Source organism: Perca flavescens, chromosome 5 (genome assembly GCF_004354835.1).
Source record: "Perca flavescens isolate YP-PL-M2 chromosome 5, PFLA_1.0, whole genome shotgun sequence".
NCBI lineage: Eukaryota > Metazoa > Chordata > Actinopteri > Perciformes > Percidae > Perca > Perca flavescens.
The window spans coordinates 30054702-30198880 of NC_041335.1; the positions used below are offsets into that span (position 1 = coordinate 30054702).

At 39.3% G+C, this 144179-nt stretch overlaps 2 protein-coding genes and 1 long non-coding RNA gene across 4 annotated transcripts in view; all 3 read left to right on the forward strand.

Annotated features, from left to right (window-relative positions):
• Positions 1-5496: 5496 nt before the first annotated feature.
• smarca2 (SWI/SNF related BAF chromatin remodeling complex subunit ATPase 2) lies at positions 5497-64952 on the forward strand. Of its 2 annotated transcripts, none has more exons than XM_028577416.1 (34): positions 5497-5617; positions 7300-7563; positions 8319-8448; positions 9622-10014; positions 10969-11070; positions 14395-14644; positions 20091-20217; positions 20674-20847; positions 21368-21541; positions 22034-22204; positions 22899-22949; positions 26624-26754; positions 27242-27299; positions 27608-27705; positions 28213-28360; positions 32902-33065; positions 35680-35746; positions 35848-35958; positions 37413-37655; positions 39242-39355; positions 41026-41130; positions 41878-41964; positions 42672-42718; positions 44845-45011; positions 45859-46022; positions 46264-46491; positions 47635-47712; positions 49188-49406; positions 50529-50752; positions 55488-55593; positions 56081-56182; positions 60044-60170; positions 60699-60832; positions 64524-64952. In XM_028577416.1, the coding sequence occupies exons 2-34, from the start codon at positions 7330-7332 to the stop codon at positions 64551-64553; spliced, it is 4758 nt and encodes a 1585-aa protein (XP_028433217.1). In that variant the 5' UTR covers positions 5497-5617; positions 7300-7329; the 3' UTR covers positions 64554-64952. The 2 variants fall into 2 exon arrangements, with proteins under 2 accessions (XP_028433217.1, XP_028433219.1); XM_028577418.1 differs by having other exon boundaries at positions 27608-27675.
• A 7075-nt stretch (positions 64953-72027) lies between these two features.
• LOC114555643 (uncharacterized) lies at positions 72028-103138 on the forward strand. Its single transcript, XR_003692580.1, has 4 exons — positions 72028-72267; positions 76513-76635; positions 93134-93210; positions 103055-103138. It is a non-coding gene; the product is annotated as an uncharacterized LOC114555643 (long non-coding RNA).
• Positions 103139-111592: 8454 nt separating this feature from the next.
• The window catches only part of adamts3 (ADAM metallopeptidase with thrombospondin type 1 motif, 3), a 161684-nt gene continuing 129097 nt past the window's right edge, over positions 111593-144179 (forward strand). The window contains exons 1-3 of the mRNA XM_028578185.1: positions 111593-111968; positions 112317-112338; positions 118766-119199. Of these exons, the coding sequence (XP_028433986.1) occupies positions 111909-111968; positions 112317-112338; positions 118766-119199 (516 nt within the window). The 5' untranslated portion in view covers positions 111593-111908. The remainder of the gene's footprint in view (positions 111969-112316; positions 112339-118765; positions 119200-144179) is intronic.

A 144179-nucleotide genomic window follows, 5' to 3' on the forward strand; every position in this document is an offset into this window, starting at 1 on the left:
GCTCTAAGCGATGTCACGCGTTTTTTAGGCTACAACATTTTTTGCAGCATACATCTCCTCACTATCCGCGAGCTGCCTTTCCCCTGAACACACTGTAAAAAAACGCGGTCTCTGTAGACAGCCCAGGCTCCACAAACGGCAACAAAAACAAACTGTGCCAACCTGCACCACCAAACATAAAAAACAGTCTTCCAACATTCCAGCCAATAACCGACAAGAAGGATTTTGGGGTTGGGGTTGGGGGGGTTAGTGAGCAGAAGCACGGAAGGGACATCACCCAACATCGCTTAGAGCACCTTTAACTAAGTAGTTATTTCACTGAAGCCCTAACCAAGTCATTTTGTACCTAAACCTAATCAAACCTTAACTATAGTAGATAAGGAGGCACTAACAAATGACGTCACCCTGCCAACAGGCGTGTCAGATATATATGTGTCGTGTGGGCAGACAAACACCATATTTTGTTGTTCAATTTGGATGACCTGCTGATTCTGTGATAGCACACAGCAAAGTTGAGATTTATTTAAACAGAACTGTTGCATATTTTCTGTCAGAAGACTGAACAGTATGTGCATCTGCTGATAATCAACATCTGTGCTCATGTGTAATCTGTCAGAAGATATTATCAGGCGGGGTTATCCCTGATCATCATGAGCTGCTGCTATGGTCTGGCCCGGGCCACCAGACCAGATGTCAGGCAGGTTGTAATATTAAACAGCGTGCTTTAACAATGAATGGCAGAACACCTGCAACAAAAGCAACTACAAAGAGACTTCCTCTGACAGCATTTCCTCTCTTTTCAGCCTCCTGCATGACCCCGGCACATCTTGGAAAAAGATCCCAGCGTTCGTTGCTCTGGACCAGACGCTGGTCCCTCGAGAGAACTCAAAAGAAGCTCTCGCAAATTGAACAGCGGCAGGCAGAAATTGAGGGTGGAGTGATGAAGGAGGGCACGGTGCACCTGCCCGTAAATCTTCCAGAAGTTTTCCTTTCACGAGAAACACTTGAAGAGAGAAAAAACACAAACACTGGTCAGAGGGCCAGGGGATGAAGCTGAGAGAGAGAGAGAGAGAGAGAGAGAGAGAGAGAGAGAACAGTTGGCCAACAATGATGTTTAGGAAATCCTTTACTGATACAGCACAACAGCCGGGGCCAAACTGGACACCTCTGGGACCCAAAAGTCAACCATGCAGACACTAAATGTCTGTTTTTTTTCCAACAGTCTGTCTGAATGTATATTGCTCTTGTAATGTTAAACCCAAAGACCTACTAACAGATACACTTCAATAACTTGAATGTCAATGAACAATAGAAATAACTATTATCTTATACTAAAAAAATAAAGTACTACTGTTAATTATCACTGCTCCTATAAATAGCAATTAAACAGCATTACTTCTGTAGTTTGGTCAGAGTAGATTGTTTTGGTCACACAGAAGGTATATATATATACAGTCAATATTTCGTGAAGATACGTGTTTTTTGCTGTGCGTCTCTCTGGTGTGGCTAGACATTTGAAGGAGTAAGGGCAAAAGAAAAAGGACACAAAAGAAAGAGAGAAAAGGCTCTCTCGGCTGCTATATCAATAATCATTTTTATGCAATGTTCACTGTAATAAAAACTATGTTGAACTATGAATGTGGAACAATAGAAATCCTACACAAGTATCAACAAATCTAACTGTAACACACTAATCAAGCACATTTGCTAGTGTCTACTCATAGTAAATATGGCCTCTTTATTATTTCCACGCCGGCTGTCTTCCCTGTTTAAACATTCAATCCATCATGACCCAGAAATAAAAATTGCACCACAATGTAAGCAGTGGTTATTCAAATGAGAGTCTCAGATAACACAGAGAGAAAGCAAACACCTCGCTGCCAAATCTGGCTCATGTAGAACTAATTATAACACTCCCTTTGTTTGCACACACCTGTGGATAGACTGTGTGTGTGTGTGTGTGTGTGTGTGTGTGTGTGTGTGTGTGTGTGTGTGTGTGTGTGTGTGTTGTCTGTTGTCTGTGTGTGTCTGATGCTTGACAGTAAAACTAAATCCAAAAAACAGACATTCATCTTTGCAAAGGTCTTAAATATCATTCAATATTATAACAAATATAATTGAATAGCTTATATGAATAACAATAATAATAATAATAATAATAATAATAATAATAATAATAATAATAATAATAAAGTATTAAGTAAATAACTTCTAATACAATTTCAAATATGTCATAGTTGACAAACTCTTAAAACTCAGCACATCACTGTTAAATCTTTGTTTAATATATATATATATATATATATATATACATACAGTACAGGCCAAAAGTTTGGACACACCTTCTCATTCAATGCGTTTCCTTTTTATTTTCATGACTATTTACATTGTAGATTTTCACTGAAGGCATCAAAACTATGAATGAACACATATGGAATTATGTACTTAACAAAAAAGTGTGAAATAACTGAAAACATGTCTTATATTTTAGATTCTTCAAAGTAGCCACATTTGCTTTTTTATTAATAAGGGAACAAATTCCACTAATTAACCCTGACAAGGCACACCTGTGAAGTGAAAACCATTTCAGGTGACTACCTCATGAAGCTCATTGAGAGAACACCAAGGGTTTACAGAGTTATCAAAAAAAGCAAAGGGTGGCTAATTTGAGGAATCTAAAATATAAGACATGTTTTCAGTTATTTCACACACATATATATATATATATATATATATTAATCTATACATAAATTGATTAATCAGTGAGGCAGTTTGTCAGTCAGGCTGGTGTAAAAATAAATGTCCATTCAAAAGCTGTCCGAAGTGACATGTTCAGACTGCAAATTTTGTAGTAGTATTATTTCTTGGTCCATTATATTTTGAGGGCATCTTGTTTCAGGTCAAATTTATTTCATTTTTCCTTGCTATAGACAAACAAAAAGGGGATTTATCAATGCAGAAGAGTGAAGAAGAATAATGAATTCAGGGGACCTTCTTTGCATCTGAAAACGAATGATCCATTGTGCAGCCCATCCATTTAAAAACCTATAGACTTTGAATAAAATGTCACGCCAGTGGTTCACCGGTGCCTTTTACGGAGGGTTTCAAGGTGAATGGAAGCCACAACCACTAGCCCTTTCACTGCCAAATGACTGCGGCCGAACCCTTTCCTGGCTCGGTGAATTTGAAGGGGGCGGTGGCTTTAACCGCAAAGTTAATTAGGTTTGTTTATTTGAGTGAAATTTACATTCAGGAACCCTGTGCACATCTTTTATGGAGAGATATAAGAAAGGGCAGAATTGTTGAGGAGGGGAAGTTAAGATCAAAGTTTAAATGTGAGACTTTGTTTATTAATGTGTGAGGTATTCAAATGATGGACTGTCACGCTGCAGTGCTTTGAATGTCTGACAAGTTCATCCAAGTGCCATCACAGATGGCTAGATAGATAGATAGATAGATAGATAGATAGATAGATAGATAGATAGATAGATAGATAGATACATATATAGATAGATAGATAGATAGATAGATAAAGAAGAAAGAAAGAAAGAAAGTTTTAAAATTATATCTATTGGCTTATGAATAAATTATATATAAATAAAGATACCAATATGCTAATACTGATGGTCTTAAAATAGTCATTATCTCAATGCATGCCTCGTTTTCTTTTATGAATTATAACTGCACAAACATTATTTTCTCCAACACATGCATACGTTTTCTCTTCACTAAAGCTGAAGTCTGCGAGTACTTTGAGTGACTTTGAGTGTGTAAAATGGAGCCAACAAGACATTTAAAAGATGTATTTTCTCGTGTGATTTCAAGAAGAAGATCTAGAAAAGGGTGCAGTGAAACATTTTGAATACTGACATATTTCATTCCTAAAACAGGTGCTAGTTATAATATTTATTTTAATCTATTTGGATAACATACACTTGATGTAAATGCAGACAAACTATGAACTGTACTATGTAGAAGAAGAAAAAACAGGACTGAAAAAAAAATAAGACAGGCTTAAACAAACAAAAAGCCCAGTAAAAACAGCTTTATCTTTTCATAATGAAAACAAAACAAAGTTTCTGATATCAGAAGGATGCAAATGAAGCATGACTAAACCTGTGTATCATTTGCATGGCTTGCCTTTGAAACTCCACATTGCTATCATCAGACTTACTAAGTTAGTGTATGTAAATTAGGCCCAGCATTCAATCACTCTGGACTTGGCATATTTGTTTAGAGCTCACAATGTGTCTGTGGTAATTCATCATCTGCCAGGTGCCTATGTGTTAGAGCAGAGAGCTGCAGTAGTCAGTTTATTGACGCAACCGCTGGTCACTGCTGCCATCTGGTGTTTACTTTAAGAAATGCACAGAGGGGGCATAGACGTTTTCGAGCATCTAGCCTCGAAATAGCTCCCTGTCAGCTTTAATGTTTTTTGTTTCAACACTTCACTGTAGAATATGATGCTGACATTGGGTGGAATAGTCAGACGATGTTGTCTGTGGTTTCACCATTTATTCAAAAGGAAACAAAACAGATGCCTTTACCAGTTTTTTTCTTCTTTTTTTTTTTTACATACACACATACGAAATCTATCTCTAAAATAATTAGGCTAAGGTGCAGTGTTCCTCCCTGTGTTAAAGAGCTATTATTCAAGTTTGGCTATAGGATATGTGTCTAACAAACCATGGTGGCAGAATTCAACTACAATGTAAAAATACGAGTCCTACATTCATAATTCTACTAAAGTAAAAGTGCAGAAGTATTATTAGCAACACAAAGGCCTACTTAATGCATCAAAGTGAAATGCCTTATTATGCAGCAGAAACGCAACCCTGAGTAGGCTATTGGATTTTTATTGGTGATACTAATATGTTTGATCCATTAAAATGCATCATATGTTATAAACTTGTTAGATAACGTATGTAAAATTGCAATCTGCAAAGTAGCTTATTGTTAACTGCAGCTGTACAATAACTACTGTGGAGAAAAAGTACAATATGTCTCTCTTAAATGTCGTGGAGTGGATATACTTAAGTACTACCTCAGTGCTTTGTTGTAGTTGTATTCCACCAATGCCATAACTAACTTTAAATAGCTAGACCTTAATGTTAATTTCAATAGTTAACGCAACGAAATAAATAAGATTTAGGCTATTTATCTATTTTTAAAAGCAGGAAGAGGGTTTAGCACAACATCAGATACGAACCTCTTTCCCATTTGCACTAGTGCTTATCACAGTATTAAACACAAGTTATTACATTGTTATTTTAATTTCATCATGGTTGACATTATCTTCAAGTTTACATTAAACGTTTGCATGTGTATCGTCTTGTTTGAAGTGGTCAGTCAACCAGAAAGTGCACAGCAGTGGTTAGAGAGGCAGATACACGACCAAGAAACAAAATGAGAAGATTGTCGTGTGATCCAGCCAATCACTGTTGAGGGGGGCGGGATTTCCGGCGACATTGACAAATCAGTAATGGCGACACAGAAACACTTGAACATGCCAGCAAAACAACACTGAGAGGGAGTGAACTTTTGGACAGCAGTCATATTTTGAAGAAACATTACAATTTTTCAATCTAATTGTGTGCTGTTACAGGTCAGCCGAAAGGTAAATTGACTTACGGCGCTTCGTTTGTGATGCATATTGACATGTAACTACTCATCGTTCAGCTAACCGTCCAAACTTTCTGACAGTTCGCTTGCTGGAGATTCTGGACTAGCTAGCAGGCTAGTTGCTATGCTAGCTAACGTCAGCTAGCTAGCTACTGTAGCTGTTAGCTAAGTTCCCCAACGATCGAGCGAAGTAGACAGCCTAAAGCGACCTACTTGATTTGTTTTGTTGAATTGTTTGCTTCTAAATCTAATATGAAAGTTGATTTTTGTCTCTTTAAATACTGCCAAGGTCATGTCATGAGCTTGACTTTCATTTAAACATTGATCATGCCTGCATATCCGTGATGGCCCCCAGTTTTTGGCGAAGCCATGATCCAATCAGAGTTAACGTTAATGTTAGTTCTACGGAGTGATACCGTTAGGTTACCAAGCTAACGTCACTGTAACTGTACATGTCAGAAAACAACGATGTGACGCGAATGTTAACCTATGTATATAACCTGTATCGCGCTATTTCTTCCGTTTGTTATTGGTGATTGATTTATTTAGACATCGGTTTCACACACACACACACACACACCTACACACCTACAAATGATACTGTAAACATAATTAATATAAATCAATGTTGTGTTGATGTTCATATTACTATTTATTGTCTACTGTCCGAATATTTGGACAAATTGCATGTTGATGCTTTGGCAACATTGTATTGAAAGGTTCATGCCAATAACGCCCCATTAAATTGAATTGGGTTGTTTTAACGCTGTAATTGTAATTTTTCAAACATTTACCTCTGCTGGAAATGAGGTGACAGCATTGATAGTAGTCGTAATTAAAGTACTGACAGCCTTTCTATAGAATACCAGAGAGATGAGTCATTGTGTTAAGCAGCCATATGCCTCTGTGGTTTGACAGCAGGAAGTAATAGACTGTTTGTTTGTAGTGTGACAAACAAAAGTGGTCAGTCGGACTGATGCTATGGTAGATGGAAAGATGTGCAGTGATGGCACAGTCTGAGCAGTTGGCAGTAATAACCACAAAAGACATTTGTTTACACAAAGGTTTGCTGTCCATATACCAAATACATCTCTGTATGTCTGTAAAGTATATGTTATGGATGATTTATTTCATATGTTGTTGTTGTAGTTGTTATTGTTAGTCTACTGTTCAGGTTTTTTTTGCATTATAGTGAGACTTAAAAGTTTATTTTTTTTACTGGAGAATACATTTAAACCTGTCAGGCCTAAAGATGCAAGCTCTGCTGATGTGAAGCACTAGCTATGATTTACATATTCTTTATTGATTTTTACTTCTATTGACAGTGGACAGTAGAGAGGGAGATAAATGGGGAATGACATGCTAAATGGTGAGATTATATGGCACACGTAACACCCAAAGCAAATATTTTTACTGCATAGTGCTTAAAATAATAATGTACACATAAATGCTACAGAAATAGCAGCACCTATACAATGAAATCATGTCCAATGAAGCAGCAGCGTGATAAAGAGAAGCATTATTTAATTTATCTCATACATGCCACACAACTCAAAACCGAAATGAAAGACAATTTAAACAACAGTTAAAATATAAAAATACGTTACATTTATGGTGGTATTGGACTTGTGTTTTTTGCATGGCATTAAAATCCTGTCCCTGCTTTTTCCTCTGAAGCTGTCTGGTATGCTCCCAGCAGTTCAGTAGATGTCCACCCCTTCAGACACATCAGGTGGTATGTCCCATCCTGGCCCTTCTCCAGGGGCAGGTCTATCCCCAGGGCCCATCTTGGGCCCCAGCCCTGGACCGGACCCCTCCCCAGGCTCTGTTCACAGTATGATGGGACCCAGTCCTGGACCTGGAACACCCAACGCACCTCATGGCATGCAGGGTCAGGGACAAAGTGAATACTCTCAGGACAGCATGTATCCCATGCACAAGGTACATTGTGCCCTCTGCTGTGAGGAGTATTTTGAAGGCACTCCTGCTCAAGGACAGTGTTGTAGTAGTTATTTTATATCTCTGTGATGTCTTCAGCAGGCTTAGTTGTTACTGTTAACAACCTTGAAAAAAACCACTTATTTTTTCGCCCTTTTTGACGCCTTTTCACAGTTTGTTTTGGCTTTTTCCGACGTTTTAAATTGTAAAATTTTTGCCCGATAAGGCAGAAATACCAAAATCTATTTAATGTAATTTAGAAAGTGTTGGCCTATACTTTTCTTTTTCACTTATCATCTGTTGACAGTTCAAATACCTTAATAAATGAAAAGCAATTAAAACTGAAAAATCCATTCAGACAATGTGTGGAAATCTACAAGGGGCAGTATATCTCTGCTTGTGTGTGTGTTTTTATCTTCTTTTGAGATATATCTATGCTTTTAGCGAGAGCGTCTTGACAATTTTGGCATGTAGCACCTTAGAAATATAGCTACATAGCCAGTTGTTTATCTCCCTCCCTCTTTCGCCCACAAAAATGTGACTAATGATAAATAGCAAGAGAAATGTGGTTTTGCTCAGCGCAAGAGGTGAGATGAGTCATTTAACTTGAATGCCAACAATATTAATACAATTTTTAATATGTATGACGATTAGATTATTATCATCATTCAGTTTTGTAGATGTTGATTTTAGGGTTGCATTAGAAATCGCAGTTTGAGGTAAAAATGTGTTGTGTACAATGTTTTTTCTATTTTCAGACCATGGAGGGTATGAATGAGAAGACCATGGCAGATGCGATGCACTTTGGTCACATGAAAGGTGTTGGGATGAGATCTCTTCATAGTGGTATGGGGCCTCCACAGAGTCCGATGGACCAGCACAGCCAAGGTATCGTATCACTTTGTTTTTTAAATTAAAACATTGTTTTATTAAGTTTGTTGTAAGGTACCTTTCTTTTGCTCAGTAGCATCAGAAACTTGAGTAGTAGTACTTTAGGGCAGTGGTTCCTAACCTCTTTAGTAGAGACGCACCGATAGACCGGACGGTGACCGGAATTGGCTGGTTTTCACATGCTCCACCATGACCGGCGACCGGCAGGTCAGTCTGACATATGCTGATTTCATGCTGGTCAACGCTACAATTAACTGACAAAATAAGTTATACGAGTTACAGTTCTCAAGGACGCACGCACACACGGACGCGACAGCACAGTCTATTTTTCGTGTGTACCTGCCCGCGGTGTGAAGCGCGTGTCCGCGCTATTCTCGCACATGTAGGGAACCTCGTGAATTAACCTGCAACATGTCATCTGTTTGGAAATTCTAAAGCGTGTGTGCAGAAGATAACAAGTTTGTAATATGCAACACCTGCAAGGAAAAAGTAGGGCGTGGAGGGATGACACCAAAAACCCAAATCACATTTTTTTTGTTGGATATTGGATGTGAAAAGAAGGAAATGGTTCTAACGTTTCACTTTAGATGTGTGTGAATTTCCCACACCAGGACTAATTTATATAGTTCTATTTTATAGTGATCCATTATCTCTTCAAAAAATGTTGTATGTTCTGTGCAAAATGTTCTATTAAAGAAAAGATAGAAAATAAATATTTGTGTGTGCTATAAAGTGGTTAGAAAAAATGAAATTGGAATCGGCTAAAATCGGTATTGGCTGGCCTAACTCAATGAAAATCGGAATTGGCCTAGAAAGTTGTAATCGGTGCATCTCTACTCTTTAGCTTGTGTCCCCTTTAAACAATCCCTAGTGACAGTTTGCATATATCTACAGATTATAACCAGGCCAGTCAAATGGTAATTATTCATATTCATACAGTTTTATTGTAATACATTTGACAGGTTGCAAGTGTAAAAATAACCCAGTCATTAACAAGAAAAATGCAAAGTTAAACAAATCACCCGTTTTTTGTTTTCTTTGGCCCCCTTAGCTCAATTGTATGACCCCTAAAATGGGCTCCGATCCCCAGGTTTGGAACCATTGCTGTAAGGATACTAATGTAAATTTTTGTTATTTAAAATCATTCAAACTCCTTCCTGTCTACTGTAGGATACATATCCCCCCATCCATCCCCCATGGGCGTCCATGAGCATGCTTCTAGTCCCATGTCAGGAGGTGGAGGTGGTAGGGGACCCACACCGCCCCACATGCCTTCCTCCCAGTCAGGCCCCATGATGCCCATGGATCCCCAGTCAGCCGTGCCCAACATGTCCAACATGAGCCAGCAGGGCCGGGGACCTTCTGCTTTCAGTCCGGTCCAGCTGCAGCAGCTCAGAGCTCAAATCCTGGCCTACAAGATCCTAGGCCGTGGGCAACCCCTGCCTGAAAACCTCCAACTAGCTGTTCAGGGCAAGAGGAGTCTACCCACAATGCAACAGCAGCAACAACAGCAGCAGCCGCAGCAGCAGGCACCAATTGCTAGTCCTTACAACAGGCCTCCAGGTAAGTTGATACAGTTTTACAGTGATACAGACTGGTTAACTTGATCTTTAGTGTGACGTTGTTACCCGATGCAACAGATCTGAGCACACTTGACACTTCAATATGAGCTCTGTGTCCTCCATGAAATGTGAGTCAGGCCACCTCAATACATGGATGGTTCATATCTCAATGCGGCCAAGATTTTGACCTGAGAGCACCAACACCTGTAATGTAACCTGGCAGTTGTTGCCTGGCATGAACAGGGTGTCCGCTTGCATTCAGAAGACAGGTGTAATCGTGACCAGAGATCTTGATCAATTTGAGCTTCTCAAATCCAAATCATTTTTAGTCGTTGGAAATGTTTTTCATGGTAAGAATCACAATTTTGGTGTCAAATAAACAGTCAAGATTTTTGGGATTTCTAAGATTCATTTTTTATAAATGTCTGTTTGCTTATAATATTAGGAAACAATCTCATATCTGATGAGATTTCACTCTGGTGGTGTTTATATTGCTGCTGTTATTGCACTATTTTTTGGAGGCCTTCTGTGGTAAATTATGTAAAAGGATATTCCACCTACCCTCCATATATTGTCAGGTACAACATTTAGCCTAACATTTTTCTTGGGGGGGATCTTAAAAAAGGTCTAATGCAAAGGATAATGGTATAGATTGTTGTGTATAATTACAAAATATTTAGGCTACAACTAATGGCTATTTTCACCAAAGATTAATCTTCAGATTTTTTATTTATTTATTTACAATTAATAAAATAATCGCTCAGTCTATGCAAGAAAATTGTAATATATAATAATGATAATTTTAACAGCAAAATCACAACATTTTGAAGAAATTAAAAACCCTTTTTTTCAAACTATAGCAACAGTCCCATCAAAGGCTTACATTATCTGTTTACTTTGCAAAAATTGCAATGCAAAAAAATTATTAAAATATGAATTGTTATTGTGTTGGAAGGTATGCCAATGGCACCTTTGGGTGGTCCCCAGTCAAGTCCCTGCCCCACCCCAACCATGCAAGGACACAATCAAAGCACAGGACCCAAGCCTTGGTCTGATGGTAAGTAAGTACTGTATAAGTGTAGAGTTAACAGTAAGTGTAGACTAAAGTCACAGTGAGCTGCATCACCTTTGACTTGCAATACACATTTTTATTCTACATGTCCATAATCTAAGGTGTGAGTGAAAGATTTGAGACTGACCAAACTACACCCAGCTCTTAGATGTGTAGTCTTGCATCAGATTCTCTTTGATGAGACTGCGTGGAATAGTGTGGAAAAATGCTGCAAAACATGGTTGACTTAAATACAGTGTAACAGCACTGGCTTTGAAGACTTCTGCCCCGAAACACAATTTGAATAGGTTTGCTGGTCATCTGGACAGCCCCTCTGGACAACTATAATTTTCTATTAAAACTGGGAAAGATAGAGTACAATACTGTTGCAACACCCACAGTAATTTTATGGAAATGTGGGCAAAATATTATGATTAATACATGTTATAGTGAAAAATCCCATTAGGATGAAACATCAAAGTCTGTGAGTCTAAAAAGTAATCAGTTCTTTGTTACTGAAGCAGCTGTTTTCAGTTCTTTTTTTCTCTTGGTGGCATTAAAAATGTATTCTTTGATTTCCAAGCTTTTGAAGCTTTTTTTTAATTTTATAAATATTTAATATAAACATTAGACCTTATGCCAGGGGTCCCTGGTGGAAGGAATCATAGCTGTCATTAAAATTAAACGATTGATCAACCTCTGATGGATTTTATTCATTGAGAACCATCCCAGTTGTTTTTAGCTCTTAACGTATACTTATAATAATTTATATGATCCTCCTGAGTTTATAGGTCTCAATGAAATTACATGAAAAATAGGGTTTGAAAATATGGGAAAAAATAATACAGCAATATCCTTGTGCATTCCCTGACTAGTGGCTTAATGTGGATACTTTTTCAATCCTAACCATTCAGCATTATTTTACAGTTTTCACCATATAGGTACAGGTTAACAGTGCATTATAAAAACATGTTTTAAAACAGTTTTTTAAGCCAAGGACCCCTTAACTGAAAGAGAGATGAGCAGGGACCCCCTACTACATATATTGTATAAAATGAAGTTGCATATTAAACTGGGCCTACAATAATGTGTAGGGCGTCCTAAAGCCTTTATACATACCTTTTTTTGCATAGGATACTAAGCTATTAAAATAGCCTAATAATTGTTGGCATGATTTTATAAATCATGTTTTAATGTTAAACATGTTGGCACGGTGAATCCTTAGGATTAACTGTATCTGTGGACGGCCTTAGTGACTACCTTACCTATAGGCCAGTAAGCAGTGGGGATTTATATTTGCTAATATGTTGAATTTATGTTAAAGTGATGGTTCGGAGTAATTTCACCCTAGAGTCCTTTGCACCATGACCTCGAGCCAAACACCCCCCCAGAAGCTTTTTTCAGCTGGGTGTAGCATTGGGAGAGTTAGCGTAGCAGCGTTATCAGCTAAATAGCTTAGCGCAGGGGCTAATGGACCCACGTTTGTATCTCGTAAATGACCCCACTAATAATGCCCGAAATGATACCAAACTTCTTTATTAAATAATTAAATAAGGTAATGTCTCCAAACTTACCTCAGTAATTACTTGTCCCCTGCTAGTTATACTACAGCACTTAGTTAAAAAAAAAAGTTAAATTAAAAAATATTTTTGTTGCATCTCTTTTCGGTGTAGTAATTTGTAGACAGCCCTAAGCACTCGTCTTACTGCCGGTAGCAGCAACAGAGAGCAGAAGCCAGCAGGCAAGTGTTCATAAACTTCTAGTGTACTTACAAACTTTCCAATCCATCGTTTTATGAGTACATAACCTATATGTACTACAGTAGACGTTTGGTATAATTTTGGGCATTATTAGTGGGGTCAGATACAGATACAAACGTGGGTCCATTAGCCCCTGCGCTAAGCTATTCAGCTGATAACGCTGCTACGCTAACTCTCCCAATGCTAGACCCAGCTGAAAAAAGCTTCTGGGGGGGTGTTTGGCTCGAGGTCATGGTGCAAAGGACCCTAGGGTGAAATTACTCTGAACCATCACTTTAAAGTGCCCATATTATGAAAAAAAACACTTTTTCTGGGATTTGGGGTGTACTTTTGTGTCCCTGGTGCTTCCACACACATACAAACTTTGAAAAAAATCCATCCATGCTGTTCTGAGTGAGATACGGTTTCTGAATGTGTCCTGCCTTCAGTCTCTGGATGAGCTTTTCAAAATGGGCACAGCTTTCTACGTCACAAGCCAAAACGAGGTGGCTAACCGCAACCGTTAGCTCGTAGTGTTAGCATTAGCATGCTAACGCTAGTATGCTACCTCGTTCTCAATAGCAAAGCACTGCTACAACACACACAAGTTCACCATAATCTACAAAAGAACTACTTACATGTGCGCCCTCATTTAGTAGTTTCCCAGCTAATCCTGCCTTGTAACTGACCAAAGTTGGAGAAACAACCTTTCTTTTACTGTCTATGGAGCTAGCTAGCTGACATGATCTACATCTGAGCTACTGCGCACTTGCAAGTGCAATCAAAGATGGTACAGAAGAAGAAGAAGAAGAAGAAAAGAGGTCTCACTCTGTAGCTAAAACAGAGACCAGGTGAAAAGAGGATCTGCAGCAGTGAGAGAGAGCTGTGTGCAGTACAACAAAATATGGTGTTTTTTGAAAATTTAAACCATGTAAACCTATTCTGGTACAACCTTAAAATACAATTATGAACCTGAAAATTAGCATAATATGGGCGCTTTAAGACTTTTTCATTTTTGAAAAAACGTTCAAAGTTTTAAAGTTTAACAAATATTTAGAGAAAAAAACAAGATACAAAAAGAACTGTACAAAACGGTATAAATACTGCATTGACTTCCTAATGTTTTATAGTAGTCAAAACAGCAATAGGTCATGGAAGGTGCTCTGATGGCAAAATGGTCCCAGGTGAGGAAACAAACTTTTTTGAAAGAGGTCTACATCTAAATTAAAGAGGAACCTTGGAGTGAGGGAAAACCTATGGAAACAGGGAAGCTCTCTTGGACCAAGGCCTTGGAGGGGAAAGGCCTGTAGTGTTACGTATAGGTGTCTGGTCCGCTGCCAGTCTGTTTGTGAAAATGAAAAAAATATTGGTTCTTATTTCACTGAATTGAGGAAACCCTGGTTGATATGTACCTGCCTACCTGTGTGGGTAAATGGAGTCACTTTCTCTGCAGATCTGTCCATGTTGAGCCCCATGGTAAACTTACAAGCTGAACATTGTTCTCATGATTCTTTTGTGATTTCGATCATTTCTGTATTCACCTGCCCCACTGAGAAGTGACCCAATAACAGACAAAGTCTTTGGTCTCTAGGTCAAGTTGGTGAAAATCAAGCCAATGCTCAGAAGCACCTCACCCCTGTTCCCAGTGGACGCCCGTCACCTGCACCACCTCAGGTCTCGGCTGTGCCAGCTGGGCCCATGCCAGGCAATTCGGTGACCCCTCAGCCTCCTGGGCAGCAGGTGTCCCCCATGCTTCAGATGCAGAAACAGAACCGCATTACACCAATCCAGAAGCCCCAGGGCCTGGACCCAGTGGGGATCCTGCAAGAGCGAGAGTACAGGTATATTAATCGTTGTCACCCATTTAACACTGGTGTCATCATACAGTACTGCATGGAAACACTGAGGGCCAGATGAACGTACATTTGTGAATGTAGAGTTATCAGCCATGGCCAACCCGCAGAACGCACACGCTGTGATACTTCAGCTCACGTTGTATTTACCAATCCTGCAGTTCATCGGGTAATGAGCACATTTCTCCGCCCACTATACTGTAAATTGCGCGCATCTTTCTATCATGGATTAGCCCCTAAGTCAGTCAAAACGGCGAAAACAAAGATTTAGCAATAACGAGGTTGATCTCCTTGTTCATGAGGTAACAGCTTTATGGGGGTTATTTCGGCATTAGTGGTGGTGAAATGTATTGCCCACTATTGACTAGTGCGCTGTAGCAAAGCGTTAAAGGTGCCCTGCCACACAAAACCGTTTTTACTTGCATTTTTTGAAATATGTTAGGTCCGTATGTGTTTGTGTTATGTCATGAATATGAAAATGAACTGCTACCTCCTCTGTCAGCTCTAGCCACTGAAAAGAAATAAGTGGAGAAATCAGGCCAATTACAAAAGCTGGTCGGTCTGACGTTGTGTTGCCTGAGCTCATTACTATTCATGAGCTTGCCCAGTTGTGCTGGGTAAAGGATGCTGATAGCCAGGCTCTCATTGGCTAGCTGTTAGCCAATCAGAGTCAAGCAACTTAGCTCACTGAATATTAATGAGATCTGGAACAAATTTCTATACCACACTAGAATGGCTTGAAACAAGGTAAGTCGATGGTAGAACTTCAGACATTACCACAAAGTAATGAAATACGTGTGGCAGGGCACCTTTAAGTACTGGTGCTATGATACGGCTGAGTGCAGACTGCGATATTCCCACTGCTGATGCTATGACTGTTTGAAATGATCCTGATGCCAATTAGGGGTGGGAATCTTTTGACATCTTTCGATTCCGATTCAGAGGCCAACGATTCGATTCTAAACCAATTATTGATGCATCCCGATGCAACAATTTTTTTTTTATGTACATTTCCATGCTTGATTTAAAAAAAATATACATATAAATCTGAGTTTGCTACTCAGAGTTTGCTAATCACTTCCTAGACAAAGCAGCTAGACAAAGCTTAGATTTTGACATATACAGTATTTGTCACACACAAGTTTTAATGAAATGTTTTGTCTACTGAGGTTTTTGTTTTGTAGTCATTCCACGCTTAAGCCTTAAACATGCTTGTGAAAGCCACCTTCTCTCCCAGTAATCTTCCATGTCAGAGGCTGAGTCATGTTTAAAGGTGGATAATTGGCTTCTTAGAACATGAAACATGAGGTGGTCAGATGTAATGTGATAAAGTAGATGAACAGCCTATATGTGTTTTGCCTAATTAGTTTATGTATTATTAGATCATGTGTATATATACACATTTTTTATTTTTGTTGTTCCTTTTGGCCATTTTTGTGTGTTTTTTTTCTGCACTCTTGCCTAAACTCTAAGTTGTTGTCCATTATCCCATCCTCTTTCAGTCACTCTGTTTTCTGATTTGTACTTGTCTGGAGACAGTGACTTTTAAAAAAAAATCAACACATTTTATTAACTTATCAGAATCAAACATCGAATCGTTCTAGAAAGAATCGCAATGCATCTAAGAATCAATTGTTTTTCCCACCCCTTAATGCCAATATTTGTAATGTAGCGAGGAGTTTAACAACTGCTGGAATGGAATATGAACGCTGAGTCGGAGATTCAATGTCATCTTTGATTTCTTCCAGTAACTGTAATATTGCATGGCTGCTTAATCTGTAACGCTTAATGATTTTGTGTTCACTCAACTGAAAAAGTGTGATCCTTGTGGCAAAAATCCTTTCAGCTCGTCTCCTTGGCCTATCTTCGTCTTGCTCGGATTACTGCTGCCATTTCACCAGGAGGCATATGCAAGGAAACCCGCTTGTGGCTGGTTTAAATCTGCTTTTAGGCAGAGAATTTTCACCACAAAATAGAGGCGCGCTTTCATGGGCGGTTTTTGTACATACCGCGGAATACATAATTAGGTGCACTTTACGCTTCTCCTCCCATCTCTTTATGGCAAACTCCCACTTTCCCCTTCACCCTCCCATGAATGCATATGCATGACACGGAAAAGCGCAATTTGACATTTTCGGTCCCTGTGACAGCCAGTCTGCGCTTTTACTTCTGTGCGGCCTGTTTGTACATACCTCGCCATGCTTTTACGCACACGTTGCGAAACAAATACACCTGAAGTAGGCGCAAAAGCGTTAGTACATCTGGCCCTGACTGCACATACAATTCATGAACAGTTCTTGAACAGGTCTTGACAACCTCCCTGGGCTACCTTAAACTACATTTAATCATTAAACCAGTCCGTAAATAACATCTTCATCATGTCATTTTGATATTGTGTTTCTAAATGAACCACATCATTTACAACCCTGATGTAAAATAACACTTACCATTATCAACATTAATTGGCAGCCATGGTATTTTTAGCTTTGTAAATTTACTTTTTCTTGACTCCTAATTTCAACATCGGCTGTTATGGTCTCAAAAATCACAGATGGGTGACTTTTGTGTGTTTTTGTCTTTGATAATGTTCAGAATCGGTGTCGAAATCATTTTAAAGGATAAAATGCTCCTTTCGTTTCAATCATAAACAGTGTAAAAAAAACAAACGTAAAGATGTTCAAAATAAGTATACTGTACCAAAAAACATAAAAAATATTTCTTTACTCCAACAGTTTTTGGAGCTCTGAAACAAGTGGAAGTATAATTTTAATATAACTTTTTCATGTCCCTCTGTGTTGAAATAGTTTGAGTTGTGATCCGATGTAATACAGCAACCATAATGTTGCACATAGAGATGTGCTGGTGTATTTTTCACAGTGTATGTTTATGCGACACATTTTTGTGTGTGAGAGAATTCAGGCTTCTTTTTGCATGATGGAGTCTGATATTTTCTCCAATGTGGGAAGTGGATAGCTCGAAGTAGGTGCATGATTGCAGAAACTATCAGGAGACGTTTGGGTCACTTACACACACTCACACTCACTCGAGGTGCAGGAGCACACCGAGGCAGAGATAGGTGCTGAACCTTGTATCTGCTGTATCCTGTCCTTTTTAAATTGATGTAATTGAGACTTAAGATGCAAAGGAAGTGTTACAGAAATTAAGTCCTATTCAGTCAGTTTCATGTTGTGACTGTGAACGACTCAAGGCCAACACATTTCCAGAGGGAAGTACATGTACCTGTGAACTTAATAAAGTGAAGAGCATGTTGTGTTGGAGTACCTATGGCCTTTGGTAAAGGTGCTGTGCATACACAATCACAACGCTGATATCCACTGTGATATTAGCCTACAGGCTGAATCATTTTATAAAAAACAAGAGACACCTGATGGGAATATGAGGAAGGCGCGCATACATGGATGTTATTGTGGCTTCTTTTCCTTCATACAACTTTAAAGGCTCTTCTTCGTAAATTTCTGAGGTCCCCTGACAGTTGAGTAATCAAAACAGTAAAGTCAAAGTTAGAGCTTATAAATTATGCATTCTTTACCTTGGGCGAGTATGAGGTAAAGTAAGCTACATTCTGTGCTTTCTTGAACCACTTTTGATGACGGAAATATCAGCAGGTGTTGTTGAATCGTAATGAGTGGAACAAAGTAAACAACTTGCAGCGTGTCTGCCATAAATGCAGCATACAGAAACGTAGGAGCAGGCCAAGGCTATGTTCTTATAGTTGTACAAAGATACTAAACTGCCTCTGATGGAACCATCCAAAAACTTACTTACATAAACTGTTCATACACCTGTTCTTTAGAAAGCCAAATAGGTAACAGTAGGAACAACTGATAACCAGTACTAAAGAGTCCTCATAACGTGATTGTATATCACACCATTCAGGGAGACACTTCTTTGCCTGAAATGTATAAACTTAATACGATTTTGTATGGCTGGGTAGTTTATACAAAAGGTGACACCAATACAGTATATCGCTGATTTATTTCTAATATAGAAATCCATTATTCTGATACTGGATTTTTGAGGCCAATACTGATATTGATATTTGGCAGTTTAAATTATTTATTGTTTTAGTCTGTGTTTTGTATTGTTTTTGTCTGTATTTTTTTGTGACTTTTGCATTTTTTGCATGTATGTATCTATTTAGGTAGATAGATACATAAGTTCTCTATTGTCTTTCATGTAAGTGTTGAGTTTATTTGATTTAGAAAAAAAAAGCTCCATCTAGGGAGGTGCATTGCAAATTAGCTTATGCTATAAATGCTGTGGTGTGTGGCATAGCTCTATGCTACATACTTGTCCCTATACAAATAAACATAAATAAAATAAATAACAATCTGATAACAATATATTGGCCCATAACATAAACAATATGTCAATCAATCTATCAAACTGTGTAACACAGACACTGCAGTTTGGCATTTCTGTACTGCAATTTTGTGTTACTTATCGGCCAACATATACACCCATACCAATATATCTGCATTGAGCTAACATTGGCCGATATACAGTATATCAGCTTGGCAGATTTATCTGTCTAGCTGTAATTCAGATTATGATGTTACTGGTTACCTTCATAAGGCTTCTGATTATGTCAGGTCACTGCTCTAATATCTGCCATCAGTCAATCAACACTAATTAATCATCAACAGTGCTGATAGTCTGATAATTGTGTAAGGCATTTATCAACCACAAACTCCAAACATTTCTTGGCTCTAGTTTCTCAGATGTGAGGATTTTATAATGTATAATGTTTTATATTATTGTTAATTGAATATCTGTTGACTGGACAAAACAACACATTTTAAGATGCCACCTTAAGGTCTAGGGAATTATGATTTTATTTCAATTTTTTTTTTATTGGCTAAACAATAACTTAATCAATTTTAAAGTGAGGGTTTCCTGATAGCCCAAGGGTTTAGGTGCACACCACATAACTGCAACGTTCCCAGTTTGATTCCAGCTGGTGACCATTGTTGCATTTAATACCCCTCCCCCAATTGTTTACAGTCTTCCTCTGCACTGTCACTTAAGGCGAAAAAAAAAAAAGAAGAAGATTGATAATTGCAGCCTTGATATTTTCATTTTGGAAATTGGGCTTCACTAAACTTATACTCTTTTACTTCTAATCATTATCACTTTGTAATCAGAAAGTTTGGCTAAATTAATTCAGTATAGAACAACTTTATTCATCCCTTTCTAGGGCAATTGTGTATCCCAGCGTGCTGTGAACATATGCTTTAACATTCTTCTCTGGTCTTGGAGGGATGAGGCACTTTTGCCATGCAGACTGAGGAGGTTGAGATGGTGCCGTCTAAAAGTACACGTGTGTCTCAAGTGTCCATATATTATGTGGTCTTTCCAGGGTAGTTGTTAGAGTTGTTACAGTTTGATTTACCATCGTCCTAATGTTCCTCAGGTTGCAGGCTCGGATTGCACATCGAATCCAGGAACTGGAAAGTTTGCCAGGCTCTCTGCCCCCCGACCTGAGGACTAAAGCCACAGTTGAGCTCAAGGCACTGCGTCTACTTAACTTCCAGCGGCAGGTACACAGCAGTTGCTATGTTTCGTGTAAAATATGACTTCACAGAATATTAATTTACCCAGATTTATACAAATTGCCATCCTAGTGATATCTAGACAGTTCAAAGCAATAGATATGTGGCAGTTGTTTTCTTAAATCTCTCCAGTGTCAACTGTGTGTAATAAATATTGCAAACTAACTTGATGCACATCATGTAAAGTGTCATTAATGTAATTGCAGTAGGATCTCATTTTGCCTTTTGGCTCGCCACCTCCAGATTTGTAATATCTTCTAATGAATTTCACCGGCAACTCCACAACGCCATAATACAAAGTTTTCTCCAAGTTTTTGTTAATTGGATCTTTCAGGCAATTAAAAAAATTATGCAGTTTGGTGCATTATTTCAGCTTACTGTTTGAGTTTACTGAAAACATGTACAGTTTCGACATTGCTGTACCTAATCTGTGCATTTCTCCAGCTGAGACAGGACGTGGTGGCATGTATGAGGCGAGACACGACCCTGGAGACGGCCCTCAACTCCAAGGCTTACAGACGCAGCAAGCGGCAGACGCTGAGGGAGGCACGCATGACTGAGAAGCTGGAGAAACAGCAGAAGCTCGAGCAGGAAAAGAAGCGCAGACAGAAACATCAGGTGATCCACTACTACCACACTACAGTGTTTATAATCAAGTTCAGAGGAGAGCACTGTGTCAGGGCTGGTTTTTAGGTTTAGGAAGAAAATGGTCCAGTTTAGTCTTCAGTATTGAACCAGTGCAGCAGCAGAACAGCTTTGCAACATGTGTTTTTCTAGTTGTATTAATTTTTCATCAATGCCCTGGAAACAAGTGCTGTCATAATAACTGGGATTTAATACTGAATATAGTTGCAAATCACTATTACTTTAAATTTACTTTCTATTTCCGCTACTTTACCAAAGGTTTTCTGCAAGCTGCAACAGGAAAAGAGAAAAAATTAAAACGGACATCAGTGGTCTATTTCTTGACAGTGGACCTCCAAAATCTGAACAAAAATGTAGGCGGCAGGATTAAACCGTTGAACAAGAAAGTGGAGTTTGGCAACGCAGCACGTCATGATCTTTTCATGTGTGCCATGTTGTTCAGCATTAGCAAATTAGCATTTAGACTAAAACAAGTTTTTTAACTGTTTTTCAGGAATATCTCAACAGTATTCTTCAGCATGCTAAGGACTTTAAAGAGTATCACCGCTCAGTGTCCGGTAAAATGCAGAAACTCACTCGAGCTATCGCCACCTGGCACACCAACACAGAGCGGGAACAGAAGAAGGAGACCGAGAGAATCGAGAAGGAGAGGATGAGGAGACTCATGGTAAGAGCTGGAAAATCTAAATAAACATTATATCACACCTTTAAAAGTAAATGTTTCACAGTCCTATATGGCATACAAATTTTACCTGATAACGGTGAAACTTTTGGTTCTTTTACAGTCAAAGCTTATTATCTGAGGCACCGGTCTATAAAACATTTTAGATACTCACTCATGCTTATCAGAGAACCGGGGTTATATCCATAACTTTAAGTTTTGTATTAAGTAGAGACTATTTATTTACAGTATTTAATTAATAGGTGTCTTACAGATAACTGATCCTGATTTAATATGTTTCGTATGTGCTCCAACACTGATCGGGTATATTAGATTGATACATTAGCACACCAGAGCTACAGATCTAATACTTTAGCTATAGATAATAGCTAGCTATAGATAATACTTTTTGCCAATTGTTGTCCTCAAGTAGTTCGGTCCTCTTCCGCCATTAACTTCCTGTCACCATCTTCCCCCCCCCCCCACCCCCAAACTCAGGCAGAAGATGAGGAAGGCTACCGAAAACTAATTGACCAAAAGAAGGACAAGCGTCTGGCCTACTTGCTGCAGCAGACGGATGAATACGTGGCCAACCTCACAACCCTGGTGTACGAACACAAAGCTGCCCAAGCTGCCAAGGAGAAGAAGAAGAAGAAGAAGAAAAAGAAGGTAGGAAGATAAATGGTCAAATGGTGATCATTTACAGGATGTTGCTTCATGCTGACAGATGTCAGATTTGTATTCTGCTAGTTTCTGAAAAAATTTCTATTCCTTTTTGGTCAAAACACAGTACATTGAGGTTGGGGCTCATGTTCTTTCAGTGTTGCTGCGTGTATGTCCTTACATAAAGTCAATCCAACCCTCTCTAGGAGCACTGACCACCAATTGTGGCATGAATTATGCCTTAAAAGCACTTCAATCTCATGGTTCATTATTTTGTTTATTTCAAACCTCTTCCAGAATGACAATGTAGTAATTGTCAAGGATGACTTTACCTTCTTGTGACTTAAAGCATTAAAAGGGTCTCAAACTCAATGTCATGGTGGGCTGAGAGTACCCCGACATAATTTCACACCTTCTGTCAGAGAGGCAGAACTAATCATTAAACTCATCTGGTGTCGTCTTTGACTGGACACAAAGCACGCTACACGACCTTTGATAATCCTGTTGAAGACCTCTTCCTTGCTCTTTAAACGGAGTAATGGAGGAAACAATGTTATAGTGCCTAGTATAGCCAACCATTACTGAGAGATTATCTAATGCTGGTGTTACCTATAGTTAAAACATACCTTACGTTTTATATAGAATAACAACAATTGTAATGGTATGTCAGCTAAATGGGTTTATGTGTTTCCACGTCTAGATGGCGGATGGAGATGGCGAAGGCCCCAGTACCATTGGACCTGATGGAGAGGTGAGCTGCAGAGCTTTAAGTTGTTATATTTTCCCTTTTTTTCCCATTTTGTCATGTCATTAACATTGAGTACCTGTTGTGTACCTATAGGTTTTAAAGCTGCTATAAACAAGATTTTTACAATAACGATGTGAAAATAATACCTATGTGAAACGAGTCACACATAGTAATAAACTGACAGAAAATTATCACCTAAAACTGCAGTTCCCCTCTGTATAATAGAGCTTTATAGTGGGTTTTAGCTCATTGTTTGGCTGGTTGGGCCACAACTTTACTGTTGTGATTCACACAGCGTCGTTTCGGCCATAGAAGGCAGCTGTTTTCAGTGACAAGGCACTAACAACCCATGGTGAACATAGTGGAACATTGAGCAGCTAAAGAGCCAGATATTTCCCTCTGGAGTTCTCAGAGACCAAAACCAGAGCTATGAGAGAGTGAATATTGGACTTTCATTCATCAGATGGACAGAAACACAAGTCCAAATAAATGATAGTTGCTTCGTAACTGCTGGATGTGTAAATAAGTAACTGTTGTTGATGTAGATGATGTCAATGTTGTGTTCACATACTTGTTTCTCCTGCCCCCAGTTGGCCAAAAAAAACAGTTATTGCAGGTTTAAAGGGTATTACAAATTTCACATTCTTACCTGATTTATAGATGGATCTCAGTCTGTAATTTTGTTCTTTGAGGATATTTACCTGCTGCATGATTTGGACAAAAAGTCATATTGCGATTTACAATACTGCGATTCCGATATAATGGTATCATGAGTCTACTTGCTTGATTATCAAGGAAAATGCACAAAATACTAAAATTTGGAAATGTGTATTTCTCAGCTTGAACATACACAGTTAAACGAGCATAAAAAGAAAAACATAAAAAAGTGCAATACTTTTTTATATAACTTAATAACCACATTCAATAACAAAAAACATCTTATCAAAATAGACATGCTTGCTTTGCTTAACAGTACAAATGAAATAAATAGAACAATAAATAAAAAAATTAAAATTCTATATTCTATTCTATATATATATATATATTATAAACAATGGCATTTAAGATGGGTGTAATATAATAATAATAAACTAGTGATTAAGTATAAATATACTTCGTACAACCACTTAAAGTCTGCATGCTCTGAAACCCTCTACACTTCTCATACTCACGTGACCATATGTGACACCCGCTATTGCCTAAACAGACTGATTTGTCATATCTTTTGTGGACGTTGTTACGACGGTAGCACTTACTACATCCATGGGGTAGATTATTCAGATGGCAGACTCAACGTATAGATTCAACACAGAACCATAAGTGAGAGCGAGAAAATCGGGTGCTGAGTGAGTGACGTCAGTGTGCTATTGTTGAAGCAAGAGAGGAGAGAGACTGTGATGAGCGGTGTCAGACTTAGGCTGAATCTCATTTCTATGTCTTACCCCTTCCCCCTACCCCTTCGTCTTACCCCTAGTCCTTGTCCCTCGAAGCCAAGTGGTAAGGGGTTGGGGTGAAAACATACCCCTATGAAATGAGACACCACTCGGTTACGTCATCATACATACTGTTTGCAATAACTATTTCTATACACACTGCGTGGTGTGTTGTATATCTGTCTCAGTTAATCACTGAATGTAATTGATGTTCAGAAACACTTTCTTTGTTAACACAAATCTGTCTTTATTGCCCAATAAAGTAAACAACAACTATTCGAACCATAACTTACATGTCACACACATACATAAAAAAGGTACTCAAATGTATAAAACTAAAAAAAGACACAAACACAAAACAACCTTTAATAACCTTTCCCTCCAACCCCATTTCTTTCATTCGTGTCCTGTATCATAACCAACAACAATGTACAGGTGCATGAACAGAAATTAATTACACATGATTACAATAATACAGGACCAATACAATAATGAATGGCAACAACATGAACGCAGAATCTTCTGCTCGTTTTCAGCCTGAAAGTGGATGAGCTGCCGGGTTTCCTCATGCGTCCCTGTGTGTGATACAGGACGGTGAATGTAAAGCGCATATCGATGTCTCCAAAGCAAGCAGTGTTATGCAATGATATCAAACTAAATTTGCTGCTAATAGAGTTTAGTTAAAACTGTAGTCATGCATGGAGTCCATTCAAGGCAGAGAAATGCGGTACTGTTGTGCAAATAAGCAATGTCACGTTAGCATTAGTGTAGCAAACTAGCCAAAAATCTCTTGTGTTGCTGGCTGCGCAGTGTATTCTGGGTACCTCTTGCTTTCAAATAAGCTTGCGACTTTGCTTAAAACTAAGGGGTATCTACCCCTTCCCCTTAGCCCTACCCCTTGATCAAAACGAGAATTGGGATAGCCCTTACTCTCACGTGAATGCGCAAAACTAAGGGGAAGGGGAAAGACAGAGAAATGAGCGTAGCTGTGTGAGGGAAAAGCAAGAGGAAAGTGAGTGAACAGAGAACAATAAAAATGCCAAGCTTCTTAAGACACGATGGCTTCCTCTGTTGTTAATACTGTCTGTAAAGTGGAGACTGCAGTGCACACAGAGAATAGAGTGTCAAGCTATATACAGCACACAATTTTTGCAGTTGGTAATTGCTCAGAGTGAGATCACGATTGCAATTAGATTAATCGTGCAGCCCTATGCTCAGTCTTCCAAATGTGCATCAGATCAAACAGTACTTATCCTTTCAGAGGCACACTGCACCCTAGGTGATAGTACAGCCAAAGCAAATTGCACATCTTGTAAGTAATACAATAAAAAAATGGAAATCTGCTGTGTTTGCTCTCGCTCACAGTTTCCCTCAGCCTTTAATTGTGCTCTCCCTCCCTTTTCTACTATTAGAAATGGATATGCTATGGTCTCAATGGCCCATTTTGGAACAAACACTCATTCATTTTCCAGCAGTTGTTTATCTTTTAACAGGGCTGTGGAAGTCCCAGATGTTGGATTCTAATGAATGGGTTTGGAACTGGGATTTATCATCCCTCCTGGTTCCATTTGAAACAATGATTCATTGAAGCAAAAACAGAACTTTAGGTCATGTCAAGTCAAATCGTCTGAATTTGAATACAGGCAGAAATACAGGCCAGATCATTTCAGTTTTTTGTCATAATGATGCCATTGTCAGGTGAGGTCAGCTTTATATTTACTAGGGTTGGGCAGTCGGGTCTATTTTGCCGGTCTAGCATTGTTAAAAGTGACTCTGATTATCAAAAGATTATTACCACTGCACACAGACCTGCCACTCCACCAGAAACCTCTCCTGTAAATTCACAGCAGGGAGCAGGGATTTCTTTAATATCGGCAGGGAAAACAACAATCGGTGCTCGTTTCTTCAATCATCGATGGTCGGTGTGAGTGCCAAAATTTACATAAATTTATATCTGTAGGCCCTTTCATCATAAGCAGCTATGAAACACTGCAACAAATCAACAGCTACTGATATAAAGATTTTGTTTAGATTTGTGGAGATATTGTACTTCATCGTTCTCGTGTCTGAACGAATAATAAGATGTTTTTAACAAATGATGTAACAGCCTGAGATCCTACATGCTTGAGAGCACACGTTTTATTCTATCAAAAAAACGCGAAGAACATTAACATTTGTGTAAAGTGCTCCAACATAATCTACATCTATCTACACGTTTCTCCTTGTGGTTTGTTTGTCCTGCAGCCCATGGATGAGAGCAGCCAAATGAGTGAGCTGCCAGTCAAAGTGATTCAGACGGAGACTGGGAAAGTTCTGCAGGGAACGGACGCTCCCAAATCCAGCCAGCTGGAGGCCTGGCTCGAGATGAACCCTGGGTGAGGAGGCATATTACTGCATAGAGCTGTTGTCAACCTCTGACAAATTTAAAGTGATGTTATTTTTGTGTTTCGGAAAGAATTCTTAAGTAAATACCGTGAGTTTCTGCATGTGGCACTTTTCTAACTGGTTTCACTTGCACTATATGCGTGTAACAGCGAGCAGGCGCGTGATTTTACAGTGTACGTCGGCTTTCTTTTTTTAAATAAGCACTTGTTTTTGCAGCTATAGTGTGATCTTTAAAAAGTCTATATGAACAGAATTGTGTGGCTGTATGCTTTCAAAGGATGCAGAGTTTGTCAAGGTTGAGTGAGTATTCAACATCACAAAGGAACAAACCCCCCCTTCCCTGGCTGTTTTAGGGGGCTGCTGCTTGTTAATTCTGCTGAAGGTGGTTATTATTATTATTTTTTATATGTGGCAGACTGAAAAGAATTATAGTAACTGTACTTTTGATTTCCCTTGCTTTCCTGCTTAAAAAAACAGGTATGAAGTCGCTCCGCGGTCGGACAGCGAGGAGAGCGGCTCCGAGTTTGAGGAGGAGGTCAGTGACTTTGTTATTAATGAGCTCCAACAGTAGAGGATTTTAGATCAGCCTCCCTAACCTGCAATACTTCAAATCATGCAAATGTTATAAAACAGGATTTAAGCCACATCTCAGTTGGACCAACTCCACATATACTGTACACACAGACACTAAACTCACATGTCAAAATCCACCAGGGGGCTATAGCTGAATGCACTTCAGTAATGTTGTCATCAAAGCTACTTTTGTGATCTGTTTGTGCTGTATTATAGTATTAAGTGTGCTCTCAGTCATGTTATTGGGTGTTATCAACTTTGCGTTATAAGGAGGAAGAGGAGGGGACCAAGGCAGAGACGGAGGACAAGAAGATCATCGATCCCAATGGAGTTGAAATGTTTGTGGTGGCTACCAAGCACATTATCGAGTAATGTATTTTATGCATTATTCTTCCCACTATCTCAGATTCACTTGGCAGGGCCCTTTTTTCCATCCATGAATTGCGTCAGTTTGAAACAAAGTTTAAGGTCCAATTCTTAGCTTACTGAAAGTTTAGTGTACTTTGCTGAATATGTTTTTTTTAACAAGTGGTATTGTTAAAAAATATATTAATATAAAATTGTTTGATCTTGAAACAAATTACAGATTCTTCTTTGGCGGGGCCGGGAGTCTTATGTGGGAGTGAATCAGTCAAAACTTTGGACTCTGGGATTAAAGATAAAATAAATATTAATAAATAAAGCTCTGTTAGACCATGTATTGAATTTAGACATTTCCATAGGGGCTCTTAGCAAGGAGCTCTGGCTGAACTCCAGCTGAGTTCACAGCATCAGCCCCAGCTATGACTTCAAACTGGTCATTACAAAAATAAAAGTAATTCGGGAATGAGGGGTTTCAAATACTCTCTTTTCTTTAACATCACTCACACATTCAGATCAGCCAAGCAGGATGTGGATGATGAGTACAGTGTTCCTACTGGACAAACCAGCTCCCAGTCTTACTATGGTGTGGCCCATGCTGTCATTGAGAGGGTGGAGAAGCAGTCGTCGCTGCTGATCAACGGCTCACTCAAACATTACCAGGTACACATGTACACGTGTTTGTTTTTGTACTTTATATTATTATTGTTTTTTTTCTTATCAGCAATGCTTTTTTAAATGAGTTTCAGATTGAATGTTAATTACCTTTCTGCCAAACAACATTTTTAATACAAAAAGCAAACTAATTAACTTTTTTCACTTCACATTTCAATTTATATCGAAAAAAAAACAAACATTTTGGTGTCTTTTCTCAAATCTTCAGGGTTCATTTTTGAAATGTAAATTGTCTTCACACTACACACACACAAAGAACATATATACAAATGAAAAAAAATAAATATATATATATATACAGTTACTTATATACATATACTTATATACCTATACTAAAACTTCAGCCATTCTTCAGTATTGTGTGCATTGTGCTACATTGTGCCAAATTTTTGCGGGTTTTGGAAGGTTTCTTTCACCAGTAAGGAAGTCCAAGATATTGTTCTTGAAGTTCAATTTTGTGTGACCTCGGCAGCAGGAAATCTTTGAGTGCTGGAGACTTTTGGCTTGAGCTGGTGGGACTTCCCAACTGTTGTTGGACGGCTTGTCTTTGTTCAGGCTGCCACCACCAGACAAGTCTGACTAGTTTGGACTAGGCATTGTGAATTTAAATTTGTATTGGCTCTGTTTTTCTTCTCTAAAGTAATATCTAGATAATGGCAGGTTGCAGTATATGTGTGAAAGGGGCTTAAGTGATAATCTCTTATTGCTTATGCTTCAAGTGGCAGCAGATTCCAAACACCCTTATGTTTCAAGACTTGAATACTCTAGCACAGGGTTGCAACTATCGATTATTTTCGCTATGCATTAAATGATTAAATCAATACTCGCATGTACAGTACATATAAAATTGAAAGAGCTATTGATTGTTGTGTAGCTTTATAACACAATTCCAATATAAACGATGACTGACTAAATCCTCGATCTGTGCATATTAATGTATTAGCTGAGACATAAAGTGAGTATCTTTCAAAGTTACAGTGATGTGTTACTACTACTGCTCCACCATGACAGTAAGAAAGAAAAGAAAGAAAGAAAGAAAAGAAAGCGCTGTCTGGGGAAACATGATTTTTGCACACTTAAAAGACTAAAGCTTTGGAATACATTTTTACATTGAACCAGGACTGTGGATTTTGTCCACCCTCTTTTACATTGGAATTATATTAAGAAGGGATTTGTGGTCAGGAGGAAACAATGACAGCGATGGATTAACTCTAGTGATAGACCAATATATCGGTCCGATATTTGCGTTTTTACGTGTATCGGCGTTGGCCGATACGCGGCTCCTGCGTTCGGCGATAGTTTTTTCCCAGCATTATTTACAGACAGGCGTCGACAGGCAGCTCTGTGTTGCTGGAGACGCTGCAGTTCACGTGCAGACCAGTGCACTGCCACTCAAGCACTTTATTTCAATGGCTACTTTTCAGGTTTATTGTCTTCTTAAATTATTTAAATGTGTTGACAAAGGACATTTTGTGATGACCTGATTATCTGTCTTATAATATGTCCGCAAGCAATGCATCATCAAGGCTGTGTTGTAGATGTTGATGAAAGCCTTTTACCCTTGCACAGTAAACCATATGCAGTGCACCCATCCATATGTTGCACATTGCACACATAATTGATATGAATATGAATGTAAGATGATTGCAGAAGTGACACTGATCTGTTTTTGTTTATTTTTAAAGAAATGGCAGCGCAGATTCCAAAAACAAATCCAGTGTGGCAGGGTTTACATTTTTATGATGTAAATTGAGGGAGCAAAAGCAGTATCGGCTCCAAAAATCGGCATCGGCACTAAAAAAAATCCATATCGGTCAATCCCTAATTAACTCTTGACATACTGTATGGACATGTGAATAAAAAAATATATGAATCTATCCTTTAATACTTCTTAATTAAGTTCCCATAGCCCATGGTAACATCTCTAAATGTCTTGTACAGTCTTTAAGAAGCTATAGCCAGTGGGTTTTTTACTCCTCAACATTGTTGCAGATTAAAGTCCTGCCGATCAACTAATCGATTAATTGACTAATCATTTCACAATATAGACATGTACTAACATACAGTGAGGAAAATAAGTATTTGAACACCCTGCTATTTTGCAAGTTCCATTTATTATCCTAAATTAGATGCACCTTTTTGAGGTCGTTAGCTGCATAAAGACACCTGTCCACCCCATACAATCAGTAAGAATCCAACTACTAACATGGCCAAGACCAAAGAGCTGTCCAAAGACACTAGAGACAAAATTGTACACCTCCACAAGGCTGGAAAGTGCTACGGGGAAATTGCCAAGCAGCTTGGTGAATAAAGGTCCACTGTTGGAGCAATCATTAGAAAATGGAAGAACTAAACATGACTGTCAATCTCCCTCGGACTGGGGCTCCATGCAAGATCTCACCTCGTGGGGTCTCAATGATCCTAAGAAAGGTGAGAAATCAGCCCAGAACTACACGGGAGGAGCTGGTCAATGACCTGAAAAGAGCTGGGACCACCGTTTCCAAGGTTACTGTTGGTAATACACTAAGACGTCATGGTTTGAAATCATGCACGGCACGGAAGGTTCCCCTGCTTAAACCAGCACATGTCAAGGCCCGTCTTAAATTTGCCAATGACCATTTGGATGATCCAGAGGAGTCATGGGAGAAAGTCATGTGGTCAGATGAGACCAAAATAGAAATTTTTTGTCATAATTCCACTAACCGTGTTTGGAGGAAGAAGAATGATGAGTACCATCCCAAGAACACCATCCCTACTGTGACGCATGGGGGTGGTAGCATCATGCTTTGGGGGTGTTTCTCTGCACATGGGACAGGGCGACTGCACTCTATTAAGGAGAGGATGACCGGGGCCATGTATTGCGAGATTTTGGGGAACAACCTCCTTCCCTCAGTAAGAGCATTGAAGATGGGTCGAGGCTGGGTCTTCCAACATGACAATGACCCGAAGCACACAGCCAGGATAACCAAGGAGTGGCTCTGTAAGAAGCATATCAAGGTTCTGGCGTGGCCTAGCCAGTCTCCAGACCTAAACCCAATAGAGAATCTTTGGAGGGAGCTCAAACTCCGTGTTTCTCAGCGACAGCCCAGAAACCTGACTGATCTAGAGAAGATCTGTGTGGAGGAGTGGGCCAAAATCCCTCCTCCAGTGTGTGCAAACCTGGTGAAAAACTACAGGAAACGTTTGACCTCTGTACTTGCAAACAAAGGCTACTGTACCAAATATTAACATTGATTTTCTCAGGTGTTCAAATACTTATTTGCAGCTGTGTTATACAAATAAATAGTTAAAAAAATCATACATTGTGATTTCTGGATTTTTTTTTTAGATTATGTCTCTCACAGTGGACATGCACTTACGATGACAATTTCAGACCCCTCCATGATTTCAAAGTGGGAGAACTTGCAAAATAGCAGGGTGTTCAAATACTTATTTTCCTCACTGTATAACATACCTGCTGCTAGGCAACTATAAGATCAGTCATCCTAGTCACGTTCAAAGACAGTTGTCTGTTCGCAAAGATGCTACCACATTGTTTTCCAGTGTGACACAATAATCTCGTCTCTGGTGTAGTGAGTGGGGATGGCAGTGAAGGATAGTATATTACAAGAGATACGGGACTGGCAATTGGATGCTGCTAACATTTCTTTATTTCCAATCCGGTTGCTGTCCTGGGACTCCTCTGATTGATAGTATGCCATGCTTTGAATTAGATATTGTGTCAGCTCCTTGGGGAAATTGGAGAGATGTCACCAGTACAATAATTGGATGTGCTGTGTCAATAGCAATCCGTGTAACAGACATGAATTTATTTACAGAAATTTGACATTCGTATAGGGCAGTTTATTATTTTCTATTAATTTTACCCTCTACCAGCCTTTTTTTCTGTGGTATTAGCTCTGCTCGGCATTTAATCAACTAACCTGCAGTTGGTAATTGGCTGGCAGTCCCCTTTCCTGCTGCCAGTGCCTTCATGCCCTTTCCTTTTTCTCAGTATAGTCTTTTCTCTTGATTGTTTCCCACAGGCGAGCTACACAGCTGGTAATACAGTTGATATTTTGCCACTGTGCTTAAATCACTTGGGATATAAAATGCCAAAGTGACAATGAGATCAAAGTGCATTTGGAAAAATCACTATGAAAAACCATAAAATTAACTTCTTTTGACGCATATAAAGGTTTGTACGTCTACATGTAGACCGGCAGAAGAAACACATTTAAAAGTCCACTTTTTAATTATCCTCTAATTGAGCTAGAATGATTACTCCATTAATTGATTAGTCGATTGTCAGAAAATTAATTAACAACTATTTTGATAGTCGAAACAATCAATAATGTCAATTTTCAAAAGAAAGGGAGAATATTCTTTGGTTTCAGCTTTTCAGTTGTGATAATTTGCTGATTGTCTTCATCTTACGTGATATTATTATATCTTTTATGTGCTGGAGGAAAAAAAAATAATACAGGCAGAGTGAATGATGTTTTCTCTGCAAGCATATTTTTAGACCTTTATTTCTCTGTGTTATTTAGGTCCAGGGGCTGGAGTGGATGGTGTCCCTCTACAACAACAATCTAAACGGCATCCTGGCAGATGAAATGGGCCTCGGCAAAACCATCCAAACCATCGCTCTTATTACCTACCTGATGGAGCATAAGAGGATCAACGGTCCCTTTCTCATTATTGTTCCTCTCTCGTAAGTACTCCTCAGCTTGCATTCATCATGGCTCTTATTTTGCAGTGTTATGACTAAAATATCGTTTTTTTTTAAATTACTCTAGGAAATAATGTTAGATTGTAATACACTGACCTTATCAGTCTCGATCACAAGATATGGTTATGATTACAGGAGAGTCAGAAGTCCCTGATTGAAACACTTCATGAACCTTTTTTGCTCCAATTAAATTCAAGTGTCAGATGTGCACACTCGTCCGCCTGCAGGGAGTGATGAGTCAAAGTTAGCAGCAAACACAAATGGTCTCTAACATAAAAGTGAGTTAGTACTCTGTGTAGACAGTGCTGGCTCCCCAGTGCTATATTTTATTATCCATTTTGTATAAAGTGAAACTTGCGACTCCCTTGGTAGACGTGAGTGTTCCGTGAATACATCATAAAAATTTGAATAGTTATCAGTAGAGGTGTGACGAGATATCAGTCACAAGTACAGAGCAGCCGCCAATAGACGTGTCTGGCCTGGTTGGTCTTATAATAAATCTGGCTTTGAAGATGAGCCTGGCTTGGACATCAAAATCAGCATAGAAGATCCGCTGCCCGTTCGCCAAAGTTGACTCTCAGTTCACTTTTGCTCTCTCTCTCTCTCTCTCTCTCTCTCTCTCTCTCTCTCTCACTCACTCAGTCGCACCCGACACACACACACACACGGACTGCAGCGTGCAATTCAGTGTGGCACTGACTCGCGCAGATTGCTCTCTTTCTCTGTCTTTTTTTAAATGAGTCGCAAGCAGAAAGCAAAACCTAACTTTACTTTTAAGGATATTAAACAAAGAGAAATGTTCTCCCCTCATCTTAAAATGGTCATAAATGAATACAAAAGCAGCCTACTTCCTTGTTTACTGCTGCAGTGAAACGCTTGGTTACGTTGTAACCTTGGTTCTCTGAGTGAAGACTGTTTTTCCAGTCATATTTCTTAATTGAAGCTTTCTTTAAAATAATGTTAAAATCTTGTCTCGTCTCGTCCTCCTGAACCCAATCTTGTGTCTCGTCTCGTCTCGTGAGCGGAGTGTCTCGTCGCACCGCGAGTTATCAGGTGTGATACCTGTTGGCCTGAATATAAGACCACCCTGATTATAAGATGACCCTCTCTCCACCACCTGTTTTTGGAAGAACAGTTTTCATTTTTTGAAGATCAAAATAGTCCTGTTGGGACAATTTCCATGAGGTACCATTATTCCAAGGAGAACAGAGTTGTCATTCTTTTTCTCTCGTAAAAGTGTAACACTTCTTCATATACTGTATTTGTGAAGCTTGTCTTTCAGTCACAGGCTCTTAAAGTTTTATTTTCTCTGGCTTCTAGCATTTCTGTCTCTGTTAGCGCTTTTCACCGGTGCATTAAATTTTGGCTGCTTGACGATGATTTGGTTCCCGGTCTGTCTCTGTAGTAAAGATGTCAGAAGAAGTTTCCACTCGTTAGGAATTTTCCTTTTGTGTGAGCAAAACGTGCACGAACCACCAAAAACTCCTGCATGTTACACTTTGCTTACTAAACAATTTTAGTGCTGACTAACTCTAAAAGACACAGTGTAAACAGACTTGAAGAAAATCGCTAGCTTAGCAACGTTATCGCTACAAACATCCATTATGTAACATTCTGTAGGAGCCTTTGTTACACAAACTCAATCCATTCAAAAATAATATCTGATTTTGTGAATACATAATTTTCTAGTAACTTAATATATTGCAACCTACACTTTCTCAAACATAGTTTTCCGAAGAAAAAAAATAAAACTATATTTGGGCCAATATGGAAGTTACGGCTTTCTGCTATTTGGAGTGCGCAAAACTTTAGCAAAACCTTCCAGCTGAAATAAGTTGCAACAAACCAGGACACATTAAATTGTTCCAACTTGAAAATGTGTTAGGACAAAACAGTCTAACGGCAATCCTTTCACGTCATTATTCTTGTTTTTTAAAGGCATGAGATAGAAATATTGGAATCTCTTCAGTCATTCATTTAAATGTGTAAATGTGTTGTTGCCCATTACTGTTTTGCTACCATGAATCCCTTCACAATCTTCAAACACAAACCACTCCAGCTTTCATTTGGAAGCGGCAGGAGACCACCTCTCCAAGGTGGCCCAGGGGGTGCAGTTGATTCAACCCTAGTCCACAAAACAATATAGAATTGGGTCTATGCTCTTGGCTTCTTTTCAGCTTCTTGAAACATATCCGGTGAAAGCACTTCTTTTGCACTTCACTGAGCGGTGCACTGCTTTTTGAAGTCAAACTAAGCACAGCAGAGGCTTAAATTTGAGCTCCGGGCCTCTGTGGTAAATGTTCTTTTTAATTAATGAACAGAGAGATTGATCTGCCACAGGGGGACATGGAAAGCCCTCCAAGAAAAGTCTCAGATTGTGAGCTACAATCTAGTTGACCCTTTGGAAAGATATTGCACATCGCCACTTTAAGGGCAGTTTTCTTCTTTTTTCTTTGTTACCCTTAAAGACATTTCAATGAATACTCTGCCCTTTAATGTGTGATTCCTCAAGTTCCTAGGAGGGTGTTTAGTATTCAGACCAATTTCTTACATATCTGTAACGTATGATGATTTCTTTTTCTTTTTTTGTTGCCAGGACTTTGTCTAACTGGGTATATGAACTTGACAAGTGGGCACCCTCTGTGGTCAAAATTGCTTACAAGGTAAGAATAATTTTGTTTTCTATTTTTCTTTGTTTTTTTTTGTTGCTATGGCTGTTGCCTGACAGAAAGTTGTCTTTTTCTCTGCGTCTTTCCCATGGAAGGGCACCCCTGTGTTGCGCCGTGGGCTTGTTCCTCAACTCCGCAGCGGGAAGTTCAACGTCTTGCTGACCACCTATGAATACATCATTAAGGACAAGCACATACTGGCCAAGGTGAAGAAGTTCAAAGCTTTGTCCTCTCAGTATAATCTACTTTTCACTTGCACTCACACACATGCACATCATGTCCCACACCTTTTCCAGATACTTACTCTTTTATTAACTTAAAACTTTAGAAAGTTTCCACTACAACACTACTAATCAGTAAATTAAATGACTGAGATTTCACCACACAAGTGCAAGTTTGAAGGTCGCTCTATTTAAGAAGTCAAGGAGGCAGTAATAACAGATTCTAGGTAAGGACAGAGCTACGAAGTTGAGTTATAGCAGGCGCTTAAATCAGCAGATCCAGGGATTTTATTTGGGTCTAAAACTGCAGTGGGGGCATCATTATAGATCTTTGTCTGAGAGTCTGTGGATCTGAGGGCTCTATGGGGCCATACAGCACCCTACAGCAGCATTATGACATTATAGTGAATCAGCTGCAAGTCCACAATAGTTTTGTGGACGAGTAGTAGGAGCATTACACTGACAGTGCTGAACTTGGAAAAAAAAACATGTGAGCTCTTTTCTTGGTTCCAGTTTGAGAAATGGCAACAGAAGGGCTCTCTGTGAGCTGCAATGACTTATTGACTTCTCAGGGAGACCTGAGAACAGTGCACTGCAGTAGTCGATAGAATGCTGTGTTAGTTGCGTTCCTTGGATGCTGCAGACAGTTTTAATACTTTTCCCTTTTTCACACAATTTGGGAATATATTCCTTGCCGTAGTGTACTATGTGTTTGTGCACAAGTACGTGCACAGTAGTTGGGATGCAGGCTGGAAAAGAAATCCCTGTGAAGCACTTAAAGGAGCTGCCTTTTAACTCAGCCACACACACACACACACTTTATCAGACTCTCCACTAATGGGAGCTGTTCATTCATCATAACTCCAGGTGTGTGCTCAGCTTTTTGTTCAGTCCATGGCTTGTGTTTAGGCCACTCTGGAGGGCAAAGTGAGTCTGATCTACTACTTAGCTGTTACTTTATAGCATCGACAACTGTGAAGCCCCATATATTACTATTATATGGGGCTATTTCTGAAGATTTTTGTTTTCTTTTGGATTTAACAGTAATGGTAAAGCTTTATATTACTTAGTTTTATAATTTCTGTCCAAGCATCAGAAATGAAATAAACATATGGTGGTAAGTAGCCAAAATAATTCAGAGTAAGCTAAATGTTTGCTCTTTTATTAAAGGTGTACATGTAAACTTTTTCTACATCCGTCTATAAACAATTATTATGAGAATATGAAATGACAGAGGGAATAAGAAACTTCTCATTAGTATGCAGTAGTGTTGTGTAGCCTGAGGCCAGTCAGAAAAGGAAGTCAAAACGTTTCTTCTTTGCAGCCACTCCTCGGCTCTTTTTCCATCAAAAATATTTTAAATGCCATTTTAGACATTTGTTTTCCCACTATTTCAAAGTGTAGAAATGGGAGTCTAATAAGTCGTCTTCCACATACAGATTCGTTGGAAGTACATGATTGTGGACGAGGGTCACCGCATGAAGAACCACCACTGTAAGCTGACCCAGGTGTTGAACACCCACTATGTGGCCCCCCGCCGCCTCCTCCTCACCGGTACACCTCTGCAGAACAAGCTGCCCGAGCTGTGGGCCCTGCTCAACTTCCTCCTGCCCACCATCTTTAAGAGCTGCAGCACCTTCGAGCAATGGTTCAACGCCCCGTTCGCCATGACAGGAGAGAGGGTACGTACCAGGAGGAACTGCCAGGATTAACATTTTTAAGTGGACGTGGGTCATACAGTAGATCAAATAGTTTGAGCTTAATTCAGTTTTTATTCCACTTAGCTATTGTATGTGTGGCGTTTATCTTGAGTACCAGATTCACAGTAAGAACAAAGCATTCAAGGCTACACTGGCAACGATTCAGCCAATTACTTTATCTCCTCGGTTGTTTCATTAGATAAATTAGCAGAGAAGGCCATATCTATTGTGTGAAAAAAACTAAAACTACAAGAAGGAATTGATATTTCCCATCCCAAATGCAGCTTGCAGCTGTTAAAAATTGTCTTCTGACCCACTGAGAGAACTCATATTGAGAACCAGTGCTATAAGAATCCTTTAATCCTGAGAACATACAGTATGTATTTGTCACTGTTTGAATGTTTTTGAGATAAGTTTTAGATTTTCTGTACATTGTCTGAAAGCAGATGGGTCTTCAGATCTGTTCCCCCAAGAACTTTTCTTCCCTTCACAGTCATCCACCTGTCATTTCCACTGAAATGAAAGCATAAATAATGTAAAGTATAAAGTTTAGTAGAACTGTCATAAAGTTTGAGGTTACACAAAGCTTATTTGAAGGCATAAGACATGTTTGACAGAAAATTAACACTCAAGGAACATTCTGAATGAGGACAAATGGAATTATTATAATTTCCCAAAGTAAATTTCCGATACAAACCAACATTATTAGCAGTCGGTTAGAGGTGCCGCTATGTGAAAGTTTTTCTTTTTGTCAAGTTTTTTCACAGTTCTGATTGTACTGTTCTCTTTGTTCACAGAAGGTCACAGTAAGTTTAGCTGTCCACCCAATTTGCTGTAATAAAAAAAAAAAAACATAACTCTCCATAAACTCTTTTGAGTTTGCAAATTTGTTTCAGGGTTGGCTCTAACTAGCAGGCCACTTTGCAAAGAAAATTCAAATAATAAGAACTGTTTATTTTTAAGCAGCAAGCAAGTGAAACAGTCTTGGAGCTTTGCGAGGCAGAGCTGTGCTGTTTGGGAGACTCAAACAGTGTCTTCTTTTAACAATCCTAGTAGCCGCTAAGCATGCTGGTATTTCGCTGAGTGAGTATCTTTTTTGCATGGTCTCCGTACGAGGCCAATTTTGTTATAGTACAGTTTTGGATATTAAGAAACGCAATTAATTTGTTTTTGTCCATCGACTGGTGTATTGGGCCGCCCACGCACATCATGTGCAGTATGTGCGTGTGCACAATACAACTAAAAAAAGGACACACTTGTAAAAACATATCTCCGTATCCTTACCAGTGGTCAAAAAACACCACAGGGTACCTTTAGTGTGACAACTAGGCTCACTTCCGGCCACAAACAAAAGCATCTACTTTAATGTAAGAAGGAGAATTCAGACACAGTTATGCAAATTATTAATGTGTAATATATCCTGTTTATGTGTTATTTCTTTATTAGGTTATACTGCAGTTTTAAGGACTCATCAGCAGGTCACAGCGTGTTACTGTAGTGCTTCATCCTGCTGGCCCGTATGCATAACACAACATTCTGTCATGTATTATGCTTTCTGACTAATTTAGGTCGACCTGAATGAGGAGGAGACCATCCTGATAATCCGGCGTTTGCATAAAGTGCTCCGGCCCTTCCTGCTACGCAGACTGAAGAAGGAAGTGGAGTCTCAGCTACCAGAGAAGGTGAGATTAAACATACGAACTTGGTTTGATGCAGCATGATTATATCTGCTGCATTGTTTGCAGAAACTTAACTGTTTTCATTAAATGTGTATATTCCAACTAAACATTGGCAAATGTATAACAGAGCATGTTTTTATGTACAGAGAAAGGAGCCATGCCATTACCAAAAACAATTCCGATTATGTGGTTACTAACTTCTACAGTGTGTCTTATCTTATCTATCCTATCTTATCTAGCTTATTTCATGATCACGTATGAACGATCCAAATACAATCATTTTTTAATTCTAAATTTGGGGCTGTACACTCTTTAAATGAAAACTTGGGGACACAGAGTTTGACATACTTGAAATTAGCACTACTTCATCAATTATTTGAGGCTTTAGCTTTGTAACTGCTACAGCGAGCAACTTTCCATCTGTAAGTATTAATTAAGAACACTGATTTCAAATATCTTCATCTTTAGTTTTTTGTACTGTTACTGTTTGATTCTGCCTTACATTTGCACTATTTAGAATTGATTACTGTATTGTATATATTACTTCTTTCTTAATCTTATTTGTACATATCTTTTTTTTTTTTTTTTTTTGTATATATTTCTTATCTTTTATATTATACTTGTTGTACGTGTCCTTATTGCAACGTGGTTCGGAGAGAAAAGTATATTCAATTGCTCTGTATGTCTGGCACATCAGGCTGCTGTGCATAAACCTGATAAAGCCTCATAAAGATCCAATATTCTCTGTGGCCTGGGTATAAATTAATTTACCAAGGCAACACGAATGCCTTGTTATCATACTGTGATCATCCCTGTTTCCCCAGAAGCATCTTCAGGCCATTTTCTTAAGGTTAAGAGGTGTTTTCCAAAGGCATTGAAACAGAAGGCGCTCTGAGAAATGGTCTTAGATTATTGAGTGACTCCGACCCTCCTGGACGACGTAAACAGAATCTTTAGAAGCGATACATGCTTTTTTCAAGTTTTAAGTTTTAATGTGCTTTTATCATGTACACTGGTGTTTTTTGTTAAGCAGTGTTTAATGTAAAATGAGCAATAATGTTTAAAAAATAAAACTAACATGCACAAATTAATTCAGCGATTGATCTGCCAGTTTCTGTCGACATCCTCCTCCTCTCCCTCTCTTCGCCTAATATATTTTAGATTTAACATGATCATCAGAGTAATATTTTATAATATATTATAGTCCTATGATTTATATTTTGTATGTCTTAGATTCTAGTTAAAATTATTATTTTTATAGATATCTGTAAGAGCACTGTTGGAAGGAGCCTGAGATTCAAGAATGTCATTGCCAACGACTGCTTCACTGTATTTGCATATGACAGTAAAGAACTTAAGAAGATGAACCCTCTTCTAAGATCAATCGTTTTCCAGCCCAGATTCTTTAAAACATGCTTTTGAGTAACTTTAAGAAGTTTATAAATGTAATGACTTGAATTGACTGAACCTTTTAGAGATTGTCCTTTGTATGTAAATTATGGGAAGGTATCTGCACTGTAATGTGCCTTTCTTTCCCTCCTTCCTTTTCTCTTGCTTTTATATTTCCTCTTACTAACTGTGATTTTTTTTTTTTCACCTCATAGTGTCAAGAATGAAGTGTAGAAAATGTACCATGGTTTCACTGATGCATTTGTCTATTGTGATTCACACAGGTGGAGTATGTCGTAAAATGTGACATGTCTGCCATACAGAAGGTTTTGTACCGCCACATGCAGAGAGGCATCCTTCTCACTGACGGCTCAGAGAAAGACAAAAAGGTAAACATACTCAGACCCCTGTGGCTTAATTGTATGTTTCTGCTTTCAGTGTGCGTCATACTGACATATTGAGCCGTGGACCTTAGAGCTAAGTGTTTTTTTAGGGTTTCCGGCTGACATCCGAAGGTCCCTGATTTTTGTTGTATAACTGGAATTATAGTTGCGCTGAACTTTTTCAAAAGATGAAGAGTATATTGCAGCTTTTATTGTACTTCTGAAGCTAGATCAAGGCTTTTAGCCTTAGCCTTAAAGCTTTAGTGCGTGACTTTTTGATATTAATGAACGCCCATTATATTCAAGCCATTGCCAAATGAGTTGCTACAAAGCTAATTAAGACTATCAGCTCCACACAACTCTCTGTATTTCCCAGTATGGCTATGTTCAGAAGATTGTGGCGTCCAGTGACTTTCCGGCGCAAAAACTTTAGTGAAGATAATGACCTCTTCTGAAGAGTCCATCATGTTTTTTTAATCCTCCCTGTCCTCCTTGGCTACTAGCAACTGCCTGGAGGAGTGGTGTTGTCATTACTTAGAATTCCTCATGGGGGCGGCAGAAACTACGCACTGTAGCTTTAATGTAGTTTTCAGTGCAGGTTTTCTAAACCACCTGCACAGGGGTTGAGAGAAATGGCAGTGATATGATACGTATGTTAATGCTGTCATTGCAGGTTTAAACTAGCATGAAGACAAATATCATTGTTTTGATCTGGCATTTATTGTTTTTCATTCATGTTGTAATTTTCTCCAGGGCAAAGGAGGAGCAAAGACCCTGATGAACACTATCATGCAGCTGAAGAAGATCTGCAACCATCCATACATGTTCCAGCACATTGAGGTGAGTGCCGCTAACACCAGGATCACTGATACTGGCTGTTAAAAGCTTGTAAATTCTGACACAGGAAAATATGACACTGGTTTCCACTCCGGGCCCGATTTTCACGAAACTTGGTGGAAGGGTGTAGCATGGGCCAAGGAAGAACACATAACATTTGGGAGCGGATCCTAATCACAAGGAGGATACACACATTCTTTTTCACTTTAGTTAACTTTAGGAGATAGGGTGTTTGTGCTGCATTCAAGTGGTGGCAAAATAATCGAAAAAATTTCACAAATTCACACTGAGTTAACATTGTGAGATAGGGCTTGCCTCGGAGAGGTACCCCCTTTTTTTGGGTTATTTTTTCATCCAAATCTCTTGTTAAACTTTTTGTTCAAGCACTAACATCTGGGATGGTGTCTCACATTGTTTATGTTCTTTTTATAACTTTAAAACAAGTATTGCATGAAAAAACATTTGTAAACGTAAAGATTTAAAGTAATAATCAGTCTGCCTTTACAAAACACAAAGTTCCTGGCTTAATTTTTAAGAAGAGAGACTTGGGTTTGGAAGTCTATCCCCAGGACAGCCAAATTAAAATTGTAGATGCTAGTTCTTTAATTCCATCCATCCATTCCATCCATTTTCGTCCGCTTATCCGGTGTCTGGTCGCGGGGGGAGCAGCTCAGTTCTTTAATTAAAAAGGTAAATGTTCTCTGTTGTAGGAATCTTTTGCTGAGCACTTGGGCTTTCAAAATGGTGTCATCAGTGGGTAAGTCAGCCAAAAAACTTGTTTCCTTTACAGTTACACACTTCATTTTACTGTGTTGTTAGCATCCAATGCTAGAAATCATAAGAAATGACAGAATCCTATATGTGTATGAACATAGCCTTCAAAGATGTATTATATGTATGAGCTTAAAAACTTTTTTTTAGATATGAAGTGATTTGGTAGCACTTCACTTTAATTTCCCCTATTTAGCATTCATAAGCACCATATAACATTTACTATTATACATTATTTGTTTTATAAAACACTAATAGTACATGTTTAAGTGTTTATTAATGTACAGTATTTATATTATATATATATATATATATATATATATATATATATATATATATATATATATATATATATATATATAATATAATTAGAACTTCATCTATGAAGACTTCTCCTACTTCTCTATGAAAACTTTTTTCACAACTGTGTTTAACTATATTATCTGTTTATAAACCATCCTTTGCCAATAGGTGCCCACAGAAGGACTCAATGAAAACATTAATAAACACATATCTGCTTACAACTACATTATAGTGTGTTATTAACCAGTTATTAATGTTTATGTACTGCTTATAAATGCGAAATTAGGGGGGTCAGATGATGTTAACACAGTTCAGTAGTACCCTGATTATTGTGGCATAAAGAAGAGCCAACTAACAACACAAGTTGTGGCTCCCATTTATGTGTTCTGCGTTGTTCTGAAGATCCAATCAAAACTTCACTCATTAACACTAGATTGTTTGTAGAACACCAGCCGCTGACATCTATTCACTTGTTTTTCTTTTCTGAACAAACAAATGGATTGACATTTATTAACAACATTGAAGCAGTACAGTAATTAAATACCTAATGTGAGAATACGTTGTATAAATATGAAAAGCCGGTGTCAGATAATTGCTACATCTCTGCAGTACTAACTGGTATTTGGAAGCAAATAGTTGGACTTTACCAAATACCATTTTTTGAGCTACAAAGCTTCTGTGCTTTTCAACAGCCAATATCTGAAGCTTTAGTGGCGGTGGCAGGGGAAACCAACATTTCCGGCAGCTTTATTTATGGGAAAAGAGAGAAAATTAAAGGCGCCGAAGCGAGAGATGAAGCGACCGCCTTGTTATTGCAGGACACCGTCACCTGTTGTTACACAAAATCCTGGGCAGTTTTTTACCTTCATGGTGTTTAAAACTTTTTTTACGGTAACGTTACGGGACTCGCACGCTGCGACTAACAAGTCTGATAGCCGCTTAACTCAGTTGCCACCAGATCAGACTGTGGTTGTGTGGGGCAGCTTCCAGGTGTGAATGTGTGTGTATATGTGTGAATGTGATTAGATTAGATTCGACTTTATTGTCATTGTGCAGAGTACAAAGTACAAAGACAACAAAATGCAATTTGCGTCCAACCAGAAGTGCAAAAAGAGCAGAAAAGTGCAATGTGATATTCAAGTATAGACAGGACAAGAAATGTACAGTTGGTTTACAGAAGGTGGTTTAGAGTAATATAAATTAAATATAAATGTGTAGCAGTTACCTTATAAGAGCGGAATAAATATGGCTATGTAATATGAACAATTTATGAACAACATGTACATATATGTCGACAAAATCGTATAAGTGTTAGTCGACTAAGAATTTCTTTAGTCGAGGACAGCCCTAGTATGTACAGTATGTACAGCTATGTGTAGTGTGTTAACAGTACCATTGTAGTGCAGAAAAAGTAACATAAGAGTAGTGAGAATAAGTGGATGTGCAGGATGAATAGTATAAAGAGCAGTAGAATATGGCTATGTATAAGTTTAGTTACAGTATGTACATTTGTAAATAAATAAATAGGACACTATGGGTGGGAAAGGGTGGTGATCAGGGTGTTCCTGCAACAGAGGTTACCTCTCAGTGAAACTTCCCTCAAAGCACTGTAGGGCCAAAGTACAGCCTCACAGAGCTGCTAGCATGACTGTAGACTCTCGTTACAGAAACAATACACCAAACAAACCGCGTCAGGGCATTATTTGCCAATTAGACCATTAACCACTGTCAAAATAGGTGCCACTGAGACTTTAATAATCAATATATTGGTAATAATGACTCATGTTTTGCCTCATTACCTCCACCCAGGCTTGATCTGTATCGAGCTTCTGGGAAGTTTGAGCTTCTAGATCGCATCCTGCCAAAGCTGCAGGCCACCAACCACAGAGTCCTGCTGTTCTGCCAAATGACCACTCTCATGACAATCTTGGAGGACTACTTTGGCTACCGAAACTTTCAGTATTTACGTCTTGACGGTAAGCTCTGACCCCTACTTATGTTTTAAACCTTTTATGATCATCAAATCTACAGGGGATTGCAATTTAATGATGTGTATAATGTATAATAAATAATTATTAGAGGTGTACCAAATGGTATCGGTGCTGATCAGGACATATGTGTATGTACTTACCAGCTAAAATGAAGCAAAGTCCGATCCTTTCTTTATTGTACTCTACTGAGTTTTGTCCACCTCAGCCGGCTGTTCTCTGGTTAAAGTGCTTTGTGCGGGCTCTATGCAAGCAGGCCGGTCTCACACCACCTTGCAGTAACTCACAGTTTAGTGTGTTATGTGTGTTTTTTTGGCAGTAATTCAGGATTTTGAGAGAAGCTTATAAAATGCTGAAAGTGAAAGTCAGACGAACATTTTTTTTGAAGGTGAAAAGTTTAAATCAATGAATTCACATAAGTATTTTGGTCTACAACCCAATAATGAAAAGGAATAAAAAGAATCAGCATATCATTTTGATAATCAGCTTTTACACCATCCACTCAGCATTTTCAGAATACAAACTAAATTAAGAGACTTGTCTCAGATATGCAGCTGAGGACTGTATGAACCTCTTTAGTTAGCATAATTTAATCAGATGTATGAAGTGGGTGTTTGCATTTTGTCACATTTTAAACCCTGCTTAATTAGAGACACCAGACCTTTTCAGACACCTCTGAAAATGTTAAATTATTCAGAGATGAGGCACAGTATACAGTTGACACTTTGACTTTCAGTAGCCTTTAGATCATACAGAATAAGAAAAAGTTGCACTCTTTCCAACGATAACTTGGCAGACTCTTCATTTAAAAAATGATTGTGCTTCGGTGTTTCAGGAACCACCAAGTCTGAGGACCGAGCGGCCCTGCTGAAGAAATTCAACGAGGAAGGGTCTCAGTACTTCATCTTCCTGCTCAGCACCAGAGCCGGTGGCCTCGGCCTCAACCTGCAGGCGGCCGACACTGTCGTCATCTTCGACAGTGACTGGAACCCACACCAGGTACATCCTTCCTGAGAGTTTATTATTATAACCTGTAAGGACAGTGTTTGTGCTCTCATTGTGAACGCCTGATTATAGAAAGTGTCCACTATGTTGTTTATAGCGTTGGCAGTTCTTGGTAGAAGACGCCAAAGCAGTTTAAAAGGGATATTTACTAAAGGGTGTTTTACGTTTCCTCTTTTACGTTGAGGCAACTGATATGATATGATCTGATATTTCCTCTTTCACCTGCTGATTCCAGGACCTTCAGGCGCAGGACCGGGCTCACCGCATCGGTCAGCAGAATGAGGTGCGTGTGCTTCGTCTCTGCACCGTCAACAGCGTGGAGGAGAAAATCTTGGCAGCTGCCAAATACAAACTCAACGTGGATCAGAAGGTCATCCAGGCGGGCATGTTCGACCAGAAGTCGTCGAGCCATGAACGCCGTGCCTTCCTCCAGGCCATTTTAGAGACGGAGGAGCAGAATGAGGTACACTCTTAAGTTTGTAACTTGGGTTTTATTTTATACCTTTTTATTATTTATCTTGGAAGTAAGACAAGATATTTGTGCTTGATTTGATATTTGTATATATGAATGTAGGAGGCCCTAAATTAGTGCTGCAGCTATCGATTATTTTAGGAATCAAGTATTCTACCGATTATTTCATCGATTAATTGGATAAGAAATACTTTTGCTTTACAGTGAACAGCGATAGCAAATATACAAAAGAGGTTTCCTTTATTTGAAAAAGCAGGCATGGTCCGGTGATGTCATTCACGTGCATATTAATTAGCCATGCTGTTAACCGCTCCAGGGGCGAGGGGCTGGTTTGTCTTCGGCAGCTGCCAAGTTTACAAGAATGTGTCAAATTGTCAAGATTAGTAGCAAACTAATAAACCGTTAGATTACAAACCGGAAGCTTTTGTTTGAGCTTGTTTGTAAAACATCGCTATATGCAGAGTAGCATGTTGTAGGCTAGTTGTGTAAAACAGCGCGGTGGACGAGAGCAGCAGACGTTAGTCAGCCTACCTTGGGTCGGGTTTGCTCCGTGGAATGGATGAGTACACTGGATGATTTTCTACAGAGATGATGTAGCAGCATGTTTGCAGCTTAAAATGATCCCAAAGTTTCTGTCATTTTCTCTCGCCTGTCTGTTCTCTTAACCCCTCACTATTTTCGCTGTCTTCCTTCATTTTTTAATCTGCAGCGTCAGTCCGTTGTGAGCTTGTAATAATCATCTGCGCGGAAACACAGTGAGCCGTACAACGTTAGTTACAGTACATTGATTAAACCAAGCTTTGAGGCAAAGAATTTTGCATCGAGGATTTTTAGTAATCAAATTATTCGAGTTACTCGAGGAATCGTTTCAGCCCTATCCTAAATAGATTTCTTCCCTCCAGTTAAATTATGGATACTGGTTTTGATTGAATTACTGCAGAGACAGCTCCTCGGAGACTTAACTATCCTTCACTTATAATATCACATGTTTTTCTAATACAATCTCAACTACTTATCTTTTATTTGATTAAATCTGTATGCTGTATGTGACTGATTTGTTTTTGAACTGATCATGCGTGGCTTCTGTTTTCCTGAAACAGTTAAAAGTGTCTTTTGATGTTCTTCCAAATGTAGGAAGAAGATGAGATACCCGATGATGAAACCCTCAACCAGATGATAGCCCGCAATGAAGATGAATTTGAGCTTTTCATGGTAAGAAAAGCACGCATTTCTGTGAGATCTAATCAACATTTAATTTGCAGAGTGAAACTCCAAAATAACCGGTCTTAAAGAAGAGAAGCTGACAGCTGGTTGTCTTACATCTACCCACAAAACAATTGTAGGTTGAGACCATTATTCAGGTTAAATGTCATCATTTGTTCAGGCACCTTCAGACTTGGCAACAACTGTCCCCCAGATGCTTCTTCTTGCATGTAAATGCCTGAATTGCCATGGATACAGGACTCCCCTTCACCATGTTACACAGTTTTACACTACACAACTCTGTTTGAAATGTCTAGTACAGTTGTTCTGCGTCTTGGCTCAACTACTAGTTTGATGAATGCCAACTGACAGGGTACAAGATATAAAATATTCATGAGCAACTGGGAGCCAGCCATATGACATGGTTGGCACCGAGTTGGCAACTTTGTCCAAATGAGTTATGCGTAGCAAAGCTTAAGAGCCTACGGAATAGCTGACATGTGCCTTCTCCAAAATAACTACATGTTGGGGCAATGCCAGCTACGGAGAGTGAAAGAACTGTGATTGGTCGCCTTGGCTCCGTAGCCTTCTCTTTTTTATTAACATTCCACTGCAAAACCCAGTTCTCTATCACAGTGAATGAAAGGACATGAACATGGCAATATTCTCCTATTAAGTGAGATAAAGTGCGATAGTCGCCCAGCTTGAAGTCTCGTTTTGCCAGACCCTCCTCCAAAGCACGCTGGAGGAGGGTCTGGCTGCTCCACATAGCATTTGGGGATGGGAGGAAAACGTGCTCTGGTTTATTGACATTTCTGGAAACCAATCACAATCGTCTTGGGTGGTGCTAGGCACCGGAGAAAAGCTGTGGTGCTGCTGCAAAATAGACTCAGAAGGAACTTGTTTTGGTGGAACATGTGTACGTTTAAAAGTTGTTTTAGTCGTGCGACAGAAAACTCAGATTGGACAGATAGTCCAGCTAGCTGTCTGGATTTACCCTGCAGAGATCTGAGAAAAGTTTAACCATAGTCCTCGTAAATCGACTGGTGTTTAAAATGCCAACACAAAGGAAGTCCAAGGCAACGGATATCCGGCCTAAATGAGTGAAATACAGCAGATTTTCCGGCGGCACCAGAGCAATCCCGGAAGTGGAACGTCAAGGCTAGTCAAGACTACCCAGCTTGTAACTTTAGCTATGTATATTAGTACACTTAGCCCACTGTCGCTCTATATCACAAAGTAAGTAAAATAATAATAAACACAGAACAGTGTAGATTATAATTAAAGCCCAATATGGCCTCATCATGTACAATACATCCATGTAGCGATGTGGGTGTGATGTCAACAGGACACATCTACGAGACTGCCGTTAACCCCTTAATTCAGGTATGAATCCATCTTAAGGGTTCCATTTATGTGGTATGACCTAAAAGAATTGTGTCACCATCTGCTCTTTGACCTGAGGTGTCTCTTCTTCTCCGTAGCGCATGGACATGGACCGACGCCGGGAGGAAGCCAGGAACCCAAAGCGCAAGCCTCGTCTCATGGAGGAGGACGAGTTGCCTTCTTGGATCATCCGAGACGAGGCTGAGATCGAACGGCTCACGTATGAAGAAGAGGAGGAGAAGATGTTCGGCCGAGGGTCACGCTGTCGTCGGGATGTGGACTACAGCGACACGCTGACTGAAAAACAATGGCTACGGGTAAAGTCTGAGTATTTATATCAATCTATGACATTGATCTTTTTATTCAACTGCAATCTATGGGGTTATTATTTATTAACCCTAATAGTAATGAAAGAGCAAACCACTTTGGCTGCAGAACTGTTGAAAAAGTGTTTCTTTTCCACTTCTTCAGAAATTATATAAATATTGTTTAATATATTGACTGATTTGATTTGCATGAACTCTCCACACCTGTTGGAACACTACACTTGTTTAGTTATTAATTCGGTGTACACTATTGTTTGTACACTATTGGCCATTGTTTATTTTCAAGACTGCCACTGCAACCTGCCATTTAATTTCTTTTGTCTGAAACAAAGAATCTTTTTTCACATTACCAATTCATAAATCAGGGTTTATAATCTATCCAAAGACAAAGTTACACACACGTAGCTTGTACAACGTTATGGTCCATCTCCCAATACTTTCTGTACTTCCCTACCTTGTCTGTGGCTCTCAGCCTCAAGCCCATTTGTCTTATTTACTGCAGGTAGTTTAATCTATATTAATACATCATCATTTATTAGTTGATTTATATTTTGTATAAATAATCTGAATCTTCAAAGTAACTAAAGCTATCAAATAAATGAAGTGTAGGAATAAGTACAATATTTGCCTCCAAAATGTAGTGGGGTAGAAGTATAAAGTAGCATAAAAACAAAATACGCAAGTAAAGCTTACTTAGTACTTAGTTACATTCCACCACTGGCAGTACTGTAATACAAGTTGACAATATAGTTTTTTTTTTTTTTTTTTTTTAACAAACTAGTACATAAAAAAGTATGTATGTGTATATACATACATACATGAATATATATAACCAGTTTAGTTTAGTCTGATGCTAATGGTGCCCAATCACTCACACCAAATACGTATACATTAATACACTCTCAGACCTGGCAGATCCATTTTATTGACTGTAGCTCTGGTCTTTCTCAGAAAACGAGAACAGGACAACGAAACTTTGAAACTGAGGTGACAGTATGTTGCAAGTATTAGCTGTAGTTCTGAGAGGGTCTAATTAAAAGAAAAAAAATGTGAGCGACCTGTAGACACTGCTGAAGAAATAAATGTCTTTGCTCTGGCTGTTGTCCTCTCCAGGCCATTGAGGATGGAAACCTGGAAGAGATGGAGGAGGAGATCCGGCTGAAAAAGCGCAAACGCAAAAGACGCCAGGACAAAGACTCGTCAAGCAGAGAAGACGGGGGCTCTAAGGCCAAGAAGAAACGTGGGCGTCCACCAGCTGAGAAACACTCCCCCAACCCCCCGAAACTCACCAAGCAAATGAACACCATCATCGACACGGTCATCAACTACAGAGATGGGTAAGCGGATATAAGTACACCTTGTTAGGTGTCAAATCTACGTCCTTACAACTTACAGCATCATTACAGTGATTACAGTGATTGTGCATTGGGCTGTGAGGGTGTACAACATGTTTCTGAGAGCAAAGCAGTACTGTTGGCTGAACACATTCTGTGTAGATGCTGACGGAAGCCTAAAAATATTACTGTTGTGCTGGTGAATTGCGTCTTTGGCCACATGGACAGTAGAGATGAGGAGTAACACACACTTTAGACTTGGGGAAGGTGTGTAGAAAGAGTCAGAGTTGTAGGCATCCCTGCTGTTGCACATCGCTTGTAAACCTGCGTATAGCACAGTAAAAATAATACATTTTTAGGTGCTTTTGCCAAGAAATCTGATGAGGTCATCCGGTAGAATCGGCTATATGTTAAAATTAAGGTTATAATCTACAAATAAATCTTGTCCAGTTTAAACATACGGCTCTGGGTTTTGCTCTTATCAGCTGTTCCAACAACAAACGGATGCTTTGAAAAATAAATACGACAATTAAAGCTACAAGCCTTAGAACAATAAATTCTATTTTACTTTCATAAATATCCGTTAAAACTAGAACCGCCGGGCTTTTTAAATTATTAGAGGAGAGAGGAGAAGCCGAGGAGAGTATTTGTATGGTCTATACTGTTGTGTTTTTTTTCTGCTCATGTGCAAAATCATAAGTATGTGTGTGTCTGTCTCTCTCATATTCGCCCATGCATTAAACAACATGTGTATTTCTGTTCCCATTACTCAAATATTTACTGGCTGACTATTATGCCGAAGTTTTTTCCAGGAAACTGTTAACAGCCTTTCCAGAAATCAAATTCTTTCCTCTCCCAGTTGATGGTTCTTCACCCCAGAGCATGTCAATCATAGCTCTGGCACTCCTCTCACTTTACTAGACTGGGACAGAGTTTGACATTTCCATTCCCAGACTTTAGGACTTGAATTTGCCTCCTGGAAGTTGCAGCGAGGCAGCAATCTAGGCTTTATTTCCTCTGGAGGGATTAATACTAGAACCGCCTTAGCCCACGACATTTACGTCGGGATAATACCTATTCTGTGCATGCCTATATTGTCAAAATGATAGAACAACATTTAGAAAAACATCTTTCTTTCTTACAAAAACACCCCCTTCAGTCAGCAGCAGAATCACAGATTAACCTTGGTACTCTCCTCCGTAGCCAAATTGACGCTTTTATGATGCACATATAATCACTAATAATCACACTAAGGTATGTAGGCCCACAGTATTTATTCTTTCATATGTGTAAAATATTAGAAATGAAAGTGAAGTCCCGTGTGTGCACTATAACCTATAATATCAGGAATGTTATTTATGTGACTCAGTCGAACAAAACACTACATTTCTAAATTGTATTATTTTTATAAGTTGGTTTGGATGTGTGCAATCAGATGGAAGGGTGCGTTGTCTGTTGAAGACTTTGTGTTGACCGGTAACTGATTTGAGCGACAAATAACTGGATCATTACGGCATCGGTTGGCAGCTGAAAATATTTGTTCTGATAATAGATACCATATGGAAATATCACATTTTAAACTGCTAAGTTTTGTGTGGGTTCAAGCTGTTAGACCAGCTGTCTAGCTGTGTATGGTGTGTGAGGGCTGCGTATGTGTGTGTCCTTCATTCTGTAGAGATGGAGAGTGCTGGCTCGATAAAGGGTAACTACCGTTTTTCTCAACCTGTACCCTATTTTCCTATGTTTTTGTGTCTTTAGTGACTGATGGGAACAACAATCTTTGAAATTGGTCCAGTATTAAGCAAAATCGCGAAACAAGCTACAATGTAAGTTAATAGGGAAATGGTCCAGCTTGTATTTACCTTAACAAAAGGGCTTGCGTTGCCACTGACAGGCTCAGATTAACATTCTAAGTCTCTGACTAAATTATGGAAAGCATTTCTAAGAAGGTTGACCTTTCTGTTAAAGAGTAAGATACTTTTTTTTTTTAAACATAAAAATCTGCGAAATTGCATTCACAAAACCCACCAGACTCCATATAAATAAACAGTGATTTTATCATCGTAAAATACACTTCCTTCAAAGTCAACAGAACCCAAATAACTATAATAACTATGAAAAGCCGTTTTGGGTCGTCTTTCCAGTTTTCCAACCATCACAACTCTAGTTTTGGTTGAAATCTGATGGGGATCTGGTGGGTTTAGCGCTAGCGACTTCAGAGCGGTTTCTATGGAATGCCGTTTTATTCACAATTAAATAAATAAATGAATAAATACATGAATAAATAAATAAATATGCCTTTGAAATACATCATGAAATTAATAAATGGAAAAAAAAAAAAACTTGTGAAGGTAAATACAAACTGGACCCTATTAACTTACATTGAAGCTTGTTTCGTCGCTGCTGACTGCAGCGATCTTGCTTAATACTGGACCAATGTCAAAGATTGTTGTTTCCATCAGTCACTTAGACACAAAAACATAGGAAAAAACGGTAGTTACCCTTTAATGGCCCATCAGCCCAAACAAAAGGATACAGACGCTCTTGGGCATCTGAGTGCCCGGCAGTTCTAGTGTTAAGGTGTACAATACGTACACATAAAGTATGTTACACACAGATGTTAAAGCTGTTTTGAAACTAGTTATTTTACCGTCTTTCTGTCGGTAGCCATTAGAAGATTTGAAGCCTTCATGGTCACATTTCCATTCATTCCAGTGTCTTTCACGGAAGTCAACAATTGGGTCTGTTCCCAGAGGTTCCCGTTGCCATAACAGTGGGCTGAGAAGCATCACACATCAAAGATGTAGAAACCCATTTTGAACATACCATCCACCTTTTGTGATTTCAGCACAGTTTACACAGTTGATCTAAGCTCACAGCATGTTTAGAAGTCAGAGGTGCCGCAATGGGGTAATTGTACAATATCCAAGTCATCTGGGATCAGCAGCCTTGAGATCAGGCTGAACTACCTTTTTAGGTGGATTTTTTTTATTTTGAGGTTTCATTTTTTTTTAAAGAGGAATCTAGGAATGTATTATTTTTGATAATTACAAAATAGCTCAAATCTAGTAATTCTAAAAATTCTAAAAACTGATTTAAAAAAAACAACTTTGTAAGTAGTAAAAACAGTGTAGTTGAATTTTGCTTCCACTAACTCAACTCACTATACAACGCAGATGTATGTATAATCGGCAGCTCATTTGCTTTTTCTCTGCATTTTTCTCTTTTATACATGTATGTGTACATGTATACATGTACTTGTTCTGAAGCCTTGTTAATTGTAAACTGTGATGTAAACTGATCTGAATCATGTTCCTGTAGAAAAAGAAATAACAAATTGTGGATGCATACAGACATGAAAATCAGTTTGAATCAAAAATCAGTATCATTGCCAAGTAGTTTTGCACATACAAGGAAATTGTATTTTATACATTACAATGACTACATAGAGCCACAGCAACTCTATGTGCTTTTGTGTTCAACATCCTGCTTTTTTGTTATTTTTTCATTGATTTAGTTGCCTTATTGCAATTCTTTCCATGTCTTCAGTTTCTTTAGGTTTTCCTCCCTATTTGAAACAGCCAACCTGGCCCCAAGCATAAACACTTAATTATGAATTGTGCTGCATTATTCAACTTTATAAATAAAACAAAACAATAATATAACGTAGCACACTTTCTAGAGGCAAATTGCAATTAATGCACCAAGGAAAACAAGGAGTCTCTCACTTTTAAATGCTGCTTGTGAACTCTGATCAAACTGTAAAACTAGGCAGTGCTGATCAAATGTGAATTAAGATTTGTTGCCTATTTCTCGCCTCACATGTTTTCAGAAACATATTTTAGTAAAAATTACAAAGTCCAGCCAACCCAAGCTACGGCCTGTGGGTGTGTGTGAGAGAGAGTGTGTGAGTGTATGAGTGGCTGGTATACTGTCCTGGAAATATTTTTCTTTTGCTGTAGATTCAAATGGAGGCAGCCCATATTTTTTTTTACATTCACAAGACCCGACTTTTAATATTGTAATTGTTCATATGTAAAAGAAAACTGGACACATAACTTTCTGGAGAGGTAAAAGGTACCATAAAGGTACACTGTGTAGTGTTTTAAGTATTTTATTAGCTAAAATCAATGTCTTCATTCATAACTATGTCCTCATTGGTGTAAAATGACCTCTGCCAATGATCTGACTTATCCTCGTAAGCGAAGAATTTCTTATCTGTATTTACATTGGACGGGCAAGTCCAAGGAGGCTTCCATGTCGTTCCGCCATTTTGAAAAACTATCCTAGCTGAGAGAGACATAAAGCACTAGCCTACCGGTCTAGCTAATCCACAACGCGTTTTTGTTCCGAGCCAGTGTCACGTGACTGAAATCATCTGAAACAGAGAAGGAGATCAGTGAGAGGCGCTTGTCACTGCCCCGGCAAATTTGAAAGCCTGCACTGCACTTTAGTTCATAATGGAGGATCATACTTATGCCGAGCCACAGGAGAAGGAATCCTCGTCACCAAAAAAGCAAAAATTGGAAGACATGTTGTCATAGCTTCTCGGTACAAAACGGCTACCGTAGTTGCAACACAAATTTGAAAAAGCGAGGCGCTAGAGAGCACTATTCGTTTGAATGCAAAATGCAATTCCACCGCTAGATGGGAGAAATTCCTACACAGTGTACCTTTTAAGTAATGATCTGCTTGCAAATTGGGTTAATTATTATTTGTAATTATTGTGTGTCACCAGGTCAGGAAGACAACTAAGTGAGGTCTTCGTCCAGTTACCATCTAGGAAGGAGCTCCCAGAATATTACGAGCTGATCAGAAAACCTGTGGACTTCAAAAAGATCAAAGTATGTCAACTGTGATGACCCAGCAGTTATTGTGGATGAACAATAGGATGATGAAGATAAGTGGGATCAAAGAGCAGAAGATTTAAAAGATGAACGGCATCTTTAGCATACTGTGTAGTCATAGGGCGGGGAAGAAACATTCAATTCAACCATTTGTTGATTAATTGATTAGTGGATTGTCAAAAAATGATATATTGATTTATCGTTTGTCTTTTTCTTTTTTTTTTAAGCAAAATTCCTGCTTCTCTGGCTTCAGCTTCTCGAATGTGAATGATTGCTGGTTTTATTGGTCTAAATTATTTTCTGACATTTTAATCAATTACCCGAGGAGATAATCAACAGATTACCGATAACAATAACCGTTGCTGCCCTAATCAACTTCATGAAAGATTTACATAATTTTTGAGTGTCAAGAATGTAAGAGAAGGCATTGAATATAATTTGAGAGAAATTAGTGTGAATCAATCTGATATTTTTCCATCAACAGGATCGCGTGAGAAACCATAAATACAGGAGTGTGGTAGACCTGGAGAGGGACGTGATGCTGCTTTGTCACAACGCCCAGACCTTCAACCTGGAGGGATCCCAGGTCAGAATCCCCCTTCATGTGGAACTGAAGTTTCTCCAATTGACTTCTTTTTTTTTTTTTTTTTTTTTTTTTTTGTGTTTAGCCATATTTAATGGAGAGCCAGAAGTGGTGCCGAAACATTACATTTCTCAGTCAATGAACAGAAAATTCTTTAAAAAATAGTTTTTATCAAGAAAAAACTCCAAATACTCTCTGCTTTTAGCTTTTCTGATATGAATATTAAGTACTCCTTCTGTATACTATAACTGTAAACTGAATATCTTCAGGTTTTAGATTGTCTTTCAAGGTTTTTTTTTATTGAATGACAAAATTGCAAAAAACAATTACTGTACAATGGGATATGCATATTTTTGCCTTTTTTAACCAGAACATACCCCCCCATATCCCACCCTCCCACCCACTTACAAACAAACCTGTATTAAGGATTACCACAAGAGATAGTTTAAAACAGTCTAAATTATAATACATAAAGGTTGAGAAGGTACAGAATGACAAAAAAAAAAAAATGAAACCCACACCATAAAATAATAAAAATTAAAAAAAATTAAAAAAAAAAAAAATAAAAATATATAAAAATATATATATATATATATATATATATATATATAAAAAGGGGGGGAAGGGGATAGCTACTTTGAAATTGTTGTAGTCGGTTTTTCAAATAATGTCAAGAAGGGGCGCCATATTCTGTAAAATGTATCCTCAGATCCCTGGGTAGTGCAATGTATTTTCTCTAAATTCATACAGGACATAATGTCTCTAATCCACTGTGAGTGGGAAGGAGGAGCAGGGTCTTTCCACTTGAGTAAGATAATCCTACGAGCCAGTAAGGAGAAGGAGGCCAGGTTTTAGATTGTCAACAAGACATTTGAAGGCATCAGCTTCACAATGTTGATAGTGATTTGACATGCGACAAAGCATGTTCCTACACATAGCCACCAGCCCTTTTGATGGGCGTTTTTCACAATTTTCTGTCCTTTTATGGACAAAACAATAAATATAGTTAATCAAAAACATAGTTGTTTGTTTTCTCGAGTGATTTATCTCCCAAGTACACTGCTCCATTGCACATGGTGTGACACCCATAGCATATACTCTTCTGTTCTATCCTTTTTATTTTTCTGGAAAAGCTTGGCTTAATGAATGAATGAAGAATGAATGAATGAAGACATTTATTTCAGACATATCAAAAATAAACCAAACAAAACATCAAAGAAATGTACTAAGTTAAATAAGCAAAACATTCAATAAACAATAAGTAACATTAGCCAATACTGTATAGACATGTCTGAAAAGGAGTAGGAAGAAGTATACACTTATTTAATCCTACCCCTTTTCCATAACTCAGTAAATTATTTAATTTACCACATATTTATATTTATCTTTATTTATATATATATATATATATATATATATATATATACAGTGGGGGAAATAAGTATTTGACCCCTTGCTGATTTTGCAGGTTTGCCCACTTACAAAGAATGCAAAAATCTACAATTGTAATCATATGTACATTCTAACAGTGAAAGACAGAATCCCAAAGAAAATTCCAGAAAATCACATCATATGAATTTATTAAAATTGATAACCATCTGATGAGGAAAAACAAGTATTTGACCCCCTGGACAAACAGCAAGTATTCTGGCTCCTACAAGCCAGTTAGTCTTTCTTTAAGACACAGCCCCAATCCGAACCAATTATCTACATCAAATACACCTGCCTCACCTCGTTACCTGTATAAAAGACACCTGTCAACACCCAAACAACCAGCATCCAACATCACCACCATGGGCAAGACCAAAGAGCTTTCTACGGACATCAGGGACAAGATTGTTGATCTGAACAAGGCTGGGATGGGCTACAAGAGAATCGGAAAGCAACTTTGAGAGAAAAGATCAACTGTCGGTGCAGTTATCAGGAAATGGAAGAAGCACCACACCACCGCCAACCTCCCTCGGTCTGGGCCTCCACACAAGATCTTGCCTCGTGGGGTGTCCCTGATCATGCGAACGGTGAGAAATCATCCCAAAACCACAAGGGGGGAACTGATGAATCAACTGAAGGCAGCTGGGACCACAGTTACAAAAGAAACGGTTGGTAACACACTACGCCGTCATGGATTGAAATCCTGCAGCGCACGCAAGGTCCCCCTGCTCAAGAAGAAACATGTACAGGCCCGCATGAAGTTCGCCATTCACCACCTGGACGACTCAGAAGAGGCCTGGAAGAAGGTGATGTGGTCAGATGAGACCAAAATAGAACTTTTGGCCTCAACTCAACTCGTCGTGTTTGGAGGGCAAAGAACACCGAGTACAACCCAAAGAACACCATCCCCACCGTCAAGCATGGTGGTGGCAACATCATGCTTTGGGGGTGCTTTTCAGCCAAGGGGACGGGACAACTCCATCGTATTGAGGGGAGGATGGGACGGGGCCATGTATCGTGGAATTCTGGACCGACATCTCCTTCCCTCAGTGAGAGAGCTGAAGATGGGTCGAGGATGGGTGTTTCAGCACGACAACGACCCTAAGCACACCGCCAAAGCAACAAAAGAGTGGCTGAAGAAGAAGCACATCAAGGTTCTGGAGTGGCCTAGCCAGTCTCCAGACCTGAATCCGATTGAAAATCTTTGGAGGGAGCTTAAAATTCGAGTTGCCAGGCGACAACCTTGGAACCTGAATGATTTGGAGGCTGTCTGCAGGGGAGGTGGGCCAACATCCCTGCCGAAATGTGCACAAACCTTGTCACCAACTATAAAAACCGTTTGACATCTGTGCTGGCCAATAATGGCTTTTCTACAAAATATTAACATGCTGTTTGTCCAGGGGGTCAAATACTTGTTTTTCCTCATCAGATGGTTATCAATTTTAATAAATTCATATGATGTGATTTTCTGGTTTTTGTTTTTGGATTCTGTCTTTCACTGTTAGAATGTACATATGATTAAAATTGTAGATTTTTGCATTCTTTGTAAGTGGGCAAACCTGCAAAATCAGCAAGGGGTCAAATACTTATTTCCCCCACTGTATATATATATATATACACACACACTCAATCATACACAATCATACACATACGTCAATGAACACATTATTAAAGCCCTCCTTCTTTCCTATATTTTTTGAAAATCATTGCTTTGTACCTTTTTTGAACTGGATTATGTTTGGACGTTGCTTCTGTGCACAGACCATTCCACAATTTCACACCACTGATTGTCATACACTGACTTTTTCTAGTCGTGCGAACAGCTAGAACCTTGAATTTAAACATATCCCTTAAATTATAACCCCCCTCTCTATCAAAAAAGAACTTCTGAATATTACCTGTTAGTAGTCTGTTTTTTGCTTTATACATGATTTGTGCAACTATATCAATGAACTTTAAAGCTCTGCAATGTAAAAACAGTAAGTTGGTGTGATCATATCCTGCTTTATGAACTGTTCTTACGGCTATTTTTTAAAGGTCTTTTTTGCACTTGTGTTTACCAAAAAGGTAGCCTGTAATGCAATATACCAACACAAAGACACAGAGGCCAAAAAGAGCCTAGTTTCTCTGGACAGAGCTCTATTTCATTGCTTTTTTTTAAGGAAATAGTCATTTGTGTATTTCATTCCAGTTTTGAATTTATTGTAGTCAAAACGTAGGTATAGCCATTAATAATCAATGCTATTAATTTTGTTTGTAGCACCATACCCACCAGTTTTACTCTTCTCCCATGTCTCTCTCCATTTTAATCTCTCCTCTTATTATGTCTTCCCACATCCACCCTTCGCTCCCATATTCCCAGTAATACATGTTATCCATGCTGTTCGAGGAGGTGTTCGTATCATCAGCGCTTCTTTTTTCATCCCCCCACAGATATACGAGGACTCCATTGTTCTTCAGTCTGTGTTTAAGAGTGCCAGGCAGAAGATTGCCAAGGATGAAGAGAGTGAAGATGACAGCGATGAGGATGATGATGACGAAGATGAGTCAGAGGCTGAAGGTAAGACGCACCATTTATAGGGCATGCATATGAATACACACACACACACACACACACACACACACTCATTTAAATTCTACACTATAAACTCAGTGAACGCTGCTCTGGTTTGAGATTCACTTTGCCATCATTCCAGAGGGAGCAGTATGAGCTACTGTAACACAGAAGAAAAATATAATATATAAAAAAATAATAATTATAATAACAATGTAGAAATACAGTGTCTGAAAGTTACAAATGAAAACAAGTTTAGATGGTTGGCTTTTTGTCAATAATAATAATGATCTGAAAACATCCTATTTTGAACAATTGACATTAGGGCTGCAAGTTATTATTATTTTCACATTTATATGAATCACCATTTACCAGAGCTCAAGTTATTTAATTGTTTATTCCGATCAACAGTCCAAAACACAAAGATATTCACTTTACTCGGATATAAAACAGAAAAAAATAACAACAAATACTCTTATTTGAGAAGCGGATAGTTTTTTAATCCCTCTTTCTTTCTCCTTGTGCTTAATTCAGCCAAGTCTGTGCGGGTTAAGATCAAGCTGAGTAAGGAGCTGCGCAGCACAGACAAAGGCAAAAAGAGGCAAAGCCGAGGGAAGGCCAAGCCGGTCGTCAGCGACGACGACAGCGACGAAGACCTGGATGACAATGTAGGTTCACTTTCAGTTCATTATACTAGATTGCTAGTACATCTCTTAGCAAAAACCACACCGGGAAGTTAAAGTTAACGGGTTAAGTTAAGAATTCCAATTCTCCTTTATGTAAATATAATTCTGAATTGGCAAATGAGATAAATAAATTCTTATGGAAAAGATACTGACCAAAAATGACATTGGCATGTTATTGGCAACCACAGCTTTGTAAATCTTACAGTAGCAGCTCATCCCTTATCATGGAACATGAGAAATAGGATGCTGAGGGGAAATTAAATTAAATTAGGTTTCTACCATAAAATCTCTATGTAAGAGCTTATATTGATGATTCAAAGAGTGCTTGGAGAAACACACACATCAGTTTCACAACGGTAAGTAATAAAGTTTAGGGTTGAAGCGTGTGAATTGAGATCCAGGTATTTTCTTGTCAAAATCCACTCCTTTCACAGAGAAAAGTAACTGCAGGAACCCTGTTCCTTGGCCCGGTTTTGTTTTTGAAAATTACCATATTCACCGAAACCGATGCCTCCCACAAATTCGACATTAGTCCAATTAAGGCTGCAACTAAGGGTTATTTTAATTAGTTCATGCTAATGTAGCAGCTTACTTTTCACATAGGTGTCAAAAGGTTTTCTAGTAAATGTGACGCACACTGAAGGTAAAATCTGCAGAAAGCTCAACAAGTGGCCTCATCAGACATGCAAGCCTCTACCCTCTGAATCAGAGTGGGGAGGGACCTTTAACAGGTGTAGCATTGAGTGAATAATACAGCACAAACTTACAACACTTTCCATAAACTAGAAACCACCGTACGACATGCAACACAGAATGATCTCAACTAGATGTAAACAAGAGGAAAACGTCTACAAATGAATTCAAATGTACTGTATCCAGGGAATCTACCATGTTGTATGTCATTGCATATTATATTATGGAGCCATCTCTCAGTCAGGACTCGATTTACTGTATTACACACCTTCCATTGTGTTTATCCTCCTCTTCATTTAAGTTGCTGCCAGCATACAATAAAACCACTTATGGGAAATTTAAAGCCATGGCAACCGCCACTTAAGTTATTTTTTTTTTTTAGATAATTAGCACCTAATAGATCAGCCTCTGCCTCCTAACACACCATTATTAGTCTCGGAGATTCTTTGCATTCAGGGTGACAATGTGGCCTTTTTCTCTGTCCAGGGTTATAATACCAAGACTTTGACTTTGATACCAGTATTAGTTTTTCTCATCTAAAAATCCAGTACTTCAAGTTCTATTTCGTATAGGCTTTGCCCTCTAAGGGCTGTCGCTATTGGGTTTATCCCTTCGTGAAGATTTTCTTTCCCGCCCTTGCGTCCAGCGTGGGCCTCAACTACTTCCGCAGATACTGTATATTATATGAGCGGAATCGTTGCTCTGCTCCCAGTTTTTCTTCAGCTAGCAGTATGAAGACTTCTACCTCCAGCTTCTACCTCTGTACCGGCTGCCGGACTGGCTACATCCTGCCGTCGGATCTCCACCCCAGCTGTGAGTCCTGCCTCGGTGCTGCTCACGCCGGGATGGCTCTCACCCCTCAAGCCTCTTGCCCGTTCTGCGCCCGCCTGCCAACTAAAGAGCTACAACGGCGGGCGGATGCTTTTCTGGCTTTGATCGGTCGATGGTGAGGGAGATGGCAGCTGGGCAGACCAACAGGACCCCGCTGACACTCTGGATCTGCCGGGAAAAGACGTCTCCGACGGGCACGAGTCCGCTGACTCGTCTCCCCCGGATGGCGGCTTTCTCACCGGTTTTACCTCCTCCGCTCTGGGAAGAATGGACCTCGAGACGGGGATCGATGCCCCGTCTCCCGAAAAGCCAGGGGCACCGCTTCAACGGTCTTCCCCTCTGCCACAGGCGGCTCCGCTCTCCACCGCTAGGGCTCTCTTCCTAGATCTGCCAGACATCATTAAGAATGCGGCAAATAAGCAGAGAAGTTAGTCTTTGTTCTGCTTGTGGACCCTGTGTCGCAGGTGGCATTGGCCCAATCCCAAAGTCCGGACTCACAGACTCACGGACTTTGGTGCGCGTTCTCGCGAAATTCGTAAGGGCTTAGGGTTGTCCCAATGTCGAATTTCAAAGGGCGTGAGGGTTTGAGTACACACTTACCGAGCCCTTTCCGTGAGTCTGCATCGATGCAGACTTCACCAAAGGGAATTACCCACAGTTCAAAGCGCTGTGGCGTTTATCGCGGAGACCGTGGAAATCCGGAAATTACAAAGGTAAACAACAGCATGACACACGACCCACGGAACAGACCAACCTGTTTTCCAGCTTGTAAAACAAGAGCTTGAAATAATGTGGAATCACGCAGCCGTCTCCTGTGCCTTGGCCATGCGGAAAGCAACAAACTTAAAATGAAAATTCCCAAACCGGCAAGTGTCAGCAACATCTTTTTTATTAAACGTTGCCAAGGTAACATGTGATCCTTGTGTGAAGTGCTGTCCCAATCCCATTTATACCTATTTGAGCCCATGTGGCCTCACACACTCACTCACTTAGCACCTAAGATCAATTAAGTCTGTGAGTCTTTAGTCCTTAGTCCTCAGGGCTCACTTTGGGATTGGGCCATTGACTACATCAGCTTCGCCCTAACCCAATAGCGACAGCTTTTAGAGAGCGGAGCCTATACGAAATAGAACGATAGTTACGTATTGTAACTCCAGATTCCATGAGTATAGGCGTAGCCCTCTAAGGTTTGGGCCATCTGCCCCACTAACATTGGCTGAAGAAAATGCTGATGTTGGGAGCAGAGCAATGATTCCGCTCATGTAATATACAGTTATCTACGGACGTAGATGAGGCCAGTGCTGGACGCAAGGGTGGGAAAGAAAATCTTCACGACTGCGCATGCGCGAAGGCATAAACCCAATAGCGACAGCCCTTTGGGGGCGAAGCCTATACTCATAGAATCTGGAGTTAAAATACGTAACGTTCTTTATTCCTTGTCATGTGCACAACAATTACAGTGATGCAGCTGTTGGCAATAAAAACGTTAAGTCTCAGACTCCCTCCGACTGTGCTCTTGTAGATATGTATAAAAAAAAATAGAAGAATTTAAAAAAGAAAAGAAAAATGGTGTTAGGTGGAACAAAGTCTGATTACGATCGAAGATATAAAATAGAACAGCATGAAATATAGGTATACAATATTTAAAAAATAAAATAGTACTTTGGTAGAAGGTTTGGGGGACAACATAACTCAGGGCTGTTTTGGGTTTGAATCCTCGCTAATACAGAAGTATAAATCCAGATTAAGAGCATGATAAATACTTATTGATATTGTACTTTAATATGAAATCTATAGGGATCAGACACACTCAATATTTGGCATCCGTGGGCAGCAACACTTAATTGCATGGTGTTTGAGGTTAATGTAAACAGCTCGGTCAAAATGAGACCTTCACCAGAGCGTAGCCAAAAGCCATGTTACTCTGTAAATACAAATGTAGTGATTGATTTCCTCAGCTGTCTATCAGTCACCGTGGTAACTGCCTTTTGTGTGCAGTGTGTTCAAAGAAAATTCTTGTTGCTACTTAACCGCAGATTTGAAATATGGACTTTTCTCCCTTTGCCTTTTTTAAACGTTCTCTCCTCTGCCTCTTTCAGCCTTTAAATCTCCCTCTCTCCTAATGCCTTTTATCTCTTTCTTTCTGCAGGATCAGTCGGACAAGAGCGACGACGACTGACCAAAGGAGGATATTGTTTAAAGCACTTATAAACAAAAAGGACAATATCTTCCATCACCGTTGTTTAGGTTCATATTCTGTATTTTTTTATTTTGACTCCATTTGTCCTCTGCCCGTTTGTAGTCTGTTTTGTCGTAACTTTCTCCTACCAGCTTGAAAATGTATTACTAGTAATCAATAAGCTACAGCAATACCAATCTGCTTATATTCCTGTTTTTAAGACAATTTTTAGTATATTTTTTAACTCTGTGCTTTAAAAAAAAAATAAAAATTTAAATTCTGTATGAAAAAGGAAGGAAAAAAAAGATTTGGTCATGCTGTACTCGCTTTTGCTTGATTTGTACTTGCTTGCACTTTTAGAAAAAGAAATATAGATATTAAAATTTTAAATGTGTAATACACACACACACACACACACACACACACACACACACACACACACACACACAGTATATATAAGCCAAGGACATCCAAGTTAATTTGGAGAGCCACTGGTGATAAAGAAAAGGCAATCAATCAAGTTTTAATTTTTGGATTCATCACCTTGTGCAGTGCCAAATGTTAGAGAAATTGATTGTTAGCTAAACCCCTCCCCCCCAACCAGCGATTGTCCAATCATAGCCTAGCAACCATAACTAGTCAATATAATATATCGAACAGCGTGTTTATCTGCTTTAACGTAAGCAATAAATGTTTGATTGTCCTGCTTAAACAATGCTACACAAATGTAATGTTATTCATCATCATTATTATTAACACATACTGTAGTAAGCTAAAGTTCCTTCCAACTAATGGAGCTAACTAGCATAATTAGCTAGCTAGCTACAGCTGATTGAATCTGCCAGCATCAGTTGCCATTTCAGCTAAATCGACGGTCGCCAGCAAGAAATGAGAAGCCTGCTAAAGGACTCCATTATTTAAAAATGTACTTAGAATTTCAATATTATTCAATTTTATTGAAGACTGCAAGAATGGAAAGCTTGACAGACGTAGCAACAGTAACCACAAGGGGTGGGGCTTAGCAAACACTCAATAATGAAAGTTTAAGAATGTCTGTCTCTCTCTCTCTCTCTCTCTCTCTCTCTCTCTCTCTATATATATATATATATATATATATATATATATATATATATATATATATATATACAATCTCTTACAGCCCGATGACTTACACTTTCGAGTGGCCATAAATGCTGAATGCTTTTTTTTTTTGTATTAACAGAAATGTAACCTTACATTATGTAGGCGGCACATTATTTAGGTAAAGTCCATGTGTTTCATGTATCCTTTCCTGTAATGCTTTCAGGTTGTCGTGTATCAGAGCAGAATCTTTGAACTTCTCTCCCAGAAAGGAGCATTTGGGTTATTTGGATTTTTGAAATTGGATGTTTTTAGGCTGCAGATTCATGGGGAAACACCTTGTCCTGTTGAGAAAAAAAAGCGTGACTAAAAGGAGCTTTTTAAAGCGCCTGAAAACATGTTGCTCCTGTTGCACACAGACAAGTTTTAGCTGGATTATTAAAGGCGGTGAACAACAGAAAATATTACAAAGAAAAAAATATTCTGGGATTAAACATTTTGCTTTGAATGACACATTGAATATAACAGTATATTTGGATTTATTTGGATTGAGGTGTTTGTGTTCCTGTATTAGTTTTGAGCCCTCATTTTGTTGGTTTATATGCCGTTTGTAGCATGAACTCTTTTGGCAATATACTGTGTACATGCAGATATATATCATTTTTTGTTTGTGTAACGTGCTCGCCGACTCTCCATAAGTGTAACTTAATCTTTGCTTTCTTTGCACAGTGTCTTTGTGGTTGTATTTCATAGCCCAGGGCAAATAAAATCTCACCGATTTTCAGCACAAAATACATTTTCTTGTTTATTTTTTCCACTGGGAACCATTTCTGCCTGTTAGTGTTTTGCAATGCACACTGCTTGTGGAATTTATTGTACACACACTATTTAACCTGTGAAACCATTTGATTCAGTTGACCTTGTTCTATTGTTGCTGCTAATTGCCTTAGCAAATGTTCTTTTGCAAAAGTCTTAGGTCTAAGTAGAAAAAACATACAGACTTGCTGTTTCAGGTCAATATAATCTACTTTAAATCACACATGAACCATTGACTTCCCCTTCCTTGTCTGTCAACACAACTGACATTATTCAAATGATTATTTGAGTTGTCAGCCTTGAAAAAAAAATTAAGAAGAATGAAATATCATGCAATGCTCCTTCACACTGAAAACAACACATATGACTACCGTCTTCTCTATATTAGTCTTGCGTTGCCAGACCTATATATATCCTGTGGGTCCCGAGGACTTGCTACATTGATTGTTTGGAACTATGCAAGGCTGCATACCCCGGAATTGGCGGCAAAAAGCGCACAACGGAGTCCAATGGGAGTGTCGCCACTGTCTTTCTCTATCACTCTGGGTATATGTAAGGAGATAACATAGGCACAGGCTAATTATTGCTAACTAAAATGCTAGTTAACATTAGTAATTAAACTTAAACAGCTAACTACCTGCGAGCTTCTCCTGTACTGTACGGTAATTGCTCTACTATGCGACAGTAAGTCGCGTGGTTATGACACAATCGTTAGCCTATTTTTACAAAAATGTCTCCTACGGAGCCATAACGTGAGATCCAAGGTAATGGAGCCTTTTATACATTGTTGTGTTTCTTTAGAAATAAACAATGGACAAATAGAGTCTTTAAATGCTTCAGATGTAAAGTTATTTGCTGTCAAAGTGGCGCCAAAATGAATGGCAGTCAATGGGATGCTAACGGCCGGTGATGGCTTGTTAGCAACAAAATGGCTCCATAGGAGCTATGGTGTGTGGACGCTGGCTTACCCCCTTGGGCTCCACCAAAACGGCAGATCCAGTATCCAGGATATTTTCATAGACAGTAAAATAAATGGACAATGTGACGCCCTACATTTCCACGGAGACCAGTGAAGGCTATTAGAAGCACTTTTCGAGTGATAGCTGAGCGTTTCTGCGCAGCCTCCAACTGAGCTCGAAGACGTAGATGTGACGTGAGCAACCTTCTGGTAGCTGTGCCCACTAGCGGCACCAGGATTTTGATTGTAGGTGGGCCTCCAGAAAACTGGATGGGCCAGTTAAAATAAGCCAAAAAAAATGGGTTCCCCTTGCATACAGACAGATAGACACTAACATTAACGTTAGCCTAACGGTTAGCCTACTTGCCTTGCTGGTGTGAGGGGGTGGCTACGGGAGGACTTGATGGGGAGAGGGCGGCCGAGCAGGATGGTAACTCGTCACTTGTAACCGCATTACTTAAAATGGCAGGAGTTTCCTCCTCCTGCTCCTCGGAGCGTTTCTTGCTGAATTTAAATGAAAACCAGCTGCTTTGCTTTGCTTTGCTTTGCGTTTCATACGGTCTGTGTCTGTCTCATTGAGCTTGCGCGAAAACGTCATTCATTTCATTGGATCGCTTGCTGGTGACGATGCAGCCTGTGGGCAGGCTTAATAGTCCACACGTGGGGTAGAAGCCGCTGATTGGCTGAGAAGCTTTCACTCAAAGCTTTCCTCAAGCTGCTTATTGGATGAACTGCTAAAATGAAAATCACTCACTACTCACTATAGGCCTTGGTCAAAATGGGTGGGCCCGGACCTAAAATGGGTGGGCCCAGGCCCACCCGGGCCCAATGGTAGCGCCGCGGATCTAACTGGAAAAACAAGAACAAAGTGAATGAACAGGGATGCATAGTGTGTATATAAGTATTAAGAAGAGAGGAATAGAGTGGGGAAAGGAGACAATTAAAAACGCAATACAAATAAGATTTACCACTGGCACCACTGGTTATAAAACCCTCCAGCAAATGCAGATTCCACTGCCTAACATGAGATTATTACATTATTCATATTAGTACAGCCAGCTTCAAAACAACCAGAGGTCAGGGATTCTCTAAGGATAGATAATCTACACATTTCTACCTAATTAACCATTGCCAGTAGATGAATTTATACATTTTATTGGTTTCTAACCCTAACCCAGCCCAAAGTTGCAAGGGTGGTTTTTCCGCTCACAGGCGCTAGGGGGAAGCGAGACGACCACCATGCAACCCAAAAAAAGTCATATAACCATTCCAATGACTCTGAAGCTGTTCAGTTAAGGTAAATTAAGCTAAAACTTTTTTAACTTTTGTACAGTGGGAGGAAGTGGAGACATGTTGATCTTTAGGCTATATAAATCACATGCAGACTAAATTTCATTGAAAAGTTTTAGTTTTTTAGAATATGACTTTTTCAATCACTATACCTTTTAAAACGTAACAGGTTCAACAGGCATGGAGTTATTGCCACTGTAATGACGGCTGGCTTGACTTCTGCCTACAATGCAGTTTAGTCTATTGGATGCACCACAGAACTAATAAATACACATCAGATTTCTATTCTGTTTGTTAACAATTTAGACCAAATAAGTACACAAGTCAGAAACAACAAGGAGATATAGAGCCTATTGATTTGAACACACGGGTTCATGATTTCATGGCATCGTGGTTGTATTTTATGGCTGTATGGTGCAGCTCAGACACAGGAGGGCAGAAGAAAGGCCATCGTACTGTACAGCTGGCCGGACCCTCCCACTCACACCGCAGCACATCAAAACAGCTTTACTTTTTGTATTCCTGCCATTTTAAACAAAGCTTGACTAAGCCAACTCCCCCTGAAGAATGACCGTCCACCACCCCTTCTTTTTTATCTCCCTCTTTGAAGTGCCGAGCTGTTGGGATAGACTTGAGCCCAGGAAGAGAGGGGCAAATTGGATGTTAATCCTTGTCTGAGTGCCAGAGATGTCAGCTGGAAAAGGTCAGGTGCCAGTGCGATTTGTGCTATTCCTATGCAGCTTTTGTCCTGCATCATCACATTCTCCAAGCAGCAGATGCAAGTCCCTCCAATCGCAAACTGATTCAAGGAATTTTCCTTCCTAATGGTTGATGAATGGTGATCTGAAAGGGCCAGGTGCTCTGTATTATTAGTTGATCTGGTGTTGTAGCCTGTCCAAATTCGATGCGGGAAATGGGCCTGATCGATGCTAACTCTTGCACAACTTAAAAGGAAGAGCGGGAAAAGGCTTTGTCTCCCTTTGGATTCCGGGGTTCACTATCAGTTTAACGCATGATCGAGGAAAAGCTCATGTTTCTTTGCAGTGCCGAGTCCTCTTAAGCTGAAAGCAGTAGTGGAATGTAATTAAGTACAGTACATTTACTCAAGTACTGTATTTTAGTACACATTTAAGGTGCTTTTTTTTCATGCCACTTTTTATTTCTACTCCACTACATGTCAGAGGGAAATATTGTACTTTTTACTTTACTACATTTATCTGACAACTTTAGTTACTTATTATTTATTTTTAGTGAGGTTTTTGCACACAAAACATATGTTAAGTACAGCTGAAACGTTTATCCGATTAACTCAGAAAATGAGTTGATATAAACTTCACTGACAGCTTGTTTGCTGGAAACAATTCATGATAATAATAATAACAGTTAAATGCAGCACAAAGTGCTTTACAGTGTGATATTAAAAACAAAACACAATAAAGAAAAAACAACATACATAGAAATGAGAACCTATAGAAAGCTCATGGTTCTAGCTTCACAAATTGGAGGATTGACTGCTTTTCCCAACTGTAGGTTGGACAAAAACAAACATTGTGAAGGTGTCACTGGGTCGTTTTAAAGGCATTTCTCACTATTTTCTGAAGTTTTTAAAAGCAAACAATCAATCGATTAACAAAGACAAAAATAATCAGATGAATCCATAATGAAAATGATCTTTAGTAAACTGAAATTAGCTCCACGCATCCAGCTACAACATTAAAATGCTGCTTATGTGATGCATGAGTGACCCAATAAGATTCTATTTAATAGTATAACAGTCTGCATTGAGCACTTTCAATACTTTAATGGATGTTTTTAATTGTTCTTTAATGTTTTATGTAAAGCACTTTGAATTGCCTTGTTGCTGAAATGTGCTATAGAAATGAACTTGCCTTGCCTTACTTTAATTACATTATCTTGATAATACTTAGAAACTTTTATTTAAATAAGAATTTCAGTGCAGGACCTTTACTTGTAAGAGTATTTTCACAGTGTGGTATAAGTACTTTTACTTAAATAAAGGATCTGAGTACTTCTTCCACCTCTGGCTGAGAGGCTACATGACAGACAAGTGTGTGTTGTGTAGATTGTAATTATGTTTTTTCGACTGTATTAATACAATTGTCACCCTTTTTCCACTCAGTCTAGCAGCTTGTCAACATTTACAGAACACATTTGAGCCCTCTGACATTGTACCTGAATGACATCCTGCGTAAATATACACCTACTACTTAATTCTCAGTCTTTGTCCTGACCTTCACGTTCTGCCACAGCTCTGTGTGGAGACTGAAATCTTAACATCATACATACAAGAGGCTGAGTTGAGCTTTCTGTGCAGGGTGACTCACTCTATCACTTGTGATATACTCATGAGTTATCAGGTGAATCAGGACCTCTGTATTTCTTCTAGCAGCCAGCTGAGGTGGGTCAGCCATTTATGCTCATTATATCACCCTTTAAAGAGTCATTGCATTATCTGGCAACATGGACTTATTGCCATATCTAATCTATTCTTTATTTAATGCTGTATGACTTCTAAAGTAGCCCACGACTCATAGCCCAGTGGTTAACGGCTTGCATTGAAAAAGGACATTTGTATGATAACATATAACAGCAGCACTGAATGTAATAATCTCCCTGGAAATAAAGGGCAGTGAGTGAATATATAGACTGTGAGTCCACAATCCTGCTAGCGGCTCTGTAATGCTGTCCTTGAACACTGTGTTTTGAGCTAAATGATAAAAAAAGAGCCGGTATAATCAAAGATTCTCTAAACCGTCTCTGGTATGTTTACCATGTTCCATCTTAATTCAGCATTAGAATTTAGCATGTCTCATTAATTAAAACTAAACATAAAGTGCACCTGAGGCTGATGGGACTGGGAGTAATGTTGCAGGTATTTAGTCATAAACCAAAGTAGCCTATTTTTGACTTAATAATCGCACTAGATGAAAAGTCGGGAAACCTCTGAAGTTATTACAACTTGTCCTGAGAGGGACCAGCTGTTGAGATATTTCACACAAAACCTCATGGTGGTGCTAGAGGAAAGTCCCAAGGCTTCATCCTCTTGGAGCCCTGCATCTCGGTTAACAAATGTATAAGAAAATAACACTAAAATTAAAATATAATAAAACACCCTCCAATATAAGATAAAAACCATAATAACAGAAATGTTGGAGATAAAAGTGTGCTAGCATTAATAAAACGCTTTTCTTCTTCTTTTCTTTTTTTTTTTTAAGTTTTTTTCACTGCGTCATCATTGCTAGCGACAGACGGGGGTGTCCTGAACAAACCCGCCGTTTTTAAATAGTTTATCGAGCGGTGTTCTTTTTTTTTGCTGCGTCCAGCTTCTTTTGAAACAAAATTTGTCTTCTGGCTGTTGCAACAACAACACACCTTTGACGTTCTATGTTGTGTGTTGCGTTAGGTCACTGCAGTTTCCTGCGGCGGCGATATGGTGACCAGACGTGCTCGCCTCACTCATGAGGCGGTACTAAATCTGCAATGGAAAAAGGAGGACGGGGCAATGCGGTTGAGTCATGCCGAGCCGAGTAGAGATGCTACTAGCAGTGGGTAAGCGCCAAAACTAACCAGCGTGCAGCTAGTCACACAGCAGAAAAAAATGGGCTTTTAGTGGTAGGCTATTGATTAATTTAGAAATTCATATTATTCTGGATTAATAAACGACATGAAATATCATGCTGTTATTTATAATTTTAATACATTATAATTTAATTTAATTTTATATTATAATTTTATAATTTTTTTCAGTTTTCAGCAGGTGCCCAGCTACAAACTAATTAGCTGCTTGGCAAGTAGGCTACTGTTGTCGTCATAGCCAATAGTTAGTCGTCAGACCAGAGTGTGAGTGTGTTTGTGGTCACCATGAATGATGTGCATTATCTGCTACAGCAGACATTTAAAAGACAATTTTTTGAAAAAAACCTTTACCCGCCAGCTGCAGGATATTGTTATTAACCAAACCTCTTAAAACGTGGAGTTTAACATGGCGTTGTTCTCCAGGGAAAAAAAGTGGCTAACTGCTAAAGGCAACATCAGCTCCTTATTAAATTGTACATTTTGATTTAAAGAATAATTTAGGTTTCAAGCCTATTTCACCTGCTGTTGCACCTGTAACCACATCCAACAGTGATGTCACAGTGCCCGGGAGTACACCTGTACATCACTGCACCAAGTTGAGAAGTTCAACTGCTGAAGGGGAACAAAAACAGGGTTTACCAGATGTTGAATCTGACTAACCAACTGATGTCAGTTTTTTGTACTTGACAGTTTTTGATACCCAGTGATAGGCAGACACATTTTTTGCCTGAACTAAAAGAATATTGACGTTCAGTACCCAGCCGTTATAAGCAATCTGAACTTTGAAAGCTTGACAAATGTGAAATGGGGACATGATGGGGAACAAGTATCCTATTTTTCACTTTTCTTTCTTTAGATGAAAGTTTAAATCAACTCTATCGGATTGTCAGTTTGACCCTGACTGCAAGTCCTTTCTTTCTGTCTGCCCTGTGAAGGTAGTGATCAATTGGTCTCACAGTGCTCGTGTCTCTCAGAATTGATGAACACTGACGGTGAAGCTGACAGATGCTCGGCAGGTTCATCATGCTCTGTGAAACATAGTCAGTCCACTCGCAGCTGTGAGACGTAGCCAGAGATAGAAACCTTTCGGTTAGCCTAAATAACAGACATAAACGTGAAGATGAAGTGTTTCGAGTTTCAAACTTAAAATGTGTTACTTATAGACGTGTTGTTTGAGGAATCGACCCGCCTAATCCCTGAGCACTGGCTTGAAAATAGACGGAGATAAGTAGACTATTTTGGTTCTGCACGGCTGGTTTTACTTACAACTGCACTGACTCTCATTCCCATTGTACCAAAAGCAGATAAGCTGCTTGCTGCAATATTGAATTAGTTCCTATTATCACTAATTATTGTTAATTAATTGATCTGTCATGTTCTCTGAAGTTGTGGATTAGTCTTCAGTTATTCTGCTATTCCATAATTAAATCACACAGTCAATCATTCAAAGTTTATATTGGACATTTAGTTGATTATCCCACAAAGTCTGAGCTGCAGGGCGCACACACCCACACACACACACACACACACACACACGCACACACGCACGCACGCACGCACGCACACACACACACACACGATATGAAAAGCAGATGTGCTAAATTTGTGCCAAACTAAATCCAGTCATTCATCAAAACTGTAGAAAAACTCCTTTGGGGTCTGGGTCTCCAACAGTGTTTGCTTCCGCAATTTTATTTCGAGGCAGAGCTGCTCTTCAGACCGGCATACTCTTTTAGTTTGATGTAAACACATCAGACAGGCTGAGTCGGTTGTTTTTCTTGCTAAGTTGCCTTGCCTTGACTTTTAGAGATAAGGTAACCGTAAACAGAGCAGGGATATATATTATTACTAATATTGTAAGACTGGAATCATCTTGTCCCATATTCTGATAATTAGACCCTTTTTAAGTTATTTTTCTCTCTATCTGTACTCTCAATGTATGGGAACGTTAGGAAGTGACGTAATTACGCGACATGAACATCATCAAAAAGCAGGGTGTTGGGGGAATCACTTTTTTTTCTCTTTTTCATCAAACCGCAGTTTTTGCAAGTTCCCGCAATTTCATTGCATAAAATTGCATAAATATCCCACATATTTCATAGCATAAAATTGCATAAATATCCTGCATATTTCATAGCATTTTTTAATAAAACGTGCCGCATAATCAAGGATTTTTGCCCACAACAATCACAAAAAAACAGAGATACAGGCTACTACAACAGTAACTGTTCTGACTGAAGTCCAGGGTTCCCGTGGGTCCTTTAAAAGTCTTTAAATGTCATAATTTAAATTTAGTGAAATGAAGGTTATAGATTGTCTTTTATTCACTATAAATTTGCTGTAGGCATTAAATTAACTGACTGCGTTTTTTTTTTAAGATGGGGTAAATTGTCGCCGATTGTCACACACAATGGCCTACCTAATGTGTCTTTGGTCACCTCCATAGATGTACTAGAGTTACCTCACCTTCATAGCCATTTGCAGTCTATTAGAGACAAGGCCTTGCGGCGTTTTCATGAGTTTTATGTTATGTTAGCTAGTAACGAGGAATCGTGTGTTTCACCTTATTTTACATAGCCATGGGTGCTACATTCAAGATGGGATGGTGCAAGTTTATTAAGAAAGGTTGGATGAATTATTGTTGGACGAGGAAAAGTTATAATTAAACTGTACTCATATTGTGTCAAACGAAAAAAAGAAGAAAAAAAAAGCAACAGAGAGGATTCCTCCTTTAATCAGCCAGCTAACTAAAGCTAACGTTAGCTTTGTAGAGATCGTGGGATTTCCCAAAATGAATAACGAGTGTTCAATTCAATTCAATTTTATTTATAGTATCAAATCATAACAGAGTTATCTCGAGACACTTTACAGATAGAGTGGGTCTAGACCACACTCTATAATTTACAAAGCCCCAACAATTACAGTAATTCCCTCAAGAGCAAGCATTAGCAGTAGCTATTGCGATAGTGGCGAGGAAAAACTCCCTTTTAGGAAGAAACCTCGGCAGACCCAGACTCTTGGTAGGCGGTGTCTGACGGGGCCGGTTGGGGGTGTGATGAACAGTGGCGATAATAGTTACATTAAAGATAGTGGAACAGTGACTTCGAAGGTAGTTGTTGTAGTTCAGTGTTGTAACCATCGATATTTTAAGAGAACGATATCCGCTGAAATGTCCTGCTGTATGTCCGTGAACTTTACATGTAGCAGCAACATAGCGCCGTGTGACCGGCACAGCTGATGTGAGCCAAACATTTCCAGTAACAGTTAACTGCAAAGCGTTGTAAAACAAATTTAGTTGTTTAATCCAATGAATCACTTTATCTAAATTTGTTGGATAATTTCTGTGTTCCACTGTGGTTCTTGATTTATTTTCATGGATACAAATGTTTCAAAAATATTTTTTGATTCAACTCTGATGTTGACATGGAATTGGCGCAGTAATATTTTAAGCGATGAGCCTGGTGTGCTCAAATGGCTCTGGCTCATGCTTTGGGTGTGCTGTCATCATTGATTTATTGTCTGTCATGCTGATTTGAGCACATTCTACATGTCTAGTTCACCAATCAGATATCCTGGTCGAATCTACTTGTATATTTTTTTGTTTTTGAGGATGCACAAGGACTATAAGGACACTATAACGTTTAATAATATCTTATCAATGACTGAATAGCTTCTCTTTCCTAGTAAATCTTTTTTTTGCAATATTTTTGGGTCTTACACTATAGTTATGTGGTAGCATTACGTTTGACTTTAAAAATGGTGCAAGAACCTTGGAGTTTTGTCCCTGAAGGCTCTGTAACCAGGCGAATTCTAACTTAAAGTGCAGAAACTCACCAAACATTACAGAATGAAGTTTCCACTCCAGTTATTGTCATACGTCTATGACGTTCTCTAGGAAAAAGTCATAACTATATCCACTGATACTCCATAAAAATTTAATAATTTTCGCCGGTTTCCCATGGGTCATGTGTAGGCGGGATAAGAATGTAATGTAAAAGCTGCCAACATCCATTCCATCAACATAATTGGATGAGGCCACCATATGCATGAGGTTAGATAATTATGTCTGAGGGCTGTGACATTTGGCCAACGGAAGAGGAGCAATGTAATACACCTGCAACGGGGAAATCAGCTGTGTTGTGGTGTTTTTGTGTTCAGTATCTGTATCTGTATATATAAAATGGGAAATCACAGAGAGAGTTTCTGTTCTCTCTACAGGTTTTTATCTTTGTTACATTCAAGCTGAAATCCACAAGTTTGTGTTGACATCCTCTACTGCAGCGAGAGGAACTACAGCAAAGATGGCAGAAAGTCGTACATCCAAATGACGAAACAATGCAGGTACTGTGTACAGTATGCAACATATATACTTGGCATCACACTGCACATTATGAATCATGCATACGTTGAAGGAGCTGATGGGTTTACATTCCACTGGAATTGTACCTTGTACGATTTCATGTGACGAATAAGATTGAATGAAATGAATGAAACAGTGGATTCATCGGGGATGGTCTTGGCCTTGATGAGCATTACCAAACATTAACTACTAGGAGCTGGGATTTGTGGTGTCTTGCAGATTCTTGTAAATGGGAGGTAAACAATGCTGGTGTGATGGGCATTGTCTGTCTATACATTTTGTCTTTGTACTTCATCTAAATGTTATTGATAGAGCTGGCAGTTGGACTACGGTACTTGCTACGGTAACATAGTCAAACTAGATCTGCGCGTTTTACAAGCAACTACTCTTGGAACTACTTTGTTCTAACAAAGTAAAGTGGAGTTGATAGAATTCCAGGTAATCACTGTGAAGGGACAGTGTGACTGTGAGGGAGAATGTCCTGTCGTGTGTTTCACCATGACAGCTTATGAATATAAGTATGTTTATATTTATGTGGATGCACAGAGTAATAACCGTAACACCAGTGAGAATCAGCATGTTTGGTGGCTGAGGTCTCACCTTAAACATACAGTAGTTCGAGGAAAGAACTGGTAGGAAAGGCAGCAGGAAGGGAGATGATCAGCAGAAGAAGGCCTGGCGTGGGGACAGTGTTCAAATCATCTCTACATTCAGCCATTTGACCCTGATGTGCTCAGGAGGAATTCAACATCTGAAAGAGAAGCGGCCGCCGAAGCAGGTGGCTGGATTGTAGAAAGAGACGATTGAAGCCTGTTGTCTCAGCTGTTCAAGCTTTTGATAACATTTTCTCTGCAGCTGCACCACCTGGGCTTAGATTTTTTTTTCCATTTCAGTTGCCACAAAGGTGCCAGTAGTATGAGCCAATAACCCTCACTTACCAAATTTCACACTGCCAAGACAAAGTGAGTGCATGTTACAGTATTTCAGTGGTACTGAAATGTAATCAGTGAAATTTTGTATATTAGTTCTTTTTCTACTTTACAAAGGGCCGCAATTTCAATTTCATCTCAGCCCCCCTATATATATATATATATATTTTATTTTATTTTTTTGGCCAATCGGAGGTGGTTGTGCCAGTTTCCCACCTTTGGCTGAGTCGCTATCTAATCAGTCAGAGAGCAGCAGTGTGGTTGTGAAGTTTAATGTTGGTCGTCCACAGAGAAAAAGTTGGTAATTTCATGGCGCAGATTAGAACCCAAATTGAAACGTAAGCAACTAAAATTGCTGAATGTTGTGTCAAATTGGTCGTTATTTCTGTGACTTATAAAGTATCAGGTTTAATTCCATCATATTATTAATAGTGTCAAAAAAATGTTAGCTGACGTTCAGTAGCTATCGCCTAATAAAATTACTGATTTAGCAGGGGGTGGGGGGAGGGGTTAACACTTTAGCAAAGCACTTTATCCATGTCACATTCTCATTAGGGGCTGAGCCCCCCTAAAGGTCTGATCCTAGAATCGCCCCTGCCTGAAACCTTGATTTAGCATTGCTCTCCTATAACCTTGTCAGACTCACAATGAACTGGGGGAGGCAGAGCAGAGAAAAAAAACATTATATGTATTATATAAGCAAAAATAAATGTTTGAGTATGTGACACAACAAGAAACGTAGCAAACTCGCGGCGCTCACACTAGGCGCTCACACTAGGCGCTCACACTAGGCCTGGCAAACTCAATTCCTTTTAAGGATTCGGGTTATTCTGAATCACTCACTAAACTGATCCAGGTTGTGCGAGTCATTTGAGTCACTTGAGTCACTTGAGTCAGTATTGCTCAATCGCCAAGGAAACTCAGTCCTAGCCCATTGTCTCTAACCACTAACGTAGTAGGAAGTTCTGTGGATTCACTCGGTGCAGACTCACTACTTCAGATCTGGTATTTTTGAGTCTGTCATGTTACCGGAAAATAGGAATGGAGAAATGCCCGCCGTGAATAAATTAATTATTTATTTTTTTAAATTGATCGACCTCATTTTTGATATGCTACATCTATACACCATTGATGATTTGCTTTTCACCCTGACTCGAGGAGAAACTATACTCGCTTGTCTGCTACAGATCATCTGTTCATGTTCTGTGTCTGCTCATGACAACGTAGCTGGCTGATTTGACTGACTCGAGGACTCAAGAGCTCATGACTCATGAGTCCCATGGTCTGCGAGCTTGCAATGTTTCCGACTCTGCGGGAAGTTCCTAATCTCTGACTGTCTCTCTGCTCACCCAGTCGCTTGAGTTGACTTGTGGAGTTGTGGTTGCCTACGAGTTATAAAGCTTTTGGCAGCTAAGATGGCTAGGATTAGCAGTAGCTAATGTTGCAAGTGGTTTGTGTGTGGCGCTGTTATCATTTTAGATTGAATTGACTCAACTGAACCGAGGTAATGATTCTAAAGACTCGCGACTCATGGGTTAATTTAAAAACACGGGTGAAAGATCCGAGTGAGTCACTCAAATGTGAGACTCAAACAGGTTTAGCTCACACACAAGCTGAATGAAACAACACCGTTGCTGTGCGCTCTAACGTTTTCAAGATTCAAAATCCTTTATTAATCCCACAATGGGGAAATTCACGCTGTTGCAGCAGCAAGGACCTTCAGTATCGATTCAATATTATTGATGTTGTAAAATCATCACAGAAGTTATGTCAGGTCAGGACACTTAACAGATAGAGTAGGTCTAGACCACACTCTTTCATTTACAGAGACCCAATAATAACCACAACAGCATGCATTTGGTGCGGCGAGGAAAACCTTTCTTTTAACAGGCAGGAACCTCGGACAAAACCAGGCTTTTGGTGGGCGGCTATAAGCATAACTCCAGTGCGTCAAAAATCAGGGACACAGTTAAACGTTCTAACTTCACAATTCAGTACTACAGTTTACAGTATTTTCACATTTTCATCAAGCATTTTCTAACATGTATAATGTGTTTAGAAATAAATCACATATTTTGCTTTACCTGGACTTTAAACTCACTCAATTTATGCATAAACCAAAGGAGATTGAATTCTAAAGAAACCTGATTGTGCATCACCTGCAGCTGCCATCAGTGACATAATTATGGACTGCATAATTTTTTTTTAAGATAATTTTTTGGACATTTTTAGGCCTTTATTGACAAGACAGTTGAAGAAATGAAAGGGGAGAAAGAGGGGGAATGACATGTAGCAAAGGGCCGCAGGTCGGAGTCCAACCTGGGCCTGCAGCATCGAGGAGTAAACCTCTACAGTATATATGGGCGCCCGCTCTCCCAACTGAGCCATCTGGGCGACCAGGACTGCATCTGCATTTAAATCCATCCTCACCTGAACTCTCACATGGGAAGACAATGGCTAACCCTAAAAGGGGCATTAAGCAATTAATGACTTTTTTTGACCTCCATCAGCAACCACTGAAGCGCAGCAGGAGAGGGAGGACGAAAGCACTGTGTGGTAAATTAAAATGGACAGACGTTGAAAAGATCCATTCACAAAAAAAGAACTTGGGAGGTATAGCAAATTAGAGTTTTGATTCAATGGAAAAGTTAAGAGTCTTAGTCCCAGTGTGAAATATGCTGCTGGCTGATGTGCTTTTTTTCAGTTTTAAGAAACAAATCCCTTTCCCAAGTAACTGCTGAAATGAATAACCAATCAGTCAATAGAGAGTAAAATGAGAAAAAAGCCAATGACAAAACGGTTGTTTTTGTTGAAATCCACATTGATTCTTAAATAACAGTTATAAGTGTTATCCTTTTGAAAGAAAATTTGCTACTTTGCCAAATAATCCATATTTGCCTACCTTGTGTTTAATGAAGAAAATTGGAGGCGGATTAATGCTCACAGTGACATTTCAGATCCAAACAAGTAAATTATAGGATAGATGTCTTTCAAGTGAAGGTGCAGAGTGAAAAATGATCTTCATTAGCATCAGACTGGGCTGCCAGGAGTAATTGCAAATTGGAGTGTAAGTCTTACAGGCATTACAGTCAAAGCTGCCCAGAATGCCAGAGAATAATCTCAATGGTTGCGTTAAACTTTAGTTAGTCCATATCCACGACGTTCCACTTCTGGGATTGCTCTTGTTCTGCTGGAAACTCTGCCGAATGTCACTCTTTTCGGATGTCCGTTTTTTGGATATCCCCGTTACTTTCCGCTTTTTTCTTGTTGGAATTTTAAACTCCGGTCGATTTACGAGGACTATGGTTAACGGCTCCTCAGATCTCTGCAGGGTAAATCCAGACAGCTACGACTACAACAACTTTTGAACGTACACATGTTCCACCAAAACAAGTTCCTTCCCGACGATTGTGATTGGTTTAAAGAAATGCCAGTAAACCAGAGCAAGTTTTTCTCCCATCCCGGAATGCTGTGTGGACTAGCCAGACCCTCCTCCGCAGCGCTGTGGATGAAAGTCTGAAAATGCAGCCGTGGGTTTGGTTCCAACCTGCAGCCCATTGTTACATGTCATTCCCCCTCTCTCTCCCCTTTCATATCTAAGCTGTCCTATCAAATAAAGGCCTTTAATGCCAAAAAACAAAGCCCACTGAGGTTCTCCAAGAAACGGTAACTCAAAGTTTCAGGTTATTATGAACAAACGTCAACTCACCTTTTGTCTTTGTCACATGATTCATTAAATGCCTTGTTGGCTGATTAGACCTCTGCTTAGGTTGAAGTTGGGTGGAGTAATGCTGTTAAAAAGGCCTATTTTACAAAGGACATTTTGAAGAGCAAGTACTTCACATTTCTTATTTGCGACATTTTAAAAGTTTGAGCACAATTTAATGGAAACAAGGCTACTGTCACAGCTTACTGCGACACTTGAATAGAACAGAACCATTGTTTTTTTAAGATATTATTTTTGGGGCTTTTATGGCTGGACTTGAACCTGGGCCGCTGCCAAGGACTCAGCTTACATGGGGTGCTAACTCTACTGGGTGAGCTGGATGTCGTCCCAGAATGGTATTAGTAACTATTAGTAGCTTTTTCTACTATGACAAGTCAAAATGAAAAAGTGAGTTGTTCCACTTTAAAAGGTGCTACAAAACTATAACAGCACAGTGAGGGACATGGCAAAAATACACAGCCAGTACATGTCGCACAGCACAACAGTCTAATTTGTAACAAAAGTTATTTGAATGTTTTAGGTTTGCACCAAATTGTTAACTGTGTTCTATTTATCCACAGAACAGGGAATTGTACTATCATCAAAAGATGCTTCTACCTGTAACCTGACAGTGAGGGGATAAAGAATGTAGAAAGAAGGATGAAAGAAAGCACAAAATGAGAAAAATAGCAAGAAAAAGCTAAATGATACTCACCATGTACACTTGCTTCTAGAGGGGAGAGCTGAAGAAAATGTTGCCTCATGCTGAGTCATTTCATCATTCATGTGTCAGTGAGTGCATTCATGACGTAAAGTGTTCACCGGGGTTTCAAAAAGCAGCGGGTGACATACGTTTTTAGATCTGCTTCTTCAACTTGATGATTGTCAGTCATATATAATGAGAATGTGGAAAAAGTTTTCAGACTGTCGTCAGCAGCATTCACAGGCTGAAGAACCGACTTTGATCAATTCTTAAGTTCAAACGTCGAATCAATTCAGTGCTCACTAACTGAGGCTGAAGGGGGTGCTTGTGAGGAAAAGTCTCAAAACCTAAAAGTTTATTTATGAGTAAAAATTGCATTAAAACAAATATATGTATACAATGAGTCACAAAGCATTAGGTACAAGTATGTATTATATGTGCAGTTGCTGGACTTCAAAAGGACAAGTTATTCCAGGTGAAACTGGTCACATTTCACATGCCTCTGATGCCTTCATATTTCACTCCAATTTAAGTTTCACCCCAATTTAATTCTTCCATTATGCTTAAACACACACATTCTGTTAAACAGTGACATAGAGAGACAATAAGAAATAGCAAAGAAGGTACGGTAATCAGGGAAATTGCTAAATGGACTTTCTGGATACCTGTAAACAGGAGACAGAAGTTCATTCTGCAGCCTGCCCACACACACCCTCCTGACCATATTCAGCAGGCATGCGGGCAAACCATTTATCTGCATTCCTGCAATCCCCAGGTCTGCAGAAAGAAGAGGACTGTGAAAGAGGACTTTCTGAAAGCAAATTACAATGGGGAAAAAAATCATTACACTTACCATCAAATGGGTTTATTTTGAAAGCCACACTGGCTATAAATAAATACATTAAGCTCAATGTTCAAAACGCTTTGCAAGCAGCACTAAGTTGCATTTTTCTTTAATGGGAAAATTGTTATGTTGTTAGCAGGGGGCTCAAATTGAGGGTGACAACCTGGCTCGAGGATATGTTGCATAAATAGCTTTATTAGCTTCTTTTACTCTATGCCACTCAGTAGTTAGACACTTAGCTGTCTAAAAAGCTTTGTGCCCTGAGGCATTGTGTCAGTTTAAAACACACCTGGGAAACACCAACACATAATTTCTCAATAACAAATATTTTTTTGAACTGTGAAACTGCTGAATCCAGAATAAAGTGTGCAGTCATGCATGTTATTAGAGCATGTACAGTATGAGCAAATTAATGGTTGTTATTGCAGCTTGTTTTGACATATCGTGTATATCCAGGCTCCTATCTTATTTCTTTCTTTTCTTTGTGATATTTTATGTAAAATGACTTTGAGTACGTAGAAACATATGAGTTTGATGTATTATTATTATTATTATTATTATTATTATTATTATTATTATTATTATTATTATTATTATGTGCCTTGTGAATGATATCTGGCTTCAGTTGAGGTTGCTGTGTGTCAGCTTTTTTCCTCAGAGAGAGAAAGCAAGAAACTGTCCATTATACCCATTCGACGTCTGTACCTTCAAATCTTTGTCCAGCTGTGTTCCCAGGACAGTACGGATCACTGTCACCAGTGTTTCCCTTGTTTGCCCCTTTTTTAGGACTTCTGATATCTTGATGTTGAGTTGTTTGTAGAAAATAGTCCATTTATTTTGGTTGCTCTGGGTGAGTTAATATCAGATGTGGTTTTAACTTGCATGCATTTCTGACAACAGCTTCACTCTTTTCAACTCTCGACCTAGGGTATAAATCACATGTGTCAAACTCAAGGCCCGCGGGCCAAATCCGGCCCCTTGCAGATTTAGATCCGGCCCGTATATCAATTTGGGGTCACAATAAATTTTGGCCCACCTAGTTGTGTGCCAAACCAAAAACACAGGAAAGTGTTTTTTAAACTACAATTACCTGACATTCAAAGCAGAATACGGCAGATTTGCCGACTCTGAGACTCAGAAATTCCCCCAGAAGCTGAGAGTTTTCATATTCAGGCTGTGAAACAGGTTGTCGTTAAAAAAAAGGTATTGTAGGAGCCATACATCGGGTTTGATTTGTATTATGAGCTTTCCTCCTTTTTTTTTGCGCTATTGTGTATGTGCACGTGCTTAGTGACGTCGCTGACTACTGTGGGTGTCACCGGGTGTGGTAACTGTATTAGTGTGTGCGTGCATTCACTTGTGCGGGTTTGACCAGGTGTTGGGATGATGGCTGCAGGGTGAGCACGTGGAGAAACTTTCTGTTGACCGTCACCGTTGGTATCTTCTATTACTGCACTGTCTGAGGTATCTTTGCACGGCTTATGAAATGCATCAACACAAGTAAGTGCTGTTTCTTGCTAAGTCTGTGAAATGGATCAATAAAGACATTCCATCAAGTGCAATGGTTCAGCGTGACGCGTCTTCAGTGTAAAACCACATGTCTTAGCCTGCTGCGGCGTTTGGATTAGCTTTTAAGTTTAATATGCTGCAATAAGTATCATTGTTTTGCTTGATTTGCTAAATTCTATGATGGCTAAGGAACTCTTTTGATGACTTTTATAGGGCTTTATGTCAACAAAAATGCGACAAAAAACGTAGAAAAATGTTGGAAAAAGCAGCAAATTTACAAAAAGGTGACAAATGTCTGAGAAAGCCACAAAAACGTCGGAAGCAAACAACAAATATTAGGAAAGCTTCGTAGACAGACAGGCAGTAGCTAACTAAACTTAAGTTAAAGTAAGTTCAACTTTATCCTTGCTCACCTGCTGGTAAAAGTCCATAGACTAATTGATGGGCCGCATCCCCCCATGCCTTCAGTCTCCTGTCTATCCCTGCATGGATTATACTGTAAATTTATTATGCATACTTTCTCCTACAGTTTGTTCAGCCCCCCATCTTTAAATGGAGAGTATGTCCAATGGGAGGTCCAACCCTGAACCAGGATGAATTTAGTTCTCTGGACTCATAAATGTTCATATGGAACATTAGGCAGGAGCTCTCATTGTTTTTACTTCTGGCAAGGTGAGTTTGATCGCAAAAACCTTACATTATTTTTCTGTCAATGTAATGAGAAAAAAAAAATTATAATCCCAGCAAATCAGAAATTCGGGGGAACAGGTCTTTTTCAAGTCATTCAGGTCCTCAGGTGTCCTGCATTATGCAAAAGATAATGCAATTATGTGAACCGAGGGAAAATCTTTTTCCCGTAGAGATGAGCTCTTATTGTGGCATTGAAACTGACATCAATGCAAATTGTACAATAGGCTTCATGACTCACTGCTTTCAAGGGCACACAGATCATGAAATTCAACACGCTGAATATCAATTTTCAGTTCTGCAAAGTATCTCTTCACTCACAAAGCCCTCCATAACCAGGCCCTGTTCTATCTCACCTTCCTACTCCATATATATTTGTAGTGTGTTGTTTTCTTAAAATGTCTTTGAGTATTATGAAAAGCGCTTTGTAAATAAAATGTATTATTATTATTATTATGAGAACAACGTTTCTGACGTCAAAGCCTGGTAATTTGTGCCCACAAGTTAGTAGTTCGTTCTCTTGCATTCATAATTTAAAAACCCCAACTAAATACAGCAATATCAATATCTCAACACTCATAATTGGAGGGAGATTCATTAAATTGTTTAAAGGTACATTTTACGTATTCATGCCATACCATTAATCAAAAAGGGACCAATACCTTTCAGCCTCTCTCCTACTTTGTGCCAATGAGCATCATTTTTCAAAGAAATTGAAAGATTCCAGGGTTTCCCCCAGACAAATTGTTAGGCCCGGTGGCAAGTGTCTTTTTTCCTAAACCCAACCCGTCTGCTATATACGGCGAAGACATACACGTGGATAGCTCAAAATGCCATGTCCCCGTTCTTCTTTTCCTAAACCCAACCCGTCAGCTGTATACGGCATAGACATACACGCGGATCTTTATACCTCAAAATGCGTACAGATCTTGACTGTAGAAAGTGGCATGTATGTTTTCACGAAGTCATGATGTCACATTGCTCTGTAGGTTCATACATGTGACCCCTTTCACAATGTGACATTGTTATGATAGAAATATAAATGATAGCTGCTTTATATACTTATAAAAACAACTCCTTTCGAATGCGTTGCAAGTTCTGCGCACCCAAGTACCACGAGCTAATTACAATACTTATAGGCAACTAATCATCATATCTTCCGCTCCATGAAACATGTTAATGCTCAGTAGTAACCTACACATATATGGTTCTTTAATGTATTTGCATTGTACTAAAATGCGTTCATTTTCAATGGGCATAAATGCAATAAATGTTTTTTTGTGGAGATGGGGTAGTGCACTATAGGACCCTGTGGCGCAGACTAAGCTTTTTGTCCTTAATGGCATTTTTTCCCCTTACATTACTTTTACTTTTATACTTTAAGTAGTTTTGAAACCATTACTTTTACACTTTTACTTGAGTAAAAAGCTTGAGTTGATACTTCAACTTCTACAGAAGTCTTTTTAAACCCTAGTATCTATACTTCTACTTGAGTAATGAATGTCAATACTTTTGACACCTCTGGATGTAACAAGGACCTGTGAAAGACAGTTCCCCATACTTCAATTTGCATTATGCGTTGTAGTTATTCATCATTGGATGCTCTGGAGAGATAGATACTCCTACAGTTAAATCTATTTTCCCTTCAGGTGCAGCAACTGTATGTTTATCTTTAATTGTCTCTGACTGAAAGTCAATAATATAGGGTTTGTTGAAATAAAGGGGATGTGAATCGTCCCTGTAGATAAAATTGAATTCACTGTCACATCCTTTCTTTCATTAAAATGAGATCTAAAACAGTCTCCCAGTTCCCCCATGATGACAGAGCTGCTGTCAGTGTTTCATTTTAATGACATGTTTTGATGAGACAAAATGGTCTGAATAATAACATCCATTGAAACAAAAAGAAAGAAAGAGATTTGGTCCTTGACAAATAAGAGCTTGCTGTCTTTCATGGACTCGTGTTGTCATCGGGAAGAAAGTGCTAGGACCGATTTTCGGGAACAACAATGTAAACGAACAACGCCTGTTTCGCTCCCTACGTCTGTTGGGTCGCACTGTTATCGGGCTGATATGGTGTAGTCTCAACCTGACATAACAGCAAGATGGTAAAAGAAAGAGTTGAGAGAAATTAGTTAAATTAGGTAAACAGAAGCATGTGTTGTCTTTTACTTGGTGGACATTTATTTATTACCATTTTTGCCACAGGGGAATGGTCCTACCACCCTCAAAAAGACCCAGGTTTAGTAAATCTAATCCAGAAAACATTACCAAATACCAAATTAAGTATTCAGTGTAGAAATGCAGACTCTGGAGGATCCACTGCCCTGAATTTTGACACAGCTGAAGAAGGAAGGAATGTAAAGGTGTAACTGGCAACTGTGTCACAACCAAGCACAGGGGAGCTGTACAACATACAGTAATGCAACCCTGTAGCCTATAGGAAGTGTTGTATTCTAAATCATAAAAAAGAAGAAGCTTGCTCTGGGTGGGTGGCTGTTCTCTGACTGAGCACCACACAATCTTTTGCAGTTGGAATTGAATTCTTTATGAACGTTACCCAAAATCTGGTTTTACATTTTCAAGACAGCATGACATAGAAATTGGCTACAGGATGGCAGCAGCATCAGGAAACGTCTTCTTCCTTTCCCTAGCATTCAGTACTGGAGGACAGATGATCATTATATGATCAAAATGGATTGTCAGTGGGGAGCAGCTCCAAGCAGGGATTAGCATGATATGACAAGATGTCCTGTTGTGCAACAGCTGTTGATGCTGAATTTTAAATTAAGAATGAATAAAAGCATGCAAATCAAAAAGCATTTTATTTTGTTACGGGCAATTTCTCAAACAAATGATTCTTAATCGCTGCTAAGCTCTTCTGATTGAGGCTCAACTCAACCAATAGCATGCCTTCAGATAAGCTCTTCATCAGAGATTATCAGACTGATAATAGTGTTTTCTATTCGACAGATTTAAAAACACAAGTTGAAGATGTCACTGCTAAAACATTTAGTTAGGCTACTTGCCTCCTGGTGCTAGCTCCATACTTACAGTAAGGAACATACATAAAAGTGTTATTGATATTCTAACTTTTCAAATAAAATGTCTACTACTAAAGATATTCCTTTAAAAGTCAACTTAAAAGTTCATTGATATCGGCAATAATAAAATATTTTCTATCAGGAAAATTTTAAAGGACAAGTTACAAATACACTGCTAAAAATTAATAATATAATAATTTATAAATTCTTAATAAAAGCCTATTTTATTTAAATGTGTTAAAAAACACAAAAAATATAGATAAATCTGCCAGTGCAATCAACATTTTCTTTTAATGGAAACCAACCATCTTTCAATGATCATCTACTTGCAAATTGACAATAATGACCTGCTCACTCTACAGTATCAGATTCTGATTTCTTAGTATTTAGTTTGCTCTTTTTGATAAAATCACCAGAAGCTGACGTGATTCTGAGATGTCTGTTTGCACCAGGGGGCAGCCGTCGCTCTGGAGGTAGAGCGGTCTGATCAAAAAGGTCGGTGCTTCGATCCCTGGCCCCTGCAGTCTACATGCCGAAGTGTCCTTCGGCGATATACTGAACCCAATTGCTGTGTGTGAATGTGCGTGAATATTTACAGTATCTGATGAACAAGTGGTACTTTGTATGGCAGCCTTGGCCACCAGTGTGTGAATGTGTGTGAATGTGTGTGTGAGTGGGGTGAATGCTGCCTGTAGTGTAAAGTGCTTTGGGTGGTCGCCAAGACTAGAAAAATGCTATATACGTACACCAAAATACCACACAGATGGGCATAACGGATGTCAAGGATAGGAAGAACAAATTGTTGCTTGCTCTGGTCGTTGTTCCGCCACAGAAACCCTAAGGCCCGAAGACTTTATTCTCAAAATATTACATTATTTTTGAAAAATTAGTTCATCTTTTTCTTATTACCTTATTTCAACAGTTTTTCTTATAATATCATGACTTTTTCATGAAATATTCAAAAAATCTTAGATTTGGTCATGTTAGGTTTAAGGCGATGACACCATTGTTTCAGTGGTTTGTGTGGCGCAGGAGAGGAAGTAAGAGAGACTGTGCTCTGCAAAAACAAAAGGCACTAATTGACAGCAGGAGGTATGTCTTAGATATGTGTTTCCAAAATAACAAATCATCAGGAAATATCTTCTGGCAAGACAAGCTAATGAAACCAGAAATCTAAAATGGGGTAACAGATACAAGGGTTTAAGGCGATGACTGATCATTTCAACATCCCAGGTTTGAGTCTGGCCCGAGACCTGTTTTCCATGTCACCCTCTCCCACCCCCAATTTCCTGTCATCTCTCTACTTTATGCTATCTAATAAAGGCAAATGTACTCATAAAAAAAAATTTGATAAGGAGAATTTTGCAGAGTAGTGATAACAGTGATAGTCGAAAGAAACACTGTTCTTTCAGTACTTTTTAAGCTCATGTTTCCCACAGCAGTACAGGGAGTGTTAGTGTGACAGTCTAGTGTCTGTATTTCTTCTGTCTGGTAGTCAGTCCCACTCTCAGCCAAGCCACATTGCAGCAGTGTAAGAGTGAAAAGTTCAAATATTGGACTTTCCTGTGAAGCATGTTTGGCGACGACTGCCTTGTGCCAACATCAGCACAAAGGGATGAGGGCAGCGAGAGTCTCTGCCCAGTCTGTGGTGAGCTGTGTCTGAGCTGTAGAATCAACCCTAATGTGAAGCTGTGATCTTCTGTGTAGCCTCACAAATGCAAATTCATAATTTCCTGTCAGTGTTACTGTTGTTATTGTAAGTGAGCGGATGATTTTTGGCATCATGTATGCGATTCTGGCCCCACATGGGATTTGTTTCTTCATCCTCTTCCTCAAACACACTCACACATGTACATTGCCCATCCAGCCAAAACAAACCCTGAACAACATAAGAAAACTGGAGGAAATGTGAGAATTTAACCCCAGAGACGTGCTGATGTAGTTGCCACTAATCGCTTATATTTACACAAAGTCCAATTAATAACTTATTCACCTGAGGTGTAGCTGTCAGTCACAGCAGATGATTTTCAAACCCCAGTGCCAGTCAAGTGTGAGAGGGGTGTTAATTGTGGGGAAAATCAATAGGAAACTCATCATGATAATACTTGTCATACAATAGGTTTTATCACCTGCTGGATTTGATGTAACATCTAATTAAAACTCCATTGTGTAATGTTTTGAGTTGATTCTTAGCAAAAAACCCTTTGTTCTTTCACAAATATGTGCTCATTTATGTGTAATTACTTCCACCAACTAATCAAAGTATTCTATTAAGCGTAGAATCTGCCATTCAGAATCATTCAGATTCAGAGCGAGTCTCTCGTATGTATATGTCTGCCATGTTGCGCCTCCATCTTTAAAATACATTAGTCAAAGAGAGACATACCTGCGCCTTTTCGCGCTTTTACACTCAGTGGCACTGTGACGAATTGCCAGGGGGAGATTACTTGATCTGCCGGAAGATTTGAAAGCCTGTTGAAGATGGAGGATCACGCTGATACTTTACTAACATTAGCTTGCATTCGTTTGGGAACGAACAATGAAATGGTACCAAAATAACGAAAACGTAAAACTATTATTACACTGGAAGGTACACTCACGGACAAAGTTGTACTTCTTGGAATAATACGGCCACCGTAGGAGTTAAAACGCGATCGGAATGGGAGGGGCTAGAAAGTAATATTCAGTTGGTTGTCATATACAATTTCACCACTAGATGGGAGAAATTCTTACACAATAGAGCTTTAAATGAATCATATCTTTACTTCAAATTTTTTTTCTACTTTTCTCTGCTGCTAGTCTGACAAGGCTGACAAGGACGTGTCTAGGGACAAAGACAAGCTTCTCCAAGGCCTCTATCACCGCTGTCAGCCGGTCCAGCATGTGTTAGATGTCAGGGTCCACACAGTGAGTCAATGAAAGGATAATTATTCCATCGGTTAGTGCTTATTCTAAAGGTCTTCTCTTTTGTAACGTTAAAAGTCTCACATACTGTGGCCGGATAGCTCAGTTGGTAGAGCAGGCACACATAGAGGTTTATTCCTCAGAAGGTCCATAACGATTTCCTGCATGTCTTCCCCCTCTCTCTCCCCTTTCATGTCTGAGCTGTCCTATCATGCCCATACAAATAATCTTAAAAAAAAAACAGGGTTATGTTGACACATAATATCTCTTGTTTTTCCTTTTTATACTTTCTAAATAATACTAGGTATTGTCCATCTCCATCCATCCATCTTCGTCCGCTTATCCGGTGTCGGGTCGCGGGGGGAGCAGCTCCAGCAGGGAGTGTATTATTTTTATTGTTCATCAATTATCGAAATAGTTATGCTATGAAGCAGAGCTGGCGAGAGTTTCTTCCAGTTATTCTCTGCAGGTAAATTAGCGGATAAATCATGGCTGAGCCTCAGTCTGTTCACCCATCTGGCTGTTTGTCTGGAATTCTTAATTATTCAAAAATATACTTATTTCAAAGCTTTTGAACACCGGTAACTGGATTAAATGAGATTTAATGGCTTTGTGTACTTCATTTCTCATTTGCAGCATTTTCAAAAATGACAATAGAGAGGACGTGCTTCACTGTTTTTTCTTGTTATTTGTTCGTGATTGAGTTTTATGACTTGAAGGGTGTGACATGTGCTTGTTCCCTAATAAGGTTTTCGTGGAATATTTCCTATTTAGGGGGTTCAGGGTCAGAGGGTGGTCCGTTCTCATGCACACAAATAACTCATTTAGAATGAATATGTAATAAATGCACGGTTCACAGAAGCATGACTTGTCAATAACCTGAGTTTTTATGAGTTATTTAATTATGTCTGGAAAGAGGGGTGCTAGCCTGAAGGACAATAGGAAATTAAAAATTAAAACAAGGCACACATCATGCCCATTTTATGTACAATCATTAACATGGGTCTAATAAAGTTGGATTAGGTTGGGGCAGGGCATTTACGGTCAGCAGAAACTGTGAATACAACATTAATTAACATATGATCATCACCTTCAAAGGCGGGAATAGTGTGGGGCTAGAGCCGTCTCTCATTTTCCCTTTCGTCTCTGTACAGTATTTTGATGAAGCAGATTCATAAAGCTTCGGGATAATTGCACATTTTTCGCTCAAGTTGATTTTCAACTTGCACCAATCTGTCTTCGCCTTACTTGGTGCAGCCCATTTTCCATTAATTTTATATGCAATTACACTGCACCTAAAATTGCCATTTAGCCTTGTTAATATATTGAATTATTTACAAAGTCCAAGCCTGACCAACAAGTTATTCAGCCCCCTAGCTTGCATCAGCATGAACAATCATCAAGCAGATACAGAGCATTATCATTCATTTGGAGTCAAGTTTCTGGGATGAATGAAGTCCAGTACTCACTCTCTTTTAGCTCTGTTTTTGGTCTCTACCTGCTGCTGAGGGAAAATATCTGCGATTAGCTCTACTTATGTTCACCAGCTGCTTGCTGCTGAAAACAGCGGTGGAAGTAGACCAAAACAATGAGCTGAAGGAAGCTATAAAGCTTGAGGCGGCAGAAATAGGTGGTAATTATCTGTGGGTTTATTGTTATCGACGACAATATAAAAACTTTTGATTAATAGCCGCTTTAAAGCTATAGTGCGTTGTTTCTGCTGCCCCCAATGAGGAATTCTAAGTAATGACAACAAAACTGTCGGCGCGTCCACATGATACAAGCCTTACGTGACCGCGCACTACCCCCACACCCTCTTCACACAGTTGCTAGTAGCCAAGGAGGACACGGAGGATTAAAAAAATATGATGGACTCTTCAGGAGAGGTAATTATCTTCACTCAAGTTTCTGTGCGCAAAAGTCACCGAACGCCACTATCTTCTGAACATAGCCATAGTGAGAAATACAGCTGATAGTCTTAATTAGCTTCGTAGCAACTCATTTGGCAATGGCTTGAATGTTGCGGACGTTCATTAATATCAAAAAGTTACGCACTAAAGCTTTAAATCAGGCTTCTGGCTTCTGTAGAAAATCATTTTTATACCTAGGAGATCAATGGCTCACCAGAGAATTTAATGTAATTTATCAAACAGGGAGTCATAGACACAACCAGAGGAGCTTGGTCAACCTGAGCTGCACACGTCATCCTGAGCCTGAGTTTCACTAGGAGGTAGGTAATACAATATTTTCCCTGTTGTTTTCATAACTCGTCATAATTAAACTGCTATTGAACCAAAAGACATGAGGTGATTTATAGTAGACAAGGATCTTCCACGGGAAAATCATTTGACTTTTGTGCAGCAGGATTATAAAATAATTTATATTTAAATGATTAACATTAGCATTGTAAATCAGCGCTTAACATTCAGTGTCCATTTATATCCCCTTAGTCTACTCTGTCTGACAGTATTATATGTTGAGTTCAGTTCAATTTTATTAATATAGCACGTTTAAAAACAACCATAGTTGACCAAAGGGCTTAACAAGCTCAAAAAAATAATATACACAAAAAATAATATACACAAACATTACACAATAAAAATAACCAACAGTAGAAAAAGGTCATGGTATCAAAGCTCAACTTGAATTGAAAGCTAACGAATAATAGTGGGTCTTAAGCAAGTCAACTTAAAAGTTTCAGCGGTCCAAGCTGTTCTTATATGAATAGGTAAGATATTCCAGAGGTTTGGAGCAACCACTGCAAAGGCTCTGTCACCTTTTATTTTTTAACCTGGATTTGGGCACATCGAGGAGCATCTGATTAGAAGACCTCAGTGCTTTGACAGGTGTGTGGACATGTAAAAGCTCCGACAAATAAGAAGGCGACAACCCATTTAAAATCTTAAATACAAGCAAGGTGAAAGGTGACGCCAAATCCTCCAGCATCGAGCCTCCACAGGCATCAATACTGAAACAGACAGGAAGCCAGTGGAGCGTGGCCAAAACTAGTCTAATTTGGTCACGCTTTATGTATATATGTATTCTTTATCAGTTTGTTCTAAGTTTTTGGTATTTTGGTGTTCTTTTATTTAGTCCACTCCCTGTAGAAATTAGCCCTACCAAGAACTTCAAAGCCTAAAACTAAAATTAAACCAGCCCCTTGAACAAAAAATTCTAAAATTAAATGCAAGCTATAATAACCCCGCTTGTTGCCCTTTGCCTCACACTGGTAGCCTGCATTTCCTGCCGTGTGTGCGATTACATGCTATGTTTATGCATTAAAGCTGTGACCTTTACTTGATTTAGACTTTCATGACAGGAACCTTGTTTTCCATTTGCACTGTCTCCCAGTTGGGGAATGAATAATGCCCTTGTTTCTTGGACATTATTAATATGCTTAAACATTTGTCTAAATACACTGCCTTGGGCTGGTTATATGTAAAAATGTTCCTTGCTTTTGGTAAATATGCAGTTTGGGGAGGTAGGTGTGCTGGCTGCTGGAGGTGGTTGTTTCTCAACAGGTATATAAGGACTATAGGCCACTCAACGGAAAATATCAGAGAGACTCGGACACTATGCAGTCACATATGGCGTTATGTATGTCTCATTCCTGAGCGAGTAATTGTATGTTTTGAGCACAGAGAACTATATTTTGCAAGCACATTACATTGCATTTTGAGCAGGAATGAACCATCACAAAAAATTATTTAGTTTGAGTAAACAAAAACCTATTTCGTGCACAATAAATGTATTTGCATGTTTTTCTCTGTTTGCAGGTAGACGCTGCTGTGCTCCGGTCATGTCTCCTTCGCTCTCACCCTCTTCACTCTGCGCGAAGAATTGACCTTTAATTCTCCGATTGGTTGGTTTTGTGGCACACTTGTAACGGCGTGAAAATTATACTGTCTATGGAAAATTTGAGCGAGTGTGTCCAGAGTTGAGTGCGCAGAGTGAAGAGGTTGAGAGGGAGGGAGACATGACCGGAGCGCAGCAGCGTCTAACTGCGAGCGGAGAAAGACATGCAAATACATTTATTGTGCAGGAAATAGGTTTTTGTTTACTCAAACTAAATTATTTTTTGCCAGTGTTAATTTTCAAAATGTAATGTGCTTGCAAAATATAGTTCTCTGTGCTCAAAACATACAATTACTCGTTCAGGAATGAGGCACATATATAACGCCATGGTCACAGAGATGATGAACAAAGACATGAAACACTGAAGTCGACTGGGAAGCATATCTGTCTTCTATGTGTCATAATGTTCTCAACATATTTTAGTTTTAGCAGACAATATAATTCCAGATGTGACCATGTCTTCTTTTCATCTGCTGAGGTTGTTATTATGTATTCATGTATTTTAGTCATGATAGCTCAAAAACATTTCAGCAGATTATCTATGTAATTTGGCGGAATGTTGGACAATGGATCACATCAACAAATGACTCTTTTTGCTGTCTACCTAGGAATGTATAATTATGTAATATCTTAACATTTGAAGTGCATATACTGTACAGTATCTTCACCAAAGCTGCACAATCCCCTGAGCGAGTCTTTACAAAGATTATAAGATTATATATTTTAAGATAGGTTTTATCTGCTTTTGGATCTAGCTCTCTATCTAAATACACATCAACATTTGCAGTGTTGGGGAAACTACGGTAACACTTGTAAGTGTTTCAAAAAAAATCTCCTGCTAAGTAAAGAAATATACAAATGCTCTCATTGTTTTGTGGTGCAATTTTTTACACCAATGCAAAAAATACGGCTCACCGGTTGAATTCCCGGGGTTTTCAATCTGTGAGCTGAGTTGAATCCCTCGGGCAGATGGCGCAGACCCCACCTGTTGAGAAGTGTAAAAATATTTTTGGTAATTAATGCGAAACACCGGTCAGCCGTTTAGAATGACAATTGTGCGGTTTTTGTGTGTATGTATGTATGAAGCAGGAAAAAAAAGTTGTTACATGACGTGTTTGAGTTATCTGACTTGACATTGCACGTCCTGTAATGTGATTATTGTGCATGCGCACAACACAATGTCAATGTTAAAACAATATATCGTGCAGCCCTAGTACTGTGCTCTACCACTTTTTTTGATTGAGCAGTATTGACCAATAGATCTTCCATTCATACATTCATAAGTGAAAACCTGATTGTTCCCATAATTACGCCATGAAAATCCAATGTGTTCACTATGCTGCCTTGTGGCACAGTCCACGTGTGCAGCAGGAACATTATTATAGTGGTGCAGCTTTAAAATACATTTCCTCAACCCCATCAGGCTTACAAAGACTTTCTGACAGAAAAAAACCTGAGTTTAACTGCCTTGTCGACCCTCATCTGCAGACGTGTTATACAGTAGGAGAAAAAATGCACAACACAGTGGCTTAAGAAGATGACTAATGCTTGGGTGGTAGTCTTTTTCATCTTCTGTTTAACAAGGTGATGTGTAAAACAATCTGACAAGGCAACATGACCTACTTCTAACTCCATATGGGGGGCCACTAATTCAACTCCTTCACAGTTTGGGCACAGTTTATGGCTGTTTCCCCCAGGCGTCTTCTGTGGAAGTGAGACCAATGAAAGCAGAAGGAGACAGGGGGTTGAGAGTGGGCTGCTCCACTCTCATTCTTTACCATTGTTTCAGTGGTTTGTGTGGCACAGGAGAGGAAGTAAGAGAAGACTGTGCCCTGCAAAAACCCTGCAAAAACAAAAGTCAATGATTGACAGCAGGAGGTATGTCTTAGATATGTGTTTCCAAAATAACAAATCATCAGGAAATATTTTCTGAAAAGACAAGGTAATGAAACCCGGAAATCTAAAATGGGTTAACAGATACAAAAATGTACTGGAATCATATTTCACATTAAGTCAACAAAGGTAAGAAAAATCAAATTACTTAAGATGAAACATGGTTGATATTTGAAGGGTTTTTAGTTTTTAAGTGATTTTTAAGTTTTTTTGCCACATTTAAGTTAAACCAATGTGAGTGATGTACATTTTCAGTGACACAGCTACAGATTGAGGTATTTGTTTTAACAGTGGTAAATAATAAGTTATGGTTGTTTTTGCCTGTTCCAGCACTTCTATGAAACAGCATACTTACATTAAAGCTGCATTAATTGAACTTTGGCCAATAGGGGGCAGATGAACTCCACAGCAAGATGGCAGACCAATTGCTCTGAAATGTTGCCTGTAAAAAAACTTCCCATGGCTAATGTGTTAGCAAGCAATTTCCTATTTACTCATCCAGAGGAAACAGAGCAACATTATCATTCATTTGGAGTTTTCAAATTCACTCTCCCTTTACCACCAACTCGTTAGAAAATATATTTAGATGCTAAATGTACCACTTTCTATCTGTTTATTGATGCAGAGCACTGCAGGGAATGCTCAGTGGATTTGTATCTGAATGTGTCAGCTCAAAATAGCTGCAGTTACTGTTGGAAACACGGTTGATGGTGCAACAACATTGAATCAAATGGAACACGTGCCATAAATCAAAACAATGAGCTATGAGCTAAAAGAAGCTAAAATGTTCTGCAGAGCTGCAAAGTTAAGTGATGAATCTTTGTATCTGCCTTTCTGGAGGCATAGTTCTCACTGTGAATAAAACCTGTAGTCAATTGACTTAGAATTAATATTAAAAAATATTCCAACTTGACGTAAAACTTTATAAATGTAACTTAGGGACTGTTCGTCATTTATTTAAGGGGCCACCAGATGAGTTTTGGGACCTTCAGTCAAAATAGACATGACCCTCCCTTCATCAGCAATACATTTTGGATGACCCTCCAGAATGATTGGGAGAAAAGGGATGAACCTCTCTAACAAGTTATTGTACTGATATGAGCTTGGCAAAGATGTACAAATTCCAATTGTATTTTTACAGCCACAATGTGCCTGACTAAACCTCTGCATTCTCATCTGACGCATCACACTCCTCTGTTATGGTGTGGTGGCCATTTCAGTAGATTTACTCACTAACATTGTTGTGGAAACACAATAAGCATGGAAACTAAATGCACACTTCCTACGTTACTCATCTAGTAAACTAGTATTCACATGAAATATAACATTGAGACCATTCAACAAAGCCCACTGGGTAATTCAACACTGGTTGGCTGGTGCTGTCCGCGGCGTGAGTTTCGGCTTTTCAAAATAAAAGCTTGCGTCTGGTCAGCTATGTTTTCATACGTGTTTTGGATGTTTTTGAACTAAACAGTACGACAATCATGCTAATGAATACAATTATTTTTTCAGCAGATGTCTTAGTTACAACACGATTGAGCTAGCAAAGCAATTTTGTGTTTATATGTGCGAGCGGGATTTATTCAGTTTGGGAAATCCCACGGTCTCTAAGCTACAGGTCTGGCTGACTAAACAGTTAGGGACCGAGACTGAGAGAGCTACATGGAGCTACATGGATAAATACGCACCAAACAAGTCACTTTGAAATTTTGCTCTTCTCACAAAAGTTGGGTGACCCTCCCCCCTAGACTCAAAGAAATTGGATGACCCTCCCATCAACAAAGAATAAAAACACATGACCCTCCCCTATTTTCCTCCGGTGGCCCATTCCATAAATACCAAACGGTCTCTTATATGAATGATGTTAACCCACCCCAACATATTTCATGAGATAGTATATCTCTGTAAGTTTAATTGAGCATATTGTACGAGGTTTGGGATGCAACCCTGCAGCTGAATAAAAAGCTGGAGCTTCTGATGCAAATATAAATGGGGGCAGGAGAAAGCTAAAAATACTTCAGCATTGCACTTTATGGAATGATTATACTAAATGAAATCTGACTTCACATATTTCCTTTGGTACAAACAAACAAAGAAACAAAATGCTTTTTAAAGACTAAAACATGTTGATGTTCCTCTACACGATGAAATTTTTTCCCTCCATTATTTCAGCATTTATTCATTTCATACGACAGGGAAAACATTCGGAGTAGTCCTGCACTGCAATAAACAAGGTTAATTTTAACCACCTGTGTTAGTCCTCATTAGTGAGTTTGCATATGGCAGCGGCCAGAGGCTGCTCTTAAAAACTGGAGCGCATCACAAAAGCCCAAAAGACCTCCAGGGACATGGAAATTGACATTAAACATTAAAGTTTTAGCGCGTAACGTTTTGATATTAATAAACGTCCGTTACATTTAAGCCATTGCCAAATGAGGTGCTACAAAGCTTAAAAAGTTTTTTTTAGCTTAATTTACCTTAACTGAACAGCTTCGGAGTCATTGGAATGGTTATATGACTTTTTTCGAGTTGAATGGTGGTCGTCTCGCTTCCCCCTAGCGCCTGTGAGTGGAAAACCCACCCTTGCAACTTTTGGCCAGCGAGCCGCCAGCCTCAGGAAGTATTGCGTGATATCAGGTCTCGCGATGTAACAAATTGCTTCAAGGCACTGCACACATACGCCCGTTCAGGAACCGGCTAACAAGGTAGCAATGGAGTTTTACACACTAGTGTCATGGCTGAGCAGGCAAAAAATAAGCAGAAAGCTAGGAAAGCATTGTCGGAGGAACAGAGAAAGAGGAAACGGCAGACTGACCGAGCGAGCAGTCAGACACAAGTAAACAAGCTGCCAAATATCTATTCCGAAACTGTAGGGGGAGCGCTATAGAGAAACCTTTGAGCAAAAACTGCATAGCACCCCTTTAACTATCAGCTGCACACAACTCTCTGTGGGCGTTTCTCAATACCAAGAATGCAAACTACGGACTTGTGTTCTTGGGGAGAACGTTCTTGCTGGTTGTTCTTGGAAGAATTAACTCGCAAGTTCACAAGCACAGAAAACGCTGTTAACAGTTTGAGACGATGCGTTCTTCCTGTTATTGCTCAACACCCCCAGCACAGAGGCTACCTGCAAGGCTCCAAAATACCAGCTAGAAATAAAAACCACAACAATATAACCACTTTGTATTAAAAAAATCTCCGGACAAGAAAACCTCATAATGCTACAACTATTGCAGTAATATTGAAAAATTAAGCTAATTGAGCTTTAATTTTATTGTTTATGGTTTAGCTCAAACACCCCTTACTTATTCAAAAGAGTGGAACGCGATCCCTACTGTTATTAGCATATACGTTTAAGTAAGTTTAAATTAAACAAATAAATAGGCATATGCACTGGTGTGTCCTATCTGTTCCTATTAGTGTTATGTGGAATTATCATTTCTATATTATTGTAATGCACTGTATATGCCCAGGGAGATGGAAATTAGAAATTCAAATTATAAAGGTTGGTGTCTCCCCTTTAGTCTACATAACATGTCATTGCAGGTTACCACTTTATGTACAACTGTTCATTTATCATAAAGACGGAAACTCAACTTCTAATAAATCAGAAAACAAATACACCGAAAAGAAACGCGTGTATCTCATAGACTAATATTATACAGTCTATCTGGTATAGGTAGCTCTCCAGTGTGTGTGTGTGTGTGTGTGTGTGTGTGTGTGTGTGTGTGTGTGTGTGTGTGTGTGTGTGTGTGTGTGTGCGTGCGTGCGTGCGTGTGTGTGCTTGTTGAGTTTAACTCCGAAAAGACAGTTAACCACATGTGTTGTGATATTTACACAAACGATCCAAAACGGTGAAATAAATTTACGGAACCGGTCTAAAAGACCTCCGGGGTCCTACTGCGGGGTCTCCGAGTGTGACTGTCCGAGCGCCGAGCAAGCGGCCCCGGCAGGCGCAAGCTGGCGGCCGCGTCATTTTATGGAGCTCCAAAAACTCCAAAAACTTTGGAGCAAATTGTCAATTCGGCAAAGATTTTCGCAAGACTGCCTATATTCAAAATATAAACCGTTCATTTCTCGCCTAAAATGTTCTCAGAAGTGAATTTAGTGATGAATAAGATGGCGAAAATTGTTAAAATTGTCCCGTTTTTGGGCTGTCTATGTACTGGAAATCCAACCATCACTGAATACCGAAATGAATGTTGGGATACAGGTGCTGCGAAGTTCATACAAGTTACCAACCGATGTATCCTCGGTAAATGGGTGTGTCAAGAATACATCCGGGAATTTTAACTGTTCTTGGCAAAATGCGAACTTGTGTATTGGGACAGTACTTTGGCAACACGAGATGACGTTTCACAGGGACACAGGAACACAAGTCAATAGAAGAACACAGATTGGGAAACGCCCAGTATTTCTCAGTATGGCTATGTTCAGAAGATTGTGTAATATCATTGTTGTCATTACTTAGAATTCCTCATGGGGACGACAGAAACTACGCACAATAGCTTTAAATAGAGGAACTATAAAAAGATTTTTAGAAGTTAAACTTTAGAATGGTAAGTAAATGCATAATTTAAAAATACATGAATGAATTACAAAAAAATAAAATAGCATTTGAAAATCTAGTTGGAAATGCAATTTTGAAAACAGGAATTAATAAGGGAATTCAAAAACCGAATTAATACAGCTTTTAATAAGGCATTTTAAAGTCCTTTTCTCATTACCACCCATAACAAGTGTTAAATCTGCCAGTGTTATCATAATCTTCATACATTTAGTGCTATCTTAGAAAGCTTGACAGAATAGCATAAGTAGCTATAGCTTTTGCTGACCCCTCTGGCCTCACTGATTCTTGATGTCATAGTTGGTCTTGAGAGGCATTTTGACATCACTCTAGCATCAATTTTTTTTTTTAATCACTTGGACAGCTTAAATATCAGAGGGGAGAGAGAGGGGGAAGACATGCAGGAAATCGCCGCATTTCAGATTCAAGTGCTCAAGAACTACCCATGCATGCACTCACTCTGGTATCAGTTTGATAGAAATTTCCATAAAGGAAACGCCTCCCCAACCTCATTGCCTTAAGCATTAATCATTATAGATGTGGAGGCAGAAAACTATGAATACTGTTTCTGAGCTAAATGCAGTCACATATGAGCATGTTCCTGGTCAGCAGGTCTTTGTGGGTGCTGCTGCCTCTGCCAGGGTTGCATGAAATCCTGTGCTGCTGAGGGTTGTTGAAATTCACAGAGCGTCAGAGGCTCTGCTGGTTCTGTTTCCTTAGAAACAGCAGAGGGATGGTGAGAATCGAGGAATGCAGGGTTGCATTCCCATGTGCTGAGAGATCCATTCATTTCTTCATCTAATGGGACAAGTGCAAATTAATGTTAAGACACCTGCTGAGGCCCTAACTCAGTAAAAAAAAAACAACTTATTTTTAAAACAAGTTTTAGTAAAAAGCAGGAGAAGGCAGTGGTGGAACAAGTACTCTAAAAGTACTCATTAGATAAACAACGGCGGTATGTTTTTTTAATGTAAGCATACACCTATGGATGTATGGACTTATGACTGTGGATACTACAGCTACTACATTTGATCCTTGGTCTTTTTTCTGTTTTCTGTTATGTGCCTTGTACTGCTTTTGTCTGTAAATTGTACAAAAACTTCAATAAATACATGGTTTAAAAAAAAAAAGTACTCATTAGGCAGAATGGCCCATTTCAGAAGCATATCATTTCACTGGATTGTAATAAGTAATACATTATTGTGTACATCACTTAAATCTAGCAGCTGGTAAAGGTGGAGCTAATTTCAATATAATACATCATAATTTATGTGTTGATTTGTATTTGGTATCAATACACGGAATCTGTAACATGATGCATTATGCATTATAAAAAAAAAAAGTAATAATGTGCTTTTGAGTCGACAAAACCCAAATTTGCTACTAAACATCAATCAAGCCAAACAAAAACCTAGGGCTCGCTGGATTATTGGCTAAAGCCTGCTATCAGAGATTCTCTTTTGACACAGTTGGTTTAAAGTGCAGTGCAGACAAAACGTCATCTAGTAGCCCAATTGCACACATTTGGGCTTTTAGAGGCCTCTTAAATAAATAGAGAGGAAAGAACTGAAATGCATTTAAGTTTGCATTCTGAAGCACGAGGATTCACAACCACATTATCTTCACAGTCAGCACAGCGTTTGTTTTGACAGGATTTTATACTGTATGTTGTTTAAAGTGACAAAATGCAAACTTCTTGTGAAATCTTTTTCTTTAATTTCTGTTCCACCCCAACCCCCCCCGCCCCTCTTTATTATAGAACAAGTAAAACACATGATGTATTGACAATTTGAGTCTTTCATACGGTGATGATGATTGGGCTGGATGTACCCCAAGATTTAAGTAAGTCATTTTTTTAGTATGTCCTGTAACTAATGTAATCGTATGTGGTACTTTTTCATGCCTACTTATTTTTTATACATTTTATGTATTTTATAACATTTTAGTATCCAGTGTTTAGTCTGTGTGCGTTTTACCCAGCTCCTCGACATGTTTCCCTTTTAGGGACAGTAAAGTTGAGCAAATAATCTTACCACAAGGTCCATTTAACAGCTGTTCTTGAGCTTTTTATCATCATCTTCTTTAGCAGTTGGAGTAGTCATGAGATTAAAAGCTGATGTTCAATTATTGACTTTGGAAACCACAAGTGAGAAAACATTCTCACTACAAGGTCCATTTATTGTCGCTGTTCTGGAGATTTTGATCACCTCACATGGTTTTCATCCACCCAACTGTAGATATTAATTTTTTTTTTTTTTTACTTTAAACCTCAGTAAAGAAGTTACAGTTGAAAGGCAACCAGAACAGACCAAATGTGATGGAACAAACATGCATTGCAATACCAAAAGCGATCTATAAATATACAGAATATGCTACAAAAAACAAAACAAAAAAAACTAGTAGTTTAAAAACACTATACACTAAAAAAAAATAACAGAAGTAACCATGGCCAGAACATTTGCACTGATTAGATTTAGAGGAAGACAAAATTAAATTGTTGATATGTTAAAGCAACTATCGAAGCAATCAGTTCGTGCCTGAATCCTGCCATTTCCACTGACCTTTGAAAGCTTTCTGAATCTGTGCACCAGAAACCTTAAGTGATCTGCAGCGCTGAAACCTCAAACTGAAAGCTTACATGCTAATGGAAAATTGATTTTAAATGATGAACGAATTTAATCATTTTTAAATAATATATTCCATACATCTTCTAACTCAGCCTCAACCAGACTCTGTTGTTGTCTGTGGAGGTTAAATAGAATAATTATTGAAGACAAATGTATGTGTATTTCTTTTCTAAGGATGTGTTTGTCTTGTTTTTGACTGTTGACCAGCGATAAAACCTTCTCTTAATCTATAATAATAACCTTTCATTCCTCCATTCATATGCATATTGTAACACACTACCTACAGTCACCCTTGTGCCCCTAGTTTCATTGTTTTTCTCCTGTTCCCGGATAAACCTATTTAGCAGCGCTCAGGCTTAAGTAAGAGCTGCAGAAAACAAAACAGCCCAAAAATAAATGGTTTCCACTGAGGAGGAGGGGGCGGGGGAGCTCCCATTCAGAATATGACAACCATGTTTTAAATTATGTCAGATCCCAGCGCTCCCCTCCCTCTGCTGGAATGCTTCCTTTTTAGCACTGAAGAATTTTATTGCCCTACCTTCCCTCTGTTGTGATGACACTGGGTGACAAAACCCAGCGCTGACCCCATGGGGGCATCTGCTCGGCTCACCACCTAGATGCACATTGTGACTCTGGCATAACTTTGCTGTTAGACGTCAGAAGTCATTGTGTCGGGGCCTTTTTGTGTCTCAGGACAAAGCCTGAAAGAGAGAAAAGAAAACAATCCAGATGCCTTCTCTGAAATGGCCCAGCTTGCCCCCTTTTATAATGCAAGTGGGGGTCAGCTTTGTTGGAACGCGACAATAGTTGTCGTTTTAGAGAAACCAACTTTCAAAGCGCATACCTACGTCTTGTAATTAGGTTAGCCGTTCCCCTCTTTCTGGACTCATTGATGGCTCTGTCCTCCCATGGGGATTACTCTCACTCGGAAAATTATACAAATTACGCTCATGTGCTAGAGCTACGTATTCATTTTCTTTGACTGAGTACCAGTTGCCCAAACCCGAGGCACGCACAGGCTGCAATTAAAGACTTTTGAAACAATGGGTTCTCACCACAAATATAATTTTTGTTTTTCTTTGTCTGCTTCTTGTAAATATCTGGCGAACTCATCTATGCTGCTTCTACTACAGAAACACATTTCATTTGTCTTTGAGAAGTAAGTAGCAGAAGATGAAAATACTAAAGAAATTGTACCTATACACAGTACTTGAGTAGATTAGTCACTTTCCGACACAAAATGTAAATGACAAATGAAGGAGTTCATGAGAGTAGGAAGGGAGTTTTATAGGAACAGAATAACAAAACAGGAAATAGAGGGGGCCCTGCTGTTGTTTTGAGCCCATAAAAAATGTAATGACACCACAATCTTGTGAGACTTCTTTAATTATTTTTATTTATTTTTTTACAGTGAAACTACACAGGACTAATTTAATTTGTCCCACAGTGTATGATTTACAGGAGTGATAGACAATGTGTGAAAGTGTGGTTGTTACCACACCTATGTAAGCAGAAAACATCTGTTCTCTCAAGCGATATACTTCCCAAAAACCTGCATGAAATATAAAATCTTTCCCTGTAACCTCTTGAGTAAAATCTTGTATCACACTCTGCATAGAAATCCAATTTTGTTGCACAGGCCTGTTTTCAATTTGCCTCATGTGATTCACTGCCAATTGTAACAGCAACTTATTTATCTGGATCTGTGGTTGCAAGGAAGACCAGATGTTGGACTCCGAGGCCAGATGAAGGAAGTCAGAGGGTCCGTGTCTCTGCGGCGGGTCAAGGATGAACAGGATGTTGATAAACTAACAAACCTTGACTCCTTAAAAAAAATTGCACTCTCCTCCCAGCTGCCCTCATATCTCTGTTTTTCTTTATCCCTTACTTTTAAGTCCAGACCCCCTGAGCCCTCATTTATTTTCCCCTCGCCTTGCCTCTTCCCAACACCGTCACCTAGTTTCTATCACCTTTCCCTGCCTGTCTGGCCTTTTCTCCCCCACGGCAACGAGGCCATGAGGTGTGCAGATGTGCCAGTTAATTAGGTTTCCTTATCTGCAGGCAGCTCACCTACAGTCCAGCTGAGGCGGGTCTGGGAACCCACGAAGCAAACTCAATCACAGACACAAACAACGACGCCAATGACGACACAAGGCTTGTTATTTTTCCCTCTAACTTATCACATCATTTATTGAATCCTGCAGCAGAATGAGAGAGATAGAGAGAGAGAGAGAGAGAGAGAGAGAGAGAGAGAGAGAGAGAGAGAGAGAGAGAGAGAGAGAACAGAATGTCTTGACGCAGACCTCTCATTTCGTTGTGCCCAATAAAAGCAGTGATATATGATCATGTGTCTTCCATATGTGATACAAACTCACACAGCATTTCGGGGCTCCATCTCATTTGACAGGTTATTATCTCGCTATAAACCCCAAGGGGAAAACTCTAAACCTGGAAAATTAATTTGTTGTATTTTCTTGTTATGCTTTGTCGACAGCGAACAGGTGAATCTGAGGCTTGTCAAAACATGTCTAGAAGTCTGGGTTCAAACTTGGCCAGATCTTGTTAAAATAGTGTCCGTTAATAGACGTTTATATTGATATGAGCTTTATTTTAACATCATTATATTTCAATGTAAAACATTTCTCAAGTACACATTCAAATTAAGTTTAAATGAAGTTCGTAGAGCTGGATTCCAAAGTCGTAGCAAGTCTTTCAGCTGCCTAAGTGCTGATCATTGAAATGACATTTGAACATTTTCTTTTTAAATCTGTTAATCGTCCTTACATTGCATAGGCCTATTGGTTAAATATTTAAGCTTTGTTTCTAAGCCTCTCAAGTCTTTATTTTTGTGACTTAAATTCCTGTACGCTCAGGAGGTTCAAGGTATCTTGAAAAGCGCAACCTGACATCCCTCAAAATTATCGTCTGACACGGATTGCAACCAAGATTTGTTTTTTATTAGATCCATCTCAGCGTGACATGATATGGTTCTGCATGACTGCTGTTGTTGTACTGTGTGTGTGGGCCTTAAACAACACTCAAGTCCAAGTCTCAAGTCTACAGTAGTAACAATATATGTAGTCTGACTCACTGGATGTAGACTCTTGGTATAAGCCATTGGTCGCCTATTTCAGACTAAATTCTCCTCCACTTCTGCTATCTTCGCTCTTCGATCTATTTGGCACTGTCACTGCATCCAGGGCTTATAGCTGTCCAAGAAGATTGTGATTGGTTTAATTAAGATCTTTCGTTTTCCCCCACTGTACCAATATAATATGGGTGCAGCCAGAGGTGCTCCAGCACTGACACAGTGCTGTAGAGATATGTGTAATTAAAAGAACTTGATAGAGAGGCCCAGATCTCAGTGCTCCCTGTGAGGCCTCTCAGTTTTTGGACCGTTTTGATAACTTCATCTCTTGAGTTTAAACAGTCAGAACAGATCAATTCTCAACTGTGCATTGAAATGTATTGCATGTTCTCCTGTGGATAGTAAAATGATGGTGAGTTGTATATGCCTCTCTATCTGCTTTCTTCTAATGTTAAAGGAACACGCCAATTTATTGGGACTTTAGCTTATCCACCGTATCCTCCAGAGTTAGATAAGTCCATACATACCCTTCTCTTCTCTGTGCGTGTCGTAACTGTCTGACGCCCCCACCGCTAGCCTAGCTTAACCCAGATCCTGGAGGTAACCGGCTCCATCTAGCCTACTGCTAGACTGCAACTTCTGCTACTTGGGCGGAGTGATTAGCGCAGCACCTGAAAAGCACCGCTGTTACTCTCTGTTCCTCACTGCGGGGCTTCTCAGGTGCTGTAAGCAAATCACTCTGCCCAAGTAGCAGAAGTAGCAGTGCTTTGCTTTCTGAGAATATAGTTCCCAAATCACATGTAAATAGGAAAATGTTGTTTTGTCACTTATTGGGAGCAGTAGGCTAGATGGAGCCGGTTATGTCCGGGATCTGGGCTAAGCTGGGCTAGTGGTGGGGGCGTTAGACAGAGTTACGACACGCACGGAGATGAGAAGGGTATGTATGGACTTATCTAACTCTGGGGGATACGGTGAATAAGCTAAAGTCCCAATAAGTCGGCGTGTTCTTTTAAGAAATCAGAGAGATTTCTTTAGAGTGGAGTTCAACTTTGTCCAGGAGGTATAAAAGCTGCTGCAACATTTTGGAGTTATGCCCCCCTGAGTTATTTACAGTGAAAAGTTCATCTTCAGATCATACTCAAGCATCAATAGTAAGAAGTGCAGAGGTTAAACATTAAAAAAAACACCTATTTCTAAAAATAAATAAATAAAAAGGAGCTATTTCTATACATCCTGTATTTTACTAGCCCTCCAGAAAGGCCAGTACTGCTTTACCGTCTGGTGGGGGTTCATGGTTAGCTGGTTCAGTGTACAGGTGATATATGTTGCTCAAGGATACCACAGAGGGGGCGCCCGGGTAGCTTACCTGTTGAGCCCATGTACAGAGTCTCAGTCCTTGCCGCAGTACAGAGTCTCAGTCCTTGCGGCAGCAGCCGGCGGTTTGATTCCAACCTGCGTCTCTTTGCTGCACGTCATGCCCCCCATAGGTTTGTCACTGCAGCCAATTTTCTGCAGAACACATTGTTATAGGACTTATTCTTATAGTGGAGTGTTTTAGATTGTTCTGGTGGTACATGAATATTTCCTCTTAGTAGGCACCTGCTGCTGGGAAATCAAACCAGCTCACTCCACAACTACCTGCTGCCATGCTGAATTTGTTTGCAGGTAGGAGGTGTTTTTAAAAGCACGTGTCCACATTTGGGTCAAGCCTCCAATATTCATAAATGTTATTGATATTTAAAAAGCGTTGGACTTGAACCATTTGCCTTCCTTTTAATTCGATGGAGACGTTTAGGCAAATGTATTCCACCCAAAGTTTTACTGATATCTCTGCTACTCCAGCCGGAGGTGCCCCCGAGCCCCAAATTTCTGTAATAATATTCAAACGCTCTCACTGAACCTTTTTTTTTTTTTTGATGTCATGGCATTTCTACCTGAGAGAGCCCTAACATGGGGAAAGAGAGAGGCAAATCGATGATGTGCAGTCAGTAATGAGGCAGACTACAGTTCATATTATTGCAAACCTAACCTGATTTTACATGCATCCATTGCCCTCTGGAGCTTTCCAGTCAGCTGAAAGAGGAACTTTGCTGCTCTCAGACAAATGGTTCATGTGAAAAGTATTTAAGTTGGAATATTTTAAGACTCACAGTCAGATACATGAGAAATGTAGCTGAAGACAAAATTAAAGAAATAATGAAACAAAAGCAACTTCTTTGAAACAAAAATTGTAATTTCTTCCAAAATCAAAAGTAATTTCAGTTAATATATCAGTGTATAACTGTTTGATTTTAATAGAGATTCCTGTTTATTTCATGGAGTAATTGTATTGCCTTAGTATTACCAGTATTCGCTCCTCTTTTCCTTATAAGTTTGGGTTGTGGAAGTTGAGTGCTTCTCCTTGTTCTCCTGTTCCACCATGTGTTCAGATGAGGAAGGGTAGGCATCATAATTATTATTGCTAGTACTATCAGTATTAACAGGAACTAGGGTTAGGACCCTACCCAGGGGTCTCAAGATTATTATAGAAATAAAAAAAAATGACCTGTTACACAAAAAAAAGGTTAATTTATTTAGATTTTAATTTAATTGTTGCATTTTACTGACTGCATTCCGTGCACTTCCCTTGCACATTTGCACTCTTGTGCATGTGTACTTGGTATGAATCGCAATTTCCCTGCTCTAGCTCTGTGATTTATTGTGTTGATGTGTCCTTGATGTTGTATTTTTGTATTCTGTTTTTATGTGAACTGTGGCTGCAAAAGAAATTTAATAACGATAACCTAATTTTTCTGGTGAAATATTGAATACTGTCCCCTCTTCAAGCCTCTAAAAATCCATCAAATGAAATAATCTGAGAAATAAAAACCATTCTTTGGCTGAACTGCTCACGACTAGTCTCTAACCTGAGGCAATAATCTGCGATCGATGAGAGGTAGACCAAGGTAGACTGAGTTTAAGGGGTCGCAACAAGCCCCCAAAAAAGAGGCAATAAACGTACCTGAGGTTCAAACGAACGGCTGTTAGAGTAGGAGTGTGGTATTTGTACTGGTGCTAGTTTTAGTTTTGGATTTAATTAATGACTTTAGGTTTCAGTACCTTTTCTCTATTCCCTCCCCTGCCCTCTGACACAACCATTCTTGTTCTCAGTTCATGAATTGGAAGTTAAAGTGCTCATATTATGCTCATTTTCAGTTTCATAATTGTATTTAAAGGTTGTACCAGAATATGTTTGTGGTTTAATTTTCAGAAAACACCATATATTTGTTGTACTGCACATTGCTGCAGCTCCTCTTTTCACCCTGTGTGTTGAACTCTCTGTTTTACCTACTGAGTGAGGAAGCTCACTTCTGTACCATCTTTGTTGGGAGTCGCACATGCACAGTAAGTGCTGCTAGCTAGTCAGTAGCAGAGTATGAGGAGTGCCATGCTAGCAGCTAGGCGAGCATTATAACGTGTGTTACAAAGTAACAGGGGACTTTGGGCTTTTTCACTTTGTAAACCTATAAAGTGCACAAAAAAGATATATAACACAATAAAGGAAAGGGAAAAAGCCAAAAAGCACAATATTAGCACTTTAAAGCAACAGCAAAGCACTTTTCCTCTTCGTTCCCCTACAGGTTGGAAGCGGAATTGTCCATTACCGTTCTCATTCGAACTACACATCCACTACCCGATCTGGCAAACTTGCATAGTGTGGTTTTAGCAGATAGAGGGCCGCACAGCAAATGCAGAAGTGCTGTTCACCCTGTTACGAGTTGATGAACCACTGAAACGATTTTTGGAAACATTATAATCAAAATAATCTTTGGTGTTGCTTTAACGGTAAACACTCACACATCAACCAGCAGCTATAGCCTGTCCACATCTATTATTATAAGATGTGAAATGGAAGGACAACCATGATTATCAGGCTGATCAGTGCAGTGGATCACCTGTTCATCATATAGTGCCATGTATGTCATTTTTGTTTTGTCAAGTTTCACGTAGGATAAATTCACATTATGTAGTCACGTGGGATTTTCAGATATTTCACAAATGAAATGTAAGACATTACATGCAAAAACTTGCACATGTAATATCAGATATGACATTTTTATTTCCACATACATAACACACACCAACATATATATATATAAACACGCATGGTGAAAATTTGACAATTGAAATTTCATATTTTATAGATCAAATCAGATTTGCTTATCCATATATAACAGGTAAATATTCAAAACAGAACAGATATTTTATTTAGTTTAGCTTATTTGTTTGCGCTTTGAAAATGGTCAAATATAAACAGACAGACAGCCTAGTGAAACTACATCTTATCTGATCTTAAATATTATTTTACTTTTCACCACTGCTTATTATGGGTTATAATAAAGTTACCGGCATTAATGTTATGTCTCATTCTGTCCTGGGATGAGGTTAGGGGAGATGGGGCTCTCCCCCCCTTCCCTGTCCCTCCTTGTGTTTGAGGCTCGAGGACAGGGCGGAGTGACGTCACTCAGGGTTGGTCTTCGCCGTTTATTAGCCTGGGGAGCCAAGTGCCAGGTTGCAAGAGCTTCACACTGCAGCTCTGTCCGGCCAGCGGCAGAGGGGATGTCCTACTAACTTCCACCAAAAAAAATAAAAAAAAAACTTTCTAGAAACTTTCAGTCCAACAGAAAAAATACACTGACTGACTGACAAAGTGTCGCAACTCGCCTCACTCCTGCGTTAATTGTTTTTAGTGTTTTTTAAGTGTTTTTATTCTTTTGAACTAAAACAGAGGCTGCACATCCACTTTGATAACTGTTGAATGAGCCGCAATTGCGTAGAGAGTTTTCTTGCGATTTTTTGCTCCTTATTTTAATTTGACGGTGCGATAAAGTTATTTCTTTATCACTAAAAGACTCGTGATGGCTGTCCTGTCACTAGCGTTACTCCTCCTAGGATTTGCGTTGACTTCAGCTGACAAGGTAAGTGTCTGCACCGCTTCACATTTGACTCTCCAACGGTTGCTGAACTCTTTTGCTTCTCCCGTTAATGTGAAATTAAAGCAGCCGTAGCCCACACAGGTTTTTAAAACTTTTCTCCAATCTTTTAAATGTGGCTGTGTGAATGCGCACACTGCTTGCACTGTGAAGTCCATATTGACACTGCACACGCATGACTTTAGCCTGTTATATAAGACGTGTAAAATAGAGGCATTTTTGTTACGTTTTTACAAGCACCTTATGTGGCTGCTGGACATCTCACACTGTCAAATTATGATTTCCTTCTTGCTTTTACCGCATTTAACAAGTTTGTTTTGTTCTTTCTTACAGGCTGGTGAAGTAGATAGAGAGGGTAAGTCCTGTTTATTTTCTCTTCATCTTGTTCATAGTTAGATGTAAGTTGTGAGAAAGCAGAAGGGAAACTCAGCAGAACAACCTTGGTGCACTGAGATCAAAGTGGGAGGGGAGTTTGTGTGTGAGGAGCTCTGTGATACACTCTCCCTCCTCCCCTTATACCCTCTGCTACCACCCCACCATTCCCCCTAAACACACACACACACACACACACACACACACACACACACACACGTACGTATATTACATGAGCAAACTGCTTCAAGGGCTTTGTTATACAGGAAAGAAAATTCCACTTCTAAATCCTGCACATCTGTTATCCATTCTGTGGTTAAGAAACAAGTGAGCTGCAACAGCGTCCACGTAGGATCCTTTTACACCCGCCGTTATCTTCTGAGCTCCTCAAGGGCCCTGGCACAGCGAGATGACAGCTGCCAGTTGGACTGTGATGGAGTTTTGCTTGTTAGTCTGCCACTGTCGGCTCTTCCTTTGCCCATTATCAGCCTAGTAAATCAGTTATTGCACCCATTTAGTGTGGTTTCTCTTAAATGTTCAGCTCCGACTTTCCTTCTTTTACAAGTTCAAGTCAGAGTGCCTCATGCAAGAACACATTTTGTTCCCAAGTGGTTCATGAGAACTTGTCACGTTCAACAATCTCTTGGATATTAAACAAAATTCACATCATGAACAATCTGCTGTTCTTCACACTAAATGGAATGAGTTTGTGATTAAGATTTTAACATTATATTGGCATATTTGGCACAAGAAATTTATGTACAGTATATGGCTTAGCAGACAACTTTCGGGTCTTTATGGAAGTTGCAGTGTACCATCAGCTACTGTATAGGCCTAATACTCTCTCATCTGTTACTGTCTGGTCACCTTGACTGCGCACGTTTTATTTTTATTTCTTTTAATCAACTTCATGGCGAAAGATTCCCCTTTTATTTCAGTCACAGTACAGCGCTAACATTTACAATTTGTGATTCTTTTGGGTCTCTTAATACAACTACTGATGCTGCTGTCTTTGTTCTCCACAAAGTCCTTTTTCCTCATTTTTGTGAGCCAAACCTTCCCACAAACGGAGAAGAACATGAAGCAGGGGCGTTGATTATGCTAATGATCACATCTTATGAACGAGCACCTCCTCATGAACATGTGGCATTCATCAGGTTGAAACAAGCGGTTTGAAGAGAGTTACTTGAATCCGACTTGGAACATGTACGTGTAAACTAAACGGAAAAAAAGTAAGAGAAGTTAAGTACACGAAAATACTCCTGCATGAGTTAAGTTTAAGTTTACTCATTAAGTTGCCCCTTTTTGTCATATTCCTAATTGCTAACCTGAAGGACTGAGTATTCTTCCCACAAAGTGCTTGTCGGATCGTCTAACATTGTCTGAAACTGGAACCTGCATCAGGCTATCCAGTTAATCATGACCATTTCACGTAGCAATTGTGCAATCTAGTTAATCCGTACTTCTGTACTACATTGAATTATACTCAGTGTAAAAACTCTCAACGAAGAGAAAGTGAAAAACCTTCCACAGAAACGTTTCTACTTTTAGGCAGAAACCTCGAGATCCATCACTCAAAGTTGTGGCCGATTGATTGAGCTTCAAATTTAAAATGTGACCTTGTACACCTCCAACATTTGGGTTTTTCAGTTCGAAAGTCATATTTTAACAGCGACAGAGACCAGTTCCACTCTTTGAACTCTTTGCACTCTCTTTTTTTTACAAAATAATGGATTCCAATCCATGATTCAATATTTTCACTTCAGTAAATCTTACATATTCACTGAAGAGAAAATCTCCCAATTGGTGCAGCATTCCGAAGTGTTTAGGGTCTATTCAAAGTAAGTGTTCCTTAAAATGTCAGGCTCTCTTTTGAGGTTTTATGCCCTTTACACTTAAAACAACAGCACTGCAAATGAAAGAAAATTCTTTTTTAATTTCCACGAGCTGGCCTAAACCTTTTATAGATAGATCATTTCGTCGTAAAATATTTTAATGAACTTAGAGGTTCCAGACTAGTCTGGCAAGGCCAGGCTAGTTTTTGGGTGTTAAATCCCTAAAGTGTGGCTTGGTGCTATAGCAGGTACTTTATCAGAAATACAACAAGTGCAGCTGCTGTATCAGTTTGATCAGTTTTAGAAAAACCAACCAAACTTGCATTGTTTTAATAAAGAGGTTGGAGAGAAATAACGGCAATCTGATTTAATACTGCGCTAATACAATAGTAGTAGTTGTAACAATGTAGTAACAATGACTGTTGTCTTGTTTTGTAGATGCTTTTTTGATGAATTTCTCATGCTAAGGTAGGCAAACTAAGTCCAGCGTGGCAATAGCAGACTCAGCCACTACCAGTAAAAACTAGAGAGATTATTACTGAGTGTAAATGGATTCAATGGCTATTGTTTAATTTTATGAAAGTCTTAAAGATTATAACAAATAAACTGAACTCTTACTTTGATATGATTTGAATCCAAATGCACCTGCGTTGTAGGTCTGACAAAATTATAGTAGAATGTACAGAAATGTGCTTTTTTTCCTGTTCTCAGGAGAAGAAATGGCTCTTGAGACCTGGGCCTCCTGAGGATTAAGCGAAACCCCACTATTCAAATACTCATGAACAGAACTAATTCTTGGCTCCTCTTTGACGTATGGCTCTAACCTGTACATCCTTTAAAGATTTGTCACAAGAGTGTTACTGCAAAAATAGCAAACCGCTGGGAAATATATATCTCTCTCTAAACTTATCAGCCTTCCACATGTTGCACAGGATTTTCACATATCAGTATTAAACGACTAACATGGTGTCATTCATGTTTGCAGAGAGAGTAAAGCAATAGCGTGATGTAACTGGGATCTATTTGCCGTGTAAAAAAGGCCCTTGATGTTTATGCATGTTCAAAACCGGACACGTGCCCGCAGTTCGCTTCGGTTGAGGAGATATAACGAAGATGCTCTATGTCTGCTTATCTCTGTTAACTTTACAAAGCCAGTGTGATAAAGCTGCTGCCATCCCTCACATCTTAATGTGCGTCATTTTATCAGTATTATGATCTAATTGTTTGATGTCTGCATGTTTTTTTCTCAAAGGCTACTCAAATGATGTTTTTTCTTCACGTGTCCAGAACAAGCACACTATGATTTGTAGAGTATGCCGTTTCCTCAGACTTGTAATTTGAGTTCCACCATTGACACCTGTTTGAATGTCTTTTAGTCAAAACCTAAAAGATAATTACAAGGTTTCGATATTCATTCTACATTTTTCTCCAACCAAAACCAAACCAAAGATTTTAGAATGTGTCTGCCACTGCACACATTTGGAAAAGCAAACCAAGCCTGGGTGGAAATTTCCTTTTTAAGAGAGTTTTTTTCAAGGCCCACAGATTTCCTTGTACAATTGAGTTGACCACAAATTATCCAGTGAACAAGAGCCTGAGGGTTAATGAGGCATTATGCCAAGATGATATTGAATACCATCCAGTACAGGATGCATATTTTTTTGTGAGCTAGGTATTTACTTTGGAAATGTAAAAGGCAGTATCTGCTAATCAAGAATGTCTGGAAGGACAGTTTTTCTTCTCTAGGCTCTCTAAATGAAATGCTTCAGTTCAACCTGTAGTTGCATTGCCTGATCTAAAGCTTAAAGGTCCCATGTAGAGCTGGGCAATATATTGATATTATATCGATATCGTGATATGAGAGTAGACATCGTCTTAGATTTTGGATATCGTAGTATTGTAATATGGCATAAGTGTTGTCTTTTCCTGGTTTTAAAGGCTGCATTACAGTAAAGTGATGTCATTTTCTGAACTTACCAGACTGTTGTAACTGTTCTATTATTTACCCACTTCATTATATTCACATTACTGATGATTATTTATCAAAAATCTCATTGTGTAAATATTTTGTGAAAGCACCAATAGTTAACACTACAATATCGTTGCAGTATTGATATTGCCCAGCCCTAGTCCCATGGCATGAAAATTTCACTTTATGAGGTTCTTTAACATTAATATGAGTTCCTCCAGCCTGCCTATGGTCCCCCAGTAGCTAGAAATGGTGATAGGTGTAAACCGAGCCCTGGGTATCCTGCTCTGCCTTTGAGAAAATGAAAGCTCAGATGGGCCGATCTGGAATCTCCTCCTTATGAGGTCATAAGGTTACCTCCCCTTTCTCTGCTTTGCCCGCCCAGAGAATTTGGCCCACTCATGAGAGAGAGAGAGACATCATGGCTTTCAAACTAGCAAAGTGGCAGTTGGTCAAGGCCACACCCCACCCTCCACCTTGCCCCCCCCCTCTCCTCCTCAATAGTTCCAGACACAGAAATGGCACATACTAAGGAAAGCTCATTGTGGGACTGGCTCTAGTGGCTGTAATTCTGCACCAAGGCTGAATTTTGGGAAAGAGACTTTAGATACAGTATTAGGGGACCACTAATGTCTATAAAAAGCATCTAAAGAGCACCATGTCATGGGACCTTTAATTACTCTGTGATGTAGAACAAGGCCATGTATAAAACGATGATAGCACAAGAAATCACGGCCTCCTCATTAATTTCAAAGACCAATACTTTGGCACAGCATGAGTGTTGTTTCAACAAATGCCCATCAAATGCATGCAGCTGAAAGTCCAGGTAGAATACCTTGTAGTGTGCACGTGTGTACTTCTTCTATGGTTTACCTTTCAAGTATCAAGACAGAGGAACAAACTTATGATCTTTAAGGAAAAATTAACTCTTAGGTTGTTTTTTTGCATCTTGAATAGGCTTTGGCGGTATTACGGTATTACGGTATACCATGGTTTTAAAAAATCCCGACAGTATGTCTTTCAATACCGTCAAAAATACTAACACTCCTATTTCTATTAAACTGATGCAGTAGTAGTAGTGCACAGTACGTGCCACCAGAGTTCAGTCTCTACTCTTTACTGGTGGAACAGGCATCTGAGCGGAGCAAAATGGCGACTATGAGTGTTGAGGATCACGTAGTATGGGTAGATGCTAGGTTGTGCCCGATACACCTGTCAACGGCAACACGGGCTGCGCAGGCATCAACACCTTTCACATAGACGTTACTGCAGTGTTTATATTTTACTTATACTCTTGGTTGCCGATGTTAATAATGTATTCCCAATTTCGGATCACATTCCTGTTGGAACATGTTTGATTGTGTCGTTTTTGGTTTAATAGCCTTATTGGGGATTTTGCTGCTATAGGCTACTCCATAACAGTCATTCCTCTGCTACATTTAGCTACATGCTAACATCAGGGAAACCTTTCAAAAGTTTTTGGTTTAAAAGCCTTTATAAGTGCCGCTATACTCCATTACAGTCTTTTTTTTAATTTCTTTTTAATTTTTTTTTTACAGAAATATGGTCAAATGTATTGAGGTTAAAGATAAATACATTTAGAATTCTGACTTTTATCACAGAGCTCTGACTTTAATCACAGAGTTCTGACACATTTTTTTACATGTGGCCCTAATCCTCTTCCGTACATAGCGTATACCCGGGTAAAATGTCAAGAAGGTTTGAAGATATGAAAAAATAGATACCGCCCAGTCCTAATCTTGAATTCTTCAAACTAGACTTCAAACCTACCTGTAGCAATATGGCCACACCACCACAGTCTCTGTTTATGTTTTATTTATTTATTTTTTGTTCTATGATGATAATGATGATGATGATGGTAGTAGTAATATTGATGATAGTAATAACGTAGCCTAAAGCCTCAGGAAAGACCTGACATTGGATCTGAAACGATTTGTCGATAAATAATTTAATTCAGTTGATAGGATATGAACCAATAATACGAAACGTTCTACAGCTCCAGCTTCTTATATGTGAGGATTTGTAGTTTTTTTCTTTGTTTTAAATGATTGTGAATTGAGTATTTGGGATTCTGACTGTTGGCTAGACCAAACAAACTATTACATTTTATATTTTTTGTACAAAACATCCTGCTGGCAGTTCTCTTTTAAATTTCGTGGAGTTATTTTGTGGAATGAAAATTTACATTTCTGTATTCCTCTGTGTCACTTTCTATGTATAAAAATAGACTTAGAAATGCCCTGTTGTCTTAACTATGTGATTTTGGAAAAGAAGATAACTGTTGTTTTTACTGTAAACATGGCAATAATTTCTGTTTCTCTATACATGTATTTATTTATTTAACACTTAAAATGTAATTTTGATTTTGTACATCTACTTTAGTGTATTTCCTTTGGTTGTGGTTTTTATATAAGCAGTTACAGGTTTCTACCACACCCGCACATGTATGTTTGTATTTCTTCACTGTAATTTTTATGTTCTGTAAAACAAATAAACCGAACTAAACTAAACTAATTCTGATTCTGAAAACTTTTTGTGGGTACTTTTTTTGTTCATTTGTTCATTGTTGTTGTGTTGTTTTACAGACCAGCTGAGAAGCCGTCTGAAGGAATATGGCCTGGTCACTCCCTTCAGCACCGACTCTCATGGACACTACCTGTCACACCTGCTCTCTGCCACGCACAAGCAGCGCGTCAAGAGGGAGGTGTTTTCTTCTGGTGAAGCTGAACAGACACTTTTCTTCAACATCTCCGCCTTCGGGAAGGAGTTCCACCTCCGTCTGCGCCCTAATAACAGACTGGTGGCGCCGGGCGCGATGGTGGAGTGGCACGACGAGATCCAAAGCTTTGGGAACGTCAGCGCCGGTGACGATGCCAGTACGGGCGCCAACCAGACCGAAGCCACCAGCAGGGCAGAGAGGATACTGCACCGTGAGCTGCTAAAGACAGACTGCACCTTCATCGGTGAGATCTCAGACGTTCCCGGGGCCTCGGTTGCCATTAACAACTGTGACGGACTGGTAAGTCCTCCTTAGCCATAAAGCTTCTTTACTCTCCTACCCCCTCAAACCCTGTCTTTTCATTACAAAAGTGCCATGACCTTATCAACTATACACTAATGGATTTTAGATGTCCGTAACTCCTGAGTTTAGCCTTTCTTTACGTCAGCACTCTGCATTTTTACAGCACATTGTTCTTGGAGATATTCTGCAGGCAGGCAGACGGAATAGCTTTTTGTACAGATGTTTGTCACGGGTGAATGACCATCCTTTGCACCCACAAACTCAATGGATTTTCCCCCCAACCTCTTCCCAACATAAAACACAAGTTCCCTTTGTGCTCCACAAAAGTCTGCGGTCCTATCCTCCCCATCACCCCTCATAAAACACTTGAATGGTAATTGGGGAATGACCTGGGCCAAAATCTCTTAGAGTAGGCCAACGAAACATCTCTGCATTCATGGAAAAGTCTCAGTTAGCCCAAAGACCTTCAAATGAAGTTCTCTACTGAAATGCTGCAAACTTTTTAAAAGCAACTCAAAGGATGTACTGCAACTCATGATAGGCATTCACAATCTGTTAAAAGATAAAGCTGGTGCTAGTTGATCTTTATTATTAATTGGATGAAACTGAACCATAAATTAATTCACCCTATTGTACAAGTGCTGTTTATTCTATAAGATAAGTGTGTGCTGCAAAAAAGTCAGGAATTAGTTATAAAAAAGTAAAATTGTCCATCCTCGTGTCATCTTTTTGGTGAATTTGTGCATCATCAAACACAACAATATGGCTTTTTTTATGTATTTTTAGCCACACTAGTGGTGGGGCTCTAGAAATGACAAGGACGGGCGTGACGCTTTGAAAGGGCATGCCACCTGACAACGCTGCAATACTGGAAACCATGCGTTTTATACCAGCATTTTGTGTCACATGTTTTTTTGTGAGAATTTACACAATAAAATTGTGAGAGAAAAACATACTGAGAACTAGAGCTGAACTAGAGCAGGGAACTGAAAGCACCAATAGTCAACACTACAATATCGTTGCAGTATTGAAATCGAGGTATTTGGTAAAAAATATCGTGATATTTGATTTTCTCCATATCGCCCAACCCTACTGGGAACCAAGCAATCGGCCTGTTCCAAACAGGCACACACTCCAAACGGACACTGCATTAGTTTTTAATACATTTGGTGATCCTCTGACTTTTCATTTAGCCAAATTATCTGGGGGCGGTGGTTAAACCCAACTTTTGTATTCATGAAAACAGCAAAATTTCAAAGTGGCTTGTTTGTTTACTGTTGCACTAGTCTGGACATCTTGCCATGCCAACGTTGCAATAAAGGTTTCCTAAATGCTATGTATATAAATGTGATGTCAGCTTACTAATTGATTGTGGGTTTTGTGTAGATTTGGACTTTTATACTTTTATTCCACTTTGTTTAAACAGCGAAGTGGAGAGGGCTCGTTCACCTGTTTGGAGCTGGCTGGTGAATGTGACGCACGTAGGCCTTGCTGGATACACTCTGACCCTTTTTGTGGATCTACTGATCGCTGTGGATTCTTAATGTTTTATGGTGTGATTGCGCTTCATTTCTGTGTTTGGACAGGCATCTCAACAGACTGTAGGTCAAACACTGATTGTTCACTGTTACATTTTAGCTGAATTTAAGTGTTGGGGCATTCCGCCAGAGTCTGTCTATTGCGTTCCAAGACAGCTGTGCCGCAATTGGATTTCATAAGGGCGAATTGTTAAATTGTTACAATGTAATTTAAAATCTGCTTTAAAAATAAACATATTTGTTTATTTAGCATGTTTGTTTTGTCTATATGTGCACGTGCTGTGTTCCCCAAGTGGTAGGCCAGGTCTCAGCTGCTACAATGAGTTTTTTTTTTTTTTTTGCCACCCTGGCTCGAATGTCAAACTCCGCCTATGCCTCTAGAGGGCACTAGCAAAGATTCTAGAGCAAATGTGATTTCTGGCGCCAATACCTACTCTTCAAATATCCTTTTGGTCCCAGTGATTTGAAATTGTGCAAGATATTTGAGAAGGAAGGAGTGGCAGCATGCAAGCTCCCAAATTGACGCTCGTCTGAGAAATGGAGTTTTGGATAATGTTCAGCTTCGGCAGCTTTACCTATGCTAAAATATACAATGACTGAGGAAGCCTAGTGACGAGTCCATAGCAACCAGTTCATGTGTTGAATTTGTTATTAACCAGTGTGCTTTGTTGAATTGATCTCAATGTTTTATTGTTTTATTTCAAGTGAATACTAGTTTACTAGAGGAGTAACTTGAAGTAATGCAGTAATGCAGAAAGTGTGCATTTAGTTTCCATTCTTATTGTGTTTCCACAACAATGTTAGTGAGTAAATCTACTGAAATGGCCACCATAACAGTGGAGTGTGATGTGTAAGATGAGAAAGAAGAGGTTAAGTCATGTATTGCATGGCTGTAAAAAAACCAAAGGGCATCTGAACATCTTTGCCTAAGTACAAACCAGTACAGAAGGTATCAATAAATTGTTGGGGAGGGTCATGCCTCTTTTCCCAATCATTTTGGAGGGTCATAGAAAATGTATTGCTGGTGAAGGGATGGTCAGGTCTATTTTGACTAAAGATCCCAAAACTTCTCCGGTGGCCCCTTAAATAAATAACGAACAGTCCCTTAGCATTGTCATTTTGAGCATGTTAGCATGCTGATGTTAGCATTTTGCTTAAAGCCCCACTAACAGAGCCAGAAACATGGCTGTAAACACTTTGTGCTGCTTTGGATGAGGGTTACATACAGTACAATACGTATTATAATATATTCATTGTTAGTTTTAGGGTCTTTGAGGGAATTTTTGATTATCAGAGAAAGTAACACCAGTTTTATTCTTTATTATGTCCTCACTGGTATTTGTCTGAATGTACCTCACTGTGCCATGCCATTTAATCTGTTTGACTATGAATGCAAAGCCTGGTAAGCTGCATTTTCTTAGATATGTGTGTGTATCCTCAACGTTCGATTCTCAGAGGATGATGGCTCCAAGGTGCTCAGCAGGGATTCACTTTATTCTCTCTACATTACAACAATTACAGAGCGGCACACGTAGAGGCAGATTCCACTGGCAGGCATTGGAGTGTGAGGTTTTGACAGTGTTGCTGGCCAGCAAAAAACTGACGCGAATGTGTGAGACTTTTTTAAGGTGGTGGGAGGAGGTTTCCATGAGAAATGGGCTAACTTCCCTGGAAAATTTCAACGGGTTGATTTACAATAAGAAAACTGACAGGTGTTGTTCTGCATGAAACTTGAGTCAACCATCATATGATGTCAGACAAACAACATACAGTATTTCTTCCCAGATGGAAGCTAAAATCTTACAGTAAATAGACTGAAATAAAAGCTCCTGAGCATCGAGGAAATCAATGTTTTATGCAACTACAAACTCTCTTTGCAAATAACAATAATGATGAAACATCAAAACAGAAGTTATAAAGTGCTTTTACTCATACAAGGCAATCATAAATAGACATAGAGACACAGTATGCCATTCCCAGCTACGAGCTATACAGTAAATGCACCTTCAAAGCCTGTATTTAACGAACGCGTCACGTGGGTCTGGTTTCTCCGGAAATTCAAAGACAGACTGTCATGGTGGCTTGTTCAGAATACGATCTCATATTGTACTTGTACAAATAGTTCACCGAAACGTGTTTCTGAAAACATTTTAAGAAATAGGCCGTGCAGTTGCTGAATCTGTCTTCATTTCAGATCAACAAAGGTCAGTTTAAAAGATTTTCGATTTTGAGAGACTCTAGTCATGCTTATTCTGCTCCCCGTTTCCGGGTTAGCACTCTACCAATCAGATCGGTCATGTGAGTCAGACTGCTGGCAGTGCCCGCCCCGCCGATTATACATGTCAAATCGGCCAAAATGAAGGCCGATGGCCCCTCGGACGGACGACGGCACGGAACACCCCGAACAGACGCGAGTCACTGACCTCGCCAGACTGTCTGAATGTGTGGAGTGAGGCTCCAAGAAAGTGGCAAAGGAACTCAAATGATACATTTTTTAACTATAAAAAAAATAACTTTTCCTCTCTTTAAAGATCACATTGAACAGACTCTTTGGACTTCCTGGTAATCAGTTATTATTATTATTAGAACGAAAGACCAAAAAGTCCAACCAAAAAAATCATCACTAGTTTTTGTTGGGTTTCAATTACTTATCTGCTGGTCATTTACTCAATTGATTAATTGTTTGGTCTGAAATGTCACATACTGATGAAAAAATACCCTTCACAGTTTCTCAGAGTCCAAGTTGACCTCTTCATATTGCTTGTTTAGTCTGAAACCAAAATGTACCACTAAGAAAACCACCAAATGTTGTAGAAGAAGCCAGTGCATTTTGGGCAATTTTTGCTTTAAAAAAGTGACAGATAATTTAATTGTTTATCAAAACGTTTTTTTTAACTGTGAATCAACTAATCAAATAATCAAGTTTAGCACACACTTCTGGGCCTTGTAAAAAGGCTTTTTCTATGGGCCCCTCCCCGCATCCACAGCTATTCATTCTAGCATATTTGTGGGCCCTCGTCACATGAGGGCCCTGGGTACTCAGTCCCCTTTTTCCCCCCAGTCCGACGCCCCTGAGTGCACAGCTTACAAACACTGATACAAGACGTTGTTTTCCATTTTCAACAAATCTAGAAAGCAGTTGTTAACCATTAGTGATTTAAGATGTCTTTACAACGTTTGGGAAATCTTCACAAATCTTAGGAGACGCGTTGCAGTTTCTAAGATGTCCACTGCCTGGAACAGAGCTGTTGAAGTCAAGCAAGTTTTTTTCTAGTCTATCAATGCTTAGTATGAAAATTATAAATGGGGCATTTAACGTCCAGTTGCGTATGATGTATCGAAGCATCTGTTTGTGCAACTGTGCAAAAAGCCTCATGATGAGTTTCTGTCTGTTAGGAACATAGGCTAGCATTTGTCAGTCACAGTAACAGTTTCGATTTTCTCTCTGTACTGGACCGTTTACTCCCCCTTAATGGTTTTGTGATTGTTTCATTCAATCGAGTTTTATAGAAATGGGGGGGGGGGGGCGGGGGCTCTGTAATTACGAAGAGCTTGGTAACCGTCAGTTAGCTCGGCCACTGATGGGACAATATGTTCACATAGTTTTTTTTTAAGATGTATTTTCATTTATTTACTGAGATCTTTCTGCTGTGTTAAAAGCAAAATATTGTTTCCTGTTTGTCTGTATTTGCAGCGCTGCAAACAATGTTTCATTATGCAGTAAAATTTGAATGTCAGATCCACTGACCGTGAAATGAAAGAACAAAACACCAGTATAACAACTTCATTCTTTCTGAAGTGAACAACAGCAGTGTCTCCTAATATAATCTCCTAAACACAGAGAATGGCAGTCTGACCTTTAAGTCAGTCCTCTGCACTGCAGGATTTGGCCGTTTCCTTTGATTGCAGCAGGAGGAAGCAGTTCATCACTAGGGCAGATTCAGTCTCTCTAAGACATTTATAGTTGAACCTCGCAGGAGATTTTGGGCTGAGAGGGGCCACACAGGATGTGAGAGTTTTGCTTTGTAAATACTGTCGTGGCAGGATGTCACTTTGAAGACGCCAGAAGTCATCAAAGGTCTGTCGCTTTGCCCAGTGGAAGACTGATTTGAGAAGACCGCTGCAAACACTGTATGATATCATTATGGTTTTTTGGGGGGGAATAAATGCTTGAAAACTGACTAAAATCTGATTTAAAAAGTTGCAGCTTAAATACTTACCCTTACTCTGGCACACTCTCTTCACGTTCTATTACCAGAAACATTTTCTAACATGTGCACATCCCAAGAGGACTTGTTTTACTTTAAACTGCAATGATCGGTGCTCTGTTACACAGGAAACAATTAATTTAGGATATAATGGGATATAAAAATAAAGCACTGAAATAAACGGGAAACAACACATGTGTCGGGACATAAAAGCTGGGTAAAAATCAGTTTAAACTGACCTGCCTTGTTTGTGGGTGAAGATCAGTGAAAACCAAAAGATATATACTACTATAGACTACTATAAAAATTCCAGAAATGTATCAATGGATAGTTTGATTAACAAAAAACTTGAAAAATGTAATGACACAAAAATCCAGATAAAGTCTGATTTTATTAAATACTATTGGCAGCTCAAGTACTCTGTAGTGTCTGTAGTCATACTTGCTACATGAAAAGAGCTCTGGTCATTTCTTTCTTCCCGTTCTATTACTGGAAGTATTTTCTGAGCTGTTGACATCACAAGAAGACTTCATTTATCGTAAATTGTGATAAACAGAGCACTGTTACAGGAAACAAAACACGTTGGATATGGTGGGACATTCATTCTGGGTAATATTCACTTTCAAATTATTTGCCTTTCACAGAAATTGAGCTATGTTTGGTTGGGCTATTTGTGTGTGGCGTGTGTGTGTTTGTGTGTGTGTGTGGTAGGTCTGTCTGTGTGTGTGGTATGTCTGTCTGCGGCCATATTTTGTCACTGTGACAGCTTCACAACCGTGTAAGATGTAGTCACCAAATGTGGTAGGTGTGTAGTTGAGATCAAAATGTAGGCAAGTTCAAAGATGGGTTTGGTCTGAGCAAGGGTGCCGGAAGTAGGGGGGGTAGGAAACTACTGTTGGCACCTCAGACAGTCTTTGTTGTGACCATTTCATGTGTCGGGGCACATAGTCACCAGCTCATTTGTGCCTTTTCTCCCAATATTTCTCTTCACTCTATTTCTGAAGGCTAATATGAGCTTTCATCTCAATAGGACATCATTAACTGTAAGTGCCATGATCAGTATTCTGTATACAGCAGGAAACAAAACCAATTTTCAATATTTTGGGACATAAAATAGTGAATAATCAGTTTAACTGGCTTTGCCTTTTAAAGAAATTGGTTGTTTTTGGCCTACATTGTACTATAGCACTAAATAATTCTAAATATACTCTACTTTACTTTGCATCTTTACTGGTTGGTCTTCTTCCAATGCAGAACATGATCATTTTTTCTTCACACAGCCCAAATGCAAAGCAGTACTGCATAACTGGAGATCAAACACTCGCAAAACCAGTGGTTGCTGATGAAAAAGCATGTCGTTGAGGGCCAGTGGTCTTTGATCTCAAGTGGTAGCCTTAGCCCTTGCTAGGTGTGTATTTTACTGTTTCTTAATTATAGCCAGGCTGCTGTCTGGAAGTTTTTACTGCAGAAGGCAGGCAGGCAGGCAGGCAGGCAGGCAGGCAGCCTGACTGCTAAATGCTTAGGAGGCAGATATGTCCTCTGCTATAGCAACAGCAGAAGCAGCAGTAGCAGTGTGGGGGGTGAGGTGAGGGTGATCTTTGCTGGCCTGTGTGGGAGACAGCCTTCATGTTTTATGCATGTCAGGGAAACCAGGGAGAGGGGTTTCATTGTAAAAGTGGATTTAACATGTAACCCCTATGTTTTCTGCCTCTTTTAGTCACATGTGCTGATCAGAAACAAATCTGTCTGGGTCACAGCAGGGGGCACATTCAAATCTGTTGCAAAACTGAGTCTGTCTGCCCATTAGCCCATTTATCTCTGTCTCATGTTGTCTCATGGTTTCTGCTACAAAACTAGAATCATTTTTGGTCTCATTACCAGAGTTAATGATTAGGGAGACTTTAAAGTAGAAAGTTGAAAGTTGAAATGAAATGGTTTTAGTGATGTTTTCTTTAATTTGGTTCTATTAATTATCCTTTAACACTGAAAGAGATTTCCTGCTGATTTAAAGTCAGCTCTGTGTCATCTTTGTGTGGGCAGTGTGTTTAGACAGAGCTCCCTGTGGAGGAGAGCAACAAGGGTCTGTCGAGATCCCCCGGATGACGTGAAACAGCTGATTTTAGCTTATTGCAGATATATCGCTAGTTGCACTACAAAAACTAGGTTTGGGGTCATTTAGACACAGTGTCAACATTTCATCGTCCACCAGAGAACCCTAAAGTATGTCGCAGTATGTATCTTGGTAACAAATCTAAGGAATCTGTATCAAGTTTATTGTTTATGTTTTGAAAAATTACTATCAGCTGAAATATCTTTGTCAGTTTTTTTTTTTTTAACTCCAGTATCAGCCTAAAAAAATCCAGTATTGATCGGGTTTTAATTACAGGTTCATATTCATGTAATATTTTCTGGTCGTGTTCTGAAAGCTTTGCTCTAATATTTATTAAATTACTTTCCTAAGGTTGCCAGATGCATATGCATACATGTTCTTGCTATTGGCTTGAATTATCTCTGCATGGGAAGGAGGGATGCTGGTGAAGGCTGGTAAAGGCCTTATGGCTGGAACAAAAGTCTTGATGTCAGTGATTTTGCAGCAACAGCATACTGTCTTGTTTGTGAAACACTGCAGCCTTGTGTGGTTCAGAAACTCTTTGTGATGCTCTTTGATATTTGAAGGTTAATCTGTACACCTTAAAGCTGCTGTAGGTAAGATTGTGAAGAGCCAGGACTTTGCTAACAAATTTGAACATTGACAACTTCTCAGTCCCTCCCCCCTTTCTGCTGCAGCCCAAACCGTCTCCTAAGCCCCTCCCACACAAGGGAGTTTGACAGAAATGCCGGCATGTCAGACAGACAACATTTTCAATAACTAAACACTAACACAATGTTAACTTTACTCACCAACAGTAAAACGATGCTAACTAGCAGGCTAGCGTTAGCCATTTCAGCATCATATCAGACCGACCACTGTGCAAACGTTACTATTATCCTCACCAACGTAGCTTTGTGGACTTTTGACTACTAATAACCAAGTGAAAGATAAATCATTCATGGTAATTATGTTACCTGTCAAGAAGAAATGTGGCCACGTCTGCATTGTTCTTCAGATCTTTAAAATCCCGGAGCTCATGCCACCTCTGAAAAGCCACTTAGGGGAGAACGCTATATATGCGTGTACGTGCCTGAGCAGTGATTGACAGGCAGATAGACACCCCCTGTGGCCCTGATTGGAGAAAATCAACCGGGAGCGGTGGAATTTTGCCAATCGTGGTACAGGCTGTAGGTGGTGCCAGAGGAGCTGGATTTTTTTTATATTACATAATTCATGTAGTTCTACTGGAACATAGGGTCAGTTTCAGCAAATGTGACAGAAAGTTAGTTTTATAAGACTTACCTACTGCATCTTTAATAAAGATGGATAAGACTGATAAAGATCCAAAAACGTAAAATCCTGTACCCATCTTCTGGATCTTGCAAAGATCAAAGAGAAGACATACAAGCTGGTAAAATCTTTAAAACTTTTTCACTGCTTTTTGAAAATATGGGCTCCATGAAGGCATTTGCTTCCGTTTAGGGAATATAATGACAGTGTTTGATCCTTGAAACACACCTGGTCTGTTATGGAGTTTTTTTTGTGAAAGGGCAGTAGTTTTACAAGTACAGTACGTCCATCGTAAACAGTCGGAGGCAGCAACTCAGCTGAGGAGGGTTGGTTTTGTTAGTCTTGTTTCTTTTTCAAGTGGAAGAAAACTTATAGAACGAGTCTTTAGAAAAAAAAGAGTAAGGAAGGAATGTGACTGACCTCGAGATGTCAGAAGTGGGTGTATACTGTATCATTCTCATCCTCCTCCTCCCACAACATGACTCCTAAGTTCATATCTGGCCTCTCCTCGTATACACATGTGCTTACAGGGTTCCCTTGTCAGAGTTGATGGTTCACATACTGCAGATGTTTTATTGTGGAGCCCTGAAAGGCAAAGAGGGGAAGCGTCTCATGTCTGATGTATTTTTGGTCTTAAGGACTCTATCTTCCGTTTTTCAATGAGCTGTGCAAAACAGGGAAGATGGTGGAGGAGTAGAAATTAATGATCTGTACTTGAGGAGAAACTCCCACAGCCTCACACTGTTATAAATTACATTAACAGTAATGGAGCCCAGGTCTCTCTTTTGATTTTTCTCTCAGCTTTCAGGCAAATGTGTAAATGCATTAAGCCACCAGTAAGCTTGAGTTTAGTTTTATCACCAATGCAGGGCTGGTGCTGACTTATAATTTTAGATTACTCTTAATATGCCCTTTTGGATGTAACACACAGCTGACACCAGTATTTACTCAACAGCGATGTTGAAATGAAACACTTGCACTTTGGAATTCATCTAACTTATTGTGTGTCTTGGAGTATTAAATGCATTAAGATGTGTCTAAAATACCATTTTAGTCATGTGCTTAGCTCTTTGTATGTTTTTAGCCAAGCGTTGTGTCTCTAGGAATTGCAATGGCGGTCTACCACATTGGTGCAGACTGAAATATCTCAACAACTATTTGGGCAGAGCATGGCTGCAAAATAGCTTCTGGAAGGAGGAACTTGTTTTGTTGGAACATGTACGTTCAAAAGTTGTTTTAGTCGTGTGAGAAAAAACTCAGATTGGACAGATAGTCTAGTTGGTGTCTTAATTTAACCTGCAGAGATCTGAGGAGCAGTTAACCATAGTCAGTAAAATTCCAACACAAAGAAAGCGGAAGGAAACATTGGTAAAAAGACATGCATCATGTGGAATACAGACATACAGTACATGTCCCCCTCAGGATGAATTGTAATAACTGGTGATCCTCTGACATTTCATCTAGCGTCACCATCCGGTTAAATGTATCCAAAGGACATTTCAATCAACCTCAACTGTACTTTGTGTTTAGTGCAAATTAGGGAATGTTAGCATGCTAACACGTTAAACTAAAATGGGGAACATAATACCTGCTAAACACAGGCCCCCAGGAAGTGTGCTGGGCTTTGAAGCAAATTAAACATAATGGCCAAACAGTGGAATTACAACTCAAGGCCCGTAACGTGATGCCCTTTGGAACAGAAAGACTTTTCCCATAGTCATACCTGGCAAAAAAGACGACTGTAAATCAGCGGATACGTTTTTTTGGGAGAATCACAACCCCCGCAAAATTACTTGTTTAACTATCAGAATTGGATCTTCAATTGGAGTTCAATAACATTTGGAAAGTCTAGAAGAGCCGCAAAATTAAGTAATATAATCCCCATACAAGTTAGCGGAGTGCTTAACCAGAAGTAGCCAGCTCGGCCAACAGAGGTCTCTAGTGCGCCTGCTCTATGGGCCACACAGTGCGGAAGCTGTGCCGATCGTCTGCGCCTCGGGCCAACTCTCAAAGGAATGAATGGGGTTCCGCCTTGAATGCTCTATCCAGTTGTTATGTTACATCCGTGGCTAAACATCAGCATGTTGGCTTTCTCGTTTTGAGCATGTTAGCATGCTGACAGTGAGCTCAAAACCAAGGGGGTAAGCTTTGCTTCAGAACTCGAACCTCCTATGGCGCCATTTTGATGCTACAAAACGATCAACTCCCGTTAGCATCCCATTGACTGCTATTCATTTTGACGTCACTTTGACTGTGAATAACTTTACATCTGAAGCGTTTAAAGACTCTATTTGTCCATTGTTTATTTCTAAAGAAACACGACAATGTGTAAAATGTTCCATTACTTTGTACCTCACGTTATGGCTCCGTAGCAGACGTTTTTGTAAAAATAGGCTAACGATTGTGTCACATAGTAGAGGAATTACCGTATAGTACAGGAGAAGCTCGCAGGCAGTTTCGACTTACATGAGCTGTTTAGGTTTAATTACTAATGTTAACTAGCCTTTTAGTTAGCAATAATTAGCCTGTGCCCATGTTATCTCCTTACATACAGTACAGGCCAAAAGTTTGGACACACCTTCTCATTCAATGCGTTTTCTTTATTTTCATGACTATTTACATTGTAGATTCTCACTGAAGGCATCAAAACTATGAATGAACACATATGGAATTATGTACTTAACAAAAAAGTGTGAAATAACTGAAAACATGTCTTATATTTTAGATTCCTCAAAGTAGCCACCCTTTGCTTTTTTGATAGCGCTGCAAACCCTTGGTGTTCTCTCAATGAGCTTCATGAGGTAATCACTTGAAATGGTTTTCACTTCACAGGTGTGCCTTGTCAGGGTTAATTAGTGGAATTCTTTCCCTTATTAATGGGGTTGGGACCATCAGTTGTGTTGTACAGAAGTCAGGTTGATACACAGCCGACAGCCCTATTGGACAACTGTTAGAATTCATATTGTGGCAAGAACCAATCAGCTAAGTAAAGAGAAACGAGTGGCCATCATTACTTTAACAAATGAAGGTCAGTCAGTCCGGAAAATTGCGAAAACTTTGAATGTGTCCCCAAGTGCAGTCGCAAAAACCATCAAGCGCTACAACATGAGGACCGCCCCAGGATAGGAAGACCAAGAGTCACCTCTGCTGCTGAGGATAACTTCATCCGAGTCACCAGCCTCAGAAATCGCAAGTTAACAGCAGCTCAGATTAGAGACCAGATGAACGCCACACAGAGTTCTAGCAGCAGACACATCTCTAGAACAACTGTTAAGAGGAGACTATGTGAATCAGGCCTTCATTGTCAAATAGCTGCTTGGAAACCACTGCTAAGGAGAGGCAACAAGCAGAAGAGATTTGTTTGGGCCAAGAAACACAAGGAATGGACATTAGACCAGTGGAAATCTGTGCTTTGGTCTGATGAGTCCAAATTTGAGATCTTTGGTTCCACCCGCCGTGTCTTTGTGTGACGCAGAAAAGGTGAACGGATGGATTCTACATACCTGGTTCCCACCGTGAAGCATGGAGGAGGAGGTGTGATGGTGTGGGGGTGCTTTGCTGGTGACACTGTTGGGGATTTATTCAAAATTGAAGGCATACTGAACCAGCATGGCTACCACAGCATCCTGCAGCGACATGCCATCCCATCCGGTTTGTGTTTAGTTGGACCATCACTTATTTTTCAACAGGAAAATGACCCCAAACACACCTCCAGGCTGTGTAAGGGCTATTTGACCAAGAAGGAGAGTGATGGAGTGCTGCGCCAGATGACCTGGCCTCCACAGTCTCCGGACCTGAACCCAATCAAGATGGTTTGGGGTGAGCTGGACCGCAGAATGAAGGCAAAAGGGCCAACAAGTGCTAAGCATCTCTGGGAACTCCTTCAAGACTGTTGGAAAACCATTCCAGGGGACTACCTCTTGAAGCTCATCAAGAGAATGCCAAGAGTGTGCAAAGCAGTAATCAGAGCAAAGGCTGGCTACTTTGAAGAAACTAGAATATAAGACATGTTTTCAGTTATTTCACACTTGTGTTCATTCATAGTTTTGATGCCTTCAGTGAGAATCTACAATGTAAATAGTCATGAAAATAAAGGAAACGATTGAATGAGAAGGTGTGTCCAAACTTTTGGCCTGTACTGTATACCTACGCTCTCTGTCTCTGCAAGATTCGGAATGATTGAGATTTCTCTTGGCACAGCTACCAGAAGACTTACAACTTTTAGACAGGTTGCTCACGTCACATTTACGTCGTCTCTCTCAGTTGGAGGCTGCGTAGTAACGCTCAGCGCTCACTGGAAAAGCTTCTAATATCCTTCACTGGTCTCCGTCCAGAGCAACGGGATCGGTTGGTCCATTCTTATATACTGTCTATGCTCAAAACACCTCTTGTTATGTAATGCGTTCATGCTAATGTTTGCTACTAAAATAGTTGGAATAATAAGTATTCTTTGATGAAAAATGCAATAAGTTTTACTTGTTTTTATTAAGGCAGAAGAAGGCTTTCTTTACTTGATACTGTAGCTATCAGCTGTGTGTCTATGTGATTCTTTTTTTGTTGTATAACCAGGGTTGTATGTGATAAAATGTGTTTATCTGCTTGTACTAGGGCATTGTGGATAATGTTGCAAATCAAAGATGGACTGCTTCATGGCAATATTGAATTCATCCATCCACATCCCTACTCAAATATAAATACATATATAGTTTTTAATTGAATTTCCAGAAAATCTACAATGCAGTTTCATTGTATACAGTAAGTTACAATCACAAAATAAAACTGTTCTTTAACTTGAGTATTCTTTCATGCTGGGGATGAAAAGCTGTCAAGTCCTGTCCAAAACCTCAGATCCACTTTGATCTCCACCGATTACAAAATACTGTAGAAAACTACAGTATATGAAGCACTGTAGAAGATATTGCAAAACACCACAGAAAGCAGTTTAATGAAAAGCGGTGATGCAGGCTATGTTTTCTTAATTCAGAGCGGTTAGGTGTGAAACTGTGTTAATGTGACATATAGGCCTTTCAACACACAGGCTGACCTCCAGATGTTTCCAATTCCTTCTGATTATGGAACATCAGATCTGTATCAATTGTGAGAGGGAGGGAAAAAAAATCTTACCTTTGGGCACTTTCAGCTGCAGCATGAAGTGCATCTACATGCCACAAAGTACCAGCTTTTATTTCAGCATGACAAACAAAATGTAAGCTGCCTGGAAATGCCTTAAAGCAACCATGAAATCCTGCTTCAGCCTCACTCATTTGTTTCCATGAAGCAGGACAGCTGGAACAAAAACCTCCTTACTCTGTGTTGCTGAAGGAGGATTTTCTTCTTTTTCAAGCAGGCTTTGGCAGATGAACCAACAGACTGACAGATACAGTCAGACAGACAGGCAGACAGAGAGTGGCAGAGCTGACCTGAAAACAGCAGTGACTGGATGTCTGACTATTGATATTAACCTTTACCTCGCCAGCGGCTCTGTAAAACTTGGCCACCTCTTAATGTGTGTCATGTGTTGCATAATCGGCTCTGCCAGCCAAAAGGGGGAGGCACTTCTGTGTCTGTGGTGTGTGAGACTCACGAGTGTAAACACGCTGCAGTCCTGATGGGTAATGCATCAGTTGGAGTATCCTTTCAGAGCAAAAGCCTGCCCGTTGGAGGACATTTTAACTGAAACGCTCTCCTGATGCTTCGCTATCAGTCTCATCCCGGCAGTTTTAATACCTCCTTTACAAACTCCTCTGGCAAGACTTGACCTCGAAAAGAAAACGTTTACAGCTCTGAGATTCATGAAGAGTGACAAAATGAGCTAATAAGATATGCTAATGTTTTGCTAAGAGCTACGTGGGTTCAGTGGCCTAAACTTTTGGCCTTAGAGACATAAAAGAGCATTCTGGACGAGCACAGCTTCTGACATATCTGGAGCTGCCGTGGAGGGAGAAAAAAAGCAAAGAAAATATCCTATTTGATTAGAAAAAGAAAGTGAGCCAGTTCCCCTTTGCAGTGAACTGTAGTCGGGCACAAGAGTTTTATTCACTAATAGTTCTTAATGTTCCCTGTTGACTTAGCCAAGGCTTGTTGCAGAGGCTTGACCCCAGAGCTGTTTGGGTATATGGTTTGAGGTACAGGAGGGGAGGCACACAGTTTTCTCCTCAGCAGCCAAGGCTTCAGTTCAGTGTCTACTGCCGGGGTGCTTTTATTGATATTTATGTGTTTAAACATTTTTAATCATGACCTATATAAACTTAAGAGGAGCCCACATTTTCTGTTGTCGTTACAGAAGGACATTGAGAGCCATTCACCAGAGGGAGGTTTTATTTTAAGTTTTCAAGTGTGGACGCTTCGCCGTGTCCTCAAATCTGTGTGTAAATGTTTGCTCCGTTTGGTGAAGCAACACAAAAAGACAGAACTAAAATACATTTGTATATTGTTTCTCAACATGCAGCCTGTTTGAGCTTTCATTATCCGTAAACCTTCTGGTTTGGAATTTCTAAAGTTCCAAAAAACACTTAAGAAGGCAACAAAGTCTGCCTAAATACATCAGAGGCATAACTTCAAACACAGATATGCAAAAAAAAAAAATGTTTATGGAGGATGTGGATAAGAGTTTCATTATCATGTTAATTTTACAACTTAACTACACTTCTTTGCAACTTTCTGTTAATTATTGTTAAGCATTCTCAAAAATAGGTTTCTACTTGCCTCCCCTGCAAATCACAAGCCATTAACTTGTGTATTTTTTCCTGTTAAAGTTCCTTTAAAGGCTGGGGATGAAAATGGCAGGTAATGATGACGAAGGTTTGCTCACATTTTTGAAAGTAAACACACCTTTGAACAACACCAAGGGTGAAAGGTGTCAGTGTCCTGGCTGAATTCAGACCTTTTTTCAGCGTTGCAGTACCTCAATTTTTTTTTTTTTTAACGAAAGCACGTTCAGACCGACCTCCTTAAGAAGTTTAGACTGAAAGAGACTGTTTTTGAAAAACTGGAGCCCTTCAGCTGAATCCCATATGTTTTTTTTGGCAGACGAGTGCTGTCTGCTTGGCCTGGGCTGATGTTGGGGATATTAAACTGATGGAACACAGGACTCTTGATCCCTTTTTTTGAGGGTTGTGTTCAGGTACTAACTGGCTGAGCCTCTGTCAGACACCTGCCATTGTCTCCTCTGATATTGGATAACATTGACTACTGGGTGGCAAAACGTGCCATCAGAAACCCTCCTGCTGTAAAGCCAAACTTGAGATGGCAGAGAGGGTTTTTGAGAGTCTTGCTTAATGTAAGTGTGTTTTTAAAGCCAGTTTTTGCGCTACGCTTTTAAAATAATTATGGAAATGTTGCCAAATAATCATCCACAAGGCATTTTGATCATGCAGACTTTACCACCCAGAGACATAACTTCCAGATGGAGATGTATTTTCCTGATGTTTTTTGTTTGTGAAAGAGGTTCCTGGATGATACTTTAGTTTGGATGAGGGTGACGTGATGCGTGAATACTGTGCATGCAGGTCTAACAATCACATGGATGCTTTGTTCCACACATCAGTTCACCTGAAGTTGACCCCACTGATATGCATCAGATTAAATCAAATCTTTAGTCATTGGAAAAACCGACTGGTTTGAGGTTATGCAATGTATCTCCTAGTTTTTTTTTACTTTTTGAAATATAGCCTTAATTAAAGGTGCAGTAAGCCTGATTTTTTACAGCCTTGTATATGCCCTTATCTTTGTGGGTTTGACTTTTATATTTTTAGACTGTTGGTATCACTGACCTAAACTGCTTGGAATAACACAAGAACCAGCTCTCTGAAGTCAAACCGAAAGCTTGAAACTGAAACAATGCTTCTGTGCTATTTTGGAGTAAATGTATTTGTGCATGTTTTGAATATTAGTGGATCTCCTGGTTTCAGTTCTTTAAAAATCCTGCTGGTGAGGAGGAAGTTCATTGTGTTTTCTCTGGATGGATAGTTCGCTCTAAGGCGACAGCGCTAATGACCAGCCTCTCACTCTGCACAAAAAAAAAAAAAAACAGAGCTAGAATGATCTAGAAACATGAAACTTGGACTGGAAATGATGTGCATTCGGTTCCCAAGATAAAAGAGCCAAATCTGCCACATGGTGGCGCTACAATTAACAATCAAAAAAGCGATTTTTGGAAAGAAAACGCCCCTCAGGCCATAAATCCGATTGACTTGAAATTCCTCACACATATGCAGCTCAATGTGCTCTACAAAAAAGGTTCGTGGACCATAGAGTTGCACAGTGATGGAATTGTTGGCTAATTTGCATAATGTCAAAAACAGTAAAATGAATAGAACTTTGTCAATTTGTATAGAGCCTTGCAGGACTGAGATACACATAAATAATAAATGAGCAAGACTGGTGAAAAAACATGGCCAATTAAAGAATTAGCTCAGGTATTAGTGTTTTCCTAACAAACAAGGTTGTTGGTTCGACCCCAGGCCCTGCAGTCTGATCTAAAAATGTATGAATGTGAGTGAAAGGTACCTGTAACAAGTGAAAATGTTTTGAGAAGCCTGACGCTTGCGGCTATATTTTCCAGTTCTTACTAATTGTTGGATGTACTACCATTCTAATTTCAGTAGGCGTATTTGGACTCAGTATTGTGTTTAATTCCCTGAGGCTTACACCGACTATCCTTCCAAATATATGCAGCCAAGTTGTTCCTGTTACACAATTAATCTGAAATAAGAGCCAGGGCAATGTCAAATTCCTTTGCATATTTTAAGGTAATAATTGAACAATTTTAGCTGCACTAGCTGCATGGCTCAGGGAATGTATGTCTATCTATTAATTTGTGTTTCAGTCAGTCCAACTCTTTGATCCAAATATCTCAACAACTATAGGATTGCTGTGACATTTGGTACAGCCGTTCATGGTCTCCAGAGGATGGATACTAATGACTTTGGTAATCCTGTGAATTTTACTTTAGCAAAAGTTAAGGGGCAGCGCTGACAGGGCTTGTTGCTTTAGGTAACGGAAAGCTGAAGGTTGGAATAGATCCAGGAGTTTGATGTCATTAAACACAGAATAATCATAAATGTTATATTTGCATGGTAAACAATAGAACTACGGCCAGTGGTGTAGTCTACGTGATACGCAGGTATACGCAGTACACCCACTAAGAAAGCACCAGGATTTCCATATACCCATTAAAAATGCCCAATGACATGCAACAACATACTTTCCATTATATCTTTGATATATTTTGAATTGTCATCTGTGTTCTTTTTCTTCGCATAGGCTAAATAAAGATATTTCCACCGTAAATTGGTGCATTAAAGCGTATCCAAATGCAACAAAAATTAAGTTGCTGACGCTCAAATTTTCCTTGGGTAAGGACACTCAGACCCCCCACTATGATATGCCCCCCCTTCCCCAAAGGCAGATTCTGGCCCATATATATAGGCCAATATATATACAGTACAGTATACCCACTACAATACATTAGACTACACCACTGACTACAACATTCGTGTTACAACGTAATCTACCAGGAATATGTGTACTTGAATTTGAACAGCCAACGCATTCACTGTTTTCACTGTGCGTGATTTCCCCCCACTCTTAAGTCATGTTTTAAGATAATTTTTTTTTGGCTTTTATAGTCTTTATTTATATGGCAGATTAAGACAGGAAGGTAAGAGAGAGAGGGGGAATGACATGCAGCAAAGTGCCAAAGGTTGGAACCAAACCCGTGGCCGCTGCGACAAGGACTGAGCATCTGTACATGGGGTGCACACTCAACCAGGTTAGCTAACCAGGCACCCCTTAAGTTGTGTGTTTTATGGATGGAAGAGGATGCATTAGAAGAGAAAGCGTTACTGTTGTGTTGAGAAGAATCGTGGGGAAATGCAATGCTTATTTGATTTAATATGATCATATTGATGATTTACCAATAGTTAAAAAGTAGGGCTTAATCAGACGGCACGGGGAACGTTTACTGAATGTAGAATAAAGCAATGAATCCATTCAGTTTACAGTGGCACTCGAAATTAATGTTTCTCCACAGTTTAATAACTTGAGCCTCACCTGAATGCATAAGCAGCTTCAGCTCATAAGCTGAAGTTTGTTTCTTCCCCGTGTGTTGAATGTTGATCAGAAAGAAGAAGGAATAGATTAATGCCTTTTTATGCAATGTCTCTGCTTCAAGGATAGATGAAAAATTAATTCCTGGACAACTGTATCCAATTGCTCAACGTCTCAATTTCATTAAAAGTGGTGGGAGCTTCCTTTGAGCGCTGCAGATTATTGAAACGTCTTGCTCATTGAGCCAGAGGAGGATTTGTGCTTTGTTAAGACACAGCGAGCATGTTTCTGCTAGATGTTCACATAATGAGCACTTCTTTTTTTAGACAATTTGAGATAAAAAGGTTTCAAAATGATGGAAAAAAACAGTATTGATTAAATTGATTAGATCTTTGCTGTACTGGCCCAGTTTTCATCCCCATGGGTTGCACGAAAAACTTCTTTTAAACAGCATCGTTCAGTGAAAGTGTTATTTGTTTTACACACAGAAAGATCTTTGATATTGTCTAAACATTCTCTAGTTTTGTGTCATGCAGTTGAGCCGCTTTGATTAATATCAAAAGGTCAGCTTTGCATCTCATTTACATACACTCTTGCATGACATCGTTTTTTTTTTTGCCTCAGCCATGTGTTGCCAGATGGTGGCCTTTCCAGCTCCTCAAATAGTTCCTAAAATGTTTACAATTAAACAGCACCACTGGACAGAATCACAACTTTCATCCAATTATCCATACGTCAGGTTGTTTGAATAGAGACAAAATTCCACCTTCGCCCGAAGAGGTGCTTTAATAGGTGTGTGTATATGTGTGAGATTCAGATCTCTCTGTTCTACAGCTGGTTTAATTTTGAAAGAAATGCTTCAGCTTAACGGTGTAGTGTGGATGGTGTAGGTGGAGAGAGCTAGCAGCTAGCCGGTTAGTTCAAAGAGTCGACAGACAACTGAACGGAGATTCCTCACTGATACTTTATTCTACTAGCCTGACAAGCCAGACCCACATCAAGATGTTGGGTCTGGGAACTCACCATTGACGGAGCTCAATCGGAGGGGCGGGATAAACGGTTGTCTTTCAAATTCTCTCTGCATGCAGTAGGATAGAGCAACGAAGAAGGTAGCGAAGCTAGTTGATAGATTAAACTTTTGCCGTATCCGGTCGGCAAAACTCCGAACACATCTTCCTTTTTTTAAGAATGACTTCAGTGCCGTTCTTTGTTCTTTTCTCAAAGAAAAGCTTAACTCCAATTCTTCCAGAATACCGCTGTTCCTATGGAGTTATATTACTGTCATTAGTCAAGAGCGCATTATTTCAATTTGAGAGCATTTCTCACTGATATTTCGTTCAGATTTCTTGCTCTCACACCCAAATAGTCACTGCTCGCACTCAAAACCTTGCTCTCACACTCAAATATTCACTGCTCGTTCTTGGATTTGCTCTGCTTGTGCTCAAACTTTCAGCTTGGACTCAGATATGTTGTTGTTTGGACAGATTTCCTGCTCTCAGCTTTGAACCTTCTCCTCGCACTCAGGCTGATTCTGCTCGCTTGCAAAGTTTCTGCTCTCGGATTTCTCCTGCGCGCTTGGATTTTTTTGTGTTATAACCCTGCCAAAAGTCAACAACCAATAGAATGCCAGCTGTAGTGTTGACCAATGAAATGATCCCTGCCCCGTTGAAGGTGCGTTTGTTTTACTTTAGAACATCTGTTGAGGGCGGCTGCTCTGTAACCAAGTTTATATATCCCCGCGCCGTTTATAGCTTTATTATAAGTATATGTCAACAATGTGCACAGAATGGTCGACGCACTTTCACCTGCACCCATCAGGAAACGGGAGAAAGCTTTGAAGAGGGACGTATGAAGATATGTCCACAACTACGAGGGTGAGTAATAACATAGCTTAAGCACCTAGCTAGCTATCTAGCATAATGGCGCTAGCATATAGCCTAGCTTGATGTCCATAAACAAATAGATTTTCCTTATTGTAGAAAATGTCAGTGATCAATGATTACCAAATTTCTCTCTCATATTGCTCCTCATAACCACTGAAAACTGTCAAAAAATCTAACCCAAAGTCAAATTATTATGGACGTTATGTGACTGATAACTGACTGATATCTGATTGATCATTGTTTAGGTACATTAAACCACGTTAAGCTTTTTCACGTTAAGCGTTAGAGTGTCCCGGCTGCAGTTGAGGGAAACTGTAGCCTTCACATAATAAATATGGCTATGAAATAGAACATGAAATACATAAATGAGGCAATACACATATAGGCATTAGTCATTATAGTTCAATAGCCGGGGACTTTGATTTATTCCGTCTATTTATATGCACGTTATATTCAAAGGAAGTTTGGTTATCTCACAGACTCAGACTAAAAGCAGCAGCAAGCCTGTCTGACATCAGTGCATCATAGCATATCACTATCTGCAAAGAAAATAAAATATGAATAAATCACAAGCGCGGCAGATTCCCAGGTCCGCTAGAGCGGGTAACGCCAGCTCTGCAGACGGACCAGAGTCAGTCAGCACTGGGGAGCAAACCGCGGGGACCGAGGGCACAGGGCTGGTGGCTAGCTGCTAGCTAGCTGCAGCAGCTAATATTAGAATATTAGACCCAGCACCGGAAGTCTGATCCCCATGATCTGATCCCAAACCGCCGGTGACTCTCTGCCAGATCAGCAAGCTTACGGTAGCAACAGAAAGTTTTCTGGAATTGGTAACGTTACAGCCGTGAACTGAAATTCTGTTTCCTCAGCTGGTTCGACTCTCTTGGGGCGAAGTTGTCTGCGGTGGGTAGAGACAGAGAGTCAGAGGGAGACAGGGAGAGAGGGTAATAAATAAATGTGACATTATGAAATAAAATTCCATCCAAGCATTATCAAGAGTACAGGTTTCCAAACACTGGTAGGCTACGCTGGTGCTGTTGCCTTGGAACATCCGGTCTCTGAATATGAAAAAAACCAAGCCTTTTTTCGTTTCTATTTTCGAGTGTTTTTTTTTTGTTATGAAATAGAAAATGAAAATCACAGCATATTTTAAATTTCTCCCATCCCCTTTTGACCATGAAAAGGAAAAAACGCCTTGTATTTCAATTTCAAATTTTGTATTTTAAAACGAAAATCAAATAACAATTTTTTTTGTTTTTTAATACCTGTTTATGAAATGAAAATCAAATGAACAAAAAAGTACACGGACTCAGTCTGTTAAGTACAATTTTGCCACTAATAAAACAGATCTAGAAATGATATGCTTTATTTGCAACTTAAATATGTTATTTTTTTAATTAATACAAAGCAAACTGAGCATAAAAGAAGTATTTTGTTTGTTTGTTTCTCTTCTTCCAGGTGTGACTGAAGTACCCCTGTTGAGCTGCATCACAGCTGCACTATGTGCATGGACCAGTGTTGTTCCAGTCAGTACATTACTCACCTGTGTGCAGAGGACAGGCAGCAGTGGCACAAACCAAGAAGGTTGGAAAGTCTGATAATAATGTAATTGTAAAAAAAAATATAATATAATAGTAAAATCATGTTACATACACTTATCATTTGTGTTTCTTGCTTAAATTCACAGGGTGCACAACCAGGCCTGGGAGAGAAATTTACTGATGTCCACAAAACCAAATTAGAGAAGGTAAGGTAAGATAGTAATGATGTTAAAGAAAGCTATGTACACCTAATATATTATGTGTTGATGTCTATGAATTTGTCTTTAATAGGAGCACACTATACAAAGACAACAGTGGAGAGTTCCTGGATCGGTCTGTCCTCAAATTGCCAGAGATCTACAAGGACTTCACCCTTTTCTGCACCATCACCTGCATAATCAAAGTGATAAAAGAGAGAACAAACTATTGTTTTCTCTGTTGACATGAATAGGTGCCTGTAATGTCTGCCCATATATTCAATCAATTCAATAAATGTTGATAAGTGTCACTGATATTTCTTAAATCATTGTAGTTTTTCAGAGCAATAAGATACAGATTATTAAAACCATGTTTATATTTGCAACAAATTAAAACCCTGATCAAGGCAAATTGTTTTTTCATTTTCCATAACATTTAAAAAAAAAAAAACAGTACAATTAAATTAACCAGAGCTGACACTTGGTAAATAGCTTTAATTTACCTTGTCAAAACAGTGAGTAATTCATAACAAATTGCACAATATTTGACACAAAACCTAAAAAGTATATGGTTCATACTATGGTGAAGCAGTACACTTTGCCTGTAGGATTTACTATAGCAGGAACATTGATATTGGCAAACAGATGACCCAGGTTCAGGTGAGTTTGTGAGCAGGGTTATGAATAAAGATAAGCGTAGTGTTCATAAGAGGGATGATTCAGGTATTGCAACACAAATTAAGAATAATTCAATTAAATAGGAGGTATATACAACTAGTAGAAGATAAATTAACTACACAAGAGCAATTAAGGTAAAGTTATGAGGTAGTGGCAAGCTAAAGTGACGTATAGTCAATAGCATGTAGTCAAGTCAACAGTGTACACCAGAATAATATATACTGTGATTACGTAATGATACTGTTGTCTGTACTAATATAACAAAACAAAAAAATAATATAGTGTATGATGCAGTATGGAGAACAACCGAGTCCCATATGAACCCAAGAGACTTTTATTGCAGCTGTTTAATGATGTTCACTACAAACAAAACTTGCAGATGGTTGTAGTCTGTAGTCAGCCATACAGCCATACAGTAGGTAGATCTGGAGCAGATGGTTGTAGTCTGTAGTCAGCCATACAGTAGGTAGATCTGGAGCAGATGGTTGTAGTCTGTAGTCAGCCATACAGTAGGTAGATCTGGAGCAGATGGTTGTAGTCTGTAGTCAGCCATACAGTAGGTAGATCTGGAGCAGATGGTTGTAGTCTGTAGTCAGCCATACAGTAGGTAGATCTGGAGCAGATGGTTGTAGTCTGTAGCCAGCCATACAGTAGGTAGATCTGGAGCAGATGGTTGTAGTCTGTAGTCAGCCATACAGTAGGTAGATCTGGAGCAGATGGTTGTAGTCTGTAGCCAGCCATACAGTAGGTAGATCTGGACCAGATGGTTGTAGTCTGTAGTCAGCCATACAGTAGGTAGATCTGGAGCAAATGGTTGTAGTCTGTAGTCAGCCATACAGTAGGTAGATCTGGAGCAGATGGTTGTAGTCTGTAGCCAGTCATACAGTAGGTAGATCTGGAGTAGCAGGGTGAATTCTAGCTATCATGGGTTGGTGATATGACACACACAGATCAACAGGGGTCGAGCCCCTCAGCCCCACCTGGATGAAAAGAAAGTAAAACAAAATACTTGTTTTTTCAGTTCAGTTTGCTTTGTATTAATTAAACAAATAACTGCTATTTAAGGAGCAAATAAGAAACCATATAATTTCTAGATCTGTTTTTGTTATAGTGGTGAAATTGTACTTAATGTTACAACTTTTTAAACAGACTGATATGAATCCATCATTTTCAGACTAATGTTATATGAAGGAATGAAGACTAAATTCTGATGAACAACGCAACAGTGATGCAAAAACTGACACAAACAATACAGTTTCTGGTGTTTTTTCAGTTATATAACAATTTAGGTTTTACTACTGGCTGTAACATGAAATTAGCCAAATCCCCAGGAACATGGTTAACCAAACGAGGAAAAAATACAAAGTGGGATCATCACATATACACATACAGTCCGTCATATGTCGTTCAATCTAGCTATACAATAAAGAGCATCTGTTTGTTTATGGACATCAAGCTAGGCTATATGCTAGCGCCATAGGCTAGCTAGCTAGCTAGGTG

Excerpts from the sequence above, each read along its gene's own strand:
- smarca2 (XM_028577416.1), top strand. The coding sequence starts at position 7,330 with ATGTCCACCCCTTCAGACACATCAGGTGGTATGTCCCATCCTGGCCCT. Across the intron at positions 27,706-28,212 it reads GCTACCAAGCACATTATCGA|ATCAGCCAAGCAGGATGTGG; the intron begins GTAATGTATTTT and ends TCACACATTCAG. Across the intron at positions 49,407-50,528 it reads CTGAAAAACAATGGCTACGG|GCCATTGAGGATGGAAACCT; the intron begins GTAAAGTCTGAG and ends TGTCCTCTCCAG.